Below are 115,535 nucleotides of genomic sequence, written 5' to 3'. Positions count from 1 at the left end.
GACACATAAAGGTAGACAGAAGTATGATCTAGAATATATATATAGATATCTTTTTTTAACGTTAATTCAATATTTGGATGCGTGACCAACAACACCAACAGAATCATACCTGTCAATGCCTCCCTGACCGTAGACACTCTCTACTCACCCCTGTTCTTACCGCTTAATTTGAGTTTTCTTCTCAAATGAATCCCCTCTTCACAGTGGTTAGATATTTCTCATAGTCTCAAGTCCTAATCTTGACAGGTATGGACAGAACGACTACCATTACTAAAACTACAGGCAGAATACAATTCCAAACCAGTGCAGTAAATTGACATCGCAGAAATTCTACTGCGGGAATCCAAGTGAATGGGAGAAAGCCGATTATAATCAAGCTGTTGCTAACTGTTAATAGAAATATGTCACTAAAGACAAAACTCCTCACATTTTTGTTCAATCATAATTAATTAAATCTAAATGTATTCATTTCCTTTATTTATTTTTTAAAGGGGCTTTTAAGAAAAGCATCACAGAAGAGATCGATGTGTATCAGGTCTTAATCACCTCGCGCGAGCCGCCGTTTCTCTCACCATTTGCAGCCCACGTGCACATCCGAGGCGCGCGCGCGCGCGCGCAGACCGGGAGCGCGCGCGGAGGCGGTCCGGGGACTGCCTCACTTTTTGCTGTAATCGCTTTCCTGCCGCTGCTACCTCCAGTTAAATAGCAAGGACAACGGGAGCGAGCAGACGGCCGTGTGAGGATATACTTTTCTCGGTACCTTGGGGATTACGACGCCGAATTGCAGCATCGACGGCCAACCGGCGAGGTAAGCTCGACAACCGCCTTTTTTTGGTGGGGTAGATTGAGGGGAAAAAAGTAGCTAAAAAAAAAAATCAACCGTGAAAGAAAAGTGTCGTTTTCCAGTGAAGAAGGAGGAGGGAAGGAGAGAGAGGACGGGGGAGGCAGAGGGAAGAGTCTCCCTTTGTGCCGAGGCAGGGTCACCGCTCTCCCGGAGCTCCGCCGCCGCGGACCGTCCTCCGCCGGACAGAAACGCCTCCCTCTATGCGTCGTTTTGATCAATTAGTTATAAAACAAAGCAGGCCTGCTCATCTTCTCTGATCAGCGGCGCAGCCCGCAGCATTAACCCTACTTTCCGCCTCCTCCCCCGGCCTCCTAATGTTAGCTAGCTCCCTGTAATGTTTACGGTCGTTTTTGTGGATCCGCTCGGCTGCAGTCCCCCGGTCCGACCCCCTATTGTGTGGGCTTTATCCCCGTAAACGTTACGGTGGTGAAGTTAGGACATTTCTTTGCTTTCAGGGAATCTGAACCACCCCTTTAATTTTCTAGATTATCCTGGAGATTCTTTAAATCACCGTTTCTGACTTGTAAAATGTTTGTAATTTTGGTTAAAACACACGAAAATGTCTATATTACATGAGCTTTTTCCCTTATAACATCACATCTTAGACATACAGTTTGTGATGAGTAAATCATTTACTCTGTAAACCACAGTAAAGCTGGGTTTTATTGCTTTTTGTTTAGACTGTTAGACCTACTTCAATAATGTCCGCTTTGAAAACTACAGTATTGTTTAGTTTATTTGCTGAAACTCTGAAGAAAAATTATTTTTTTGGGTCCTAAAATATATCTTAGTTTGCAAATCATTTTATTTAGACTGACCACACCTGGGTTAAGTTGTTTAGAAGTATTCACATACCTCTGTAGGTAGGGATGCCCGATGTGTTGACACCAACATCGGTATCGGCCGATGATGGGCATTTTTTGGTCTGATAAATAAAACTGGGCCGATATGAACCGATATTTATTTTTATAAATAGTGTTTCTGTTGTTTTGTTTTTTTCAAAGGTGTTGAAACAGTAGTGAAAATATATAATATTGATTATTGACTATAACAGCAATATTGCTATCGATATCGGGCCAAATTTCCGCATCGGTTCATCCCTAATTTTAAATGCATCTTTTTTCATGAAACAATATTTCTGTTAGTGAAAACATATAATTGACTACTTTGTGTTATTTTTGCCTTTTGACTACACCTTAGATGAGATCCAGATTGAGAATATTATTTAAACTGGTCAAACCTACATTAATGACAGATTTTTCAAGCTGAGTTTGTGACACATCCATTTGTGGAGACACATAATTAGGATTTTAATTGGATTTTTTTTTTAGTCATCTAGATGTGATTATACTTTAAAACTTTAACAATGGAAAACATTATTCTGTACCGATAGTATTTTAAAGACACCTTGTCATTTGATAATTGTTTGTTCTATTTGCTGAAATACCAAAAACGATGATTTCTATACTTTCTATTTATATTATTAAGTCAAATGTGGAAACTGCAGGCTGGGAAAACCTAAACCAGATAAGGTAAAAATCTTCAACATATGGCGTGAAATGTGTAAAACCTTAGTTTTGGAAGTGGCGCTTCCAAATCACACTCTATAACTGGTGTACAAGAATTAGTCTGAGGTTTCTGTAGATATTAGAGTGGATTTAAAGTGGCTTAGATTCCTTAAAAGCAGTAACATTTCTGCCCACTGGATTCTAGCTAATAATACCACAGATTTATCTTGAATTTTCTCCTCGTCCTTGTTTCGGCCCTCATCTGATTGGTTGTTGTAGCTGATGCCTTTTCATGAGCTGCTCTTCAGGGAAAGCAAAGGCAACCTGAAACCTCATTCAGAAGAACTCGCTTATCAGACACCTAATATATATCTCTCATCTTTTATTACGCTACAACCACAACATATTTATGTTAACCTGTCTTTTTTTGCTATAGTGATTGAAGACATGAGATTTTCACAAATTGGGGGCCATTAATGATGCATCCGCTTTAATCAAACTCTAATTAATTTGCCTAGAAAGTCTGGTTTGTTTTGGAGATGTGAACGCGTAATAAAACTCTGATGCGGACCAAAAAATTTAATTCTGGTACATCTAAAACACTCGGCCTCAGATCAGTTGAAGTGAACTCTGGTGCGGTTAGAATGCGTATGTGAATGCAAGCTGACCAGAGAACGCTCCAAAAGCAGGAAGTGAACTACAGCGCAGGGCATTCTGGGTAAATACAACCAAAACAAACGTGAGAGTTTAACGTTAGCAGGAGAAATGACTCCTGGTTTTTTACCAAAGACAAAAAGAAATCCTCCAATCAGACGCCACTCCATTTCTGTTTACATTTAATGTAAAAAGGTTTTTTGTGTCGTCTCCTTTGGTGGTTCAAGGTGCAGCGCCACCACAGGCGAGGAGGTTAACGGGTTTTTCAAAAGGTTTGGTTTGTTTGACACAGTGCGACAGCAAACCACACAAGCTGGAAATGTAACAAATGTTGCAATTTTGGTCCCCAGTGGAACCCAGTCTACCAGACTATCAGGTGTGACAACACCTTGAGATGATTTGGACATGTGTGGAGGACGAATAGTGGTTGTGTTGGACAAATGATATTAAACAGGGAGCTACCAAAGAGGAGACAGGAGGAGAAAAGGACAGCTAAAGGGAATCATTCCTAAATGTTATTTGCAGTTGCTGAAAAAGCCATTTTATGAGTTTATTCAGATTAGAGATAAAATTGATCTTAAGTGTCTTATTATCCACTATGTGTGTAAAGAAGACAAATTACAGCAGCAGCAGCTTTGTTTGCCTTAAATCTGGGTCAGTAAAGTAATTCAGTTAAAGTCATATCAAGGCTGCTCTTCAGTGTGGCTCATATTTACTTTTTATCCCAATGTTTGCATCTGAAAATACAGTTTGTCTTTATACTTCTTGCAAATCTTTAAATGTAACCTATTATGCTTCCCTGGAAAGGTTAGGATATTTTTATGGGCAATAAAAACATGTTGATTACAATTTTTTTTACAAAGTAATTGTCAGATGACGAGATGTTTTAGGGCCTCTGTCACTTTAAATCCAAATAAGCAGCCGGTGGCCACGGGCCCCAACTCAATGCTTACAATTGCTCGTGAAAATGGTTGCAGACTTATGCGCAATTATACAACCGTATATATTTGAAAAGCATTAGTAGAGCCTCCTGAACAACCAACCGGAATACATCCAGGCCTGTCATGATAATAAATTTTGCTGGACAATAAATTGTCCCCAAAGTTGTTGTGATAAACGACAATATTTTTGTTTGAGATCATTTCCTGGTAATCTAATGGCATATTGGTGCATGAGCACATTCTCAAAGCTCAATAAACTTTAAATTTTAATGAAAATTTATCACTAGGACTGGAAGACATCTTAATTATCCAAAATAAATGAACAAAATGACAGAAACATTAAATGAAAATTAATTTTGAAGTCTCTGTAAACAAAATTGTGCTAGTTGAGACCAAAACACCACACTCAACATTTTTGTCATCCAGTTTTTAGGAAGAGAGACAAAAGAGAAAAAGGATAAATCGTGCAAATGGAAATTATTGAGCTTGTTTTAATTTGTTATGCAATTAATTGTTTTATTGTGACATGCCTAAATTCAGCAAGTGGTTTTTGGATGGTAAGTCAAGGAGAACACTGTAAAATTAGCTGACCAAACTTGCTGGAGCTCAGCTTGGGTTGCTAGGTAACGGGGCTAGGTTCGGCTGGGGTTGCTAGGCAACGGGGCAGTGCCTGGTGATTTATGAAGTTACAGTCCGAATGTTTATGAAACCTTTTTCAAAACACCAAAAGACATTAATTTATTGCCAAAAAACTGCTGGATGTTTTTTTTAAGAACTTGATTTGTTTTTAGAAGCAGTTGAGACCCAAATAGAAGTATGAAAAGTCCCATTTAACTCTCATTCACCTCGATATTAAGTTAATTACTGGAAGTAATTAACTTGTGTTCTTCCATTCACATTCGCGGTTGTTTTTGTTTTGTTTTTTTGACGTTTTTGGGGGGGGGTTTTTGTTGTTTTTTGTTTTTTTAGGGCCCACGATGTCCAGCGAAGTGCAGAGACCGGACGACAGCCCCAGCACGAGCGGGGGCAGCTCGGATATCGAACAAAGGGAAACGGTACCGCCTGAGCAGGAGCGAGAGCAGGCACAGCCCAAAAAGAAGGAGACCAAGATCTCAAGTAAAACCGCTGCTAAACTTTCAACGAGTGCCAAGAGGTAAGCCGAGGAGCCCCAAAACAGGAAAAACAAACCAATAACCTTGGCATCATCGTTTACAGAGGAGCTGTTTTGTTAGACCAAAGCTCTGCCTCCTCGTACCCCGGGGGTGTGAGGTTGCATAAAAAGCCTCCGGTCCCCACAGGCGTTGTTGTTTCAGACGCTGCAGCTCTGAAGTGTCACTGCTGTCATCTGAAAGCGATATTCCCCATTCCCGTCTGTTTGTTCTTTAATGGATACGCCTCATGCTCCGCAACACTTACCTCCACGTCCGCCGGTTCTTCCCAAAAAAAAAAAAAAAGACAGATGAGAGTTATGCAACCGTGTGAGCGAAGAGTCTGCTGAGGACATGCAGTCTTTTCTTATAAAAGTGACTGATGCTGTGAGCATTTTCATTTCCTGTGCTTCTCCTGAAAGCTGTGAAGGGCTTCCAGCACAAAAATCATGAAGGTGTTAATGATACAAATGGATAAAACGCAGCTTTTGCTCTCACTTGCTCTTTTTATTGTCTTTGTAAGAAGTGCGACCAGAACTAACGATTATTTTAGTAAAAACTTCTCACATTTTATAGATTTTCACTTAACCTCTTAAGATTTTGATAGATAAGTATTTGAAATATATTAAAATGTGCAGATAAACAAAAAGTGTGAGTGGCTTTTTTAATATCTTGTACAGTTTTGGCCTAATTACTGCTCTGAATATGTTGTTTTTCGGGAATTTGCCTTTTTTTGACTGTATACTCCAGTTAACGGTTAATTTATTTGTAAATTAGTTGATGATTTTGATGATGGATTAATGCTATTATTTGTGTCAGGCCTTGTAAGAATGTGTTAACAGAACATTTTATTCCTCTGCTTTCCCTGCAGTCAGACAACACTAAGTTCATTGATGTATAATTCATCTATAATCATGAATAAACATGACTCATAACATCTATTTTCATGTTTTCTGTGCTGTGCCTTCAAACGACGAGGTTAAAAATATAAAAGGTGCCTTTCTGTGTGTTTGAGCCTCACATTAAATGGAAAATCTTTGCTTTCCAGGATCCAGAAAGAGCTGGCAGAAATAACACTAGACCCACCTCCAAACTGCAGGTAAGGAGTTTCTGCTTTTATTTGTGTAAAGCGAAGTGGGAGCACAGAGCAGCTGTAATGGGTGCAGGCAGCAGAAACATGCTCGTTTCATGGCTACGCTATAATGCTCCTCCTTTTGTCTGGGCTCCTATTCTGCTGCTGCTCGTGTGTGTGTGTGGGTGTGTGGGGGGGTGTGTGTGCGCGTGTGTGTGTGTGTGTGTGTTTGAAGGGGGTAATCTCAGGTGAAAAAGAGCGACTGCAACCCATTCTTGCATTGTTGTTGCTGCACAAAGCAAACAGAAAAAAACAGGGTTCCGTTGCAGTCTGGAAAAGTGGGTAATGTGTTTTCCAGATCTGGATACGTATGGAAAATTATTTAGATTTACAGACTTTACTTCTTCTCCGTTTTTCTACAAGGTCTTTTCATCGTCTTGTTTATTGGAGATTGAGCACTGTAGAAATATCTGCTAAAAATTCACTGCAAGCTTTCAGTATTTAAACTTTAAATATCAGATAAAAGGAACGAAGGCCAAATGTGACGCAAATACACTTTTTTTGTCCTAATGTGATCCATGTTGAGCTTCTTTACAACAGTCTGAACAGTCCAATTCTAATCTCTTCACCAAAGTAATCTGATCTTTGCCACTTCCATATGTGGATCTACTTTAGATATCTAATTGCTTTCAAGCCATCTGCAATCTGAATGGTCACTTTATTTGACTTTTATGTGATTGATGTGAGACATGAAACATAAGTTTGCACCTGAACGAGGCAGATGAGGTAAATCCAGATGTAAACAGTGGCTGAAAATTATGATTATGAAAGAATTGTGGGTCACTGTAGTGCACCACATCACAATCAGTCCTGGTTCTGACTACACATCCAAATAGGCCATCTACAAAACCTTTTGCTATTGGCTGTGCTTTATTTTATTAGCTTCCTTCATTAAAATCACACATGGATAAGTTCGTGTATGCAATAAGTCATTAAGAAACATGCCTCGCCATCGTCCTCCCACCACTTCCTGCGTCTTCTTTGTCATTTCCACCAGTAGTAACATCCGGTTGTTGATCATGTGACTCGTGATGGGAAGAAAGTGTTTCCATTGCAGTTTGGCTCCGTCCATTATTACTTTTCTATACAAAATGCTGTTGTGTGACGTCAACCCTTTTCTTTTACGTATGTTGGGTGTTTTGGGGTCATAAATTCTCATTGCAGGCATTTTGAACTATTACACAAAAATATATCGGATTTTAGGAAAAAATCGGAATTGAGCATCAAGACTTTTTGTGTGAATGTAGCCTAAGGGTTATTTCATACCAGCCCTGTTTAGTTCGATTTAGTCTAACTGTAGTTCGTTTTTCTGAAAAGTCCAGTTCGTTTACGGAGATGTGGATGCATAATCAAACTCTGATGAGGACCGAAAACGAAAACTCCGGTCCGCCTAAAAACCTCGGTTTCAGTTCTGTTGAAGTGAACGCTTGCGTGGTTCGAATTCATATGCAGATGTCAAGCAGGAAGGAACTATAGTGCAGTGCATTCTGGGTAAAGTCAACCAAAACAAACGCGAGAGTCTAGCGTTAGAGGAAGTAAAGGCTCTTTTACCAAAGACCTCAACAACTAAAATCTGACGCTACTTCATGTTTCCATTTGTGAAGAAGGAAGTTGCGCTCATGTCTTCTTTGGAGGTTTTCGTGTTGTTTTCTTCAGTGGTTCTTGGTGCAGCGCCACCACAGGCGAGGAGGGGAACAGGTTTGTCAATTAGTTTGGTTTGTTTGACGCAGTGCAGTGTTAAAGTGAGCCACACAAACTGAAAATGTAACAAATGTTGCAACTTTGGTCCCCAATCAAATTTAATCTACAGGGAAATCAGATGTGAAAACATCCAAAGAACTGTAAGTTTTAGTCTGGAAATGTTAGAAAAACACTCAGGAACCCTGTGGTTTCTGGGAAGAGAGCTGGGTTTGTACTCAACGAGTGTTTTGGATCAGTGGAAGAAAACAAGCAGCAGTGTGACTGTAAAACCCAGTTTTGATTCTGGTGTGATTCCACCCCCCACCATCACCTCTCTGTGCGGGGACAATGGTTATTGTGTTCGAGCGCTGCGGCTCTGAGCCCTCTGAGGAAGAGCGACGCTCACGATGTGCATCCCTCTAAAGCCAGGGTTACTCAGAAACTGGCCTTTATTAACCCAAACAACACAGACTGACACGCCGCCGCTGATCGTAGCTCTGTTTGGCGGAGAACAATCTCACTCTGCGTCTGCGCTCTGATGGAAAATGGAAGCTGGTCTTTTTTTCGTCCATCATGGGCACCTGCTTAAAATGATTAAGGAAAACGGCTTTATGTGACTCATCAGGCGGTTTGAAATGACTACACCCTAGACGGCCTTCTTTATTGCCTGAATTAATCACCCCTGCTGGCTCCCGTCGGAACCCCCGCCATCATTAACCATAAACATTGAGCTAACCTTTTCATTTGAGCTCATGGCCCAGTTTTGTTATTCTGCTGACGGCTGGAGGAGACGTTGTTTTCCTCCAGGACTCTAATCTTTATCTTTTCCACCTCCCTAAAAAACCCAGGTAGGCTCACATGAAGGATTTAGCTGGAGGACATAAGTAAGTAATTTGAAAGTAAAATAATCGCCATCGGATATTTCACAGCCGTCGTCTTGGCGGGGGAGCCAGTTGCCCGGGAAACAATTAAGCTTCTCGGGGATTATCCTTTTATTCCTGCGTGTGTTCCCTTTCCTACGCTCTAAAATGATTCCTGGATCTAACGATGTGTCTTCTGTGATGTTTCCTCCAATCGATTAATGACTGCAGGGGTCAGACGCATAAAAATATCACACGGCACATCTTACACATGCTCACATGAGCGAGCGCGGACCGCAGAGGCCTGTGCACCACATGCTCGCGGTTGGGTTAGCCTGAAAGGTTATTCGTTTCATTTACTGTGACAAATGGAGACGCAATCTGTCCCCCCACCTCCCGCCCTTCCTCCAGTTGCGTTCAAGAGATTCATGCGTTTTCATTGTGCTGTTTTGGAGTATCCTGCTGCCTTGAGACAGAAAGATAACCAGAGTAAATAGAAAAATCTGTTTCCATTGGTTTATTGTCATTTAGTAATGAAAAATCAACCTGTAACTGAATAACTGCTGCCATCCAACATTTCTATTAACTTGGTAATGGATCTTTTGGGTTGTTGTTGAGTTTTGATCCTTTATTTTTTGCAGAATGGTTTTAAATGAGCTTCATTTGCAGGTAGGGATTCAGCGATAGAGAAGTTTTATATTGGTGACAATAAAGGTAAATCTATTCATTCTAATTCTATGAGAGACGTCAAGCTTTATTCTTTAAATTGCACTTTCTGAATCATTTTTCAGTGTGTTTGATGTTTATTTTTCATATTTGACCAACCTATTTCAGTTTCTTTATTATTTTATGTTTGCTTTTACACTCTTCAATGCGCTGACAGAAAGGTTGTTTTCAGATTGGGGTAGCTACATTGCTACATTTACTCAATCACATTTACTCGAGTAACTTTTTCAAAATAAATTACTTTTAGGGGTATTTTTACTATGTTGTACTTTTTATTTAAACTTGAGTAATTTTATTGTGAAGTATTTCTATTCTTACTTGAGTAAATTTTCTGGGTTTTCTACCCACTGCAGGAAAAACAAACAGGTTTCAATCAAAAATTCACCAGAACCACACACCTGCAGTTTTTGTTAAAGTTTCAACAGTTTTTTATTGAAAGAAACTGATTTGTAAAAATTTTATTTGTCCGATATATGAGATATTGTCATTTTGGTCCCTAAAATACCAAAATTTCCATGTTATATTTTGGTCCGACTGATGATGTAATTTTTAAATACTGAATGGTTGATAATTTGATCAGTTACTCTGTACTTGAGTAGACTTTTTAGACTGCCTGTGGTTATTTCTGTCACAATAAGAAATTTCGCTGAACAATAATTGTCCGAGAGTTTATTTTATTAAAAGATAACATTGTTTTGAGACCATTTTGAAGAAATGTAATGACATAATGCAAGAATATATTTTCAAAGATCCATCAACTTTAAATTGCTGATGGATCTTTGAAAAGATTCATCACAGCTCCATTTAACACTGGAGCTGTGAGATATTCTAAATATCCAAAATAAACAAACTAAACAACAGAAGCAACAAATAAAAATTAATTATGAAGTCTCTGGAAACACAACTGTTCTTCAGAAAAAGAGCTAGTTGAGACCAAAACACCAGACCAAGAACTTTTGGAAAGAGAACAGAGAAAAACGATAAATTATGCAAATGGAAATTGTTGAGTTTGATTTAATTTATGATGCAATTAATTGATCTATTGCTTATTGCGACTGGCCTATACGCATACAGTGGTAAAACTAACTGACCAGATGTGCTGGAGCTCAGCTTCTGTTGCTAGGTAATAAGTGGAACTTCACTGGGGTTGCTAGGTAACTGGTAGTGCCCTTATATTCTTAAGGGTTTTGAAATGATTGATTTTCCAAACTCCAAAAAGCCTTAAATTATTGCCAAAAACATCTGAGTGTTGTTTTCTTTTTGTTGTTTATGTTTAAAATGTTTAGGCTGTTTTTTTTAGAAGCAGTTAAACCCATATGGAAACATAAAAACATGCAAAATGTGAATTTTGCGTAATGGATCCCCTTCTATATTGCTAAACGTAGAAGCCCACTAATATTTTTAGTTAGTTCAATTTTATCACCTAAAGGATATTACTAGTAACAACAAAGCATTCAAATGGAATTTAATGAGTTTGTTTTAATGTATCTGATTATTGCTTATTGCGACAGGCCTACTTGAAACCAAAGATTTAAAAGGATGCAAATACTTTTTGGATGTTCTGTGCAGGTTCTCTCCTCTGAATTGAGCTGCTCTGGTTCCAGCCTCCTCATACTGTTGATAAAAGCTGTAATGAATGGAGAGTTTTGTTGATGATCTAATTTAAAGCGTGCCAGACAGGAGCTGCCAGCTTCATAAGGGTAATAAAACTCTAATGCCTTTTCATCAGGCCTCTATTTAAAGTCACTGTGATAACACTTAGCTGCATTTAAAGCCATTATTTCCTCATTACATAGGCTGCCTGTTTGGATAAACCGAGCACAGTAATACATTGTGTAACATTTCCAAGCATCAAGTCTGTGTAACAAAGTGTGGTGTCACTTACCTTAAAATCACAAGCAGCCGTTTCCACTTGACACCAGGTTTTATCTGCCTCTCTCGGCTTTGTGACGGCTCGCTCGTCACCTTGGCAGTTGTCGCGCATCAGAAGAGCAGGAACACGCCGAAGCCCCGGAGGATTTGACACAGCAATTATTCTCGCTGTCATACACTTCCAAGTGAATTGCACAGGCAGCTTGTGCTTCCTCGCCTGATGAAGCGTACCAAGCTGTTTTTTAGTGGCTGTTTTTTTTTTTTTTTTTTTTTTTTGCTGCATGTGCAAATATTGCCTCGATCTTGCAGGAAAATAAACTTTTCATTTGATACAATTTTGCAGTGTTATCTGTAGGCCTGTTGCAATAAATCAATTAATCACTAGACAAATTAATACAAATTCAGTAATTTTCACTGTCATGATTTGTCATTTTTCGCTTTAGTTTGATGCTTTGGTTTCAACTAGTCCTTTTTTTGAAGAATACTTTTGTTTCCAGAGGCTTCATATTTCATTTTATTTGCTGTTTCTCTTGTTTTGTTTATTTGTGATAATTAAAATGTCTTTCAATTCCAGTGTTAAATGTTCATTAGAATTTAAAGTTTATTCATTTTTGAGACTGTGTTCTTCCATTATTATGCCATTATTACCATGATATTACTTGAAAATGGTCTCAAAACAATATTATCGATTATCACAATAACTAACATATAACACCATTTGTTATTGTGACAGGCCTTGTTATCTCTATTGCTGGATGTCTAAAGTTGGTATCCCAGTATTTTATTTTTTTAGTTTTGTTCATCGAGACTAAAAATAAAATAGTCTGGTTTTAATCAGGTTTAAACAGAATTTCACCTCTGGTCAAAGCGGACTAAACAGGGATGGTGTGAATGCATCTTTAAATTCAAACTCTAGATAATTTTTCTAGAAAGTCCGGTTTGTTTGGGGAGATGTGAATGTGTAACCGATCTGGTCCCCTTAAAAACCTCTGTCTCGGTTCGCTTGAAGAGAACTCTGGTGCGGTTTAAATTCATATCTGAATGTAGGCGGACAGGAGACCGCTCCAAAAGCAGGAAGTGGACTATACAGAGTGCAGGGCATTCTGGGTAAATGCAACCAAAACAAACGTGAAAACCTAATGCTAGCGATTGAAATGGCTTGTGGTCTTTTACCAAAGGTTAAAGGGAAGTCCTACAGTCGATAAAATCTGACACCACTCCATTTTTGTTTACATTTTGTGAAGAAGGAAGTTGCGCTTGTCTTCTTCAGTAGTTGTTGTTGCAGCGCCCCCACAGGCGAGGAGGGCAACAGGTTTTTCAATCAGTTTTTCTTTCGAACCACACCAGCTGGAAATTGCAACATTTGTTACATTTTCAGCTGGTGCGGTTCGCTTTCACACTGCTTTGTATCAAACAAACCGATCTCATTGAATAACCTGTTTTTGCTAGACTTTTACCCAATTTAAGTGAATTCATTGGTTGATGTTCATCTGCATCCAGTCTAAAAAATCAGTTATAATAGTTTGTTTTTTTTAAATTATTGTTTAGTTTTATTTAGTTGTGACATTTTGTGTGACTAATTCATTTAGTTTTAATTAGTATTTAGAGTTTTTGCTCATTTTTATTAGTTATCAGTTGAATATTGTTTATAGTAGTAGTTGTTTTAGTTCTTCATTCTGTGGTTAATTTTTAGGTGCAGAATTCAAAAAGGTCAAAGCTTTGTGATTATGTATGATGAATACTCAACTGAAGATACAATTTAAAAAAAAAACTGTTAAATTATTGTTGAACAACCAACCGACTCTGGCGTTTTCTCCCAACTTTTGCTGTCGCCATTTTGCGGACTAGCGCCACCAGGTGGAATTTGGAGTAACGTAATTTTCCAACACTGTTTGTGTTGGTGGGGAAAAAAATCACATCACATCAAAAGGTCAATAAATAGATTGATAAACACAAAGACTTTTTTTGGCTTCTCTCTTCTTTATCTCTCCGCCATCCAACCCCTCTCCTCTGTTTGTCATAAAAATTCACCTTTCCGCCTCCCAGTTTGCGTTTCCTCTGCTATTATCTGTGTGTCGTTGGCATGTGTTTCTGCAGCTCTGTAAGAGCTCTGAATTCATTACGTGAAGCTGATTTGCAGACGATGACATTTCCAGGCTTTGATCCAAACAGACACTTTGTTAAAATAGTAGTTAATAGTGATGTACCTTTCTGGTTTGAACCGTTTCATCTCCTGCCGCGGATGGTCAAACGAACACCCATTATGTCTGCGGAGAGGAGGAAGCAGAGTAATGTTCAGCAGCAGAGACTCGATGGTAAGTGGCAGGTTTTTGGCTCGGATTGTCCAGATTGAAAGCGGAGGGGAAAGGGCATTTCTTAGAGCTGCTTTTGTTCACTGATATTCAACACTGACAGTAGTGGAGATTAAATGTTTTCCTCCTGCAGCAACTTGGAAAAATTAAATGCAACAAGGTTGCTATTTGCACTTCGCTTTGGTAGCAAGTTTTTTTGTTTTGCAGCTCTGGTTGTTAAAAGTAGAGGAAACCAGTAGCTGAAGTGAAAGTAGATAAGGGTGTGGGAAAGTTTAAACAGCTAATTTATTTGACTTAATCAGAGAAAAGCTTTGGTTTCGTGATAAAGTCAACCAATAATGGAATTAGTATTTTATTTAGATTTGTTTTGCTTTAAAATATAATAAATATTAGTGCGTTTGCTGTTTTAATTCTATATTATCCCTTTATTAATATAAGGTCGTTTTTTATCAAGTGTTTTTTTTTCTGCCTAAAATATCTTTTGGAAAGAAAGAGGTAAAAATATTACTTTTGGATCAGTATTTTAGGAAGGTGTCTATATTTGGTAATAACCAGAGTTGGGTAGTAACTGGTTACATTTACTCAATTACTTGAGTATTTTTTTATGTAGTTTTAGGAGTATTTTCACTACGCTGTACTTTTTACTCTTACCTGAGTAAAATTTCTGGATTTTCTATCCACTGAATGAAAACCAAACATGTTTTAACCAAAAAGCCACCAGACACAAACACACCTGTAAGTTTTTGTTAAAGTTTCATCAGGTTTTTATTGAAAGAAACTGATTTGGAAAAATGTTTTTTTGCCTGATATTTGTTTTACTTATATGAGTTTTTTTCATTTTCATTCTTAAAATACCTACAAATCCACTTAAATGTACATTTTTGTCCATCTGATGATGCAATTTTTTTACCAAATACTTTTATACTTTTACTTTAGTAAGATTTTTGGGTACTCTGCTCACCTTTGGTCATAACGAGACTTTTGATTTAGTGTCTTAAACTTTCCAAAAATTCACCTTGATGTCACCATTGAATGTTACATATTTAGCATCTCTATCTGAATTATATTTTTCTTAGAAGAGCGGGGTTTTATTGTTTCTTTGGATCACAGGCTCTATGTACTGTCAGCTCTGCTTTTGCTTGTTTTTTTCATCCTGTGATGTGACATTGATAAGGTGAAGTTTTAGTTTGTGAAAGTGTCACTCACTTCTTCTTCTTCTTCTTCTTCTTCTTCTTCTTCTAAACCAGAGGCAGTGAGGAAATGACACAACTTTCAGTCCATGCAGAAATTTGTGCACAAGTTGGAATAACAGTTGCTACACAGTTTTTAAATGAATAAAGTCTTAAATGGCAGCGTAAGATTCTGCCCAACAATATTTAGCATAATTCCTGCTGCGTTTGAGTCACTTGTTTATGTCAATAGAAGTTTCAATGATGTAAAAATAGAAAATGAAAAGACTTGACGTCTTCGTGTTAGAAACCTCAACCACAAAGCCCTTTTTATAGGGTTTGCTCTCATCTGTCATAACTCCTACTCTCAGTTTTGATGTTGTAATGTTGATTCTGGTGCCACTTACTGGTGTGGCAGTAATATTTCAGCCTTTTTATTTGTTTGTGATTCATCCATACAAAGACCTCAAATTTAAAGGAAGTAATATCTGGCAAAACGATCCCGAGTTGCTGTTTGTTTCCATGTGTTCTGCTCTTTTATTTCAGTTGAATGTTTTATTTGAAGTGCCGTTTTCTGTCGCAACTTTTAGAACCAGGATTAACAGCACTCATATGTTTGAAACTGGTTTTATTATTGAATTAACCATTTTCCATTAATGTAGTAATATTAGTACTTCAAAGTTCCTTAAAGGTGCTTCTTACTTCCATTTGAGTCTCAACTGCTTCTAAAATCAACAAAGCACTTAAAAAAAAACTCTGCCATTTTTGGCAACAAGTTCATGTGTTTTGGTCTGAAAAATGATCCCTTTTAAAAACCAGCAGAATGTAACATCACAAATCAGCAGGCGCTGCAGCGTTACCTAGCAACCCCAGCTGAGCCCACCCCATTACCTGGCAGCCCAGACTGAGCTCCAGCATGTTTGATCAGCTAGTTTTACTGCTGTATGCGCTGTACAATGGCTGCTGGAAAAGACGAGTGTTTGCCTTTGCCTTACCGTCCAGAAACCGCTTGCTGCATTCTTGTTGGTCGTGCAGGAGGCTCTACTTCTGCTTTTCAAAGATGTATAATTGCACATCTGTTTGCAGCCATTTTCATGCATGAGTGTAATTGTTGAGTTGGGGCGTAGCCAGCAGCATCTTATTTGGATTTAAAGTGACAAGACGAGCTAAAACATCTCATTCTGAAAGGAGCTCAAAATAAACAGAACTGACCGACTAAAATCTAATTATCTAAGGATGATTTTGTGCAAAAAGGATGGGTTGCAGAAATGATTTTCCATCATTTTGTCTCGATGTGGTAAAATGTCTCCTTCAAACTTTTGCTCCGCTTGGACCAGATTTTCCTGCTTCTCACCCAATTTGCTCTCTTAAAAAATTGTTTTGTTTTTTTTAGCTGTTGTTCCTGGTGAGTTACATTTTTGTAGCAGCATGACTAATTTCATTAGGTGGCCTTGTTTAATGTGAACAAAATGAATCGGCTTGGTATTTAGCTTGCTGCTCATGAACGATTCGTATCTCATTGAGTTTGTGCTCAAGGTTTTCCATTTCATCTGGAACTGTTTGGATTAGGAGCGAATTGTCATTTTCAAAGCTGTTTACATTTGATCCCATGAAGCCTCCTAAATGTGAGGATTTGCTCCCTGACGGTAAACTAAATAATCCTTGAGCCTTTTTCTCTATTGTCTGACATTTTACAGATTACAAGATTAACCAAAAAAGGAAATGCTCACTGATTGTGAAAATAATCCCGTCTTGCAGCGCCGCTTCGTGCTTTGTTTTCGCTCTGGTTGAAGCTTCAGCTAGCTTCTTTGTTTGCAGTTTCTCCTTTTGTTTGGTTACAAAATACAAAGGTGCTGCCAGGACAAGTCAGGAATAAAACACAAACTGCCTTGAGTATTTCTCAAGTCTGGATACATGTGGAAAAAGAGAAAATGTAGAACTGAAGATGTTTGTTTGTTTTTTCTAGCATGTCAATTTCAATATATATATATTTGTTAATTTATTGACTCATTAATCTGCTTGCCTGTCATCCATGCATTCATCTAGTCACTGCTGATCTCTATTGAAGGAATAAAAACGAGGTTATAGGACAGAGAACACTGTAAATTAGTAGGTTTGCAACTAATGATTATTTTTAGTAATCAATTATTCTGGCGATTAATCCATTAATAGCCTAAAAATGTGGCATGTACTACAGATTTTTCATTTTATTGCCTTTTTTACACAGTATTAGAAATACATTAAAATATGCAAATAAACAAATCCGTTTCTTTTTTAAAATAAAATATACATTTTATTGATTAAATTGCAAAAACACAGCATTCCTTTAGTGAATTTGAACTGGGCAAGACCAAAATTAAAAGTTTTGTGTTTATAAAAGTATTTCTATCTTGAATGTATATATACTTTATGCAGTTTTAGCTTAATTACTGCTTTTACTCGGGTAAAAGTAGAAATACTTCATAATAAAATTACTCAAGTAAAAGTAAAAAGTACAGCGTAGCAAAAATTGTTTTTTTTTTCTTCAGAAACGTTACTCAGGTAAATGTAATTGACTAAATATAATTAGTTACTACCCAACTGTGGTCACAGCCAAACAGTTACCTAAAAATTAAGACATCTTTTTTTTAATTATAATCTGTATCGCTATCACAAAATATCGTGATAAAGTTCCCTAGAGACCATTCGTTGTGAAGACGCGCTCGCCTACGCTCCGGCAGATTTCCAGTTGTGATGCATCTCTCTAAGAGTTGCCGCATGCTGCAGCCATCGCATGCTGCAGCCATCGCATGCTGCAGCCATCGCATGCTAACCGACTCCTAGTGGCGACATGAATATGCATCTCTGATCTTCATCATCATCAGGAGAGAAATGAGGCTCTCCTTTGTTGTAGGTTGTGACCTTCAGCTGTGATGGGATCATCTTTGTGTCTGTCATGGCTGCTTATTAGCTTTGTGCACGGCCCTGGGAGGATTATGTGTGAGTGACACAGCCGGCGTCGTTTTTCACAGCGTTACCATTAAGCACAGCAGGGGGTGGAGGCCATGAATATTCATGAGGGGGGGATGAAGAGGAAGACTTGGGGTGAGAGTCAAAAATACCTCCTGGTTGTTGAAGGTGATCGCCGTGTTGTCAGAGGCAGAAGCTGTGAAACGAAATGGGTGAAGATGTCCGGTTGAAGCCTGGGTGTGCAAACATGGGTCAAAAATATAAAACATTTTTTAAATGCTTTTGTTCTTCCATTTGGGTTTCTACTACACTGCAAAAACACAAAATCTTACTAAGTATTTTGGTCTGTTTTCTAGTGCAAATACCTTAGTACACTGGAAGTAAAACAAAACTAACAAACTTTTCATCAAAATATGAACTTTTTTTAAGTGAATAATCCCTGAATAGTTAAAATAAAAAATAATTATATTGGCAGATTATTTCTCTTAGATCAAGACATTTTCTCTATGTTTTAAATAAAACAATCATCAAGTACTTTTACATCATTATTAAGGAATTATTGATTTAAAACAAGCTCCCATATCTTACTGAACAGTTGCTTGTAAGGTTTGAAAATAGGCAAAAAATACTATTTTCCATATTTTCTGCTTCTTCTTTTGTTTGGGGGCATGTGATTTTTTTAATTTACTTATTTTATAAGCAGTCACTAAATTTAAAAACTATTCATACATGATGCATACAAAATCACACATTGCATTTAGTACGTCAAAGAAAGTGCAAAATAGGCAAATAAATAGAAAGGTAAACTAATTTGACTAACAAAAACAGTCTGAAATCAGCTACCAAATGTAAATAAAAATATTTAAATACACAAATGAATCAAAAACTGTTGTGGTTCAACAGAACAATAGTTTTACAAGATGTTAAAAAGAAAGCAAACATGATGTGCAAAACTAACAATCTTGTTTTAATATAACAGAAAATCTTTTAAAATGCAAAACACTTAAATATATGTTGCATTTAAAAAAAAAAACCTGCACAAAGTAAAAGCTTGTGATCTCTTCCTACTAACCTGGAACTTTAATTTTAACTTCTTCCATCTGCTGCAGACATCAGCGAAGGAATGGCTGTCGGTGTTTTTGATTTTTAGCTTTCATCCTGACAGACCTGTGGATTTGTTGCTTAACTAACACAACAAACACTGGTAAACATTTTTGCCTGAAATGAAGCTAATTTTACATATTTTCCATACATTTTTTCACGAATTAAATTAACCATATTCATATTCGACTGACTTAAATTTGACTCATACCTTGAGTTTCTGTTTCTCCACATCATTTCCAGAAGAAATGGTCCAATTTTGGTACCTTTTTGTGTGTTTATGTGCGGCGAACAAATTTCTTCTCCAATAAACCGGACCGTTTTTCTCCTCTCACGCCTTCCTGGATGGAAAATAAACTAATGTTCCCCAATGGAACGAAGCCGACCCGCCGACAGGAACCTGCGTTTTGATTGATCCACAGTGATTTCCGTTGTGGCAGTGAATGCTGCCCGCCTTGATTCATGCGTGACATTGAATTCTCTGTGTTCTCGTTTGTGAGGTAGTTTTCCAGCAAACATTTGTCTGCGGCGTTATTGATGAGTCTGTGGAGAAGCATCACTTTAAGAGCTTCTGGAGCGACTGAATGGCAACCTGAGGCGGATGTGAGAGCAAATAGTCGAGTCTTTTGATAATCCTAATGGATTCTGACTCTTGAAGTCTTAAATCACACTTGGGCTGAAACGATTAATCGTGATTAATTGATTATTGAAATAATCATCAACTAATTTAGGAACTGATTAATCGTTACCTGGAGTATACAGACTCAAAAAAAAGATGGAACAAAACATACAACTGTACAAATATATAAACATTTTGCATTTAAGATTAAAAAAGCTTCTTTGTCTATGAATATATTCTATTTTGAACTCTTCACATGACCTATTTAGCTTCCCTTGATTCAACAATTCTCCTGTTAAGCACCTTTTGTTATCCAGCTATTGATTAAGAAACTAGAGTAGCTCTTCGTTGTATTGATAATTCAAGTAGAAAGAGCTGAAATTGTTAGAAGTATTTTCTTAGCTACAAATGAGCAAGTCTAGACTAAATGAATGCTATTTTATTGCATTTAAGGAAATGAAATGCAAAGAAAGTAAAATGTTATTATTTATTTGCATCTTTAATGCATTTCTAGCAGAGCTGCAGCTAACAATTATTTTAGTAATTGATTATTCTATCGATTATTCTGATGATTAATCGATTAATCGGATAAAAAAAAGTTCTACAGGTTTTCATTTAACCTCTTGGTTTTTATATTCAATATTAGAAATATATTAAAATATACAAATAAACTATTCAATTTCTTTTTCAGATAAGAAAAAAAACATTTTATTGCTCACTATGCAATAGTATTTCATTTTTTAGGGCATTTTTACCAGGTGAAACCAAAAATAGGCCACTTGAGGCATTTTGGGTAAAACATATTTACACACAAAGGTGTTTTTACCTTAAATGAAATTTTATCTATTTTTTTGTGCAGTTTTGGCTTAATTACTGCTATCAATGTGTTTTTATTTAAGCACATTACCCTTTTTCAGTCTGTATACTCCAGTTAACAATTAATCAATTACAAATTAGTTGATTATTTCAATAACTGATTAATTTGACTAAATGATTAATTAATTTTGACTAATCATGACTATTCACCATTAATCGCGATTAATCCAATTAATTGTTTCAGCCCTAATTTCTCATATTGTGTAAAAAGGCTTAAATGAAGAATCTGCAGACAGTGTGCAGTGTGTTTTTTATCCGATTAATCCTCAGAATAATCAATAGATTAATCACTTCCAGCCCTAATTCACACCTCCTTCTATAAATAGGTTTAAAAATATCTTAATTGCTCATTTACCAGGTGGGGATTGAATCATAAATGCTCTTAGATTACTGTTTTTAGTAATGTGATCAAAAATAACCTGTGAAGAACATCCCAGATGACCAGCCGCTCTCTGTGTCTGGCGGCTCAAGAACCTGCAAACCTTGGGTCTAATGCAGCGCCGGGGGAAAACATGCGGCGCTCTGCAGCGGATCTGGCAGCTCAGCTTGTTCTGATCACTGACCTTTTTGTTAATAAGTCCATTCCCTCGGTCACAGCACCAAATGGCTGCACAGATTGCTCTTGCAGAAGCACCAGAGACACTGAGAGGGCTGTTTGTAATTATAGTGGAGTTGACTTTCATGGAAGCCTGTAAAATTAAAAATATTAACATCCTGCTTGTGGCTAATTTAGCTCATGAATTGTAAGACGCTGCAGTTTTGTCTCTAAGGCATTTTGGGGTTTTTTTTTCTGCCTGAAGATTCCTAGTCTGTAAACCATTTAACATATCTGCACAAATACCAGCTTGTTTTACTCTAGGAAAGAAAATGTGTGTAATTACTCACTGACAGAAGCAGGTTGTTACTGCTTTCATCTTTATGCAGGAAGAAGAAAAATCTACTGTGCGCTCATTATTATGATTTAGACCTAGAGAGCGCAGAAAAGTATCTGCCTCCTCGCATAGTTCTTCTATTTTTGCTCTTTAGTCACACCTAAATGTTTCAGATCAACAAATAAATAAATTATAAGATAAGATCAGTTGATACCAAATACAACTTCCTTAAAGGGGAAGTATTATGCAAAATTTACTTTTTTTAGCGTTGAGTTGTATTTAAAGAGGAAATAACACGAGTATTTCCTTGATTTCTTTCTAGCAATCCAATTGTAGCCCCACAAACACAAATACTGCTCTTTGAAAGCCTGACCACTTGTATCATTTAGTTAACTAATCAGTAACTGCATTTTCAAATGAACTGATATTTATTGATACTCACTGAAAAAGCAGTGGATTAAATTGTAAAAATGAAACCTCATTAATTTGAATTTATTGTGACTGACGACGATGAATCAGAATTCTTACCATGAAAAACATTTATTGCGATAAACGATAAACTATACGACAAATGCTCACATCGAGTGGAGCAGCTTGTTATTAGGTTCTAATAAAAAAGTATTTATTGATCAGAAATCGGTGTGAGGGAAACTGAAAAAGATGAAGGAATTATCACGACATATGCATTTTAGATCAGTCTGGCGATAATTATTGATTAGTTTTTTGTTTTAAGTATCGGAAATACTGCCAAACTGGTACCACAACATTTCCTGTTTTATCCACAGTTTTCATTCCACGCTGTTATTTTTTTTAATCTTTAAGCAGTTATGAGGCACAGTGGGGAAATTTTAAGCTGTTACGCCAGTTACTCAGCAAGTTGTTGCTAGGCAACCAAAGAGTGAGCGAGTTGCTAGGTAACCAAAGAGTGAGCGAGTTGGTTGATTCCACCAACCTTACTTAGCTAGCCTGAGTGGTTGAGCACCTAAAGCCTTTCTTCTGCCTACATCTCCCAGAATGCTGTGCGGTTCTGGGTCGGAGTTCAGAGAATTTTCAATATATTGAATATTCTATCAAATGTATTATCTATTGATATTATCTCTGTTGTGATATATTATTGATTCGTCATGCAGCCCTATGCTGGTACTTCATTTTTGTTTATATTTTGTGAAGAAGGAAGTTGCGCTCATGTTTTCTTCTGAGGTTTTTGTGTCGTTTCCTTCAGTGGTTCTTGGTGTAGCGCCACCAGAGGTGAGGGGTGGAACAGGTTTTTAAATTAGTTTGATACAATGCTGTAAAAAAGCGAAAAGCTGCAGCTGAAAATGTAACAAATTTTGCCATTTTGATCCCAAATAGAACTAAATCTACCAGACTATCAGATGAGGTGAAATTCTATTATTTCCATTACGTCACAATGAATAAAACATGAACATTTTCAGGTTTCAAGTGTTGTTTTACCAGCTTTAGTTGTTTGTTTTTTTTTACTCCTTTTTTTTGGTTTGATACTAATGGAGTTGTGCTTTCTTCATGCTAGCCGTGTGTATTTTTTCTTTTTTTTTTATGGTAATGATGTGTATTAAATGATTAAATCCCAGGCTGGAGGCCCGCTGCATCAGACGCTGGAAGCGTTCAGCTGCAGAGGAAAATGCTTACCGCAGTAAAATCTGTTGTAACTCCGAGTTGCAAAAGAAGCGCAGAGGATAACACACAGATCCTCTGCTCTATTTACAGCTTGACTTTAAACCTCGCTGAATGCAAACTTCCTCAATAAAAGGCTGCTTCTTTACACTCTATTACAACACATTCTGCCTCAGTTCAATACACCCTGCTCTTCAGATTGACTGAGCCCAGCTTGCAGCGCTTGTGGGAATGAAATTGTCTTATTCCCTTTGGCTCAGGAAGCATAAATCCATCTCCTCAACCATTTCCCTGGAAGCTGGATAAACTTTCCGGGCTGTAATTGCGGTATTCATTGTGCTGTTTAACAGCGAAAGGCCTGATTATAAAACAAACCGTGTCATTTCAGAGCATAAGAACAGAGGAAGGAGGTGTCACCTCAGCTGTTGGGCTGCTCATTAATTGGTCTTGGGGCTCTTTCACGGCTGGGGGAGAAGAAGATTGCTTCATTAAAGTTCCTCTTTTGATGGCCGCAGCCGCCGCACTGATCTGAGCCGAGCGACTGCGCTCTCAGGAAGACAGAAAGAAACCTGCAGGGAGCAAACTGGAATTGCAAATAATGTAGATAATGGCTTGATTTGTGCTCACAAGCTGCAGAACGTACTGACCGCTGTATGTTTTATTTATCAGGGTGCAGTGTTTGTCTGGCAGCTATTTACCCATTATGAACAGATAGTTGTGCAACATGTGGGGATGGGAATTGATAAGGATTTATCAATACCGATTCCATTATCGATCTCACTTATCAATTCTCATTGAGTTAGGAAATAAAACTCCTAAATTCAAAATATGTTGTATTCGACTGAAGCAAAATTAAAACTTGCTTGAGCAATAAGAATCTCTCTGTTAAATGAACATTTAACATGAAATGCAACTTTCAGCACTGCAAAACAAAACCATACCAAGTAATTTTGGTCTAGTTTCACATGCAGAAGTAACTTTTTAGTAAGACATGGAGGCTTGTTTTGCGCAATAACCCTAATTTAATATATTCTTTGTGCTTTTAATATGATAAATGAGCCTCATCATAAAATATATTATAATTTATTGAATATGACTGTAAATGTTGGAGATTATTTATACAGTATGGCGCTAATGTTGACACAATAACCAGGAAGTGAAGCAGTGCTGGAAGCTCCGCCCCCTTGAGAGTCACCATGGTTGCTAAGCAACATATCAAACACTTTACATTTGTACAAATCAGTTGCATTGAGGATTTTTTTAGGCAGAGTTGGGTAGTAACTAGTCACATTTACTCAATAATTGAGTAAATGACTAATAAAATGGAGTATTTTTATTACCCTGTGCTTTTTACTTTTACTTGAGTAAATTTTCTTTTCTTGCCATCTTGGATATTTTCTAAAGCAAAAATATGGAGCGTGTTCAATATGTTATTATGCAAATATGTCACATGGAGCTTGAAGAGGGCATCGGTTGGACACATTTAGCTTTTAGCTTTGGTGTCTGATTAAATAAAAGTAACGCCACCTTTTTAGTGTCACTTTAGTCGCTGTTTTCATTACATTGAGACGACCTGAATGGGCACTGCCAGGGGTGATGCACATTAGGCGGAACGAAGCGGATGTGGCGAATGCAATCTGAACTGGGAATGATTTAAATGAGTCATCAGCTGTTTCTGATCCAATCTGGTGCCACAGTGGACTCGTATGACGGACTGGCTGGTTTCCAGATGCGATAAAATGTTCCTGATACCCTCAAACAGGAAAGTAATCGCTAATGAATACGGGATTTTTGTTTTCTGTGTGCAGTTACTTTGTAGGGATGCACAACTAGCTGATTTCAGATCTTTGATTTTTGTGAAGAAATACTAGTTGATCTTTTTTTCTGATTCTGGGAGTTATTATACGAGGATAAAAACCAACAGGAAGAGGAGGAATGATGGCCTCAGGGGTTTAATCTGCAGCTCCACCTTGATGAAAGTTTGGACAGGCTGTCGTTCTGCTCAAGCTGACTAGTTGGTGTAAAAATGAGTTATCTACATTTCAGGGTTAAAAATTTCATGATTTATCTTTTTTCTCTTTCTACCAAAAACTGGATGATGGAAGTCTTCAGTCTGGTGTTTTGGTCTCAACTTGCCCTTTCCTTGAAGAACAGTTTTGTTTACATAGACTTCATAATTCATTTATCTGTTATTTTGTTTACTTAATTTGGATATTTAAAATGTCTTCCAGCTCCGGTGTTAAATGTTCATTAGAATTTAAGTTTATTAATTTGCTTTATTGGGTCATTTTTATCATTAGATCGCTTGAAAATGGTCTCAAAACGACAATATTATTGTTCATTGCAATGACTTCAATTTATCATCCAGCAACATTTGTTGTTGTGAAACGTCTAGCTGCCAAAATGACCCCAAGTTAATTGGTACAAAGGTAACTGGTAGTTAAAAACACATTTTTTGTTACAATGACACTTATTGATAGTCAAATAAAAAATTCATGTGTTAAATTCTAATGGAAGAGCGTTTTCATGCTATCGCTGCATGAAAACGTGCTGCAGTAACTGTGGTATTTACATCGAAGCACCTTTTTATGTTATTGTTTATTTTTAAGCATTTTTCTGAAGGCAGATTTCACAAAATCCATCCAACAGCTTTCACACTCTTCCTTTCTCCAAATAACCTTACACATCTGATGGACTCTGAGAATTTTCTTGCCTCATTGTTGGCTGATAAGGCAAAAATGACTCTGGTAAAGCATTGAGTTCAGCTACCTCTACCATTATAACGCTGCTTGTTTGTCGGAGGTTTGCTGTACTTCCGCATGGCAGCTGAGCTGGTGTCATGTTGATTGCAGAGAGAAACTTCAGCTGATGTCAAAACTATAAATAATCTCCCTTAAAAACACAATTTATCCCCACTGAAGACTGGTGAATTGATGGTCAAAAAAAAAGAGTATTTTTTTTCTGCCATTTGTTGCTTCTTTGTCATCTCTGTTGGGTTTGTGTAGTTTCATTTTCACTTTGTATCTCAGTATTCCTAAATTAAATTATCTCCCCCCCTACAGACATTAAATTCAGTCTTTTTCTCTGCAAATTTGATCACAGGGAATGAATTCATCCAACCTCGTGACTGTATTTCTGCCATCGATTTAACCTGATCCGTGTTGTCTGGGGGAATTGGTTCACGGTGACAGTAACGCTGAGATGTGTCGGCGATGCGGCGGAGATTAGATAAAGGTTATCTTTTGGAGATCGGGCTGACAATAAAATAAGACGCCGTGGATGATTAAACGAGCGAAGGACCTTTCAGTCTGGGATACAATACTGCATCTGGGAAAGGAAAGGTCATTTTAATATAAATGGAAATTATTACTGCTGTCTGTGATTATGGAGCATGACACGGATAATTTAGAGACTGGAGGTAAAAAAATAACCATATATGACAATGTAAGCCTGTTGAACAACGTTAGTGTGACATGAAATTACTTGCTTCCTTTACACACACATTGTATAAAGCTGGCTGCACAAAATGATGACTCTTCTGCACATAGTTAAAAAATCTGACTTGTTTTATCTTTCATTCACCACAAAGCAAGTTTCAGACATAGTCAGACAATATCACAACTTGGGAAGAGATAAAGAAATAGATAAATAAAGTAGATAAATAAAACTCTATTTTCCAGGAAAAGATTACAGCGTTCGAAATACAAAACGTATAAAACTTATTACTTATAGAATACAAAATTTAAATTTCAAACTTACAAAGTTATGCATAGTGATTAATCGTGATTAACCACACTGTTGGTGTGATTAATCTGTTTAAATTTATTGACAGCACTATTAAAGAAACCTAATATTAAGTGCCTATTATAAGAGAGGGTGGGTTTTTCTTAAGCTTAGTCTCTAAAAATAAAATTGGATTGTCGAACCAAATTTGCCACCATAAACTAAATTGTTCGGTTTTGTGAATGAGAGGATTTTCCCCCCTGATTTTTATTTTTTTTTACATTTTAAATGTTTTATCCATCCAGTCATGTAGGGTGAAAATATGACTTCTATCTAGGGATGAAACGATTAATTGGATTAATCATGGTGAATCAATGATTGAAACAATCGTCAACTAATTTTATGAAACGATTAATCGTTAACTGGAGTATACAGACTCAAACGAGGCCATTTGCTGTAGACATATTAAGCTGTAATTAAGCCAAATCTGTACAAAACAATTATACATTTTGTATTTAAGATAAGAAAAACCTAGGTCTGCGTTTTAGCTAAAACTCCTCAAGTGGCAATAAAATGTTTATTTTATTAAAAATAGAAATTAAATATTTGATTTGCATACTTTAATATATTTCTACAAAAAGCTTAAGTGATTCAATGAAAAAAATCTGTTGAGTGCACAATTTTTTTTTAAATCCGATTAATCGATAGAATAACCGATTACCCGATTAATCATTAGTTGCATCCCTGATTCTAGATGAAGATAATAGACGTCAGAGGAAGGAGCAGAGGCGCAGAGAAAGGGGAGCAGTGTGTGTTTGTGGTTAAGCTCTATTTTTGGTGCTCCGCTGTGGAGGAGCCAGCCCAGCTGTCGAAGTGGTTTCCTGCATGACTGTAATCTCAGAGGACAGGGCCGTGGTGAGATTCTCACAGACACCCGCGCTCTAATTCATCCCCGACCCCTGAAACAAATGACCCAAATACTGGCTGAATGAAGGCATTCGGCTGAACATGGAGCTCCATTTACACAGAGGTTATTGTCTTTTTGTTTTGAGCCGAAACCAAAGTCTTTAGTCTGCACTAATCCAGCTCACAGTGTCACGGATTTATGAGGAAAGGAAAGCTGATGGGTAATAATCATCAGTCTCCTTCAGATGGTAGATAGGCGCTGTTTGTTTTTCTTTGGTGTTTGTTTGACTTTGGATAGATCTTGACTTTCAGCACAGCAGAAAAAAGGACAATGTATAGGACTGTAAGCATTTTGTTTTAATTTCCCACTAAGTAATCGGGAAGAGCATTTATTATATCGTTTATTATTTATTGTGATAAATGTCTTGTCATGATAAGAATTGAAATTTATTGTTAAATTTATTAAAACAACAACCATGAAATCTTTATTTTTTTTCCCAATAGACACAAATATCAGTAGATTGTAAATTACGATGTAGGGGCGAGCATTTATTGTATAGTTTATAATTTATTGTGATAAATTTCTTGTCATAAAAATTTCGAATTATTGTGATAAATTTCAGTTCATGTGAAAAAACAAAATAAAAGTCTTTTTTTTTCATAAGAACATCAATAATGTTTTTGCATTTCCATTTGGGTCTCAACTTCTCCTGAAAGCATCCCAGGTGCTTAAATAAAACTACCTTGTCTGTTACCTGGCAACCCCAACGAAGCCCAGCCCGTTACCTAGCAACCCCAGCTGAGTTCCAACATGTTTGTTCAGCTGGCTTTTACTGCTGTATGCATTGCGCAATGGCTGCTGGAAAAGACAAGTGTTTTGTTGTTGACTTACCATCCAGAAGCTACTTGGTGCATTCTTGTTGGTTGGGCAGGAGGCTCCACTTCTGCTTTTCAAAGATATATGGTTGTATAATTGCGCATCTGTTTGCAGCCATTTTCACGTGAGTGGAAATGTAGATTTTTGGGGGCGTGGCCAACATCAGCTTATTTGGATTTAAAGTGACAAGACGCTCTAAAACAGCTAACTCTGAAAGGAGCTCAAAGTAAGATTAAAATCTCATTTTCTAAGAATGATTTTGTGCAACAAGTGCAATGAACATGCTTTGTAAAGCCCACACATCTATCTTAACCTGTTCAGGAAGCATAACAGGTCACCTTTAATTTTTTTTTATGGGATGTTGTGTAATAGATGAACAACAAAGTATCTCATAATTATGACTAAAATAATTATCTGGCGCTAAACAGTAAAACATAACAAAACCTGGAGGCAGATAATTGGCCTGTGATCAATCATTCGATGAATCATTACAGCCCTAATAATAATCGCTGCTGTTTTGTCAGGAGGAGTGAATACTTTCAGAATACACTGTAAATTTGTAATTTAGAAGAAATGAATGACTTTGAGGAAAGAAGGCGTCCATCAGAGTTTTATCTCCAGGAATCCTGACCTTAGATCTTTTCCAGTTAGAAGAGCTGACATTTGCTCTATTTGTTCGCCTCTCCCTAAACTGTGAGCCGAGTGGGAGGCCGTTGGAGCGTTAATGAGCTCTGAACCAGCTGCAACAAATCAACAGCCGGTCGCGTCTCTGAGCAACAGTCGGCGATGGCGTGAACGCTCACTTACTGACTCGTCGTTTACGCTCAACCCCTGTGTGGCTGAGATGCCCTGCAGCAGTCGGGACGTCTCCATCTTTTCTTTGCATGTAAGTTTTAGTGACGTTTCTGTTGTTTATTGGTGCTAAATGTTTTAACTTCTGGCTGCGATTTGCATGCGATTGTGTCAAGACACCAAAACTGAGTCAGTAGCTGTCGTTCAGGGTAGAACAAAAATGTGGTTCGTTTGATTTTAAAAAGGCGGCAGCTTGCTTTGAACATAGAGTTGAGTTGGATCGCTTTTTGTAAATTTTTGCAAATGAAATATGTGTTTTGAAAACTGTTTTTTGTATTTATTAAGTATATTAGAATCTGTTTGTACAGATTCTAATATCTGTGCAACAGAATTTCTTTTGCAAAACTTTCAAGAATAAACGATTAAAGACAATAGATGAGTGGTAGATAATACATATTCATGTAGGTTTTGGGTTTTTTCATTGAAGACGAAGCAAAATTACAAAATTATAGCAAGAATCTTTGGTCCATTTTTATGTGAAAATTTCTTAGTGTTGTCTTACAAGTTAGAAGTAGCTTTTCATTAGGATAATTAAATAATTCTAAAATATTTGTACTAGAAACCAGACAGAAACTACTTGGAAATGTTTTGTTTTTGTGGATTTAGAAGGATTTAGTTTAACCGATTTCAGCGCCTGATGTTTGTCCTTGTTTAATCAAGGCCTGTCGTCACACGCTGAAGCTGTGGTGTCTTTCCAAAGTTTGGTTTCTTCTTCTTATCTGTATTCATGGCGGCGTGCCACCAGCTTCATTCGCTGCAGCTGTATTCTTCCTGCTCTTGAACGTCTCACAGTATGTAATGTGGTATGTGAGGAGTGGCCGACGGCGCTGCAGAGGTTAGTGAGCAGGTTTCATGCATCGGTGCTGCAGGGAGACTTTGCAGCACTTTAAAAGCCGTATGCGTCAACCATGATGGCGGCTTTTAAAGGGAAGTATTATGTAAAATCTGCTTTTTTGAGCTTTACATGATGTTGTATTGTGATTCCCTCATCAAAAATATACCTGGAGTGTTACTTTTATTCTTCCATGCATCTTGGAGAGAAATCCATTCATCTCCACGGCAATCATTCAGCTGTACAACACGAGTTGTTGGACCTAGCTCCACCTTCAAGACAAAACTCCTCTTCTGAGCTGCAGTTTCCAAGTGGCCCTCCCCTGCGCCATCAGACCAGCCAGCAGCAATTAGCAAATACCTGGTTGAACTGAGCATCAGTTAAGCTCGTTATAGGAGCTACTTCTCAGGGAACGCTGGTAAAAACTGTTTTTAAAAGGCTAATAAAGGAGCCATGTTGTGATGACTTCCTGAAAACGGAGCTTCAGAAAGAGCAGAAGCTTCTTAAAGAGACATTTCAAGGTGTTTAATTAAATTATATTTGATTTTTTTTTTCTAAAGGTAACATACTGTAGTTACTTGATTGTGCTACAAAATGGCGCAATGCGGATGGAAAACACAATGCTGCCCTTTTAAAAGTATTAATACTGGCAAGGCTTTGTTAGTGCATTTAAGGTTTTCACATCCCTTAAACCTTTCTAAACTGTCATGTTTCAAACAATAGAATATCAATGTATGACAGAAAAGTTGGTCAGTTGATGGATTGATTGTTGGATAAATACGGGACAGCTCTGGAAGAAGCTGCAAAATGATGAAATATTTTGAAAATGCTTCTAAAATCAGAATAAAAATACATTGGAGTTTGTCCTTGTAACTTAAAGTATAAAAATAAAAGTTCAGAGTCGGATGTGTTTGGTCATCAAGCTTAGCGGCGTCCTGAATGTGAAGTCTGTGAAACGGTTGGTAAGGTTGAGATAAATCAGAGAGAAAGACGCGGGAGTCGTGCTCAGCCTCCTGCGCCATCGTTTGTCTAAACCCAGCAGACACGGCCGACGGGAACAGCCTCCCGCTGAGAGCTGCATGCGTGAAACAGCAACTCCTGATAACAGCCGAACCTCATCCTCTCTCTATTGTCCAGCATCCATGTGTGAAAACAGCTTCAGAGTTTCAGGGACAATAACAGCTGCTTTCATGTTTATCTCAGATGGGTAAAACACGCTGGAAATGAATAAAAACCAGAACCAGTTAGACTGAATACATCCGAGGAAGTTTAGTTTCAGTGTCTAAAATGTGGAAAGTCATCAGGTACCAGAATAACAATAATATCTATCCAGATCGATCCACGACGTCTTTAATCTGAATCAACCCAAAAAGTATCCAAACATCTTTGGTTGCTGAGGAGGAAAACATGGCCTCCCTCTGCTAAAACCAGCAGAATCATGTAGGAACAAGAACACCAGTTTCTGATGCGGTTTGCTCTTACTTTATGATGTTATGACAGGCTCAAACTGCTGGCTATCAGATGTCAACATGCGCCCGCAAATCCTTTCATTCGGAGGTTCGTTTCCTTCGCTGCGCTCAGATGTTTCTCTCTGTCTGGATGACATACAGCAGCGCGTGTTTGGAGGAAAAACAAAACATGCAATTATGGAGTTTATTTGGCGACTGTTCAAACAGAGTTTTGTTCTGCCAAAGCAAATTAAATATGTGATGTAAAGATCTTGTTACCCAAATAAACTTTCTAAACTCTGTGTGTTCTTGCTGTGTTCTTGGCTCAGACGTATTTCCTTATGTTCACACATGCATAGTAGAAAAGAAAGTGGACCTTCCGTCAATACTAAGGTTTTCATGCAACACTTAAATGTACAACTGTTAATATTTATTAAGTAAAAATAAGTCTCAAGTTTTGCTTGGAAAACTAAGTTTGCAGGATCACCTTTAGCTTTAAGACCTGAAAAAAGTCAATATTTGTAAAAAAACACAAATTTACCAGATATTTTTGTCTAGTCTCTAGTGCAAATATCTTTGTACACTGAAATAAGAAAAAACTAATTTGCAAGTAACTTTTCAGTAAGATATAGGAGCTTGTTTTAAGTCAATAATTTCTTAATATTGATGGGAAAAGTATTAATTTACTTATAACATGAGAAATGTGTTGTTACAAGTGAAATAATCTGCCAGTGGAACTAGTACTTTTAAAAATCAACATCAAGGAATTATTTACTTAAAACAGCTCCTATATCTTGCTGAAAAGCTACTTCTCATAAGACAAAACTAAGAAAATAATAAGATCTTTTTTATTATCTTAAAAATATATACTTATCTTGTACAGATTTGGCTCTTCTGAGTTTGTTGTTTTTTCAGAAAATTGCTTTTTTTTGTCTGTACACTCCAGTTAATGTTAAATCCATTACTAAATTGGTTGATTATGATTTCAGTAATTGATTAATCGCGACTAATCAATCATTAGTTGATGATTATTTTAATTATTTAACCAGATTCTTTGTGATTAATCAAAATTACTTGTGATTGATTGATTAATCGTTTTAGCTCCAATCGCCTGGTGTTTTCTGCTGCTTGTTTCAGGATGGATCTACATAATGTGACCCAGAATATTTAAAGTGTTTTTTTTTTTAAAGTAGATTAAATTGTAACCAATCTAAACAAGGAGACGTCTAATTCCTGATCACAGAGGGCGATGTGTTGCCAGACGGTCTCATTCAGGAAATATCGTTATTGGTTTCAGTAACAGCGAGCAGCGAAACGGGAACCTCGGCTGAAAGCTGCCCAGTGTGTCCGCACATCTGGCCACAGGCGACGCTCCGACATGAACACCAGCCGTGGTAGTTACCCGACGTCGGAGGGATTGTTTATTGTCTCGGTTTTTTTCTGGCTTTACACCAGATGAAGGTCTTTCCACAAACGACAGGATGGGGGAAAAGGGCATTAATTACTCAGCTCAGCATATGTAGCAGATGTGGCCTTCAGCTTCACAAAGCGTTAATGTTCTGTGGTTTGAGTGTCATGATTTAGTAGCCAGGCAGCTTTTTAACTACTTATTGTTTTTATCTTTGTTGTTATTAGACCTACTGTAGAATACAGCCACAAGACATTATTAATAACCGTAATAAATGATATAATAGTGAGTAGAATCTAACTTTAGTTGTTTTGTTTGTATCTTCAGAGTGTGGTTCTGGTGCTTGAACTTTATTGTGGGAAAAAGTGAACAAACCCTGTTTCTGGTTTCATCTTTCTACAAATCTTCATCACTGGCCTGTCAGGAGACATTTTATCCACACAAATCTCTGTTGGTTCTCTTTTCTCATTAATATTAACTAATATCTTGTTTCGATTTCACAGCGCCGGCCCCAAAGGAGACAACATCTATGAGTGGAGGTCGACCATCTTGGGCCCTCCGGGCTCCGTGTACGAGGGAGGAGTCTTCTTCCTGGACATCGCCTTCACACCTGACTACCCATTCAAACCCCCCAAGGTCAGTGGACACCGGCACTTCCTTCTGTTTTTAATTAAATTAAACAATTTTAACTTGTTTTATGATCTCCAGTCAATCAAAGCAGATGAGTTTTGAGTCAAGCTAGCATAGCTGAACTACTTCCCTGTCCCTCATTTCTTTTCTTAATTAAAACTTTTTCTGACCTTATCTAATTGTTGTAGTGTTGACAATTGGTACCAAAGCATTGAGTAACTTTTTCTTTTAAATATCTGGCGTACATTTAATATTTAGCGCGTTATATTGATAATTTAACAGCTAAAACCAATGCTGGTCATTATCAGTCAGCAGCTTTTTGGCCTCCAGCAGCAAGATCTTGTTTTTATCTCCCAAGTGATGCTGGAAAAGTTTGAAAACTTCCCTTGAAAATACTTGAAAAGTACTTGAATTTTACCGAGGGAAGAGTTAACAAACTGGTTGTAGTTAGCGAGGAACGTGTGAATCTGTTTGGTTTATGTTTGTAGCTTTTTGACACAGATCTGTTTCTATTAGCAAATCAAACTCTGTTTATTCTTCATACGCTTCTGAACACTTTCGCTGTCGGGGAAAGTCTCGTAGATATTTTCGGTGCGGCAAAAAGAAAAAAAACAAAACCTGTCGGGAGGCCTTCCACACACGCGCACGCCCACAGACACACACACCTCCTTTTCTGTCTTTGTGCTGTGTACCAGCAGCTCCATGTTTGACAGAAGACTCAAACAAATCCACAGGCTCCGACCCAGCTTTCTGTGGCCAGAGGGATCGAGTGTTTCCACCCCCTTCAATACCTCTTACCCCATCCAGCACACTGTGATCTGCAGCCAAACCCCCCTTCAAACACGCACACACACCGATACTTGCACCACACACACACGCACACACACAGTGTTTGCTGTGGTGCAGCCACACACCTTCACTGCAGAAATGAATGTGTTCTGTTTTTTTTTAAAATAAGGAATCTATAGTCCTTTTCTTGGGGGATGCCGGGGTTGGATGGCGGTTTTCCTCAGGGTCAGGAGGTCAGATCCTGATTTCTGTGGGAGGTTATTAGCTGGTTGAGCTCTCAGGAAGGAGTGTGTTATCCTTATGATTCACCGCTGGAGCCCGCGCCGTCACAGGAGGCTGTTTACTTTTACAAGTGGAAGAACTAATTGACACTTGGGTGCTGGAGTCCAGTTTTTCTCAACAGAGCTCATATTGTTGAGGTGTCATGTTTTTAGAACCCGCTGCCCTCTGGTGGTCAGGTTTTTAAACGCACCAGATTTAGTAATGCTCTGATGACCCATTATGCTTCCTTGAACAGGTCAGAACAGGTCTATTCAGAACATGTTCATTGCATTTATTACACTAAATCATTCTTAGATAATTACATTTGAGTTTTTATTCTGTTTATGCTCCTTTTAAAATGAGCTGCTTTAGAGCCCATTGTCACTTTAAATCCAAATAATCTGCTGCTAGCCACGCCCCCAACTCAACCTTTACACTCACACGTGAAAATGGCTGAAAACAGAGGCTCAAATATGCAACTGTACATCTTTGAAAAGCATAAGTAGAGCCTCATGCACAGCTGACAAGAATGCAGCAAGTAGAGTTCAGCTGGGGTTGCCAGGCAACAGGCTGGGCTTTGCTGGAGTTGCTAGGTAACGGAGCAGTGGCTGCTGATTTGTGACGTTAAATTCGGGAGGTTTTTGAAACGGGTGTTTTTTGGCAATAAGTTGATGCTTTTTAGTGTCTTGAAATTATTTGAGTGTTTTTTTTAAGTGCTTGGACTGTTTTCAGAAGCAATAGGGCCTGAAATGGAAGAACAAAAACGTGCAAAATGTAAATTTTGTGTAAACCAACAAGGATGCAGCAAGTAGTTCAGCGATAAAACACTTGTCTTTTCCAGCAGCTATCACAGCCATAAAATTAGCCGACCAAACCTTCTAGAGCTCTGCTGGGGTTGCTAGGTAACGGGGCCAGGCTTGGCTGGGGTTGCTAGGTAACAGTGCCTGTGGAAGGTTTTTGAAACAGCTCATTTTCCAGGCTCCAAAAAATACATAAACTTATTGCTAAAAAACAACCGTGTGGATTTTTTTTTATTGCTGTTTTTGTCTTCTTAAGCGTTTGGGCTGTTTTTTAAACGCAGTAGAGATCCAGATTAAAGCATAAAACCACACAAAATGTGAATTTTGCAAAATCCCTTTAAAGGAAATCCCAGATTTAAGTCCTGATAAAATACAGTCGTTTAAAGATCTGTAAATTTGTCAGCCACATTGACGAATGGTGCAAACGGCCCTCAGTGGAGCTCTCGATCAGCGCGATGCTGGAAAGTCGGCGGTAATGTGAAGAAACTGAGAAGAGCGTTAAGACGTCCCCGTTGTCTCACTTATTACTGCTGCCAATGAAAACAAACCCTTGACCTGACAAACTACCAAGAACGTGTCACAAAATGTTGCTTAGCATTTCCTTCCTGCTGTGTTTTTCTAAGTTTTACATTTCATTGCTAAATTTAATTGCTGTTCTAAACTAATTTATTTCTCCTGTTCTTTCAGAAACTCACAATGGAAAATGTCAAGCAAAAATAATATGACTTCACAGATTATCTATAATGTGAAGAGAAATTTAAAAATTGTATTTTATTAATTTATATGACGGGGACGATGCACAAAAAAATTTATGCAAATGTACCAGAATTAGCCAAAAGGTAATTTTTCCATCCATTATCCCTGGACTAGTACGAGTAATTTGTCTTCCTAAAAACAAAGATTATATGAAAAAGATTAATATGATTTACTAATTTGTCAATAAAGACAATCAGTACAAACAATAAATACAAAACAAAGGAAAGTACAACAAAATTGTCACAAAACTATCAAATCAAAAAGGCATAAAAAGTTTTAAATGTATGTTTTTGTTTCATTAAGTTAAGCTGCAACTACTCTAATATGATTTTTCTTATGCCAACTGTCATTAAATTAAAGATGCAATCTGAACATTTATTTTGTAATGCATTGCCTAAAAGTTATTACATTATTATTATATAATCTTTTATTTGGTGCTGGTTTTAATTTACCTGGGAAATCTTTATGGGATGTACACAATTTTATTTATTTAACTTTGTATTATTTCTAATGCAGATATGTTGCCTTAACAAACTGGTGCGTTATTATGGAAAATTCATATTTTACATGTTTATTTTTCTATTTCCATTTGGGTCTAATCTGCTTCCAAAAACAGCCAAAGCTCATAACCCAGCCGTTTGTTGGAAATAAAGTTAATAATTTTTGGATGTCTGGAAATTGAGCCGTTTCAAAAACCTTCATTATGTAACCGTCACAAATCAGCAGGCTCTGCCCCGTTACCTAGCAACCCCAGTGAGGTCCAGCCCGTTACCTAGCAACCCAAGTGAATCTCCAAGACTTTTGGTCATCTAGTTTTACTCTCAGATGCCCTCATTACTGAAGAATGATTTCATGCCAACAAGTGTAACGAACATGTTTTGTACAGGCCATAAAATATCCTGACCTGTTCAAGGAAGCATAATAAGTGATTTTTCTAAATATTTTCTTTACAACAGCATTTATTTTTCTTTTTTGTCTGCAGGTAACGTTTCGCACCAGGATCTATCACTGCAACATCAACAGTCAGGGAGTGATCTGTCTGGACATCCTGAAGGACAACTGGAGCCCCGCCCTCACCATCTCCAAGGTGCTGCTGTCCATCTGCTCCCTGCTCACAGACTGCAACCCAGGTAACGCCACCCTCCGGACGCTAAAGTTGAAGTTAATTCATTTTCAATGCAATCTTGCAGACTGCTTTCACAAAACAAACTAGTGAGGAGTCATTATTCAGTAGAACTCTGGAATAAAAACAGATATTATCTTGTCCAGTGGGGTAAAAATAGCAGTTTTATTGTTTTCTCTGTTTGGCTTGGATTTGGGCTACGTTCACTCAGCAGGCAAATCAAACCAAATCTGCTTTTTTGGCCCAAATGTGACCCATATTCAACTTTCTTACAGCAGGCTCAATGGTCCAATTCCATTGTTTCATAGTGTCTGCAGCCTGAACGGTCATGTCGCATTTTATCCGACTCTTATGTCATTGACGTGAATCATAAGTCATACTTCTGCACCAGAAGAAGCCAGACACGGTAAATCAGGATGTAAACAACCGCTGAAAATTACGTTTATGAATTTATGAAGGAAGTCTGTCAGTACTTCCACAAATCCAAACTGATTTCTCTGCAGATGTTACTCTCAAAGTGCCACAAAATCAGGATGTCACTATTAGTTTTACTTTCTTTTTAATTTGCTGCCTTTGTGTTGTTTTGATCTTGTGACAATACCTCCAACTCAAATTGCTGAATAAACTTTAAAATCCATAAATCAGTGAGTTGTAAGCCTGGCGGGCCTCCAGGCTTTATTTGTGCCCCTCCAGGCTAATCACTGTTTGTTTATTTGTAGGGTTTTTTATACACCAGTAACAATGCTACTGGTAAATTAGCCTCTTTGGTCGGATAATGGCAACATAATATGGTCACTACGCCAACAATTTCAGCAAATAAAGTGACAAGTCTTGGTTAAAGGATCAAGAAATGTTGAACACTTTAATTAGGATGAAACAACTAATTTATTTTATTTGTATTTTTTATGTTTGCTTGTTTTAGGGCTTTATAGTTGGTGTTTAGGTATTGTAGAAAATGACTTCCAATAAAATTACCTAGTCATATTTTCAACTTTAAACATTTTTTAACTCAGAAAAATATCGACTTGCAGGTTTTCTGGGTCAACCCCTTCATAAAGTCTCCATCCATTATTACTTGTGTAAACGGTGTGTTGCTTTGTGACGTCGATGTTCTTCTTCTGCGCATTCGGTCCTGAACCGTTCACACAGAAGTATCTTTACGCTCAGGTTTAATTAGTAGTATGATCAAACACGCAAAATAAACTGAATTAACCATCAAGATCTGCTTTTGTTTTTTTCCCACAGTATTCACTGTGTTTAGGTGTTTTTTTTTCTTAAACTGCTGCAAATATAACAGGAATCAATGGGAATTACTGCAGAGCGCAGCAACTAAAAAAGCAACACTCTTCAGTTTTTATGCTTCTGTAATCTGGAATGAATGTCCAGAAAACTGCAAAACTGCTGAAACACTGAGTTAATTTAAATCAAAGCTGAAAACCAGCATGTTTAGTGTTGCCTTTAATAAATGGAAAATTGATTAATTCTGGTCTAGATTTCAACTTTTCATCCCTTCTTTTTATGCTGCCACAGTAATGTTTAGGTTTTCTTATCATCTAAAACACTTTGAACTTTGTTATTGCTGTACAGATAAACTTGACATAAAAGCTACAAATCCCTCTTCTTGAAGCAAAATGTTGTGGTTTTCTAAAAAATTAAATTTAAAAGCACGGATAATAAAAAGTAATGGCTTTAATCTCTTTTTATTTGTTTCGTTAACTCATTTATTCATGACGTCTGTGCTGCTCCTGGAGGACGACTTCTTGATTTCTCCATACTAAATCAATTTACAGGCTAATTCTGATTTCATGTCGCCTGTTTTGAAACTTCCTAAACATGAACCAAATAATTATCATTCTGATTTTTCTCTGATTTGTTTCTGCTGAATCTCTTTTGGTCCATTTCCTCACTGCAGCAGCTGCAGCTCGGCGCTTCTGTTGCTCTTGTTTTGGTTAGCAGAGACGCCTGAATGCAGGTGGATGTTTTTCTCCAGGCTGTATTTACATCTTAATGAAGTCGGGTCGCGGTGTCCGAACCCATTACAGTCATGATTTCTATTCATTTGCAGCTGCGACGGCGTCGATTACTCTGTGAAACCGATGCAGATTCTTATTAGGCAGGGAGAAACATGCTGAGGGTAAATGGAAACACGTTGCTTCAGTCAAACCAAGTTTGTTGCGACCTCTGGGTCCTTTTTGTTACTGCTACCTTTAATAGAACGAGGTAAAACCAATCTCTGAAAGTACTTTCATCAATCAATCAATCAATCGTTTATTTGTATCACCAATTGTGAAACCAGTAAACATTAAACGTCATCAAAATCAACATCAAATATGTTTATCAGTGTTTCAAAAGCAGCTCTAAACAGGTAGGACTTTAGTCCTGATTTAAAGGAACTCAGTGTTTCGGTTTTTCAGTTTTCTGGAAGTTTGTCTCAAATTTGTGGTGCATGGAAGCCGAATTCTGCTTCTCCATTTGGTTCTGGTTCTGGCTGTAGAGCGGAACCAGAAGACCTGAGTTTTTTCTACAATAATCTTGGCTTTTGAAACTCCAACATTTGTAGAAAACTCTGACATTAATTTCAAAATTTCAGAATGTTTTTTAGCTAATTTTTGACTTTTCAAAACCAGAAATTTTCAAGTTTTTCCTAAGAAATTTCTGAGACTAATCTTAAAATTTCTTTTTAAGAAAATTTTTTACTTTTCAAACTCAGAAATGTTATTTTTTTTAGTTTATTTTAGAAAATTTCTGACATTAATCTCAAAATATCGGAATGTTTTTTAGCAAATTTTTGATTTTTTAAACTCAAAGTTTTTTTTGGTTTTGGCAGAAATGTTCTCCATTTTTTTTCTATCTGAAATTTCCCTAATAAGCCACCGTAGATACGTATATCCACCAGTAATGCAGTAAGAAGTTGTTTTTATAACACTTCTTAGAAGAAATTGGTATTGGCAGTCTTGCTTGAATAAATAATCTGTACAGGAACCAGCTGAAGCGGCGCTCCCAGTGAGCTGCTGCTGGTTTTCTCTCCAGTTATTTTCATCTGACAAATCGGAACAGAACCTTTGGGTTTTACTTTTTCCTCTCAGTGGAAACGTCTGAAGCTTCATGAGGAGGAAGCTGGACCAAAAACATTTAACAACCTTATCAATTGACATTTGGGCTACAACAAACGATTATTTTAGTGATCTATTGATTTAATCGGCAAAAAGATTTTATTTCAAAAATTAAACCTTTTTTATTAATACATTGAAGGATGCAAATAAATGATTCACTTCCTTTTTTAACAAGATTTTATTGCCTAAAATGTAATAATACATCATGACTTTACCTAAAACTACGCTGCTTGAAGAGTAATGATAAGAATATATTCACAGATAAAGAACATTTTTTTAATCTTAAAGGCAAAATGTTTATATTTTTTGTGTAGTTTTGGCTTAATTACTGCTCTGACTATGTTGCTTTATTGGCAAACAACTTAGTTTTTTTTGGTCTAAATATTCCAGTTAATGATTAATTGGTTTAATTGTTGACATTATTTCAGTTGATTAATAATTAATTGTTTCAGCCCTAAGGACACTATTTTACAGTTTTTTTCATTGTGGTCATTAAAAAATTATGCATCATTTTCCTTCAACTTCAAAATTTTCCTTTTGCAAAAACTAGAAAACTTATTAATTTAGCCAGTTTACTGTGCACCATGTACTTGTACTATACTGGAAAGTATATTAATTTAATACTATTTCAGATTAAATTGGGAGACATAAGCTTATAAAAAAGTAGACTTTAAGCATACCGTTAATAGGGCAGCAACTGATTATGTCAGTAATCAAATATTCTGGATATTAATCAATTAATCCGATTTAAAGAGCTCTGAGTAAAACATAATTTCAGACAAAGTTATTTTTTTATCTTAAATTGAAAATGTATATATTTTTGTAGAGTTTTGTTCTATTTTGCTCTGTATTGAGTCTAAATTCTCGATTAGTTGATGATTATTTTGGTTATTGATTAATCGTGATTAATCATTTCAACCCAACTCTTAATGGCTCAGTGAGTTTATAATCTGTGTAAGGGATATAATTGTTGGCTTATAATTTATGCGTTAGTTATTTAAATTGGGGTATATTGGTTTAATGACGACTAATTGTGATTAATCATTTCAGTTTTAAGGACACTATTTTTTACTTTTTAGTTAATTTTTTTAAATACTCTGCATAATTTTCCTTCTGCTTCAAAATGATGCACCTTCTGTGTCGGTTTGTCATTTAAACTCCTTGTAAAATTTGATTAGTTCAAGTTTTCTTTATGATTTTTGCTGCTCTGGTTAATAGAAACAAGTTAATTTGGTGTTTTTCTGTCTCCTTTCAGCTGACCCCCTGGTGGGAAGCATCGCCACACAGTACCTGACCAACAGAACAGAGCATGACAGAATAGCTAAACAATGGACGAAGAGATACGCTACATAGAGCCGCCGCCGCTGCTGCTGCAGCAACTGCGGCGCCCCGTCCTCCCTCCTCATCTCTGTACCTCTCTCTACCTCTCATCCTTCGTACGTCAAAGCACACTCACTAAGTGCAACGGTGAACCTGCCCTCCTGTTACCGCCCTCCTGCTCTTCCTCCCCATTTTATCTACCTTTTCTGTGCAAAAAACAAGAAAATTTTAAACAAAAAAAAAAAGTTCTTTGTTCCTTGTTGACTTGAAAGCTTCTTTTTTATACAAAGAGTAGATTGGGATTTTTATTTTCCAATATCTGAATGTTGGAAGTATTGTATTGGAGAAAAAAACAATATCATTATTATCACTCGCATTGTCCTCTGACTATACAGTATGTATTCTCATTTTTCTTAGTGGCACCTGGAACAAAACTGCAGAGTATGCTTTTAATTTTTAATTTCTTTGCTCGTTTTTTGGAGATTTTTTTTTTGTAATTGTCATCAGTGAAGTTAACTGCATGGAAGAAGTTTAGCCCCAGTCGATTCTTCTTGCTTTTAACCTCTTCTGATTTTGTTTGTACTGTATGTATTTTTTCAAAGGCTTTTGAGGCAGACCACTAAAAGTTTGGGTCTGCCTGTGAAAGAGGCAGGACTTGTATATTTACTGGCTACCCGCTACCTCTGCCATGTGCAGAGTGGTTTGTCGTGCACTTGTATATCTGAAGCACCCAATAAAACACTCCCTGGTTGGCTCGTGAGAAAAAATCTGAGTTTTTTTTGTGTTTAAACATTTACACACAAACGCACACGGACGATTGTTATCTTACGACTAACGCCGAGGAGACGGGATCTTATCTGTCCGATCGTCTCGGGAACTCATGAATGGATCTCCATAAAAGACTCGGGGAAGAAAATGGATCTTTGTGTTTTGGCAGCGATCCACATCGGGAAAGTCTTTACTGTTATGGAGATTTACAGGACTGGAGATAAACTCAGCTGAAGAGGGTAGAAAATTATTCTCAAGTAAGATCAGCACAACTTCAACTCAAAAGTAAAACGCAGCCGTCCCAGAAATTACTGAAGAGTCAAAAAGTATTTGGTGAAAATGCGACTCAAGTCATCAGATGGACTAAAATATAAAGTTATGAGGATATTTTGGTAGTTTAAAGACAAAAATAAAGAATTTATATAAAAACTAACAGGCAAAAGAAAAATTTTTCCAAATCAATCTTTCAATAGAAAGTTTATGAAACTAACAGAAATTGCAGGTGTGTGTCTGAGTGTGAAGGACTTTTGGCTAAAATGTTTGTTTTTCATTCAGTGGGGAGAAAATCAAGAAATTTTACTCAAGTAAAAGTAGAAATACTTCATAATTAAATTACTCAAGTAAAAGTGAAACCCAGAAATTACTGAAGAGTTAAAAAGTATTTGGTAAAAAGGCGACTCAAGTTCTGAGTAACTGATCAAAACGTCATTTAATATTTTAAAATTACGTCACCAGATGGAACAAAATTCTAAGTTGTGTGGAAATTTTTATATTTTAAAGATAAAAATAAACAATTTATATAAAGAAAATAACAGTCAGGCATAAAAAACTTGTTTACTCTTAAGTCAAGTTACTTGGAGTGGAAAATTTACTCCAGAGATGCGATACTTCGTAATAAAATTAAAGTATATTCTTTTCCAAAAAGTTGCTCAAGTAAATCTAACTAGTTACTACACAACTGTGAAACTATGCAAGAGAAATTCAATTTTTCTGTTATGACAGAAAATAGAGGCCATAATAAGAAAAAATTAAATAAAGAAAAATATTACATGAATAAAGTCTAAATAATACAAAAATAAAGTTGTAATAATGAAAATAAAGTAATATTTTGACAAAATAGTCATAATACTCAGTCGCAAAATACAAGAAAGTCATAATATTTTGACTTTATTCTCTTTTAATTTTATGTGTTTTTTAATTATTTTCTTAGTGTGGTTCTAACACTGTCGTATTCTCACCTACAACTGAATAAATTAATTAATAAATAGGGTAATTATTACAAAATAGGCCAATTAATCAGATGCTTATTTATTGAGCATGTATTTATTTATGCATTTATTCCTAATTATGTCAGTTTTGGCCCAATCATTTCTCCATCTGAGTTCATACAAAAAGCAGAAATCAGTTAAAAGAAAGGTTACAAAAATGATGTTTAAAATCAATATTATATCAAAACAACATGATTTCTCCCAGACTAAAAAATTATGCTGATATAAATCTGATATAAATCTGATTAAACTATTTCTATCTGCCTCTAAAGTAACTAAATCCAGATTATACTGGAATAATAAACTGCATCCATGTCAATACGACTCAAAATGCTACACAATACATCACTAACTCATCTAAATGTGTAATTTAAACTTTAGAAATTCATGAATTTGTACCAAATGCGGCTGAAATGAAATTGTGAGGAGTTTGTTTGCACAAAACAAAAGCAGAAGGTTACTCTGCTGATTAATCATATGAAACTAAAACCACACTTTCAGGATGATGAGACATGTTTGCTGTTTTTCCATCGCCTGATCTTATAATACAACCGCATGAGTAATTTTCAGATCGGTTTGCTGACATGTGGTCAGTTCTTAGTGGTTCATATTTTTTTATTATTATTCCTGCGGCTGAGGAGAAAAAATAGTCATAGCTGAAGATTTTTTTGGATAATTTTGTTATTTTTTTTAAGCCTTTCAGTTTCTATTAAATAGGCTGTCATATTTTATTAAAGGCGACATTTAGAAATATTTTAAAAAGTGAAACTATTCGGTATATATTTTCAGTAAAACTCTTCTTGCTTACAAAGTTCCAAGACGAAATGTACAAACATTTATTTGAACCAGGGTGAAAATTACACATTTGAACTGGTGGCTTTTCAGGCTTTTAAGTTTGGTCATTAAATTTTCTCCAGCTTTAATGTTTATTAGGCCACATGTATGTTAACATGTTTGAATTGATGGTGTTGTTTAGAAATTACTACAAATTTGCGTAAATTACAAACCACTGTCTCCATTCAGATCCTCAGACCTTCCCATTGTTCTGAATGTTACAAAACCCAGTATAAAACCCATTTCATACTGGTAAAGAGAGACATTTTCTGAAAAAAATGGAGCCGTTTGACTCGAGATGTTCACTACAACCATGTTTTCTACCTGCTTTAAAATAATTTTCCATAATCTGCTCATGTCCTGCTGTGTAATTCCACAGTGCTGGACAATAAATCATTAACTGTAATATATATTGGGATCAATACATAGTACAACTAATATTCAATATATAGAATATTCACTGAACTCTGATTCAGAACTGCAGCTAAGGTAAAGTTGGTGGAATCTACTAACTCTCTCGCTCTTTGGTTACCTAGCAACGGCCTGCTGAGTAACTGGCGCAGAAGCAGTTTAAGGTTTTACCCCTGTGCCTCATAACTGATTAAAATTAAGAAACAACAGCTTGGAAACTGGATAAAAAAGTTAAGGTCACACCACCAGTTTAGAAGTATTTCAGATATTTAAACCAACAACTCATCAATAATTATTGATATCGACCGATATGAAACATTTATAACAAGACACGTTTTTCAGCCATTTTGTCCAGACCTATGATTCCAAAGAATAATTTACACCACCAGGAGGTGGCCTTGTTATTTTGGTGTGAGGGCCAAACCAATCTCTTGTATTTCAGAAGTTTTGTTTAAACTGGAATAAAAACCAAAATATGGTGTAATAAAGTCCTCGAAAATAGTTTACGATTTTTGGGATTTGACCATTTTATGACTATTTATGTTGCCAGTTTGAGTACATGAGTAGAACATGACCTCTTTTCAGAGCGGAGGTCAGTTGGGAGAAAACGGAACTAAATGAGATTATAATAAGTTGAATGGTAAATTGACCCAGATTGAGTGAAACTAATAGCTACAGTCAATCTTAATTACTCACTAAAGGCTAATAAGTCTTATAGTTGTGTCAATTTAAGACATTATAGAAAGTTTAACACAATTTATTGCATGATTTGGGTGAATATATGTTTATATTTGAATCTCTATTTACATTTTTTATATTCAAATCAAGTTGAATGTAGTTTGGTTGATACGTTCAAATTCAATTCAAATTAAAAAATACTTCATATGCATCCTAGAAAAAGAGACATTTATGTCCATTGTTATTGGATAGGTACTTCACAATATATCACGTTAAAAAGAGAAACTTGTCTTTATTAATTGCTGATAAAATTTCTGAAAATGGTAAAACTATAGTCATGGGTCACAAAAAAATAAATGTTTTGTAATGAAAAAAAGCAAAGAGAAATCTACTGTAAAAACAAACCGAAGACATAATATTTTATTGAAACTTAAATATGTTAATGAACATTTGTTTACAGAACAAACCTGTATATCAAAAGTTATAAAAGCATGATACAAGTTCCTTTGAAAAAAACTAACTTATTTAGCCCAGTTTAATAAAAGGAGGCACAACTAAATATTACGTTTCGTAGGCTGGGACTGCAGTATTTCTGAATTAGGGTTGGGATTAGGTTTGGATGGAAGATTAGGTTTTTTTCCTTAAGACTGAGCATAATGTGAGCAAAAACTTAAAGAGGAATTTTATGAAATCTGTAAAACACATGAAAAAACTGAAATAAACAAGTACGGTAGTTGAAGTACATTTTCAAGTTTCTAGATGAAAGTATCTACAAGTTGTTGGCTGTGAAAGAGTGTAAAGTTTTTAGAATTTTTCAAAAATTATGGGATGTTCCATTCATTTTGTTGGGGTCCAAGATGATCACAAAAAGCTGAATGTTTCATAAACCAGAGAAGATGTCAAAACCAAGAAACATGTAATGTCCTGGACGAGCAGAATATGGTAAAAGTTGAATGGTTGAAATAGCAAAAAGTATGCAGAAGTAGAAAAGTGGCAAAAAGTGAAAGGAAAAAAACACTATGTCATAAATCTAAAATTGGAAGAATTTTTGCTTTTATTGTCTTACTTATGGACAGTAGTCATGATGTATTACTATGGCAACAGTGTATTGTTTTTACTACAGGGAGCAGCTGATTAACATCTGAAAAGCTCAAATTTTAAATGAACTACGACCCCAAATCCCAGAGGAGTTGAAAAGGAGGTTTCATACAACCGATGGTGTCATTCAGGATAGAAGACTGTCAAAGTCTTCAGTCAGAGGTCTCTTCAGATTCACTGCAAGACTGACTGCTACCGCAGATCCTTCCTGCCCACAGCATCTCCATCTCCAGTGACTCTTGGTAGCTAATTGGATGAACCAGTCACAACATTTAATGCCCATTTTTGATAAATAACGTATTTTTGAATTTGGAATGTTTCCACATTAATATGACATTGATTCATTGAGACTATTCAACTTGACTTCGCTCTCTAAAATGCTGACATTGCGTCATGAGGTCAACGTGTTAACGACCCCGGGGAGGTTTAATTCAATTAAATTAGATGTGCTCAATGTGAACCTTGTAACAGCGCAGTAGGCTGGGCCGATTCCACGGTAGGACCGGTGCAGCACTGCCTACTGCAGCCGCGGGAGGCTACTTCCGTTCCGCACAGGGCGACAGGCAGCAGCCAGCCTCGACTGTGGCGGAGGTCCAGACACAATAAGACTGGGTAAGTTTTGTTTACTACACCGACGGTGTGTTTGGCGTGTACATCCAGGCATTCCGTGTTGGTTTCTTTGGGCGATCTGCTGGTTGTTTTTGTTTTCGGTTGATGTCACGGTCAGCTGCGCAAACAACCAAGAAATGAGACAAACAAAACGAGTCTGCCGCACGGGGGAAGGGCTACGGCTACGTGCTGGAGAGTGGAACCGATCTCGTATATTTCCTGGAACGAATATTGTTTGGTTTTAAATATTTTGCGAATTAAATTATATTTCTATGAACTTTGCGACAAAGTGAGGCAAAGTTAGTATTTATATTATATATGTGTCACCTCAGAAGTCCAGTTTTTTAAGTCTTTGCTACCAGTTTGAGTAGAGTAAGCTGTTTTCTTGAAGGGGGTGTTAGCATTAATAACCGCTAATGAAGAAAGTGAAGGTAAACCAGCAGTTATTTACACTTAACACCAATTAAATACCGATTATATACGCCGAGGATTCAGTTGTGTTAAGGGGGTTACTTTATGAATCTTGAAGCTAGCTCTTCGGCTACTTCGTCAACCGTAACGGAGGACGTTACCTAACGTTTAAAAAACCGCAGAGGCTAATTTTGTTAACAAATCTCGCGAGAGAGAGAGAAACCACCGCACTCAAGAAGTTTTGAAGATGGGTATGAAATCTTCTGGATACTTCTCAGCGCATCGCTTTGACCGCATAATTAGTTGCACTAAATTCAATTGAATGCAGTCAAACACCTGTAGCCCCTTTAGATCAATTCACTTTATTAATGGAGCTGAAATCAACACGTCATCCATATTCACTTAAAAACAGAATAGGTTGTATAATTTTTCAGTGAGTTTTGTAAAGTAAGGTGGGGGTAAAAATATATGGAATTTGGTTAAAGTATTTTCCAGAATAAAGAGCAGGAAGAGGTATTTATATTTTCTCTTTTTCCCGTTCACTGACCCAAGATTGCTTTCTATGAAAAAGAAAAATAATTTATGATAACAGTAACATTAAAAGCTTTATTGTCATTGAAGAAATTACTTTAACAAGTGTCTGGGTGGGAGCATATTATGAAATTTTCCATTATATTTGTCCAGGAAAAGGTGACCTTAACACTGACACTATGAGTACTTTCCATGACAAAGAATAGAGTTATTGGCAGCTATAGCTCCACCCTGAACTGGGGGTACTTTCTATGAAAAGAATAAAAATCAACACCAAGTGACTGAAAATGTTGCATTGTCAGGGCAAAAAGTAGGAAAAAGTGATTTGCATGTTAGAAAAAACATTAAAATATTCTGGAAATTAGACAAAGTTTACTTTCTATTGATGACATTGACATTTATATAGCATATTGAATATTTTCTCTCACTTGCCACCAAAAACATTCACACATTTCGGGTCAAAGTCATTAATTTATGACATTGAAGTGTAGCCAGTGGCGTCTTTTTCAATTAACAAGTTTTCAATTCTACTCACCTTTTATTCTACTCCTCTAAGTCCAATGAGAGATAAAATGTCACATTTAATCAAATAATTAAAAATATTGAGTAGAATAAAACATTTTTGGAAAATAATTAAATGTAAGAGTCTTTCAATCCAAACAAAACATTCAGATATAAGAAACGTAGGACAAAAATGGCATCAGGTCTGATATTAATATCTATTTACAAAAGGTAATCTTAAAAGCAAGCTACCTTTGGCTGTCCGTTGAGGTGGAAGGTGATGCAGCTGCAGCTGCAGCAGCTTTTTTTCTGTGTCTGCAGATCTGGTGTTTGATTGACAGACGGCTGTCAGACCTTAATGTGTTTCAGACGTTTACTGTCGGCGCAGTAACAGCTCACAGACGCAGATTATTGTCGTTTTTAACGTCAAAGTGGATCCAACTGCACAATGTGTATCGTCAGTTTGTGTAATATTTATATGGTAAAAAAAACTGGCATGCAACAGTTGTTGAAGGGTTGATACTGGTGCTTGAAATCCTTGGAAATTGGGTTTGGAAAGTAGAAAGTCATTGAAAGTGCTAGATTTTTAAACTGAACAGTTTTGTGATAAAGTGCAAATCTAGTCAAATTTTGGAAAATGTTTACAGTTGGAATCAGATATTTTCATACACCTCATCAGATACACATTTTTTCTCTCACTGTGAAGTTAAATCAGACTAAACTTTTATTATTTTGTATCGGTTATAATATCCCAAATTATTTATATTCATTAAATGCATTCTGTTTTTGTAACTTTCCTTGTGTTTGAGCAGGAAGGTAATTTACTTTAAGATGTTTTTGGATTGTTTCAATGTAATGAATACTTATTATTCCTAATGGCTCAATGACTTGTTGATCTGTGCAACTGAAATAAAAGGTTTCTCATATTTTATATATTCAACAACTTTATTGAAATTGAGGGATTTAGTTTGTTAAATTAGTGTTTTGTTCTCGAACCTCTGGGCAGGGGTGTGAAACTCCAGTCCTCGAGGGCCGCTGTCCTGCAATATTTAGATGTGCCTCTGCTGCACCACACCTGAGTAGAATAATTAGGTCATTAGCAAGACTCTGGAGAACTGATCTACACAAGAAGGAGGTAATTAAGCCATTTCATTCCAGTGTTTCGTACCTCTGGCACATCTAAGAACTGCAGGACAGCGGCCCTTGAGGACTGGAGTTTGACGCCTGTGCTAGGGTATGTGTGAGACATTAAAAACATACAATTTAGCTATATTTCATTTCACTTTCTCCCTTTGTAATACTATCAAAATACATGATTGATAACAGTAATAAATGATGTTGTATAATCATGAATTGAAAGTGTGTTTTTAAGTACATTTGTATTGTTCTTATCTCCAAAGTGTGGTCCTGGAAAAGTTTGAAAACTTGGCTTGAAAAGTGCTCCAAACGCTGTTATTGGCTAATATTTTCCAGATGTTATGAACTTTCATTTCACATGTTAAAAGTGATGGAAGCACATATATTAATGGAAAGATTAAGATTTTCTGGTACAAATGAACAACAACAAATTTCCCACATGTGGTGAAACGTTTACCCTGGCTTACTTCCTGCCTTTTTTTTTTTATTCTCAGGTTGCGCCTCTTCTCCAATCCAAACCGGAATGTCGGATGAGGATTCCCGAGCCAGCACCAGCTCTTCCTCATCGCCGCCTTCCTCCAGCCAAAGCAGACATCGGGACCTGCAGGGAAAGAAGAAACGGGAGAGCAAAGCCAGCATGAGCAAGACCTCCAAGCTGCTTTCCACCAGCGCCAAAAGGTTCAAATGGCACAACAGCGTCGTAAAGTCGCTCATTCTGAAGGATATTTCTAATCCAACCCAATCATGTTGGGTATAAATCTGAGACGTTAATGTTGCAGACATCACAGAAGTTGTAAAATCTGATTTATCCTGAGTAAATTAGAAAAGAGTGAGAGAGTTTTATTGCACTTCCACCCTGCAATAAAGTTGTCATATATTTGGAAAATATGATAGACAGATTAATTTTTGCATAAACAGTGGCTTCAGTAGAGGTATGTCAGTCATACACTGCAAAAACACAACATCTTAGCAAGTATTTCTGATTTAGTTTCTAGTGAAAATCTTAGTTTTGTCTTATTTTAAGTGTACTGACTTCCAAGTAACTTTCCAGCAAGATAGAAGTTGTTTTAAGTAAATAATTAAAATTGGTGAAAAAGTACATGTTTCATTGGCAGATTATTTCACTTATAACAAGACATTTTTCCCATGTATTAAGTGAAATAATCTACCAGTAGAACCAGTACTTTTATTCATTTAAGGAATTATTGACTCTAAAGAAGCTCCTATATATTGCTGAAAAGTTACTCATGAGCTAAGTTTGTCTTATTTTAAGTGTACTAAAATATTTCCAAGAAACTAGACAAAAATACTTGGTAATATTTTGTGTTTTTGCAATGTGAGATCTGTTGTGTTTTTAAAGGAAACGCAGAAGCTTCCTTTTCAGATAGAAAACTTAAGACTGATCACTTATGGTTTTTGTTTCTTTTTGCACAAAGAGCTTTTTACTGTTTTGCTTCTGATTATTGAAGTGTTCAGTGTATGCTTAACACAGTTGTATTTTGTGGCTTCAGTGTTTAGTTTTTTTTTCTACCATGAAGTATATGGTAGTCCTTAGACAGGCTCCAACATCGGCACCGACGACTCGCAGCCGTCCTCCAGCAGCACTGCAGGCGTGTCTCCGCTCTGGTCCAAATGCATCTGTGTTCTGTTCACAAAGCCTTGGCCTTACTCTTTACTTTTTCTTCCAACAATCTGGATAACAACTTCTGTTCTTGTCGTCCTGGAGTTGATCCGTTTGTTGGCTTTAGTTTCTTCTTCAACCTTCTTCAACCTGAACACAGGTTCTCATTGGCGCTAAAATCTGGGGATTTTTCCCATTTTTGTACGTTCTGATTGTCATGACAGCTTATTTTAAGTTTTAGATTCATGAGAAATCATCACCAGGTTGTTTCTGGATCCATATCTGATTCCTGGCTTTATTCTTGGTGGTGTTTGAAGAGCAGAACTGGGAGGAAATCAGATTTCTCTGTGGAAAAGCAACGGCGCACATGGATTGAATCAGGATTCCAGATGTTCAGAAGGAAGACCGCAAAAAAAAAACAAAACACTTTTTTCACAAAAGTGATTTTGGCACAAAAAAAACGCATTTGGCAAAAGTACTGCTGTCATTTTAGTAAGGTGACAATATAGCATTACCATTTGTAGTTGCTCTTGAAGGAAAGTTAAACGTTACCGCCATCCTTAATGGCGGTTGATTGGCGGATGTTTTTTTTTTTCTGCTTCTATTCCCTCCGCTTTTCGGACATTATCTTTGCCTTCTAGCATGTCTGATTTTGTATGAGACGTTGAAGCTGCTCCGCCACGAAGCTCGGCTGAATGAAGCGCTATTAAAGTGAAACTTAAGGAGTCTGAGTGTTTTATTTCAAAACAGAACCGCATAAAGTGCATTTTGAATCCCACACAGAACTCTTTTTGGACCGTTCTTTACCGTCCTGGCTCTGCTGCCATCTTTGTTTCTCTACGAACTGCTCCGGTTACAGATGACCAGCAGCGCGCTCTGCTGGGTGGCGGCCAAACTGCAACATTAAAAAAAAGGTCTAAGCGGACATTATTAGTTAATCGACTGGAACTAATTTTAGTCTAATAACCCATTAATTTATGATCAGGATTCTACTGGTTTCTTTTGAACATCTTTAAGTCTTCATCTTGCTGAACTTTTCCTCTTGAAGTTGTTGATGAACCAGAACGTCTTCTTTCCGCTGCGGCGTTTTTAGCAGCAGCTTCCTGCATGTGAAGCCATTTTGATGCAAACGAATAGTGGCTCGACACTTTTCACCGGAGGCAGCAATTCCTGACACCAGAGGACAGTGATTTCTTCCTCATATTTAGAAAGCAGCTACTGGTTTCACAAGGCAATCAGTGCTGAGGATGTAACCAAACAAAGATGGTTGATAATTCAGTGCAAAAACACAGTGATAGTAAGTTTATGTTTGTTTCTTTGTAGTAACTGAATCAGTGCAACTAAAGAGCAAAGTTTGCAGAGCAACGTTTGTGTCACTGCTTCATGGTAAATCTGCTGGGTGTCTGAAGTTATTTTTATTTCTTCTGTGTGCAGGATTCAGAAAGAGCTGGCTGACATTACACTGGACCCTCCACCAAACTGCAGGTACGTTTCTTCTTCTTTTTGTTTTCAGTTGTTTACTAATACATACCAAATGAGTCTGAATTATTTGTAACTCATCCTCACACATCCATCTACTTAAATTCCTAAACTTTGTTAGAAATGTGATTGAACTGCAAGAAAATTTCAAATATAAAGTACTCATTATAAATATAATGAAATCATTAAAGATTTAATTAATTGTAAAGTTTTGGTTGTAAAAGTTTGACATTTTCAGATTTACATTTATCCATCTTGCGCCAATTTCAAGTTACATTTATTTCTACCAATAGATTTTCAAGTAAACAGTTTAAATTAAACTGTGTATATTTGAGGGAGAAAATACTGCAAATAGATAAATTACTGTTGAATCCATAAATTTTAAAATTGTAATTGTTTTCTTTAAACTTAATTTGTGTATGATTAAACGTTTTCTCAAAGTATCTTCTTTTTTTGTATGTTTTTTTGTTCTTTATTTGGTGCATCTGAGACAACGAACATCAAATTAATTCATTATTAGTGTGAAAAAATGTTGTAATGATGGATAAAATCATATTAAATATAAGCAATTTGGCATCATCTCCACCTAAAGCGATCTATCGGTTTTTACATGCAGTATAATGAATAATCTTAATCCAAATAAGATAACTGTACTTGACCTCTGGCTTCAACTGTGTATTTGAAAGAGTTGCGTGTTGAAATTTCCAGACATTGTTAATTAGAAAACAGCCAGAGGTCGATGTCAACATGATCAAAAACGAGGAAATCAATATGTCTGATTGTAAAGATCCCTCCCTCTCTCCCCATCGCTGCGATCAGAACTACATGTTCAGCTGCTTTGAAGAGGAAAAGATCAATACAGATTATTAAGGATCACTAAACCCAGAACACAGGACTTACTTTGAACTTCAGCATCCATGAATAAAGCTCTGTGGGGATACGAACATCCATATTCCTTTTTATTTAAAGGACACATACAATGGAAAAAGTAAATTATTTCTTACGTTTAATTACTGATCAGGGAGATATTAAATGAAAGGTGACATTTATAGTTCTTCATGTAGCAGTAAAAATACAAAATTATTATGAATTTATTGGTTTCAACAGCTTTTGAATGTTAGATTCACATATTTTTATATTTTTGTCTCCTTGTTACATTTTTTTCTAAATTATTCACCTTATTTTCTAAACGGTGCCAGATCAAATTAGTCATTTATGGTCACATTTTCTATAAATTCTGTATTAGCGCTGAAATGATTTATCAGATTAATCATTATGAATTGATTATTGAAATAATCGTCAACTAATTTATAAAGAACAACACCCTTAAAGCGGTAATTAAGCCAAAACTGTATAAAAAAATTTAAACTTTTTGTATTTAAGATGAAACATTTTCTTTGTCTGTAAATATTTTCTACCCAGAATTCATCAAGTGGCATTTTTAGCTTCACTTGGTTCAAATTCTGCACAAATAAATCTCCCATTAACAATCTTTCCATCCAATTACTAATCGGTTTAATCCAAATTAATCAACACTGTATTGATAAGTCGAGCAGAAAGGACTTAGCTTTTCACATGTTGATGTTAGAAGCATCTTTTGCTGCAGATGATCAAGCATAGATTAAAAGAAATCTGTTTTATTATTCAATTTTTTTGTATGTGTATTTGTAATGTCTAAAATAAGTTTCAATGGTTAAATGAAAATGCTATTTTTTTAAAAATCCAATTTAGAAAAACTAATAGATAATCGATTACTAAAATAATCAATATCTTATCTTTTTATTAATCAAATCAAGTGTAAATACTTTATTAACACAAAAGCATCATTTCTGCTGATACACACATGCTTGAACCAGGTGTGAGTTAGTTACTGGTTTCACTAGTTAACAGTTTTAAACTGTTACACACTTAGATGGGTCACTTTGTATGGCAAACCAGTTTAACATTTAATAGATTACATTTAAACCAAATATCAATAAGTCAGTTCTTCCATGTCAAAATGAATGGATTTGTGCAATCATCAATCAACATTTTATATATATTGCCTAAAGAAAATCTATAAAATAATCCTACTCCATTGCATATTTCTTTGTTTCTGCAGGTGTAATTTTTTCTACTAATTTAAATTAGGGCTGAAATGATTAATCACGATTAATGGATTTTTTAAATAATTGCCAACTAATTTAGTAAATGTTTAATTGTTAACTGGAGTGCAAAGATTTAAAAAATGGCCATTTGCTAAAAGAAGAACATACTCAAAGCAGTAATTACACCAAAACTTTACAAAAATATACACATTTAGCATTAAAGATGAAACATTTTGTAAATAATGTTATACTCATGTTGATGTTAAATATTACTTTAACTTCAGATGCAATCTTTGCTAGAAATAATCAAGCATGCACTAAAGGCAACATAATGTGTTTCTTATTTAAAAAGGGAATTTAATTATTTGTTTATAATGTATTTTAATTGTATAAAAAAGCCTCAGATGAAAAATCTACAGAATGTGTCAGTTTTTATCCGATTAATCATCAGAATAATCGATTTACGAAGATAATAGTTAGTTGCATCCCTAATTTAAACAGAATGATCATGTTCATTTATCAATCTAGTTGATAAATACCAGCGTTAACAGATGGAAACCAAAGTGCAATTTGAAGATTATCTGAATAATGGTTCTGATCGTCTCTGTTACTGCAGTGCTGGTCCAAAAGGAGACAACATCTACGAGTGGAGGTCAACCATCCTGGGACCACCGGGCTCCGTGTACGAGGGAGGAGTCTTCTTCCTGGACATCGCCTTCACACCTGACTACCCATTCAAACCCCCAAAGGTACAAACAGCAGCTAATCGTCCGCCGCTGACAGAACGACAGTTAGAGGCTGCAGTGCATGAAAACTGATAAAAACCTTTCAAATAAAACAACTCCAGAGTGAAATCCTCTGTAATAAGCTGATTATTTAAGGCATTTTAAAAAACAAATTAACTCAAAAGCAAGAAAAGTTTGATACAAGGTATCCAAAAATAGGTACAGTGTCGACAAAATTGCATCTTTAAACACTGCTGTGCAGATTTGTTGCAGACGGTTCTCAGATAAGGTGAAACTGTGTGGTTATGTTTGTTTGAAAAGTGCACTTCCTGCATGACTCACTTTCTGTTGCCATTCCTGTTTTGTAGCTGTGTTACTTTCCCCTGTTCAGTCTGCATGGCCTCAAAATAACCAAATTCTCAATAGTAGTTTCTAAATTACATTTAGCAGCATATATGTCAATTCATTTCGTGGAAAGAAGGATTTTAGCATGTCGCTAAAACTGTCAGGGACTGTTATGAATTTTACTTTTTACAGTAACGGTGCTTAAAATCACATGACACATTCAGAAAATATTTACTTCAGCATTTAAATATAGTTTTGTCAACGTGTTTACAAAAAAATAGCAAGTTAACTCTTCAACTGTTTTATTTGTAGTTCTTATGGGTCCTATTTTTAAATCTTAAAACGTTATAAATTTAAATGCTGAAATTTTAAGAAATTCGATGCCTATTGTTATAGTCTGCTCTGTTTCCATTACATGACTAAATCCTTGCATTAACCAGTTTGTTATAGTGTCTACAGGTTAATCTAAACAATTTAAACAGAACCTATTGATGCAAAGTTCACATTTTGCATCTTTTATGTTTCCATTTAGGTCTCAACTTCTTCTAACTAAAACTCAAGCGCTTAAAAAAGAAAATTAAAAAAACACCCAGCCGTTTTTTGGCAGAAAGTTCATGTTTTTAGGCGTCAGGGGAAAATGAGCCTCCTGATTGTTAAGTCATATTCAAGCACTGTGCCGTTACCTAGCAACCCCAGCAGAGCCCAGCCCCGTTACCTAGCAACTCAGGTAGAACTCCAGCACGTTTTGGTAAAGCTGATACATTGTTAATCACTTTAAAAATGTCCTAAATATACACAATTTCAAGACTATATGAGAACATATTTAAGGATGGCAAAACCTTCATGAAAAAAACAAAGACATCCCAACTCTACAGAGCTTTTTAATGTCTCGTTTTAAAGTCACTTCATGACTTTCTGATCTTTAACCGCGCCTGAGCTCTGCAGCTACAAAACCTGCTGACAAACCCATCAAACATATGAATATCATTAGGAATTGGGAGCATAAACTCTGCATACATTAATAACAACCAACACATGCATATAAACAGGCTTGTTTTCTATGCATTGCGGTTGCCCTGAATTTTACGTCGTCCAATTAGCTACTTTCAGTTTGCGTGTGGTGTTTTGCTAATCTGAGGATGTGTTTCCACTATCTGATCATCAGACAACGTTTTACAAACAGAAAGAAAGTGTTTCATCTCAAAATCTGGCCCTTAGCATCAGGGCCGTTTACATCTGTTTAGATTCCTGTAGGGTTTTTTTTTTATTTAAAAAACATTTATCACTTCAGTTACACGTCTGACATTTATATGCATAGATTACATTAAACCATTAACGTCTTCTAGTTTTCCCATCTAAATAATGTATTTTGCTTTGGTGCAATGTCAGCAGACACAGCAGCTTTTTAATAATGCATTTAAAACTCATTGACTTCTACATTTAAAGCATGAAATCCAGTTTAAGGCAGTCAGTGATCGTTTCTGGACTTCTCCCTCTTAAGCAGCAGCTCCTTTCATGACTCCTGATAAAAGTTTGTCAAACACTGAGGTGGAGAAAATGGGTCTAAACTGATAAAGCTTTGAGCCAAAACGTGACGCACGAGAAAGCGAACACCGACTGTACGACCCCTAGATACAGTCAGACAATATGGAGATAAAAAACTGAATTATCTATTCAGTTTAATAAAAACTTTACTTTTTTGTCCATCTAAAAATGGGGTAGAAAACATTCCTATGAGGTCCCAGGGTTTCCCGCAGTGTATTATAAGCCTGGCGGGCCACCAGACTTTATTTGTGTCTTAGCATTGCTTATATTTTTAACTCATTTTAAAATGTTTGCATTTTTTAAGGCTTTATAGTTGGTGTTCAGGTATTAATCTCCCCAGTCTTTCCCCAGTAACACATAATTATCAAGTGGTATTTTCAAATTTCCTGTCAACTTTTAAAAAATGTTAACTCAAAAACACAACAGGCCGCTGGATGACTGACTGACCCAGCGCCCAACCACAAGGCTGTTAAACCTTGGGTTCCTACAGGTACTTCAAATCCTTGAAAATTCTTGAAATTCAAGTCCAAAGTTTGGAAAGTGCTTGATTTCTGCATAAAGTCCTTGAAAGTGCTTGATATCCAAACTGTTTTGTAACAAAGTGCAATCTAACGTTTGATTAAAAGCCTAAATTTGGGAAACATTATTTACGGTTGAAACTAGAAATTTTCATAAAACCAAAAAATAGTTTTATTCAGACTAAACTTTTCTTGTTTTATCTTATTTTTATTTGCTGAATGCCAAAAAACATAGCGGTAATTTTTTTCTGTTTTATTAACTTTAACTCTCAGTTTAACCACAAAATATTTGGCCACGAGTCACTTTTACTTTCAGAGAAAAATAAAACGTAAATAATCCAGAAAAAAATATTATTCTGATAAAAAAAAATAATTGTCACATTCTGCAGATTTCTTATTTAACAACTTAAGCTTATTTTATGCAATATTAGACATGCAAATAAATAATTCAGTTCATTTTTTCAATAAGAAAATAAACATTTTGTTTCCTAAACTGTAACAGCACAGCACTCAAGTTAATTATTTTAATAATCCCTTAATCACAATTAACTTGATTGTTCATTTCAGCCCTACAATAAAATACATTTTTTTATAACCTGTTAAACTTTATGCTCACAAACAACACCTGTAGTGATGTTAGTAATCTAATTGTTGACATCTTGCTCAAACCGTCAGCAGTAGTTGTCAGAAACTGTCCTCTTCCATCTTGTTTTTTGTTGTTCCTTCTCTTTAATCCCAGATTACAGTCTTTATTAATCCCAGTGTTAAAATCTTTTTCCATCAGACTGGTGGGTGTCCTCTTAACCCAGTTACTTTCACAGCTAAACCACATTTCCTGCGTAGCTTATCTCTGCACTTAAAGCGCTCACTTCATTCTGCTTCTGCATCACCAATAAGCAGCTTCACATCCGTTCAACGTATTTCTGTTTTTATTTAAATCAAGATAAAGATTTCCTAAACTGGACTACAGAATGTCACAGTGGAGCCAGATTATCATTTACAAGAGACTCACTTCCTGCAGCTTTGTGTTTAAAAACAATTCCAATGCTAATCATGGTTTATTTACGCTTCAAAGTGTAATCTGAGATATAATACTTCCCATTTAATAGATAACAGAGTTAAGTGACATCTGCTTTTCCCTTTTATTTAAACCCTGAAGGATTTAAATAAAAATATGTATCAGGAATAATCTGGCAGCAGTAATCTGATCTTTGTTTGAAGTTTGAGTTTTTATTCGACTCCAAACAGCAAACCTGAAAATAGTTTGATTTTTGTTTTGGAAAAATTACATTTTTAGGTTTAAAAACTTCTTTTGAATATAGAAAGGCTGACAAGAGGCAGCTTTTGTTTTGTTTCAGTGTGTTTTAATAAAAAATCACAAAACTAAACTGCACTTTTTGTAAACAAAACACAAGAATTGGAAATTAGGGGGAAATATGTTCTTTACTGTTTGAAATTAAACTAAATGATTTTTAACAGACCTGGAAACTCTTCTTTGACTAATGGTTTGCTCAACCTGCAATAAACATTTATCTTAAATTCCCAAATGGGGGGGGGGAAACATTTAATCTTTACAAAGTAAAGTGTTTGAGCTTCATAGAAACAAGTTGTTTGGTATGGTTTTTCCTAAATATTATTACTTTTTGGGCAGATTATCTGTTTTTGTGTGCTTATGGTGGTTGAAGTATCGATTCTTGTGCTTTAAGAAACAATTTTTGGCACGTTAATGTTGCTATGGCAACAGAAATTTGTATTAGTGTAATAAAGGAATGATTTAAATAAGAAAAATATAGTTGTTGCCTTTTATAAATGAAACTGACGCTGATTTATTTAACATTTGTAATTTGTAATGTATGAATGAAATGTTTAGAAGTTTTGTTTTATTGAACGTAGCGTAATAAAAGGAAATGTTGTATAAGCAAAAGAAGAACAGTAAAGTTTATTTACATGTTCAAAGGAGCGGGTAGAAACATAAACTTATGAAACTGGTTCGTTAGTAGCATCATCCAGTAAATTACTGTTCTTAGTTAATAATAGTATATTTTATTTGTAATACAAAACCTGTTAGTATTTTCTATATCAAGGATTTCAAGGACTTTTATTGTCATATCAGCTCATATTTGCATGTTTATGTTACAAAATATGGATGTAAGAAGCCTCATAAATGAATAAATATAAACAGCAATATATATATATATATATATATATATATATATATATATATATAAAAAAATTTTTACTGTGGATGAATCACCTGTGTTTATGGTGGAGTTTAAACCTCATTTATTATTTTAGGAGAATGACTGTATGTGAAGTACCTCTCTGTAGCCACTAGAGGGCCTTCCAGAGCGGAGTGAAGGTCTTCCAGCCTCAAGTGTTTCTCTACTCTGAGTGAATTTCAAATATAATTTACAGACATAAAAAATGTCCGTTTTAGATTGGATGATGGAGAAACGTGAATTATTTCCTCCATCTTATTGAATGTTGTGTCTGCAGGTAACGTTTCGCATGAGGATCTATCAGTTTTTATGCCAACTGATGCAACCTGAATACAATTATGAATTACATTTACATTACATTAGTGTTAGTACCCTCTTCAGATCTGCTTTTATATTTATCTGGGAAATATTTAATTTTAGGTGATTTCTGCCTTTTATTGAATCACCGATAGCCTTTAAGTGCAAAAAATACATTTTTGTAAAATATTGCTCAAATAAAATGAGATGTACAAAATTTTATTTATTTAACTTTGTATTATTTCTAATGCAGATATGTTGCCTTAACAAATTGCTGCATTATTATGGAAAATTCATATTTTACATGTTTATTTTTCTATTTCCATTTGGGTCTCAGCTGCTTCCAAAAACAGCCAAAGCTCATAACCCAGCTGTTTGTTGGAAATAAAGTTAATAATTTTTGGATGTCTGGAAATTGAGCCGTTTCAAAAACCTTCATTATGTAACCGTCACAAATCAGCAGGCTCTGCCCCGTTACCTAGCAACCCCAGTGAGGCCCAGCCTGTTACCTAGCAACCCAAGTAAAACTCCAGGACTTTTGGTCATCTAGTTTTACTCTCAGATGCCCTCATTACTGAAGAATGATTTCATGCCAACAAGTGTAACGAACATGTTTTGTACAGGCCATAAAATATCCTGACCTGTTCAAGGAAGCATAATAAGTGATTTTTCTAAATATTTTCTTTACAGCAGCATTTATTTTTCTTTTTTGTCTGCAGGTAACGTTTCGCACCAGGATCTATCACTGCAACATCAACAGTCAGGGAGTGATCTGTCTGGACATCCTGAAGGACAACTGGAGCCCCGCCCTCACCATCTCCAAGGTGCTGCTGTCCATCTGCTCCCTGCTCACAGACTGCAACCCAGGTAACGCCACCCTGCTGCTACACCCACCGAACCCAACTAAAAAATAAAACACCAAAAGAACAAAAAACACACACCACTGAAACTATAAATCATATGAATTGTGAGTTATTTCTAAACAAATATTAAGCATCAGAATAGAAATTATAGATCTTATTTTGATTTGATTTAGGATTCGATTAATTAATTGTTTTTGGATTTGTACTTTGTCTTGGGTGAAAGCTGTTAAATTAGCATAAACTAATTTTTACTGTTAAGCTCACAGCTGCTTGGTTCAACGTTTTCCTGCGTCTCAGTTGGCCCGTCACAGTAACAACTTAAGCTGAACGCTAAATTGTCCCAGGAGTTATTGTGATAAATGATAATGTTGTTTTGAGACCAAAGATAATGCCATAATAATGCAAGTTCACTCTCTCAACAATGAACAAACTTTCATTTCTATCAAAAGTTTAACTCTGGTACTGGAAGACATTTTAAAAATCCAAAATAAACAAAATAGAAATGACAAATAAAATGAATACTGAAGTTTCTGCCTCCAGAAAAATGTCTAGCTGAGACCAAAGCACCACACTGAATACCTTTATCCTCCAGTTTTTGGTAGAAAGAGAGAAAAACAATCAATCATGCAAATGTAAACTATTATGCCTGTTTTAATTTATCATGCAATTATTTGATTTACTGCTTATTGCAACAGGCTTACTCCTCAGTTAATAATCTTATTAAAATGCACGCTGATCAAATTCACTATTTCCTATCCGGCCACAAAAGCAAGCTGAATCCTGCAAGTTACAGGTTCTGCTTTTCCTGAGCTCTCATTCATGTTTAGTCAAATTAAAACTTTATTTAATTTTTTTCCTTTCAGCTGATCCACTGGTGGGAAGCATCGCCACGCAGTACACGACCAACAGAGCCGAACATGACCGAACAGCCAAACAGTGGACAAAACGATACGCCACATAAACCCACCGGACGCCAGTGGGAGGAAGAGGAGGAGCAGGAGGAAGAGGAGGGCCGGGGTGGGGGGTGATCTGTGTTGTTTGTGACGGGGGTTATTTTTAGCTCATATTTTTAGTACTTTGTCGGCTATATTTTTTTTGCTTCCTGGTTAAGTTATCGTTGTGAACATGGTAATAAAGGAACACAATGGAACATCTCATCCAGGGTTTTATTTAAACTGAGATTTTAATTCACAGGCCACAGAAATAAATGTTGCTTTACATGAAATTAGTTTTTTAGAATTTATGTGACAAGTGTTATCATTCTAGTCCACAAAATATGTTTACATTGTGGCAGTTTTGCTCCAGATCACATTACTGACACAGAGCTTTGTTAGCTTAAAATTTACACGTTTAACATAAATTAGCAGCTAGTTACACTAAAGTAGTTTTAATAGAAGTGTGTCTAAACCAGAGGTGGAGCTGTGAAGGTCTAACTCAGGGATTCCCAAAACTTTTCCAAAGAGCATTAAACTCTGAAGGCCACAGAAAACGCTACAAAATATGTAAAGAAATATCAACTTCTAGAATAGTTTTTATTCACTATTCCATAATTATCAGCCATTTAGCATAAATGCCGCGTCTAATACGAGTTTTGTGGCAGAAAATTTTATTACTTACAGTTTTGTACATCAGGACTTTCAGGATTTTAGTTTTTGTTGAAGGTGAGCACTGACATTGTGACAAAAGATTATTATCTGGTCGGTAAGATCCTTTACTTTGACTAGAAAAGGAGAGAAGTATCATGAGCTCACATAATTTTTAAAGGAGAAATAAAGATATTTGGACCAGAAAATACTCAGTAACACAAAATATCATTATATGTTTATTTATTATGGTAATTAAATGTTTAGTGTACCAAAAAAAAAAGTAAAATAAGACAATATTGGCGCTACTAAACATCTATGTCACTGCAAAAAATCTTACCAAATATTTTTGGTCTAGTTTCTAGTGCAATTTTTTTGTCACATTTCAAATAAACAAAACTAACAAGTTAATATGTTTTTCAGCAAGATATAAGTAAATAATTAATAGATATTGGTGAAAAAGTACTAGTTCCACTGGGAAATTATTTCACTTGCAACAGTTCATTTTTCCATTGATCTACCAATGAAACTTTTTCATCAATATTAAATAAGTATTTACGTAAAACCTAAGTCCTGTGTTTTTCTGAAAAGTTACTTATAACTTATTTTTGTCTTATTCTAACTGTAGCAAGATATTCTGTTTAGAAACTAGACCAAAAATACTCGGTAAAATTTTATGTTTTTGCAATACTCTATTCTTTTTGGCCCATTTTAAATAATTATTTACATAAAACAAGCTAATATTTCTTGCTGAAAAGTTACCTGTAAGTTAGTTTTTTTCTTATTTCAAATGCACTAAGATATTTGACCTAGAAACTGAACCAAAAATGCTTGGTTGGATTTTGTGTTTTTACAGTGATCAATGTAAAGTTTGATCTCCGAACCATTAAGTCCAAAATAAGTTTATATATGGCAGTAATGTAACATTTCTTCCTATTTTTAGGTTTAACCACATGACTCATTGTGCTAGTCAGAGCTGTTTGCCCCAGCAGTGAGTTTAGGAGTGTTTACAGCTTTGTTTATCAGAGGGTGAGTCATCTGTCAGGGAAAACAGCGACAGTTAAAGGGGATCGTTACCAAATATAACCTCGGGTGAACGGATATGAGATCAGAGAGGTCAAACGTCCTGGGATTTCAACTGCAGGTCACTGCCGCAGCGTCCACAGGAAACCCGCACTGCAGAACAGCTACAACCACCGCCTCTGAGAGGAATACTCTGTCATTTATTAAAGCTACAAAAACTCTAAGAATACATGCTTATTTTTGTTTTCAGTTATTGTTGGGCTGAGGAAATCTGGTAGTCAGATGGAAAAACTGAGCAGATTAAAATCTTACCAAGTATTTTTGGTTTAGTTTCTACTGCAAATAACTTAGTAAACCTGAAATAAGACAAAACTAACTTGAAAGCAACATTTCAGCAAGAAATATGAGGTTACTTTAAGTACATAATTTCTTAATATTGATTGAAAAGAACTGTAGACATTTTCAAGTTAAAATGTCTCAATATTATTGTTTATCACAATAATTTCCGGAACAATTTATCATCCATCATTGCTATCGTGACAGGCCTAAGCATTGAAGTAAGATATTAAAACACCTCAAATCTTCTCAATGTAGAAGCTATAATTTGTTTTATTTTTATTTATTTTACTTTAAGTTACAGATTTAATTATTCCATATCTAACAATTCAAGAAACAGTGTGCCTCTTAAACTGAGTAGAGTTTAAAGAAGAGGCGTTTTGTCCAATAAATCACAAAATCTGATTTTTAAAAGGACAATAATCAGTAAAGTAAGACTCTATGTCTATGTTTATGTAAAAAAAAAAGTATCTCTGTAAGTACACTGCAAAAACACAAAATATTACCATTCTACTTTTTAGTTCAAATATTTTAGGACACTTGAAATAAGACAAACTAACATAAAAGTGGCTTTTTAACAGGATGTAGGAGCTTGTTTTTAATTAATAATTCCTTAATATTGATGAAAAAGTAACATGGAAAAAATGCTTTAAGTTAAATATCCTGTACTTTTATATCAACTTTAAGCAATTATTCACTTATATATTGCAGAAAAGTTACTTGTAAGTTAGTTTTGTTTTATTTCAAATGAACTAAGATATATTCAGTACAAACTAGACCAAATTACGCTGTAAGATTTTGTTTTTGCAGTGTAAAACAGGAATGTATCCTGCTGATGTCTGGAAAGAACACAGAAACAAAAAATTTACAAAAAATAAATGTGCAGAAAAAGCAGTTATGTTGAAAATACAACTCAGCAGCACGCATCATTTCCTGCAGGAGTTTTATTAGCATCCTCTGACAGCTCTGTAATTCATGGGGTCACTCTGAAAATATGTTCAGCTCTCAGATGGAGTACGTGATGTGTGGCTGCTACGCCCTGCCAAGACTGAATCACTCCCTCTGAGGTCTGAACTCCCGCCAGCAGCCGAACCTGGGAATTAAATCACTTTACATTGGTGCTGCTTGTGCTTATCAGAAACAGATTTCAAACCGGTTTCTAGTAAGATTTATTTTATTTTTCTAGAGGAGCCATTTATGGAAATATTGTTTGGAAACATGAGAGTGGATAAAGTTAATAGTTAACTTGTTTTATGACCAAAGACATACATCAAATTCCAAACATGATAAAAAGAATCTCCAGGTCAATGGGAGTATTTCTTAATGATTGGTGGAGAGCTTCAGATATGGTTGTCCTGCTGACCAGATGTTTCTACATGTGATGTTAGTCACTGAATCTCGTCAATCTATCAACACGTGTTGAGTAAAACCAGATGGGTTCAATGAGACGCTTTGCTGTCCGATCAGAACTTTGGATTTCTCTAAAGTAAATAAAAGCTGGACGGAGTGAGACAGCTGGAGCACTCAGAGAGTCACGTTCACAACTTTCTGCTGCTGGTGGATAAATGCCTGAAGCTGCCGGCTTGGTTTTAAGTTTATATATTAAAGTATTACAAAAAATAATAGCATATTTAATGCAGATGTGACAGATCCAATAAAATGTTATATTTGGACAGGAATATATTTATACATTTTTGTTTTATTACTTAAGATAAATAGTACATTCTACAACACTGTATTGGGGTCATGGTAGAAAGAAAAACAATTTTGGCAAAAATCTCACATTTTCTAGAAAAAATGTGGAAATTTCTGAGTTCTTTTCTGAGCTGGAAAAGAAATTTTGAGATTAATCTCACAAATTTTCTAGAAAAAGTCTAATCTTTTTGACTTTTCAAACTCAGAAATTTCCATGTTTTTCCTAGAAAATTTCTGAGATTAATCTAAGAATTTCTGGGGCGGTTTTCTAGCAAATTTTTGACGTTTCAAACTCAGAAAGTTTTATGTTTTTTCTTTTTTAATTTTTATTATTAATCTGAAAATTTCTGAATTTTTTCTTGCAAATTATCGACTAATACAATCTCAGAAATTTTCTTTGTTTTCTTCAGAAATTTTCAAAAAAAAATTTGGCCATGAATTTTCTCTTCCTGTTGTTTTTTTTTCATCTGCAGTGGCGTCGTAAGATTTACCGATAATACGGCAGAAACTAAATGTTAAATTCATTTGAAGTGAACTCTAGCTCAGTTTGAGTGCATATGTGAACGCCAAGCAGACCCGAGACTGCCCCAAAAACAGGAAGAGGACCACAGCGCAGAGCATTCTGGGTAAATATGACCAAAACATATGTGCCATTCTAGCACTTGCAAGAGAAATGTCTTGTGATCATTTCCCAAAGACAGAAGTCCTACAACCACTAAAATCTGGTGCTATTCCATTTTTGTTTACATTTTGTGAAAAAGAACGTTTTGGTCACTGTCTTCTTCAGAGATCTTGTATTGTTTCCTTCAGCAGTTCTCGGTGCAGCGCCCCCACAGGCGAGGAAGGGAACAGGTTTTTTGAAGGGTTTGGTTCACTGTAAAAGCGAACCGTACCAGTTCTGCTCACAAATCCAACAGAATCTACCAAACTATCAGGTGTGAAAACACACTAAGGCTACAAGCGTCATTGCGGCCTCACCAAAATTATACCACTGACTGGACAAACACAGCCTGGTGCTGTTTTCACACATTTTGAATTTTAAAGCTCAATTATTTGTTGCTTTTGATGTAGTGTAATATTAATGGATTTTGTGCTGAGGTTTCAGTTGTTTTACTGTTGATTAACAAGAAAATGAGCAAAAGTTTCTATCTACGTAAACTGAGCTGTCACGAGGTCAGAGGTGACATGTTCCACTTTTTATGATTCATTTAACACTTTCTATGTGGTAGGATTCACAAAATGCTGTATTTATGGTGCAATATAAAGGTTCACCTTTAATTTAACATTTTTAAAATGATGATAACTTCGACTATGGTACAGAAGGTTTTCACATTTTGGCTATTCTCACTTTTGGCACTGAATAAACGCTGCAGCTGTGGTCAGAGTGTAACGGAGTATTTTGACCTCATTTCATGCAGGTTGTGTCTGATTGTTGTGGGAGTTTGGGGACTTCCAGAGCAGAAATGACAAAAATCAGTTTCACTTTTTTTGTTAGAAGTCTAACTAAAGCATGAGAACGCTCTGTTCTATGATTTATTCACCTTTACTCAAAATTATTTAAAGGTTTCTGAATTTTCCTTTAAACCCATAAGTTAAAAAAGGAGTCAGGTCGTATGTAGTGCGTAGTTATTACCAAATTGTTATGTTATTGGCAGAGGGACCTTTTTTCTGCCTGAATGTGTTATTTTGTGTTTATTTGTATTTTTTTGCTTTTAGTCTATAATATACCAAATTTTGCACATAACTTCATACTTTGTTTGATGACATTGTTTTAAAATATTAAATCAAATTTCACGGTTATTTACTCGCCACTTGAATAGAATTTTTATCAAATACTTTTTCACTCTTACTTTCTTGGAAAGCTGCTTTTTACAACTTCTTAAGTAAAAATATGTTGTAGTCGTGCTCCTCCTACAAGAGCACAACTTTTGGCTACTCTACCCACAAAAGTAATTTGGTTTGCCTGAGCTTCTGAATTTAGATGAGAATAAAGTCATAAATTACAACTTTATTCTCGTACAACTTTATTTTCGTAATATTATGGATTTATTCTTATGATATTATGAATGTATTCTCAAAATATTAACATTCTTTATTTTAAGGCTTTATTCTAGTATTATTTCAATTTTCCTCTTGTAATATTAACATTTTATTCTAGTAACACCGCAATTTTATTCTCATATTATTACGACTTTATTCTTGTGATATTAAGACTTTATTTTTGTATGAGTTTATTTTTGGGATATTATGACTTTTTTTCTCAAAATATTGACTTTATTCACACACTATATCAACTTTATTCTCGTAATATGACTTTATTGTAGTAATACTATGACTTTATTCTCTTATTAGTTCCACTTTATTCTTGTAATATGACTTTATTCTTGTACAAGTTTATTCTTATAATATTATGACTTTATTGTCGTATTATTTCAGCTTTATTCTTGCGCAACTTTATTTGCATAGCATTATGATTTTATTCTCATAATTTTATACATTTATTCTCGGAATATTATGACTTTATTGTGGTAATACTGTAACTTTATTTTCTTATTAGTTCAGCTTTATTCTTGTACAACTTTATTTTCATAAAATGACTTTATTCTTGTACAACTTTATTTTTGTAATATTCTTAATTATATGAGTTTATTCTTGTAATTTCATTTTTTTTCTTTGTATGGCTGCAATACTTGGTTTCCGCCCTTGTTCGGCGCCCCCTCTAGCACGGCGCCCCTATGCCTCATACATAGCGCATACCCACTTTTTGCAGCACTGACAGCTTTACAAGCACAATCAGTTTGTGATTTCAAGTCAGTTGACTTAAAAAATAAGAATAAAGTGACTCTTGAGAGGTTCCTACGTGAAAACTTTTGAAAACAAGCGTTTGAAGACTGTACGAATGTCTGACCCTTGGCAGAACAACTAGAGTCATCATTAAGTTAAATATATCTATCAACCAACAGCCTCACGCTGTCAGGGCTTCACGTTGTGCTCTGCAACGTGACCACAACGTTTCCATCCTCGTGCTACGCCGCGGACCCGCGTGGCTCCGCCCCTCAGGTGTCCTGAAAGTGTGTCACTGGGTTAAAGTGACTCCAGCGGCCGGCCGGGGAAGGCGGGGCCCCACTATTGAGAACATTTAGTTCTCTCCACTAACCCGCAGTCTCACACACATAAAGAGGGGGGACTTCCTGCAGCAGCACACGGAGACCAGCTCTCAGTCAGGACGTAGAAAACCCTGGAAGCGTCGCTCTTTTCATGAGTCATCGGCTCAGAGCTGCACATTTATCCCAGAAAAAGAAGCCTGGTGTTCGGTTAGGATCCGTCTCTCAGCTCGGTGCTTTTCCTCTGACAGTTTGGATTTAGTTTATTTTCTCCAGCAGTGATGCCAGAGGACATCGGAACAGCCAAACCTGGTAAGATTATGTTTTATGCCACTATTATGTTAAAATTATCATTTTGCGTGCCCTGTGCAGACTTGCTGCAATATTGTAACATCATGTTAATTCAGTATTAAATAGTTTACCCTACTTTTAGGCGTCTTTGATTAGTGGGGAAATAACTTCTTTGAGTCTTTTAAAAGTGTTTGAACTGAATCGGGGACAGTTTGTTTACTGTTAAGACTCAAGAAATATTCTAAATATACGTTTTACTGTTTGACCCTGTGTTCAGAGTGGCGATATAAAGGTATTTTTGTGCCTTTGTTGGTGTTTTTAAATCGGGGTTGGGAGTGTCGGAGCGGCGCTGCTGTATTTCCATTTGACACAACAGTGTTCCACTTCCCCGGTCCCGCTCACATGGCCAACGTAGCCGAGCCATGTGTCCGTGTGTACATGCTCTTTAAAAGCCGGGCTCTGATTGGCTGGGGGGCGTTCCACTCCGCGGTGAATTCCTGCTCCCATTGGCTGGAACGCGCTACGTGACGTAGACCATTGCATAATGCATTCGCACTCCTCTGCAGCGCCGTACACGTGAGACAGCGGAGCAACAAACACGCGGCTGACCCAGATTTTTTCTACGTGCTTTCCCCCCCCCCCCTGCATTGTGCTTCTGCTGAAATTCATGACAGGCCCACGTGTGGGTGGGCCGTGACAGAGAACATTCATGGTTGAGGTTAGATAATCAGTCTGCCGTGGCCTCTAAAAAGAAACTTAACTCGTGTTTTTCTGAGAGAAGAAAATCATCTTTCATGGTAGTTTTCCTGTAAAAACTTTATGATTCAGCTTCTTGTAAGTGAAAACACTCAGAACTGTTCATTTATTTAAAATGTACGAGTTTAATATTTATTCACATCACAGTAGAGTTGGAGGAAAGCACTTTTTATTAAGCTTAATTACTGAGAGAATAGTTATACCTACAATCATTTTGATCAAACTACTGGCTTAGCTTAATTTTTTTCCCAATTTTTTAAACATATCTTGCTCCATTTGTTCCAGTTTTTCATTTGGCTTAACCAGTTTCTTATTGCATACCAGAAAACCAGCTATTCTCGATCAGTTGAATCCATATCCTCATACAAACCAGCAACGTTTTATGCACACGTCAGCCAAATTGGATTTTAAAGTTGGTGTTAATGAGAGATTTCCAACTTAGTTTGATTTTAAATACATCATGACCTATTTTTGACCCAGTTATTCGTCCAGTGGCTCATTCTGTCCATTGAAGTGCCAAAAACTAGTTTTCTTACACTTTGAAAGTCAAAATCAAGTGAAACATTCAGTTTTCCAAAGTGAAACAAACTTTTTAAAATAGCCTACAGTTGTCCAGAGGAGTATTGCTGAAACCCACCCAAACACAGCGTTACGTAACAGGGGAGCATGTTTCCCAGTGGAACATTTGGTTTCCACGAGTGTTGCCCTGGTGCTTCAGTGACCCCGTCTGGCGGAGCACGCTCCCGTAGCACAGAGACCCGGCTGTGTTATGTAACCATGTTATCCAACCAGCACGGGAGGTGATAAAGCAGGTCAAACGCAAACCAACCAGCAAACAGCAACACACATGTCCAAATACACGCCACCTTGCCTGCGTGTGTTTAACAGGCGGAGCTACTTTCTATGAACAGTTTGTTTATACGAAGCACTGAGTGAGTTATTACCCCAAGTTAGAAAACTTTGTGGTTAAATATAAACCTGTTAGGTGGTTTTTGGTCAAAGTGCAAGCTCTGATTCTTCTTTTTTATTCTACAGGAGGAGTTATAGCTTACATTTCATCCAGTATGGGCTCTTCACCAGAGTCCCGTATGAGCAGCAGCCCCATGTCGACGTCCCCGCCTGCTTCCCGGCCCTTGTTGCCGAGCCGGGCCGTCGGCATGGTGGTGGACATCGCTCCACCGGCAAAACGCGGTTCTGGTGTGGAGAAGACCGGCCGCTCCTCTGCGTCTGCAAAAAGCAGCATAACGAGTAAGATTCAAAACACTTTGCGTGTAGCGAACATGTTGCACACACCAGTCATTTTCAGGGTTCTAACTGGTGCCTGAAATTCTTGAAAATTAAGAATTCAAGGTTTGGAAGGTGCTTGATTTTCCTATAAAGTCCTTAGAAGTGCTTCACATTCAATCTGCATGGTTTTGTAATAAAGTAGAATTTAACATTTGATTTTAAAAAAGCCAAAATTGGTAAGGAGTTATTTGTAGTTGAAACTAGATATTTTCATATATCTAACACCAGACACAAACTTTTGTCTCTGCCTAAAGTTAAATCAGACTAAACTTTACTTGTTTTAGGTCAGGTAATTACCTAAATTATTTCTATTTGTTAAATGCCAGAAAACATGGTGAGATTTATTTTATTTTTTTTGTATAGTGTGTTTAAGTATTTAATTTGAGCAGGAAGGTAATTTATCTTAACACAATTTGTTTGGATTTTTTCAGTATAATATTTATTATTCCTAATTGCTCAATAATTTATTGATAATCTTATGTTTTATATGTTAAACAGTGTTATTTAAATTGGGGGATTTTTGTTAGTGTTTTATCAGATGTATAAGGTGTGTGATAAATGTTTCAAAACAAAGTGTGTTTATATGTTAGTTGACTTTGTCCCTGCTGTAGAACATAGAATACTATCATCAGACATGATTAATAATAATAATAATTATTTCAGTAAACTGAAACTTTATTTATTTTTTGTTCATTTCTATCATTTTTATCTCCAATGTGTGGAGCTGGAAAAGTTTGAAAACTTATCTTAAAAATGCTTGACAAGTGATTGAACTTTACTGTGGGAAAAGTTTATGAATCCTTCATTTTTGTGTTTGCAGAAATCAACGGCATGGTGCTGCTGTGCAAGGTCTGCGGCGACGTGGCGTCGGGTTTCCACTACGGCGTCCACGCCTGCGAAGGCTGCAAGGTAGGCAACGAATTAACTCTTCATAGTTAATTAATCCTTTAATTAACTCTTTAATGTGAAGCTGTCGCTTTACACGCTCACACTGTTGATGCTGGTCTGGTCGTTCAGGGCTTCTTCAGGAGAAGCATTCAGCAGAACATCCAGTATAAGAAGTGTCTGAAGATGGAGAACTGCACCATCATGCGGATCAACAGAAACCGTTGTCAGCAGTGCCGCTTCAAGAAGTGCTTGGCTGTCGGCATGTCCAAAGATGGTTAGCATCTGGAAGGTTTTCTTCATTTAGCTCTATTCTTTCCACCAAAATGGTTCCAATAGGAGGCTTGGTTCGGTTGGGGAACAACATGGCAACATTTGTTACATTTTCAGCTGGCGCGGTTCACTTTCATGCGCTTGGCGTTCACATACGCATTCAAACCACACCAGAGTTCACTTCAGTTGAACTGAGCCCGAGGTTTTAAGGCAGAAAAGAGTTTGCTTTTTTGGTCCCCACCAGAGTTTGACTACGCATTCACGCTTTCACCAACAAACCGGACTCTCTCAACAAACGAACCAGAACCAGTTGTTAAAGCTCTGGTTGGTTGCTAGTCTCTCTGACTCAGCTCAGAGTTGGAACTAAGAAAGAACCAGAAATCAGGCACCAGTTTATCACTAAAACTAGTTTGTGTCCTCAAACTGATCCATTTTTGTATGTTTTTACTCCCAGCTGTTAGATTTGGGCGCATCCCTAAAAGAGAGAAACAGAGGATGCTGCTGGAGATGCAGAACGCCATGAACAACATGATGAGCAAGAACGGCATGCTGCACGACGACCAAAGCCCGCCGCTGCCCATAGAGGCAATCAGCAGCGACGCCAGCTCCTCTTCATCGTCTTCTTCTTCCTCCGCCTCTTCTTCTACTTCCGACTCTCCATCGTGTTCCAACCCGTCTTCCCCGCGATACCCCCAGGACTCGGAGTCTGTGGTTTCCATGGACACCAACTCCAGCTCCGCCTCTTCCTGCGGGTCAGACAGCAGCGAGGATGAGGGTGCCGTAACGATGAACGGGCAGCACCAAGACGCCTTCACGTTTCCCCAGCAGAGGTCGTCGTCACAGGGCCGTGCCTCGCCGCCGTCCGGTACGGATTGCGGTGGCCGCATGGAGGAGCAGCAGGACACCTCGAGCTGCTGGAACGACAATCCGGCTGTGGGAGGATACCAGCCCTGTCCGTACTCCAACTCTGCCTATAGGGAGGAGAGAGCGGCGTACCAGCAGCAGCTTGAATGCAATCCATCCGAGGAAACCCACAGGCAGGAAGAACGTTGCACCCAGAATGCCTTTAGCTACAACGGACCAAACAGCTGCATGAAAAGTCGAGCATACCTGGTGAGTAATCCCCCAATAAATACACGCAAACTCATAAACTTGGAAACATTTGCTTCATGCTCTCTGTTCTTTGCTCTCGAAAGGTTTGCCCGATGAACACCTCTCCGTACGTAGACCCCAACAAGCCGAGTCAGGAGATCTGGGAGGAGTTTTCCCTGAGTTTCACTCCCGCTGTACGGGAGGTCGTGGAGTTCGCCAAGAGGATCCCGGGTTTCCGTGACCTCTCCGAGCACGACCAAGTGAGCCTGCTGAAGGCTGGAACGTTTGAGGTGAGAAGCCAACCGGGCTCAATGTTTCTGCTCATTCTGAAGTTAGAGGTTCAACAGGGCTGTGTGCTCGGGTCATGTTTCCTCTCAGAGAGGTTTTGTACATCCTTATTAATCACCAATAAAGCAAATTTTACAAACATATTCACAATGTCATAATGCCAACTAGAGCTGAAATGATTGATCATGAATCGTATTAATCAATTATTGAAATAACTGGAGCATACAGATGAAAAAATGCTATTTGCTTAAAAAGCAACATATTCAGAACAGTAATTGAGCTCGAACTATAACTAATATTTTGCATTTAAGATAAAAACACCTTTGTCTGTAAATATGTTTTAACCAAAACTACTCAAGTGACATTGTGTTAGCTTCACCCAGTTCAGATTCACTAAAAGAACACTATGATTGCATTTTACGTAATAAAATGTTTACTGTAGTATTTAAAAAAGAAATCAAGTTGTTTATTTGCACTTTAAATGTATAAATAAGCTTGAAAGGTTAAAGAAAAATGTGTAGAATATCTGACAGAATAATCTATTACTAATATAATTGTTAGTTGCAGTCCTAATGCTAATTTCAGTACTTAAGAAGAAAAGTAGACACGTTCAGCATGATAAATAAAACCACTACAACATTTAAAATACAAATTTGAATAATTTAAAAGAAAAAATACAAATACATGCATAAAAAGAAAACTGCCAACATAATATGTGTATCTATTATAAGGGAGTGGATTACTAGGGTTGTTTTTAATCAAGCTTCACCTCTAAAAAATAAAATCAGATCTTCTGAGCTTAATATAGTCTACCCAACTTTGCCACTATAAACTGTAAATTGTTCCTGTGATTGAGAAGGTTTGTTATTTTGTTCCATTTTATACATGTCAAATTTTATTTCCATGAAATAAAATCTATGAAACCATCTGGGTTAAATATTTTGAGATTCATGCCCGTAACTGAAATAGATTTTGCAGCTAAGCTTAGAAAGCTGAGGGAAAAGGGAGATCTGATCATTTAAAATGTTTGCTCCTGATATTCAGGTGCTGATGGTCCGCTTCGCTTCCCTGTTCAACATGGCCGAACGGACGGTCACCTTTTTGAGCGGCAAACGCTACAGCCTCGACACGCTGAGGTCGCTGGGCGCCGGCGAGCTGCTCAACTCAATGTGCGAGTTCAGCGAGAAGCTAGCGGCTCTGCGGCTAAATGAGGACGAAATGAGCCTCTTCACCGCTGTGGTGCTCGTCTCAGCCGGTAAGATCCCAACATTCATCACTGTTTTCTGCTAGGATGCGATTTATGGTAGATTTATTTAGTAGACGGAAATTAGCTCCACTCGATGGATTATAACGGCCGCTTTTAGTATTGTAGTTTGGCTGCCATCCAGCAGAGGGCGCCGCTGGTCATCTTTAACCGGAGCCGGTTGATACAGGAATTAAATATGGCGGAGGGAAACGGCTCAAACAGTGTCCGGTGTGGAACGCAATTTATGCGGTTCTGTTTTGAAATATAAACACTCGTCAAGCTCCTTAAATTATCACCTTATTTTCGAATTAATGTCGCGCCGAACTGCATGACGGAGCATTTAAACATGATGGCGGCAATAAGAACGGAGTTGTGAGTTAATGCACTTCATGGAGCGAAGTTTTAACTTTCCTTTAGACACATTCGATACTTTCATATGTATATCTCTATTCATGGGGAATTAAGTGTTAAATGTTTTATTCTTTTCATCTTTTATTTTTCTATTCAGCAACCTAAGAAATATAAGTATGTCTAAAACCACAAAGTTCTCTTTATTCAGTCAATACAATTGCAAAAAAACAAATTAATTAATAGAATGATGGATTAATAATTTATCATTTTTATGTTTTCTTCTCAAGTAGCTCATTTTTGAAGAACAGTTTTGTTTCCAGAGACTTCATAATTCATTTTATTTGTTGTTTTGTTTATTTATTTTGGATATTTAAAATGCCTTCCAGTTCCAGCAGTAAATGTTCATTAGAATTTAAAGTTTATTGATGCATTATTATGCCATTACCATTACATTATTTGAAAATGGTCTCAAAACAACAATATTATCATTTATAGAAATAACTTCTGGGACAAATTTGTCATTGTGACAGACCTAATTACAGCTGACAAAATAACCTTAAAATTATATTTTTAAATCAGCATGTGAAAAATCTAGCTATGTTACGGAAAGACAGTCGGCCATCTTGACAAAACTTTTTTTTTAAATCAATCAACTTCAGATGAACTCATTAATCTATAACTTGCGTCCGTATTTTCTACACAATCAAATCAAAACGTTTCCTTCTGGGTTCAGTAGTTTTAACGTCATCTCTTTATTTGTGGTTCAGATCGATCCGGGATCCAGGACTTGAACTCTGTGGAGGCCCTGCAGGACAAACTGATCTGGGCCCTGAGGAACCTGGTGATGCAGAACCACAGCGACGAGTCCTCCACCACCTTCACCAAACTCCTGCTAAAGCTTCCTGAGCTGCGTTCGCTCAACAACATGCACTCTGAGGAACTGCTGTCATTCAAAGTGCATCCATGAAGGCTTCCTATAAGGACGGACGATTTGTTGACCTCCACCTGGATCTGACCCCTGACCCCTGACCCACTCAGCTGCGTGTTTGTCTGGAATGGATGAAGTCGGTTTTTTACTGTGGGGGTCTGAAGAGAGAACATAAAGTTTACTGTATTTATGGAAGAGATTTGCACGTTGCACACAGACACACAAATGCACGTGTGTGTTGGAGGTTTTTAGTTGGATGTATTTTTTATTTTTAAAAGGAAGTACTATAAAAAAATAAGATAAAATAATGCAATGCAGATTTTTTTGTTACATCTGTTTCCTCCGAAAGCCATTAATTCCAAAGTGTATTTCTGATCGGGTGAATGTGGGAGACATTATATACTGTATCTTACACGTTTGTCGGGTCCAATAGTTTATTCTGTGTGGTGAAACGCTGCAGCAAATGCATCGCCGAATGTGTGCTCACTGCTAAATGCATGGCTGTACTTAATTCTAAATATTAATCTGGATCTTTCCCATCATGTCGATCAGCACCAGCTCATTGTTTCCGTGTACATAGTGTCGCATCTTTCCTGTTTTGTCTTATTTAATGTTTACGTGTACAAGTGGGCACAGCCTGGTCATTTCTGCAGGAAAAGCAAAAACACTACATTTGCACAGGATTTGGAGAAGAAGATGAAGTGTTCTGCATCATGTAAATGTTTTGCCATTTTCCCACTTTGATTCTTTTTTTTTTTTTATCAAATTGTTTTTCAGCATAGCACTGAACTTTGACCAGTTTTTCCTCATTCACTATGATGAAATATCAGCTACTGGCAACACTGCCATCTGTAAATAGTTATACAAAAACATGTATGTGAAATATATATATATATAAATATCTTATGAACATAGACTATAAATATATAATATAGTGTGAATAAAAATATGTGAAAAACAGTTTTTGTTCAGTGTCTTTTTACTTGTTTGTCTTGCTGCAGTGAGTTTTGTTCACCAGCAGGTGGAGCTAAATGTCCAAGCGATCCGATGGAGAAAAAAAACCTCAAGTTATCTTCAAGAAATGCACTTCAAAAAACAAAGTCTTACCAGCATTTTTGTCTAGTTTCTAGTGCAAATATCTTACAACACTGTCATGAAGTCATTCAGTAAATAATGACACTTTTAATGCAAAGTTGCTTTAAAAGTCCATATTTGCATGATTTTGTAAATAATGACACTTTAATGCAAAGTTAGCACTTTTAATGGACTTTGAATCCAACTTTTAAAGCAACTTTGGATTAAAATTGTCATTTATTGAATGACATTTCATGACAACAGTCATAGACATTAATAAAGACTCCTTCATGTTCATGACAGATGTCATGTTTATGACAGTCATGTCAATCTTATGCACATCCCTTCAAAGTGTTACTGTTTTGTCTTATACAGGTGTACTAAGAAATTTGCAATTGAAACTAGTTTCCGTTTTTTATAAACTGAATTCTTTACATATTAGATTTGATCCTGTTTTGTGTTACAAAAACAACAATTTAAAAGGTCTTGGCAAAGAAACAAGAAAACTAAAACCACCAGATTCAGAAAATCAATGTCGGAACATCAGTTTGTTACTGGAGGACATTATTGGGAGACAAAAAACCCAACAAAGATTAGGATGAATTTATTAGAGTGCCAGTTAGTCCTTAAAGCCAGGAAGTTACTGGTTTGAATCCAAGCTGTTTTCATTTTTATGCAAACATCTGATTCTACAGGCAACAAAAATGATCAAAATACTTTTCAGCAACAGCAGTTTCATATTTCAGATTGTTCAATTTTTTTTATCCTCTGGATCAAAATAAAATAAAAAAGGGATTTTCTTAAGGTTAATATTAAATAACACTTCCTATGTACAAATAAAAATAGGCAGCAGGAATCCAACGTGAGGTCTATTTAATTTTTGACTTTACCGTGACGTTTCAATGTGGTGCTTTTATGTTCCTACAGTGATCTGGAGTCAAACACAGGCAAATGGGGCAGCTAACTCACTTCCTAAAAATGCAAATTCAGCTTGTTTGAATAGGAAATTATGTTTTCAGACACCAACAAGCTGAAAGTAAATAAAGTAAACAAGGTTCAACATAAAGCTTTAAAATAATGGAGTCAGACTTGGGTTCTAATGAAACAACCAGCAAAACATGACAAACGACAAAAAGTTTAGCATTTTTCATACTGGATATTTAGACGTAAAAGATTCAATCTGTGTTTCACACCTTTCTTATTTGGTTGTGCTACTTTTTGTATTTAGAGTTAATTTTGCTGACTTGATGCCAATTAAAACTTTGCTGATGTTAGAAAACAAACAATCTTCCCATTCACACAAGCTAAAGCTTTTATCTTAAATATTTAATGAATGGTTGTTGTTTATGTAGGTTTCTATGGCAAATAGCTTGTTTTCTCATTAAAAAATTGAGCTTGGCACTAAAATTACTAATGTTTCTAAATGAAATAAAACTTCCAACCTGCATGCCAGTACTCAAAGTATGACAGTGAGTCAGGGCCATTGTAGAAAGAAAAAAAGAAAATTTCAACCAAATAACTCAGAAATTTTGAGATTAATCTCAGAAAATTTCTGCATTTCAAAAGTTTAACATTTTCAGCTTTTGGAGTTTAGAAAATTCCTTGTAAAAGACAAAGTATTGTCTTTTAACTAACTTCTTGAATGTACCCACTTGTAGAATTGTGTCATTTAAATAACCTACAAATATTATATCTAAATGTCAACATTTGCATATGTAAATTTTGTGACAAACTGCACATTTCTCATGTTCTTCCCATCTTCAAAAGCTGAGATGTCAACCTTGGAGCAGCAAGCTGCTAACCTCGTGAGTACTGCTTTTACATTTTAGCAGCTATTAATAGGTTGAAGTTTTGATTATTTTTGATAGGTTTTGTTTCATCAGCATTCATAACAACGTATTTGACTAATTTACCAATAACTGAGAGTTTATTATTTTAAGCATATTTTCCAGAGACCAATTGTCTTGTAAATTCAATTTATTTATATCTAAAAATTTAAATCAACTCCAAAAAAAGGGAAATTTTGTATTGCTTTTTGTCTAATCACCTGGCTCTGGTAATGCTATGTTTTGAATTGTGTAAATCTAATTAAAAAGTTCCAAAAAAATCTTCTTAAAAATCAAATAAATGTAAATTAGATAGAAACTTATAGTTTGCTTGTCATTGTTTATTTACTCTATAATGAGTAAATAAAAAAATTCTTTCCATTTTATACAGGAGTATATTTATATTTTCTAGATGTTTTATAATTGTTTGCTTTTGCAGAAACTTCTACAATGAACAAACAAACGGTTGGAACGGCACTCCTCTTTGGTAAGAGCCTAAAAAACAGCTAGAGATGATAAATCTGGTGAGAGAGAAGTTAAATAAGCATCTGTTTATAAAATTTAATTACTAATTAGCGAAGTAAAATATCAAAATTTATTTCACAACTTCACAAGTATTTTTTTATTGCAAAGTAATCTTAGTTGTTCTTCGTCTTTCCCTATGGAGATGACCATAAGAGCTGGAGGCACGACTTAGCATTGTCCATCATGCTCGTGTACATGCTGCAATATGCCACTGTTCCTCTCCCACAGCAGAGCCTGCCATTAATTCGCAGGCTAGTTAGCATGGCCACCGATGATAGCAGATAATGGTTTCTCCACCATTAGCACAACTGCAGTAAAATAGCAAACTTTAGCTTGTACACACTGGAACATTCATGAGCATGATTGACAGCACTAAGACCCTTCTCCTGGTTCTGATTGGTTGTTTCTAACCAGAGGGAGTATTTCAGTAGATGGCAGTAGGGCCACATGGTGGAGACATAGGAGTTTGATTTTTTCACACATTATCTGTCTCATGTTATTGGCATTTTGCAACTACATCACCTAATTACGCTGAGGCGCCATGATGGATGTGGGAAGTGAGGGCAGGAGTATGCAAGCGTTTTTGCCCGTATAGTCTTGGCTCTTACTTGTTCAAGTCACGCTAATTTGTCTGTGGAAGTAGCACAGTTAGTTGGGGTTCATAGACGCCAGTATTTACAAAATCTGGAAATAACTAGCTTAAATACTGATCACTTTCTTCCTCCTGACATGTTTTCTGATTTGATTAAATTGCACCATTTTGCCAAAAGTTACGCTACATTATTTATACCAACATGTCTTTAATTTTGTTTCCAGAGCCATAAATGTACTAAGCTCCTCTTAATCTTTTATTTCTATTGATGCATTTTATTGTCATTTACTTATTTATTTGTTTTATTATGTGTGCGCAATATGTACATTTTAAATGTGCAGTTGAATGACAAAGTCTGCCTATGTCTTACTAGTTTTTCGTATGCTAGGCTACGCTGGTTGCGCATTTTTCCTTGATTACAAATAATTAGCTGCGTACCTTGTATAAAATAATATTTTATTGCACCCGACTAAGCTTGCTAACTTATTAAGTATATGAACGTTAACCTTCTTACCTTGTAAAATGTTTTTGCTGCAAATCCGTGATCAAGCCGAGGGTTTGCAGTCATGATTGACAGCTGCTGCTATCCTTCAACGTCTGTTTTCCTCATCAAGACGATAAAATGAAAAGTTTGGTTATCATCCTCATCCGTTTGCCGACAGCCCAGCACCCTGTGACCATTTTTACAGTCAAACCAACAAAATAAACGCGATATTAGGCAACAAATTCGGTTTTTTGACAGGAGCTAGCGGGCTCACTGGTTGTTTTGACATCCATCATGGCGGAGCGCGCAGCGTTCTGAAGAGCGTGACGTCACGCGCCAAAGGTCAAATAAATTCGCTTCATGGAAATTCTCCAATTTCGAAAAAAACTCGTTTTAGCTCTAGCCCGAGGTAGCTTTTGATTTATTTCACAAAAGTGCAATGAAAACACTTTTTTCCTAACACACGAGTCACGTCATCAACAACCGGATGTTGTCGCTGCCGCAAACCACGAAGAAGAAGACAACAGAAAGTACAGTAGTTGGAGGTTCATGGTGCGGCATGTTTTTTAAAGACTTACAACGTTAACAAACATATTCGCATGTGATTTAATGGAAACATTACAATTGCTAAATTTTGTGAGGGGTGGCGGTTTCAGATTATTTAAAAGGTTTTGCGCACATTTGTAATAGAAACGTAGCTATTGCTAGCTAGCTATCACAAATGCCTGAAGAGGATCATTATGCAAAATCTTTGTGGTGGGGTGAGGGATATGTGATCAATACTCCTGTAACAATTTCCTACATAAAGCACAATATAAGCCATAAACCTAATTCATTAATCATTACCATCAACCATTTCTTTTTCAATATTCAGGTTTTTGCCTCGGCTCCTGCTTGCAGTTCCCTCTACGAAAGTACTACTATGTTGACCAGTTAGTGACCTGGCCTAAAGCTCAGCAGTTCTGCAGGGAGCATTACACCGACCTGGCCACGTTTGAGAGCTTGGACGACATAAAGAGGCTGCAACCTACTATTTCCTATTCCTGGGCATGGATCGGACTCTGGGATGATCCGAATGCCTGGCAAACTGCAATGGGCAACAAGTCCAACTCCTGGAGATGGTCTGCAACCGGAGAAACCAGTAAAACTGGTTACCGTTTGTGGGGCACTGGTGATCCAGACTTCAGATATTCAGGGGAGATGTGTACGTTTATGGATAAAGCTGGATACTGGTATGATGATAACTGTGGGGTGAAACACGAATTTATTTGTTACAATGGTGAGTAAAAATTTAGACTCTATATATTTTGGTATAGAAATATGAGGTTAATTTAAATTTCACTAACTTTTGTGTTTATTACAACAGACTACAGGGCCACGCAAAAATATAAAAAAATTAAATATGAGAAGAAAGTCATAATATTACGACTACTGTGACTTTATTCTCAAAATATTGTGACTTTATTCTAGTATTACTTCTACTTTATTCTCACAATATTTATTTGCTTAATATTATGACATTATTCTCATATTATCACTTTATTCTCATAATTTTATTTATTTATTTTTTACTGTGGCACTAATATTCTGTCGTAGTTTGTTTCTTTTAAAATAAAACAGGCTTTTGTTTTTATGCCGTTACAGAGCTCAATGTGAAACAACATGTGTTCATCGCAACTCCGGCAACATGGAGTGATGCTCAGAGTTACTGCAGAACGCATCACACCGACTTGGCAATGATTGAGAACGAGGCAGAAAACTCTGCAGTCAAACAGTTAATTCCAGTTGGAGTCGATGTTTGGTTCGGGCTGTACCGAGTGCCGTGGAGCTGGTCTGACAAGAGTCCCAGCCTCTTCCGACGATGGGTCTCTCCTGAACCAGACAACTACGGGGGTATTCAGAACTGTGTCTGCGAGAATACAGCACATATGTGGGGTGATGAAAAGTGTAGTGGCACCAAAGTCTTCATTTGCGAACAAGGTGATTGTTAAATAATAAGATGTTATGACAAAAAACTCTGTTTTTAACAATGTTGTAGTAGGAACAAATTTTGAGATAAAAATTTCTAGAGGAAAAACATTTCTGAAGTTGAAAAGTGTAAATTTTCCTTGAAAAAATTCTGAAAGTTTGAACGTCAGAAAATTTATAGAAAAAAATATGTAAATTTTGGAGTTTGAAAAGTTGAAAATTTGCTAGAAAAAACTGAAATTAATCTCAGAAATGTCCTAGAAAGTTTGGAAATTTATGAAATTGAAAAGTACAAAATTTGCTAGAACAAAACTCAGACATTAGAAACTTTCTAGAAAAAACCTGGAAATTTCAGAGTTTGAAAAGTCAAAAAAATTGCTGGAAAAAACTGAAAAAAATTTAGACTAATCTCAGAAATGTCTAAGAAGAATGTTAGAAATTTATGAGATACAAAAGTTTAAAAAATGCTGGAACAAAACTCAGAAATGTCAGAAAAAAATTTGGAAAATTCTGAGTGAGCTCTTGAAGAAAACTCAGAGATTTTGAGATTAATCTCAGAAATTTTAATGAAACTTGGAAATTTCTGAGTTTAGGAAGTTAAAGATTTGCTGGAAAAACTTACATTTTGATAATCAGACATTTTCTAGAAAAAACTTGGAAATTTCAGAGTTTGGAAAGTCAAAAAATTGCTGGAAAAAAACTCAAATTTTGATATGAATCTCAGAAATTTTCTATTTTTTTTTTTTTTTAAAGTAAAGTTTTTACTTTTTAGATTCATAAATTAACTCACTTTTTCCAGATTTACTCCTTTTTTCTAAAAGGCCGTAAAACTCCATCATAGTTTTGTCTTGTGGTTGTGACATGGATTATTTTTTCTGCTCAGTGGTAAAAACGAGCACCACTGTGAAAATGACGATGACAAGCGACGTCGATCTGACCGATCCAGCCGTCAACGCCCAGGTCCTCCAGCAGGTAAAGTGACCACGTTCCCTTTTACTTGTCTCAATACAAATAAAGGAACGTAACAAAATGTTCCCATCCTCAGCTTGGTGCCTTGCTGACGAACCAGGGATGGACTGATTTCAAAGTGAAATGGAAGATTGTCTCCAAGAAAAACAAAGAAAACTGAATGCAGCAAATTAATTACATCTGCTGATTTACAGGCCTTGTGTTTTTACCTTTTGCTCAATCAGATTGCAAATTATTGTCATAGAAAGTAATGGTATCTTAGGTTTTAAAGGGGACCTATTACTCAAAACTCACTTTTTGTACGTCTTTATGCTTACATTTGGGTTTCAACTGCTTCTAAAAACAGATGAAGTACTTCAAAAGACTGTTTTGGGGATCAATAAAGTCTTTTTTACTGAATTGAATTTGGAAAAAAACAAAACACCCAGCTATATTTAGGTAGTAAGTTAAAGTTTTTTGGTTTCTGAAAATTGAGTTTCAAAAGCTTCCAGAGTCACAGTCAGTCACTGTGCTGTTACCTAGCAACCCCAGCCCGTCACCTAGCAACCCAAGCTGATTTCCGCCATGTTTGGGCAGCTGGTTCTACCGCTGAGTACATTGTTCAGCGGAAAAGACCAGTGTTTTATTGTTGACTTACCATCCAGAAATATGACCTAATAATGATTTTGTGCAAAAGAAAATGTAACGAACCTGTTTTTATACCTGTTCAAGGCAGCAGAGGTCACCTGTAAAACAAGATACCTGAAAATAACAACGTAGCATTTAGCATCATATAAAGCTTAAATTTAAAGCAAAGCATGAACAGATAAACTAAAACTGTGTAGTTGAATTTCCTCTATTCACTTGTAGAAGTAGTTAGAGCCACTAGAACAGTTTAAGCATTCCTCATTTGATTAATAGTCTTGGTTTTAATGGAGTTTAACTGTAATGTCAGGCTGTTTGCTTCTGTTTAAATGTAGTTGTACCAACTGTGACGAGTTTCTAGACCAGCTCAGATTTCCTCAGCAAGGAAATGAAGTTTAATAGCTTAGTATTTTTGTGTAATTGCAAAATGTGCAACATGTAAACGAAACAATGTATGTATTTTTTTTTCTTTCTATCTAATCTTAATCTGGTTGTGCAAACAAATCCAGGATTACTTATTGGTTTGTATTTGATAGTGTAGTGTAAGAAAATGTAAGGCCACCATATAATATCAATAGGTTCTGCATTCTGGTTTAGTTCTAAAAGAGTTTTTAATAAAACTGTTAAATTGAAGAAAGCAAATAAATTGGCAGATTGATTTTATTTTGAAGTTACAGATTGAGGCAGACTAAATACAATATACACCAGACATTTTTTGGGATTAATTAAAAGAAAAAAAACTTACATATTTTTTCTTACATTTCACTTTGTGTTGGTCTATTACATAAAATTATAATAAAATACATTGAAGTTTCAGTTTGTAATTTGACAAAAACGGAAAAAATGTTAAACTACTTAAAGGAGCATTTTAAGATACTGCATGTGAAAGCTTTAGTTCTGGACAACTTTACCCCCATCTTCATATAAAATTATAATTTTGAAATTGCATTTAGTATTTTCTGATTTGAACATTTTTTTTTTTTACCCCTCCAGGGGTTATTTTTGTGGGCTCTAGTGTCCCTTATATGACAGTGGGCTGACAGGAAACAGGGAAAGACATGCGGCAAATGTCGTCGGGTACAGGAGTTGAACCCGCGACGGCTGTGTCGAGGACTGAAGGCCTCCAAATACGGGTCGCGCTGACCGCTACGCCACCACGGCACGCCCCTGATTTGAACATTTGTTTAATCATCTAAAACTTTTACTACAAGCATGACAAATTACCAAAAACAGGAAATCTGCAAGGAGAAAAATACTTCTGTTAAACTGCTTTAAATTAGAGAAATCCACCCTGATCAAATATACCATCTTGCTAAGACAAAGATATGACCCACGAAGATTTACCTCAAAGACAAACTTTGCATATGAAAATCAAAAGAAGAACCGTGAATTTTGAAGAAGGCGTCTTCCTTTCAATCCAAATAAGATGACGTCTAAACTTTCAAACACCAAGCAGCTGCATTGACCTCAGTAGTACTTTATGAATAAGAACAGGTAGATGAGATGGATAATATATATATATTTAACTTATAATATCACAATAATATTCAAGGAATTAATAAATGAAATTCAGATTTACAATTTCTGTTTGCTGCAGCGAGGTGTACTTGAATAATGATAAAAAAGGAGCGGCGTTAGCTCTTAGCAGTTGTTAGATTTCTCTTTTGTCTTTCGGGAAAAAACACCAACCATTTGATTTCAACCGCTAGCGCTAGGTTAGCACATTTGTTTTGGTCGTATTTACCCAGAACGCTTTGCGTTTTAAGTCACTTCCTGCTTTTGGAGCGACCACCAGTCCGTCACATGCATTCAAATCGCGACAGAGTTCACTTAAACCGAACCGAGAACTAGATTTTTAAACGGAGCAGATTTTGTTTTATTGCTCCAAATCAGAGTTTTACTGCACATTCGCATCTCTTCAAAACAAACCAGACAAACTAACTAAAGTGGACTAAACCTGGCTGGTGTGAATGTGTTACGCCCCTTATGAGGAAGGACTCTACCTGTAGGGGAATCATGAAAAAACACAGACATGATGTCACTGCTTTCGTCTCCAGCAGAGGTGTGACCAAGTCACTGTGTTGCAAGTCTCAAGTAAGTCTCAAGTCTCTGTCCTCAAGTCCGAGTCAAGTCTCAAGTAAAGACAGGCAAAAGTCGAGTCAAGTCTCAAGTCAGGAACCTTTAATTTCAAGTCATTTCGAGTTGTTTTTATTTATTTTTTTAAAATAATTTGCAATTATACATAAAATTCAAATATTAGACCATTTGTTCTTTTTAAAATATGTATTTGAGGTTCATTTGTGATCCTCTTATTCATCTGGTATTCTTCAAATCTGTCAGAAGTAAACAGATGTCAGAAAATAAATTACAGCCTTTCATGAATTACATTTGACTTCAGTTTACTCCTTCTATTCATAAATAAACATCAACACTACAACAATCATAGTTTTCAAAAAATGAAATAAGTATAAATGAAGTTATCACAAGTAAACTCAGGAAGGTCTGGTGCATTTATTTTTCTGCTTTTATTTCTAAGTATGTTAGTTTCAGTCCTCCGTAAATATGGGACAGATATTCTAAACACAAAATTTATTTGGGACAGTCACTGTATTTGGTCTTTTTTTTTTTTCCCAGCAAAGCTATACTACTTGGAAATGGGTTCTGTGCGACATGTGACAGTCACGCCGGTCAGTGCATTAAGTCAAAAACAGTTGACTTAATGAACTGACTGCAGTAAACAATATATTGTCAATATAATTTCCCAACGTAGATGTCTTCAAATACACCAACCATCCTTAGATGATACTAAACCCGGCTCATCATCATGATGGGACAGAGAGACTCTGTTCCCTGTGTTCAGGTCCAGAATCTGCTTTCTGTTCCGGAGCCCCGCTCACTATCCACCGGCTTCCTGAGCTAACGCGGTGCACATTATTTGTGGAGGCATTTGAAGGACCGGATTTATGGTAAATCATCACCAATTTAACCCGGAGTACACATGCTAACACGAAGTTAGCTAAAGTCAACTATCTTACAGCAAAAGAAAAGTGCCACCTACCGATCTCTGTGAAGCTTCAAATGCCGGACAAAGTTGGACGTCGTGGCATCTCCATCCGATATTCTCTTGTTGCATGTTTTACAAGTTGCAGTTCGTTTTTTAGTGGAAAGTTCATAACCTACGTAGCCAAAAGAAATTACTCGCGGAAGCATATTGAGCCGTTATTTCGTATTTCGTTCCCTGAGCTCTGTAGCTTTGCCGCGTTTTTTTAAACGTCCAAATCCTGTTAATTTGATTGGTTGTGCTGCAGCTACGTACACATACATACATAAGGAGAGAGGAAAACCATAGTGACGGTCTGCGCATATTGATACGGAGTGAGTGAAATTAATTAATGACGCCACTTTATAAATATGGGGTTTTAAATTTTAAGACTTTGAGTAAAAAATATCAAGTCTTTTCAAGTAAACAGCTTCAAGTCGAGTCAAGTCCCAAGTCAATGGCATGAAAGTCAAAGTCAAGTCCGAGTCTTTGAGCATTTTTTCAAGTCAAGTCTCAAGTCCTGATTTTAACGACTCGAGTCTGACTCGAGTCCAAGTCATGTGACTCGAGTCCCCACCTCTGGTCTCCAGTGTTGTAATGGAGGAGCAGAAGCGTCGAGTTCCCCTACATCCGATCAGACAAAACCAATCGAAACTCGAACGATTAACAAACTCTCATAACTTAAAATCTAAAAGGTTGAACTTTTCAAGAATTATAAACAAACGTAGCCGGAAAAGTAACATTAAAGAAAAATACATTGTTTTTAAACTTCATTAAACTTACGTTACCTTTTACTGTATCTGTCTGTAGCACTGAACTTGAAAGACCAAACTAATCGATCGCAGATCACTAGATCTTGTTTTCCATTTTAGTTGTCTAAAATAGTTTTTATAACCACTACAAATGCAGGTTAAATTAAACGAGCTTCAGATGACAGTAGAGGATCATTAATGTTTGTGTTTGCCGATGGATTAGGGAACCTGAGGAAACATGCAGAGGTAAGATTAGCGCAGCTGCAAGTGTTTCTGTTTAAGCTGCAGACAGTTAGTATATTTTAAAATGAAGTTGCTTAGCACTGCATTCAGAAGCTTCATTTCTGTGGTAATCTAAAAATACCTTTGAAATACTATGAAATTTAATAAGTTGTTGTTTCTTTTAGTTTAATCCCTCATTAGTGATGGAATAATGTTAATAATTTTGTACACTTAATGCCGAGGGAAACATATTGTGTTTTTATGAACAAAGGCAAATGATTTCAATATATTTAAATTGAACTATATTTGTTTGAAGAAGAAATCAAAGAGTTATTTAGTTTCACACTGGCATTAATGAAACTAAATGTAAAATTTGAATTAAAAAAACTGTGTAAGTATAATAAACACCACCTTAGAAAACATTTAATAAAGGAATAAATCAAATAGAAAGTCTTACTTTTGCCCTTTTCCCAGGTTAAACTCTCATTCAGCTTGACAGGATCAAGCAGGAACTGGAAAAACTGTTTTTTCGAAGCTTCAAGCCTGTTGGTTTCAAAATGTTCAAATTCAGATTCGACAATAAGCATCAAGCTTTGGTATTTGTTGATTTAAAAATGGCACTTTTTAAAACGGATTTACATTTTTAATATATCATACATTATATATTGTGTTTACAGTAGGAACCACCATAACATTGCGATCATAAAAATTGTGTTTGAGACATATAAACTGTTGGAGCAATTTATTCTTTATTTCTTTATCCATTTGAATTTTGTTAGTTTATTCTTAAATTTCTATTTTTTGTATTATTTACAGAGTTAATTTGCAGGTTAATAATTGTTGATTCTATTTATCTTTTGTTTTATTATTTTTTCTTATTTATTCTTTCTGAGTCGGACAGGAAGTCAGGTGGGTCAGTCCACTTTCTATAAATGTAGGGGCCTGGTAAAGGACCAGCAGGCATTTGGGTTTGGGGCCTATGGTTTTTACCAGAGCAAGAGAAGTAGACAGGAGAACAAAGGAAAGTTTGAACGTTGTAATTGTTTGCTGAAAAGGAAAATAAAAGCAACCAAGACAGTCAACAAGTTTGGACATTAAACTTCTTTTGCCTGCGTGAAGAATCTTGACCCCAGTTCCTTATAGTGGCTGATGGAACTTTTATTGGTTTTTGGTTTGACAAACAATCGCCACTACATAAACGTTTGCTAAATATATAACTAAATATGCTTATAAAGGTGCTTTAAGGCAACAAAAAGAAAAAGTCTTGACAATCTATCCTTTGTTTCCTTAAACATGTACCTCAAGTTGAGCTTTGCATATGTAAATGACATCAAGCACTGATTATATTTTATCAGGGAACATCTTCCTTTTCATTCAAAACATCAGCGACCAACATTGTAGAGGAAGCAGCTCTACTTGTGAGTAATTCTTACATATTACTGAAAATTTATGAGCTGAATTTAAGATTACTATCACAGTTAACATTTAAATAGAAATACTTTTTTGAGGAATTAATAGATGAATTAGAAACATTTGAATCTTTTTAAGTGTAAAAATAACCTTTTCTGCCTTTTCTTTAATGCCTTTTCTAAATTGTCGTGCTTTGCCAATTTTCTTTAACTTAGACAAAAATATTGTGGAGGTTTAAATTTCTTCAGTTTTTAGCTTTTTACAGAAAAATCCACAATGAACCAACAAATGGCTTGGATAACCTTCATCCTGCATGGTAAGAACCTAAATCCTGTGAGTAATAATTAAGTTTTTGCTGATTGTTTTTGTTAATTATTCCTGGACATGAAGCTCTCTATTCAGCAGTTCCACATTCATAAAGTTTGTTACATAAGAAGTAATTATGTAACTTGGAAAAACAACTTTTAAAAAACAAGATTTTACATGAACTAAACAGCACTGGTCTTTAAGGATGTGACACTTTTCTTAAAGGCGCCTAATGATCTAAAATATTACATCGCCTTTTCTTCAAATGCAAATATGTTTTATTTTTGAGAATTGCTTCAGCGCAGGAAAACAGCATCACAAGTTCAAGAGTTTCCTTTGAGAAGGTTTTATATGACGGCATATTAAACCACAGTAGATATAAAAAATTTATACATTTTTACCAAAAAAAATTAGAATTTTAAAGATTAATATCATAAATTTCCTAAATAAAAAAATAAAAAACGTGAAAATTTTTGACTTTTGGGAATTTCAAAAAGTTTCAGAAATTTCTGAAATTCTTTCTAGTAAATTTCTGATTGATTTGAAATTTTTCTAGAAAAAAGAACAAAGACAATTCTGAGTTTCAAAACTTAAAAATTTACTACAAAAACCTCAAAAAATTTTAGATTAACCTCAGAAATGTTATAAAATTTTGTTTAAACATTTTCAACTCTTGAAACTCAGAAAATTTCCAAAAATCAAACATGTTTGACATTTGAAACTCAATAATTTCAATTAAAAAAGTTTTGTTTAATTATTCTAAACATTTCTGAGATTAATTTTAAAATTTCAGAATTTTAAACAAATTTTTATATTTTCAAGCTCAGAAATGTTTTTGTTCTTTCTAAAAACATTGTCCAGATTTTATTATATTAACCAGTTCTATGTACAATAAGCTGCTGTAGTTTGGTGAACTAAACAAATGTACTAATTCTTATTGGTTAGTTTAGGAAATTCTACAACTGAAAAATCATTTTAATGACTGTAAAATGATTTTTTTTTTAGCACAGAAAATAGTTTCACACAAAAAGATGCAGTTAAACTAAACATTGCCCTTTTGAGGCTGATTTTAACGGGTTTTAGATTGTTTCAATTCACTAAGTATCTAAGGTGCAGAATGTAACATGTTTCACATCTTTTTCTTTTTCAATATTCAGGTTTTTGCCTCGGCTCCTGCTTGCAGTTCCCTCTACGAAAGTACTACTATGTTAACCAGTCAGTGACCTGGCCTGACGCTCAGCAGTTCTGCAGGGAGCATTACACCGACCTGGCCACGTTTGAGAGCTTGGACGACATAAAGAGGCTGCAACCTAATATTTCCTATTCCTTTGCATGGATCGGACTCTGGGATGATCCGAATGCCTGGCAAACTGCAATGGGCAACAAGTCCAACTCCTGGAGATGGTCTTCGACTGGAGAAACCAGTAAAACTGGTTACCGGTCATGGGCCACTGGTGAGCCAAACTTTATAGAAGGAAAGGAGACGTGTGTGACGATCTATGCTGGAAAGTGGTATGATAAATCCTGTAACATGGAGAACAGCTTTGCTTGTTACACTGGTGAGAATATAAATATTTTAAATTTTATTGGAAGACTTTCACCACTACAATCCTGTTTGTCTTAATAATATAAAAAGTATTTGTTCAAGTTGAATTCATTGTGCCTATTAGACTTGAAAGGGAATGTATTATGCAAACATTTTGGGTCACAGCTGGTTCAATAAAAAGCCCAAGTGCTTAAAGAAACAGCCATGGTTTTTGGTGTCTGGAAAATGAGCCTTTTCAAAAACTGCAACCGGAGAAACCAGTAAAACTGGTTACCGGTCATGGGCCACCGGTGATCCAGACTTCAGATATTCAGGAGAGATGTGCGCGTTAATGGTTAATGCTGGGTACTGGTATGATGCTAACTGTGAGTTGGGACTCAAATTTATTTGTTACAATGGTGAGTAAAAATGTAGAGTTTATACATTTTGGTATAAAAAATGAAGTTAACTTAAATTTGACCAACCTTTGTGTTTATTACAACAGAGTACAGGGCACACACAAAAAAAAGAAATATGAGACTGTGACTTTATTCTCAAAATATTGACTTTATTCTAGAATTACTCTTATTCTCGCAATATTTATTTGCTTATTATTATGATTTTATTCCAACATTATTTGGACTTTATTCTCATAATTTCCATCCATCCATCCATCTTCTTCCGCTTATCCGGGGTCGGGTCGCGGGGGCAGCAGCTTCAGAAGGTAGGCCCAGACTTCCCTCTCCCCAGCCACTTCTTCCGGGGGAATCCCGAGGCGTTCCCAGGCCAGCCGAGAGACACAGTCCCTCCAGCGTGTCCTGGGTCTTCCCCGGGGCCTCCTCCCGGTGGGACGTGCCCGGAACACCTCACCAGGGAGGCGTCCAGGAGGCATCCTGACCAGATGCCCGAGCCACCTCAACTGGCTCCTCTGGATGTGAAGGAGCAGCGGCTCTACTCTGAGTCCCTCCCGGATGACTGAGCTTCTCACCCTATCTCTAAGGGAGAGCCCAGCCACCCTACGGAGAAAACCCATTTCGGCCGCTTGTATCCGCGATCTCGTTCTTTCGGTCATGACCCAAAGTTCATGACCATAGATGAGGGTGGGAACGTAGATCGACCGGTAAATCGAGAGCTTCGCTTTTTGGCTCAGCTCTCTCTTCACCACGACGGACCGGTACAGCGCCCGCTTGACAGCAGACGCTGCGCCAATCCGCCTGTCGATCTCCCGCTCCCCTCTCCCCCCATTTGTGAACAAGATCCCGAGATTCTTGAACTCCTCCACTTTATTCTCGTAATTTTATTTATTTTTTACTGTGGCACTAATATTCTGTCGTAGTTTGTTTCTTTTAAAATAAAACATGCTTTTGTTTTTATGCAGTCACAGAGCTCAATGTGAAACAACATGTGTTCATCGCAACTCCGGCAACATGGAGTGATGCTCAGAGTTACTGCAGAACGCATCACACCGACTTGGCAATGATTGAGAACGAGGCAGAAAACTCTGCAGTCAAACAGTTAATTCCAGTTGGAGTCGATGTTTGGATCGGGCTGTACCGAGTGCCGTGGAGCTGGTCTGACAAGAGTCCCAGCCTCTTCCGACAATGGCGCCCTTCCGAACCAAACAACTACGGGGGTATTCAGCACTGTGTCTGGGAGAATACAGCACATATGTGGGGTGATGAAAAGTGTAATGCCACCAAAGTCTTCATTTGTGAACAAGGTGATTATTAAATAATAAGATGTTATGACAAAAAACTCTGTTTTTTAACAATGTTGTAGTAGGAACAAATTTTGAGCTCAATCTCTGAAAATTTCTAGAGAAAAACAAACATTTCTGAGGTTGCAAAGTCAAAAATTTCCTTGAAAAAAATTCTGAAAGTTTGAATGTCAGAAAATTTATTTTTAAAAAGATGTAAATTATGGAGTTTGAAAAGTTTAAAATTTGCTAGAACAAAACTCAGACATTAGAAACTTTCTAGAAAAAACTTGGAAATTTCAGTTTGAAAAGTCAAAAAAATTGCTGGAAAAAACTCAAAAGATTTGAGACTAATCTCAGAATATCCAAGAAAAATGTTAGAAATTTATGAGACAGAAGAGTTTAAAAATTGCTGGAACAAAACTCAGAAATTTAGAGATGAAACTCAGAAATGTCATAGAAAAAGTTTGGAAAATTCTGAGTGAGTGCTTCACTCAGAGATATTGAGATTAATCTCAGAAATTTTAATGAAACTTGGAAATTTCTGAGTTTAGGAAGTTAAAAATTTGCTGGAAAAACTTACATTTTGATAATCTCAGACATTTTCTAGAAAAAACGTGGAAATTTCAAAGTTTGGAAAGTCAAAAAATTGCTGGAAAAAAACTCAAATTTTGATATGAATCTCAGAAATTTTCTAATTTTTTTTTTTTAAAGTAAAGTTTTTACTTTTTAGATTCATAAATTAACTCACTTTTCCCAGATTTACTCCTTTTTTCTAAAAGGCCGTAATGCTCCATCATAGTTTTGTCTTGTGGTTGTGACATGGATTATTTTTTCTGCTCAGTGGTAAAAACGAGCACCACTGTGAAAATGACGATGACAAGCGACGTCGATCTGACCGATCCAGCCGTCAACGCCCAGGTCCTCCAGCAGGTAAAGTGACCACGTTCCCTTTTACTTGTCTCAATACAAATAAAGGAACGTAACAAAATGTTCCCATCCTCAGCTTGGTGCCTTGCTGACGAACCAGGGATGGACTGATTTCAAAGTGAAATGGAAGATTGTCTCCAAGAAAAACAAAGAAAACTGAATGCAGCAAATTAATTACATCTGCTGATTTACAGGCCTTGTGTTTTTACCTTCTGCTCAATCAGATTGCAAATTATTGTCATAGAAAGTAATGGTATCTTAGGTTTTAAAGGGGACCTATTACTCAAAACTCACTTTTTGTACGTCTTTATGCTTACATTTGGGTTTCAACTGCTTCTAAAAACAGATGAAGTACTTCAAAAGACTGTTTTGGGGATCAATAAAGTATTTTTTACTGAATTGAATTGGGAAAAAAACAAAACACCCAGCTATATTTAGGCAGTAAGTTAAAGTTTTTTGGTTTCTGAAAATTGAGTTTCAAAAGCTTCCAGAGTCACAGTCAGGCACCGTGCCGTTACCTAGCAACCCCAGCCCGTTACCTAGCAACCCCAGCCCGTCACCTAGCAACCCAAGCTGATTTCCGCCATGTTTGGGCAGCTGGTTCCACCGCTGAGTACATTGTTCAGCGGAAAAGACCAGTGTTTTATTGTTGACTTACCATCCAGAAATATGACCTAATAATGATTTTGTGCAAAAGAAAATGTAACGAACCTGTTTTTATACCTGTTCAAGGCAGCAGAGGTCACCTGTAAAACAAGATACCTGAAAATTACAACGTAGCATTTAGCATCATATAAAGCTTAAATTTAAAGTGAAGCATGAACAGATAAACTAAAACTGTGTAGTTGAATTTCCTCTATTCACTTGTAGAAGTAGTTAGAGCCACTAGAACAGTTTAAGCATTCCTCATTTGATTAATAGTCTTGGTTTTAATGGAGTTTAACTGTAATGTCAGGCTGTTTGCTTCTGTTTAAATGTAGTTGTACCAACTGTGACGAGTTTCTAGACCAGCTCAGATTTCCTCAGCAAGGAAATGAAGTTTAATAGCTTAGTATTTTTGTGTAATTGCAAAATGTGCAACATGTAAACGAAACAATGTATGTATTTTTTTTTCTTTCTATCTAATCTTAATCTGGTTGTGCAAACAAATCCAGGATTACTTATTGGTTTGTATTTGATAGTGTAGCGTAAGAAAATGTAAGGCCACCATATAATATCAACACCAATTTTTGGGGATTAATTAAAAGAAAAAAAACTTACATATTTTTTCTTACATTTCACTTTGTGTTGGTCTATTACATAAAATTATAATAAAATACATTGAAGTTTCAGTTTGTAATTTGACAAAAACGGAAAAAATGTTAAACTACTTAAAGGAGCATTTTAAGATACTGCATGTGAAAGCTTTAGTTCTGGACAACTTTACCCCTATCTACATATAAAATTATAATTTCGAAATTGCATTTAGTATTTTCTGATTTGAACATTTTTTTTTTTTACCCCTCCAGGGGTTATTTTTGTGGGCTCTAGTGTCCCTTATATGACAGTGGGCTGACAGGAAACAGGGGAAGACATGCGGCAAATGTCGTCGGGTACAGGAGTTGAACCCGCGACGGCCGTGTCGAGGACTGAAGGCCTCCAAATACGGGTCGCGCTGACCGCTACGCCACCACGGCACGCCCCTGATTTGAACATTTGTTTAATCATCTAAAACTTTTACTACAAGCATGACAAATTACCAAAAACAAGAAATCTGCAAGGAGAAAAATACTTCTGTTAAACTGCTTTAAATTAGAGAAATCCACCCTGATCAAATATACCATCTTGCTAAGACAAAGATATGACCCACGAAGATTTACCTCAAAGACAAACTTTGCATATGAAAATCAAAAGCCGTGAATTTTGAAGAAGGCGTCTTCCTTTCAATCCAAATAAGATGACGTCTAAAAGATGACGTCTAAAAAATGACGTTTCAAAAACCTCCAGGTTGTAGTGCAAAACCACAAAATTATTGACTTAAAACAATCTCATGTTTCTTGCTGAAAAGTTACCGGTGAGTTAGTTTTGTCTTATTTCAAGTTTACCAAAATATTTGCACAAGAAAAGACCAAAATACTTAGCAAGATTTTGTGTTTTTGCAGTGTATTGAGTCACAATCAACGGCCACTACACTATTACCTAGCAACCCAAGCTGAGCTCCAGCACATTTAGTCAGCTGGTTTTACCACTTTGTGCGCTGTACAATGGCTGCTGGAAAAGACAAGTGTTTTGTTGTTGACTTACTATTCAAAAACCTGTTGCTGCATTCTTTCTGGTGGTGCAGCAGGCTCCACTTCTGCTTTTCAAAGCTGTACGGCTGTATAATTGCACATCTGTTTGCAGCCGTTTTTACTTGCGAGTTTAAACATTGATTTTGGGGGGGCCGTGGACAGCAGCTGCTTATTTGGATTTAAAGTGACAGGGCCCTTAAACATCTCATTCGGAAACATGTTTGGAATGGCCCATAGACTTATCCTAAGTTGTTCAAGGAAGCAAACAGGTTGCCTTTAAAGTACACCTATAACAAGCTCAACTTTTGTTTTGATGCAGTTACAGAACAAAATGTGAAACAATATGTGTACAACTCACTTGTGAGCACATGGAGTGCAGCTCAAACATACTGCAGAACGCACCACACCGACCTGGCAATGATCGAGAGCGAGGCAGAAAGCTCAGCAATCACAGAAGTAATTCAAAATGACGTCCAAGTTTGGATCGGTCTGTACCGGGTGCCGTGGTGTTGGTCCGACAAAAGCCCAGCTTCCTTCCTCAACGAGGGTTCCATCACCATAAACAACTACCTCGGTAATCAGCACTGTTTCGTTGAGGATCCTGCTCACCGGTGGGGTGACGACGAGTGTAGGAACAAGCGACCTTTTATCTGCCAACAAGGTAACGACTAAATTAGAAATTCAGGAGCGTGCGATTGAAAAATCTCATCTTATGACATAAATCACTTTTCTGTTAAGTGTTAAATATGGCCACCACTGTCAGAATGACTGCTGCGACCGATGCTGATCTGACTGATCCAGCCGTCAACGCCCAGCTTCTGCAGCAGGTACAGATTCTGACTCTCCTTTTACCTGCTTGTCTTTAAGTAAGTAACCAGCGTTGTTTTATTCTTCCTCAGCTCGATGCGCTGCTCAGAACTCAGGGATGGACAGATTTCAAGATGCAATGGAAAATTCTGCCAATGAAAAAGGACAAAAATTAATGCACAGAACGTCACTACAACACAGCTGCCTAATATTTTCTGCAAATTCGTGGTTGTATATTTGACTCCAAAACAAAACATTTCATCATGTTATCAAAAATATGGACAAAAACAACGGTTTTACATTTGTTTTGTGCTCAAACACAGACAGAAAAATATTAAATAGAGCAATATTTTTCACCAGATGTAATTAATCATGAAATGTATTCAGTCTGAATATTTCAGCCCAGGTTTGACATTTTGAGTTAGAGGTAGGTTTTTAAAAAGATTTACCTGATCATTGTTAATCCTTTTATTAAGAAAATAAATCACTTTGGTAACCCTAACTGAGCTAAAACAGGAAAAGTTGATTAAAAACATGTATTTTTTCTCTCTATATTTAAACATCTAGTTTCAAATGTACATAGTAAATCCGCCCTGCTGGATTTTCTTGCATGTAAAGAGGCGCAGCAAAAGCAAATGAGGCAGATTAGCAGTGCTTGCCAAGCAGTGATGCCATCCAGAACATGTTAATGTGGAATATTATCTCTGCTGCATGACTATTGAACCTTTAGCAAGTCCTGGCAGCCACAACACCACCGTAGAGCGACAGTCTTCAGTCAGAGGTCTGTTTGGATTTGTTGCAAGATTGACTGCTGCTGCTGTAGTATCACCATCCATAATGACTCTTTGAACATATTTTGATATTACAATTACTTAATTTTATTTTGGGAGCAATAAATTACTTCTGAATTCTGAGGGGGGTTTTTTGTCACAATTATTAGCTTACATTAGAATCTCAAGAAAAATATATATATGGATTTAGTAATTTACTTTAAACTTCTGTTAGCTTCTTCTTGTTGAAATTATATATATTTTTTACTTATTCCATTTTATAGTGAGGTCTGAAAATAACCTAGAAGCTGAATGATATCTGTAAGTTAATATACGACATAATAATTAAGTTGGGAAGCAGCAACTTAAAACTCAAATTTTATTCACTCAAAACATTTTTTCTGTGGAAATTTAAAAATCCTTTCTACTTCCACATTGCTTGTGCTGTAAAACTTAACAACTCAACAAATAAGATGATGTCAGTGATGCTGCATATTTCGGTGTTGGTCCGAGGGGGCGGTATCACCTATTCCAATACCGATACCGATAGTTTTTAAGTTTGATGTATTATCAAACATCATAATATTAATGTGAGTTACGGCAACATTTAATTTCCCTTTGGAATCAATAAAGTATTTTTGAATTTGAACTTCTGACCTCAAGGTGTTTTTGTGCTGTTACCTAGCAACCACAGCAAAGCCCACCCCGTTACCTAGCAACCTAAGCTGAGTTCTAGAGTGTTTGGTCAGTTAACCAGACTAAAATCTCATTATATGAGAATGATTTTGTGCACAAAAATGTAATGAACTTGATGAAATGTAATGTCTACAGACCAGTGACGTGCAAAGCTGGTCAGGCACCGACTTAATCATAATCAGATATACAAATGTAGACCACCTGCATGTTTATATGAGGACAGTTCGCGTATGCGGACAACGCTGGAGGGCAAATAGACAATTCCTTTACTTGCCATCCATAGCCGCGCTGCATTGAGTTAACGGAATAATAATTCCGTTAACTCAATGCAACTTGGAAATTTAAGTAGGCTATTATTAATTTCATGCTGTGCTCCACAGCAAAGGGAAAAACCGTTGAAGTACAACTCAAAACCACGTCTTTCTCGCTCTTTGCACTGGCCAGGCCACACACACACACACACACACACACACACACACACACACACACACACGCACGCAGACTCGTTGCCATAGCAACTGACAACAACGCCCCTAAAAACTCATTGAAATATTTCCCACTAAAAGAGCAGAACATTCAGCCTGTTGCAGTAACATGGTTTTAGCCGTAATGTTTATTTTGCTATTATTAATAAGTGATTGCTGTGGTAAGAGGGGAAAACCATAAATATATCGCAGCACTTTACTGCATGGCTAGCTCCATGGTTAGCTCCATGGTTAGCCCCATCGCTAGCTCCATGGCTAGCTCCCTGTTACTGTCTCTTACTCTGCAGTTGTGGAGTCGCAATGTCTGGGATCATGAGCGCCCCCTGCCATGTGGCAAGAAAACTGCCTGCCTCACCTAGAATCTGTTCTCTGCCGTTTCTGATCGCTCCTCCGCACAGGAATCACGTTACACACACAGTTGGTAATAAAAAACGCTGTACATTATATATGTAACAGCTTCTCCACTACCCGTCCCGTCATGCACACACGGAGGACTGTTGGTTGGATTTTAAGTCGTTTAATTTTTTTATCTGTAAAGAGTAGTTAACACAAACAGCGCAGTTAGCCTCCCCTACTGGTCCACCAGTCACTCTGTGTACCGCAACAAAACTCCAATTTAGTCCCCGAACAAAACCACAAATACTAGTCAGAGGAGAACCGGATTTGTTGACTTACCACAGAAGAGCGCAAAACAGTCTGTGCGGAATTTCCAGTTTCCCCTCGTATTTATAGGCAACCAGTAGGGGGCGCCAAACACCACTCATCACAAGGCAATTATGAAATACATACAAAGATATTTACAAAACATATTTTAGCAAGAATTTCACCCGTATATCTAATATCCATTACATATACATGAGCTAATTTATGTAAAATCAGTTCATACATTAAATGTTTTTTAACCATTTTATTGGTGACGTGCAGACAGGAGGAACATGCTGTCATGGCAGCCAGTGTAGTGAGAGGTTGATCAATCCCAGGTGAGGCTCAGCTCGCTGCTGCCTCACCTGCTGCGCTTCCGAGCATTTGAATGGGAAATTCAGAGGATTCAGCGATTTTGAAGTAAAAATAATAAAAATTGGTTAAGCTAAATAAAAAATAAATACTTTGGGCGTGCCCATGTTTGGAGGCCTTGGGTCCTCGACGCGGCCATCGCGGGTTCGATTCCCGGACCAGGCGACATTTGCCGCATGTCTTCCAACTTTTCCTGTCAGCCTACTTTCATATAAGGGACACTAGAGCCCACAAAAAGATCCCCTGGAGGGGAGAAAAAATAAATACTTTATAGTACAGGGTGAAAATAGCAATATAAATTATTTTATCATATTTTTCCATTATGACAGATGAGGCTCTGCCTCACTTGCCTCCCCTGACCGCACGTCACTGCCACAGACCTATCCTAATCTGTTCAAGGAAGAACCGTAGGTTACCTTTATTGTTTTTATGTGTTTGGCATCATTAAACCACACTTTCAGGAGAGATTTCTTTCTTTGTAATATGTCAAAGTTGTAAAAACAAGGGAAAGAGTTTCACCAAAGTCAAACTTTGCATATGAAAATATCGTAAGCCTCATTTGCACATTCCTCCGAGGTTTGTTCTTCCCTGAAGGTCTCAGTCCTTGCGCTTTCCGCTGTTTTTGCATTTTGATCCAAAACTATTGCAGTTTTTCTGGGAACAAGCTCCCTAGAACTGAGAAGTAAAAGTCTGACTGAACTTTGGTCAGTAAAATCCAGACATGAACCAAATGTTTTAGCATCTACAAGCACTAATATCACTGGTGTCAACTAGAAATTGGTTGTTTAGTTTGGTAACAAACTAAACAACAAAGCAAAATTCCCCTGCAGGACAATTTTACTTAACCAATTATTATAAAAACACAAATGGATATGATTTTCCTTTCCTTAAACTGTACACTAATCCTCTACTTTATTGGTCCTGTGTATATTTATATGTATTTGCAAGTCAAAGTAATAAAATGTTAGTTGATCCATGCTGAGTTGAGCAAAAAAAACAAACAAACAAAAATATCCAATATAATAGCTTCTTTTTTCAGGTTATGTCAAATTAAGTTGATTTAAGTTTATCTGTAAAACACATTTCAGAAACAGTTCAAAGAGCTTTACAGGATAAAAACTTCACATAGTCACCAATTATTGAACAAGCAATAAACATTACATCTGGTCAAATGACATCATCAAAATGTTTCACTTACTCCTGGTCAAAGTTATCTCTAAATATGTGCTTTTTAAGTGCTTCAACTGTTCTGCAGTTTTCTGGAAGTTTGTGGTGTAAACTTTTGAAGACACTAATCGATGTTACTAAAGGTAATAAAGGTAAATACATGGATGAGTTTCTCTAGATCTTGCTGCAACATTAGTGATTTAATCCTGGAAATGTTCTTCAGGTGACAGAAGTCTGAGTTTGTAACTGTCTTTATGTGTCTCTGGACGTTCAGGTTCCACACCAGACTTTTCTATCTGTAATAATTCAAACTTTGTGCAATGATCTGTCCAAGTCGAGACAGGAAAGGGGAACATTTGGTGTCCGTAACTTACTAAGTAAAACTTTGCATATGTAAATTTCATTCTCCAGTGTGGATTACTTCAGCCTCATCTTCCTTTTTTATCCACAAAACCCGAGATCTCAGGTCTACAACACCAAACAGCTGCACTCCGACTAGTAAGTATAATTCATTATATGTTGCAGACTATCAGCTAAGCCATATTTTAGATGGTTATAATAACTTTTGATACATAAAGCTGACACTAAGTTTTGGAGAAATAAATTAGGCTTAGCTTGATTTTAAGGACATTTTTCCATCTAGATGTGAATTTTATAAAACCTTCATGTATTCGATCATTTAATGTTTTGCTACTTTTTTCTTCTCTTAGTTACAGAAGCTTTGAAATTCTTGTTTCCACTTTCTGCAGAAAAATCAACAATGAACCAACAAATGACTGCGGCTCTCCTCCTCTTTGGTAAGAGTGGTAAACTTGAAAAGTTTAAAGTTTTCATCAGAAATGGTTTACAAATGATTATAAAGTGACTTTTTGTGAGAAACTAGTTCTTGTTTTATGTCACAACTCAGCTCTCTTTACCCTACAGCAGGGGTGTCCAAACTTTTTGCAAAGAGGGCCAGATTTGATAAAGTGAAGATGCCTGGGGGCCAATAGTTTGTTCGGACATTTTTTAACTACAAAAGTTTCATGCAAATACACTCTGTTATAAAACAATTTTCATTGTCACAATTATCTTTATTTTTCAAATGACAAAAAAACCAAATATAAGCCACTCAGGCAGATGAGAACAACTCTAAAAACCCAAATTCTGCCTTTCATTCATATCTGGAGAGTCAGATAACATTGAACAAACTGTATGAAATACCTTAAATTTACATGAGCTTAAAAATATCTTTGCCTCATGAACATTTTAAACAGGAGTTATAAGCAATGCAATGTTGTCTTTTATTAAATCTTAAAACAAGTTAATTTTGCTCTTGTCATTTACAATATCTTTCAGAAAGTAATAGTTTGTGTCACATCTACAGGTTCATAACATCAACAGTAAAAACCAAATCTTACTCAAGAGTTTAATAAAAATAAGTGCCATAAATCCAAGTGCATAAATGTTCTTTGGCTTTTCACTGTTGATAGTGACAGATGTTACCGTTCAAAATACTCAATTTCAGATTGATCAAGAAACAGATAACTTGCTGACACTAATGAGAAGGGTGATACTGAGATCTGGATTTCAGTAAAGAGGCCAGGTCTGGTTTGAAGGCAGTGGTTGAAATGCGTAAAATGTCACGCAAGTGGGAGTCACTTAGTCTTGACCTCAATCGGTTCTTGTTTAAGTTCATGACAGAGAATGTCTTCTCACACAAATATGTGGAGCCGAATAAACTCAGCATTTTCTTAGCAAATGTTCGCATTTCTGGAAACCTGTCTTTATCCAGCTTGCAGTAAAAGTCAACAAGTGAAAGCTGCTGGTGTTTGCCGCGCCATTCATCGTCACACTGCAGCTCAATGAGCTCCAGCTGCAGCTGTGGAGGAGCATCATCAGGGTCCACGGAGAAGGGAGAAGAGAAAAGCAGCATGTCCTTTTCAATAACAGCAAAATCCTGAAAGCGTTTGTTAAATTCCACAGAAAGAGATGCAATAGCTGTTGCATAACTCTTCATTTGCGCACCGATGTTGTCCTGTGAGAAACTGTCAATGACCTCTTTCAAAGCCGGGAAGTGCGTGGTGCAGGGCTCTGTTTGGGACAAGTGTCTTTGGAAAAGTTGCAGCTTGGTTACAAAGGACTTGATGTGAGCGTATAGCTGGCTCACCACTGCATCTCGTCCTTGAAGATTAACATTCAGCGCATTCAGATGCTTCGTTATGTCAACCAAAAAAGCCAAATCTGCCAGCCATACAGGATCGGACAGTTCTTCCATCGGATGCCCCTTTTCACTCAAAAACTGTGTAATTTCCTCTCTGAGAGCGAAAAATCCCTGCAGTGCGGACCCCCGACTTAGCCACCTCACATCGTTGTGATATATTACGTCTCCGTATTCAGCCTGGATGTCAAGCAAGAACTGCTGAAACTGTCGGTGGTACAGTGCTTTAGAGCGAATAGAGTTGATTGCCTTTACCACTGATTTCATAACATGATCAAATTTGAGATGTTTGGCGCAGAGAGCCTGCTGGTGAATTATACAGTGAAGTTTAATAGCGTTACCTCCTTCTTCGCTGACTTTATTGCAGATCAGTGTGGCCAACCCACTTCGCTCACCAGCCATGGCAGGCGCACCATCGGTAATGATCCCAGAAACTTTACTCCATAGTAGTTTCATATCATTATTAACAGCTTCACAAACAGAAACGAATAAATCCGATCCTCTGGTTTGGCCTTTCATGCTTTGGAGGTCCAGCAGCTCCTCTGTTATGTTCATATTGTTGTCAACTCCTCTTTAAAAAATCAGTAGCTGTGCAGTGTCAGGTGCATCTGTGCTTTCATCGCAGGCTAATGAGAAATAATCAAAAGCCTCTCCCCTGTCCCCCAGTTGTCTCTGAATATCTGACGATATGTCCTCAACTCTCCGTGCCACACTGTTACGTGCCAGTCTAACATTTTGCAAATTCTTGCTTCTTCTCAGGGCAAATGTTCTCCACCATTTTCATAACACAGTCTTTGATAAATGTACCTTCAGTAAAAGGTTTGCCATGTTTAGCTATTAACATTAACATCATAGCTTGCTTTGGTGGTATTTTCTTTTGACTCACAGGCCTGCGTGAAGAATCGCTGTTGTGATGCCAGTGCAGCTTGGAGCTGCTTCAGTTTTTCAGCACGGTCACTCCCTGTTAGCTTGTTGTATGAGTTAGCATGTTTACTCTGGTAGTGTCTCTTTACGTTGAAATCCTTAACCCTCCTGTTATGTTCCGGGTCAAATTGACCCGTTTTAAAATTTACAAATTAAAAAAAAAATAGAAGCATTTTTTTTTGCATGAAACGTTATCTATTTGTCTTAATAGGTGCACTCTAGACATAAGTTGAAAAATTATTCATGTTACACATTTGTACCAAACCCTAGGTCTACTTTTTACATCGATACTGTTCGGGTCAATTTGACCCGGCAGTCAGGTTAAAGTGCAAAAAAAGATTTTAAAATGTCCAATTCTATATGTTTCCTTGCAGTTATGAACCATATTTCACCACACACACACTCACACACACAAACACACGCAACCACACACACACAAGCCCACTTTCTCACTATTCTCTTTACTTCACTAGGAAACTGCGAGAAAGCAGGTGTTCACACAACCTTTGACGGGAATCTTTTCTGTTCCTGTGGACAAACTCCACCCACTCTGAGTGACACTCAGCAGAAGTGGATGAAAACATAAATACTCTCTGCATGACTAATTTATCTTGATTTTAATCAGCGGGTCAATTTGACCCAGAACAGTATGTGTGTCTCAAGTTCAATTATAAAGATCACCCTTTGGTAAAAAAAAAAAAGTATAATATAAAATAATTTACCAAAGGTCAACTTCAAGGAAATTATTGTTTTTTTGTGTCTAGGTTTTTTTCAGTGGACATTAAAAATCTAAATTCCATTTTTTATGTCCAAATGAGTAAATGAGCAGGTTGTCGTCATTGATCCTTAATTTCTGAGAAATAATAAAACATCATTGCACAAATATTGATTGAAATGGTTAGTATTGGAGTTAATAATCAGATACAAAAATGTTTTGGAGGAATTTTTTGGTTTCTGACACTATTGCATGATTAAACACTCCCTGGGTCAAATTGACCCACGAACATTTTTGCTGTACCCTAGAAACGAACATAACAGGAGGGTTAAACAAGGCAACCGTCTCATTACAAATTAGACAAGCACAATTGGCTTGATTTTCAGTGAAGAAGTATTGTAATTCCCATCTTTCTTGAAAGCGGCGACCCTCACTGTCAACTTTCCTAGTTTTCTTTGCAGTGGCCATTGCAGAAATGAGCGGAGAGGGGTTTGCTGCACGGAGGCAGAGACTGATAGTATTAAAGTGGTGCTGCCACCATTTGGTGAAAGGAGGAATTACAGTTTCAAGTTTTATGATTTATTTATTCTGTTTGACAGTGGAGGCGGGCCATAAATAATACATTATAAGACCGAACCTGCGGGCCGTATGAAATCTGACCGCGGGCCGTGATTGGCCCCCGGGCCGGACTTTGGACATGCCTGCCCTACAGCAAACGTGTCAAACTCGAGGCCCACGGGCCAAATCCGGCCCGCCGTAGCTGTTTATGTGGCCCTCTAGATTCTAGACTTACTAAGTGTGCTTAAATATTATGTTATCGGTCAAATCAATGCAGTTTTTATCTGCTTACTGCCAAATTATATCAATCAGTCGATCCAGTTTGTTGCAAATTATTGTGGAAATTTATGCAAAAATCAACAAATCCCCGTACTTTTTCACAATAATACATAATTGGGAGTTTATTGCAGATTTTTCTCAAAAATTGTCAAAAACTTTCTTACTTGTGTTAAACAGCTGCCTCAGCCTTAATTGATGTCTGATTATAGTCCATGATCGGTACAACGAGTTATAAAAAGTCTCATTTAATGTCATAAATAAGCACAAATATCGCAAATATTTCCAAATTAGCACCACAAACACTTAGATTTTTATTGCAAAAATCACAAAAAGAATCACAAAATCCTGGAGGGACTGAAAAGATGTTCAGTAATATCATTTAATTTTAAGAACTAATTTATATTTTAACAGTTTGTGAACAGGTTTCATCATACATTTTGGTGCAACCGGCCCTTTAAGAGGATTCATGATCTTGATTTGGCCCAAAAGGAAAATGAGTTTGACTCTCCTCCTCCAAACAGTCTCAAAGACGAACAATGTAATTTTTCAGTGATGGTTTAAGAGGTCGGTTAGAGAAAAGTAGAGAAAAAACCCCCCAAAAAGAAACACAACAATGGAAACAATCGATTAATAAATAGATCCAATATTCAACTTTTATTGCTGTTGTTGCTACCGTGTGTAGTGGAAACATTCGCCTGCTGTTGTCGTCGGTTTCTCCCGTCGTATTGAGCTTATGTAATCAATATTAAGGAATTATTTACTTAAACAAGCTCTGATATCTTGCTGAAAAGTTACTAGACTATCTTATTTATAGTGTACCAAGTTATTTGCATTAGAAACCAAAAATACTTGGAAAGATTTTGTGTTTCTGCAGTATTTGTTCCACTATGTTGGGCATGAATACATCCTTAGAGAACGATAGCCATAATTTAAATCCTATTTTGTCAATATTCAGGACTTTGCCTCGGCTCCTGCTCCCAGTTTCCACCACGCCGGTACTTCTACGTCAACCAGCCGCTGATCTGGACTGAGGCTCAGCAGTACTGCAGGGCGCATTACACCGACCTGGCCATGTTTGAAAACATGGACGACATAAACAGCCTAGAAGCTCCTTTCTCCTACTCCTTCGCATGGATCGGACTCTGGGATGACCCGAATGCCTGGAAATCTGCACTGGGCAACGGGACCAACTCCTGGAGATGGTCTGCAACCGGAGAAACCAGTAAAACTGGTTACAAGTCATGGAATCCCACTAATCCAGATTACTACTTGGGAACAGAGACGTGTGTAAATCTGTACTACGATGGAACATGGACAGATGTAGATTGTTCATTTTTATGCACATTTATTTGTTACAATGGTAAGAGAAACCATAAGTTTTATAGATTTTTATCTGCACTTCATAATAAATATTACCAATTAGAAAGAAAATAATGCCTTCAGAAAGCAACAGTTTTTTAAATCTGCATCCCTCATTTCTTTATTTTTCCTTCCATCCTGTATTTGTTCACAGTTGTTTTAATTCTGCTTTTTAGTGAATTTTTAGTCCCATTTTCACCTATTTTCAAAGCAATGCTTCTTGTTTGTGAAGATTTTTTAAATCTAATGTATAAAATTAGAAAACAAAAACTCCTAAACCTGAAGAACAAACATTTGTTGAGTCAACAATATGGAAAATAAATTTAAAATTGATTGTTCATTTGTCTAATCATCTTCTAACAAAGACAGTAAATAATTTAATTATTATTATTATTATTCATAATTGAATCTATTAAAAACAAAAAAAACATCAAATGCTGACAGTCAAAAAAATGTTTTTAGATTTTTAGCACTAATAGATTGATTACCAAAAAGCAGATAATCAACTAAACAACAAAAACTCCAAATTTTACCAAGTATTTTTGGTTTAGTTTCTAATCCAAATATCTTAGTTCACTTGAAATAAGACAAATATAACAAGTAACTTCTTAGCAAGATATAGTTGCCTGTTTTAAACCAATAATTCTTTGACATTGTGTTACAACAGTACTGGTTCCACTGGCAGATTATTTCACCTATGACATGGGAAAATGTCTCATTACAAGTAAAATAATCTACCAGTGCAACTATTACTTTTTCATCAATATTAAGGATTATTGGCAAGCTCCTAAATGCTTCTGCAAGATATAGGAGCATCTGAATTAGCTTTGTTTTATTTCAATTGTACTAAGATATTTGTACTACAAACTAGACCAAAAATACTTGGTAAGATTTAGCATTTTTGCAGTGTATTGCATAGTTCTTGCATGCTAAACAAGAACTAACATATCATGCTAGTTGGTCATGGCAACCTGTTGGTCGCCTTGACTTCCTGTTGGTGGCCTTGACTTCCTGTTGGTGGCCTTGACTTCCTGTTGGTCACCTTGACTTCCTGTTGGTTGCCTTGACTTCTTGTTGGTCGCCTTGACTTCCTGTTGGTGGCCTTGACTTCCTGTTGGTGGCCTTGACTTCCTGTTGCTGGCCTTGACTTCCTGTTGGTCGCCTTGACTTCCTGTTGATGGCCTTCACTTCCTGTTGGTCGCCTTGACTTCCTGTTGGTCGCCTTGACTTCCTGTTGGTGGCCTTGACTTCCTGTTGGTCGCCTTGACTTCCTGTTGGTCACCTTGACTTCCTGTTGGTCGCCTTGACTTCCTGTTGGTGGCCTTGACTTCCTGTTGGTCGCCTTGACTTCCTGTTGGTCGCCTTGACTTCCTGATGGTCACCTTGACTTCCTGTTGGTCGCCTTGACTTCCTGTTGGTGGCCTTGACTTCCTGTTGGTCGCCTTGACTTCCTGTTGGTCGCCTTGACTTCCTGATGGTCACCTTGACTTCCTGTTGGTCGCCTTGACTTCCTGTTGGTGGCCTTGACTTCCTGTTGGTCGCCTTGACTTCCTGTTGGTCATGACTTTTGTTTGGTTAAATGAATAGTTTTGTTATGTAAGCGTTGGTCCACTTTCCACTGTAACATGGCCGACTTAACATAAAAAATCTAGACACGGCCCTGAGGAAATTCATTGTTTAACTGACTCTTATTTTTTGCAGTTACAGATCAAAATGTGAAGCAGTTTTTTTACATCTCAACTAAGAAAAACTGGAGTTCTGCTCAAACGTACTGCAGGAAAAACTACGTTGACTTGGCAGTGATCGAGAACCAGGAGGAAAACAACAAAGCTCAACGAATGATACCGAACTGGGACATGAGTTGGATCGGTCTGTACCGAGTGCCGTGGATTTGGTCCGGCGGGAACCAAGGCTTGTTCCGGCGCTGGACCTCTTCCTCCCCATCAAACACCGGCGGTACTCGGCACTGCGTCACTGAGAATAATTTACATAATTGGAATGATGAAAACTGCAATACTCCTCATGTTTTCATCTGCTATCAAGGTGATCAGAAGCGTAAAAACTTAACAGCAACATTTTGGTTTATTCAGCCTGTCATATAAAAAAAGTTAATTTTTCAAAGTCATATTTTCCAAACGAAATATTTAGTACACTAGCTAAATATTTCTTTTGAAAACCAAATATTATGCTTTCAAATTAAATACTTTGGAAATAAATATTTTGTTATCAAAATAAGTCTTTAATCTGGAACTAAATATTTAGTTTCAAAATTAGATATTTAGTTCAGACTTAAGCATTTAGTTGGGAACTACATATTTAGCTTAAAGACTGAATATTTAGTTTTCAAATTAAATATTTACTTTGGAAATAAAACATTTAGTTTTAAACTAAATATTTAGCAAAAATAAATACTTAATTTGGAACCAAAAATTTATTTTGAAAATTAAATATTTAACTTAGACTTAAACATTTAGCTAGTAACTAAATATTTAACTTACACACTAAATATTTAAATTCCTAACTAAATAACTTGAAAGCTATGTATATGGTCTTCAAACTAAGTAAACATCTTTGAAATTAAATATTTAGTTGTTCCAACACATATTTATTTGGAAAATAAGTATTTAGTTTGGAACAAAACATTTTGTTTGCAAACTAAATATTTATCTTCCTAACTAAATATTTAATTTGAAAGCTAAATCAATAGTTTGCAAACTAAATATTTTTATTTACCTTGGAAATCAGTTATTAGGTTGGACAATAAATAGCAAGCTAAATAAACGCTTAATTTGGAATCAAACATTTAGTTTTAAAATTAAATAAGCTCAGATTTAAACATTTATTTGGGATATAAATATTTAGTTTGAAAACTAAATAGTTTCCTTAATCAAATTAGATTATGTATTTAATTTAAGAGCCAAATATATAGCTTGTAAACTAAATATCTAGTTTGTAAACTAAATATTTAATTTGGATCGCTGACATTTATAAATGTGTAAATAACATGATGAAAATATGGCTTTAAAAAATTAAAATTTTTTCTCTTTATGACAAACTAAATAAAACGCTTAGCTTAGTTTTTTACAGTGTAACTTTAAAATCGACATTTTTTCGCTGCTCCTTTGTGACACTGAGTTTCGTTTCTGCTCAGTGGTAAAGAAAGCCGCCCTGGTGAAGGTGACGACTGTGACCGACGCCGACCTGACCGATCCAGACATCAGCGCCCAGCTCCTCCAGCAGGTACTCCAGAATCTCTGACCTCCTTTTGGTTCATCACAACATCAAGCAGGAATTTAACACATTTCACTTTTCCACAGCTGGGCGCCGTACTGACAAGTCAGGGATGGACTGATTTCAAAGTACGATGGAAGAATATAGCAAAGAAGAAGGACAATAATGAAAACATAGGACATTAGTATAATTAATGTTCTCCGCATATTTACACTCTGTACAGAATGTGAACCACTGTTGGTGATAATAAATCTTCTATAGAACCAAATATAACTGTCCTCTAGAACCTCATGAGCTGTAATTTTAATGTCAGTCATGCAGAGATGACATGATCTTAATATGAAAGCCAGAAGGAAACTTATATGCAAAAACTCTACACGTTTTTACGCTTCCATTCGGGTTTTAACTACTTCTAAAACAGGCCAATGCTTAAAAATCCTCCTTTGGGGATCAATAAATTGTTTTTGAATTGAATTGGAAGACACCACACTGTTTCTAGGCAATAATAATGTATTTTGTTGTCTGGAAAATGAGTTTCAAAAACCTCGGTTACCTAGCAACCCAAGCTGAGCTCCAGCACGTTTAGTCAGCTGGGTTGTATGATTGCATATGTGATGCAGCCATTTTTAAATGCTGAGTTGGGGGCGTGGCCAACAGCACCTTATTTGAATTTAAAGTGACAAGACGCCTCATTACTATTAGGGCCATTGCAGATAGAAAAAAAACTTGGAAACTTATGAATTTGGAAACTTAGAAATTTCTAAGTTTTTTCATAGAATATTTCTGAGATTCATCTCAAAATTTCTGAGTTTGTGTTTTGCAAAATTTTGTCTTTCCAAACTTGGAAACTTCACATTTTTCTTCTAGAAAATTTTTAAATATTTTTCTTAAAAATGTTGAAATGTAAATGTGCCATACTGAATGAGCTTCATAAACGTCTTTTTCAACTTTTGGTATAAGTTACTCATCTGAAATCTGCTTTTTTATTAGTGTACGAATCATCTTTCATACTTTGAATTTCCTTTAGTTATAATAATATCTTATTCCAGGATGCATTAGAAAAAAAATCTTCTGATATTGTTTACAATGTTTCCCACAATGTCATAATTCCTTTGTATATTTTTGTCCCGTCTTTACTTCCATAGGTGTGATTTATTAATTTTCTTCCTTTATCGCCCGTATTGTACTTTAATTGGGTTTTGATATCTGTGGTTTCATGATTTGTAATAGTTGGCAGAGGTGGGGACTCGAGTCACATGACTTGGACTCGAGTCAGACTCGAGTCGTTAAAATCAGGACTTGAGACTTGACTTGAAAAAATGCTCAAAGACTCGGACTTGACTTTGACTTTCATGCCATTGACTTGGGACTTGACTCGACTTGAAGCTGTTTACTTGAAAAGACTTGATATTTTTTACTCAAAGTCTTAAAATTTAAAACACATTATTTATAAAGTGGCGTCATTAATTAATTTCACTCATTCAATATGCGCAGACCGTCACTATGGTTTTCCTCTCTCCTTATGTATGTATGTGTACGTAGCTGCAGCACAACCAATCAAATTAACAGGATTTGGACGTTTAAAAAAACGCGGCAAAGCTACAGAGCTCAGGGAACGAAATACGAAATAACGGCTCAATATGCTTCCGCGAGTAATTTCTTTTGGCTACGTAGGTTATGAACTTTCGACTAAAAAACGAACTGCAACTTGTAAAACATGCAAGAAGACAATATCGGATGGAGATGCCACGACGTCCAACTTTGTCCGGCATTTGAAGCTTCACAGAGATCGGTAGGTGGCTCTTTTCTTTTGCTGTAAGATAGTTGACTTTAGCTAACTTCGTGTTAGCATGTGCACTCCGGGTTAAATTGGTGATGATTTACCATAAATCCGGTCCTTCAAATGCCTCCACAAATAATGTGCACCGTGTTAGCTCAGGAAGCCGGTGGATAGTGAGCGGGGCTCCGGAACAGAAAGCAGATTCTGGACCTGAACACAGGGAACAGAGTCTCTCTGTCCCATCATGATGATGAGCCGGGTCTAGTATCATCTAAGGATGGTTGGTGTATTTGAAGACATCTACGTTGGGAAATTATATTGACAATATATTGTTTACTGCAGTCAGTGCATTAAGTCAACTGTTTTTGACTTAATGCACTGACCGGCGTGACTGTCACATGTCGCACAGAACCCATTTCCAAGTAGTATAGCTTTGCTGGGAAAAAAAAAAAAGACCAAATACAGTGACTGTCCCAAATAAATTTTGTGTTTAGAATATCTGTCCCATATTTACGGAGGACTGAAACTAACATACTTAGAAATAAAAGCAGAAAAATAAATGCACCAGACCTTCCTGAGTTTACTTGTGATAACTTCATTTATACTTATTTCATTTTTTGAAAACTATGATTGTTGTAGTGTTGATGTTTATTTATGAATAGAAGGAGTAAACTGAAGTCAAATGTAATTCATGAAAGGCTGTAATTTATTTTCTGACATCTGTTTACTTCTGACAGATTTGAAGAATACCAGATGAATAAGAGGATCACAAATGAACCTCAAATACATATTTTAAAAAGAACAAATGGTCTAATATTTGAATTTTATGTATAACTGCAAATTATTTTAAAAAAATAAATAAAAACAACTCGAAATGACTTGAAATTAAAGGTTCCTGACTTGAGACTTGACTCGACTTTTGCCTGTCTTTACTTGAGACTTGACTCGGACTTGAGGACAGAGACTTGAGACTTACTTGAGACTTGCAACACAGTGACTTGGTCACACCTCTGATAGTTGGTGTGCTGCTGTCAGGTCTCTCTTGAAAATAGATTTTTAATCTCAATGTGATATAAATAAAGTTTACAAATGAACAAACAAACAATGTTGTCCAGCGTTATTAAAGGTGTGGCAGCACTTTATGAGAAATACAACATTTTGTCTGTGAACTAAAGGTGGAGCCGTAAGGCAGCATTTGATCGTAGGACTGAACGTTTTCCTCCATCTTTTATTTCAGTTTTAATCAGTAATTGTGACACAAATGCATTTTATTCTGACAAGACAAATAGCATTTACAGTTGGATTGAATCGAATAAAAGACCCTGGACATTGCAGTAAAAATCTCAGACTAAATACTTTTAACAACATATAAATTTAAAAATGCATATTTTTAAATTCTTCTTCTTGCCTATAAGTAACTTTTGTTGTGTTCACAATGAAGTTTATCATTTTTATTGCTTTTATTTACAATACAAGAACATTTCAAATAGCTGTCAATAATACATGTGGAAAGTAAATGTTACATTATGAACAAAATCACGTTAAGTTCAACAGGAATGGGGTTTGCATGTGAAACTGACTTTCCAGAGTTTGCAGTTTGCATTTGTTTCTCTTTATTAGCATAAGTAAATATAAGGTAATAATGCACCAGTGTCAGTTCATTCAGAGAGTTTCCATTTGTAGTTCTGATATTTATGTCAGGGTTCGTTTTTCAACTGCAATTCATTCTAACTAATTTAAATTACAAAAATAACATCAATTTAAACTTCCAACATAGAAACTCTGAATTATTAACAAAACTGAAGTTTATTTTAGCGTTTTGATTATGTTGAAAATGTTTCTTCGTTCCTTTTGGCTAGTTATTAACTTTCTGTAATAATCTACAAGTCCTGCAAACATTTCAAACTTTGCATATGGAAATTGTGTCACAGTGAGAGAATGAAGTTGACAGTAAGCCTTGTGAATTCAGATATAAACATTTTCTTGACATCCAGAAGCTGCATGGTGAGTATTTGATGTTTTATTTTATACACATTTCAGAGATTAGAGTAAATATTCTAACTCTTTTCTCATTCACCTGCAATCTGACTGCAACAAAAAGCAAAGATGAAGAAAATGTGATTTTATTATTCAATTGCAATCTGAATTATATAGAAAAACCATTATAGAAATAGATTAATAGAAGCTTTCATGCTCCTTCTCAAGGAAAAACACCTTTCTCTGATTGTTTTAATCTGATTATTTGCTTTTATTTAATTTTATAGCCTGATCAGATCAGGTCATTAAAGCTAAAAATTTGATCATTTTTAGCTTCTTCCAATGAAGGAAGAATAAACTTAAAGAAATTCATTTCCACAGAGGACATAAAATGACTTGTTTGTTCTTGTTTGAAGAAAATTCAACAATGGATCACTGTTTCGCTCTGAGGACTCTTCTGTTCTTCGGTAAGAACTTAAACACAACGTGTATTTAAGTTAAATCCCAGTGAGGTAAATTTAATAGCAAATTAAAAGCTTTT

General features: G+C 36.4%; 5 protein-coding genes and 1 long non-coding RNA gene across 8 annotated transcripts; 5 read left to right on the top strand and 1 right to left on the bottom strand.

Annotated features, from left to right (window-relative positions):
* The first annotated feature begins 629 nt into the window (after positions 1-629).
* ube2e2 (ubiquitin-conjugating enzyme E2E 2) lies at positions 630-42,503 on the top strand. The gene is made up of 6 exons (XM_032559092.1): positions 630-808; positions 4,917-5,100; positions 6,144-6,194; positions 33,448-33,580; positions 37,163-37,310; positions 41,672-42,503. The coding sequence occupies exons 2-6, from the start codon at positions 4,925-4,927 to the stop codon at positions 41,767-41,769; spliced, it is 606 nt and encodes a 201-aa protein (XP_032414983.1). The 5' UTR covers positions 630-808; positions 4,917-4,924; the 3' UTR covers positions 41,770-42,503.
* Positions 42,504-47,213: 4,710 nt separating this feature from the next.
* LOC116717750 (ubiquitin-conjugating enzyme E2 E1-like) lies at positions 47,214-62,838 on the top strand. Of its 3 annotated transcripts, XM_032559340.1 has the most exons (7): positions 47,309-47,405; positions 50,004-50,079; positions 50,477-50,660; positions 53,038-53,088; positions 55,786-55,918; positions 61,538-61,685; positions 62,545-62,838. In XM_032559340.1, the coding sequence occupies exons 3-7, from the start codon at positions 50,506-50,508 to the stop codon at positions 62,640-62,642; spliced, it is 585 nt and encodes a 194-aa protein (XP_032415231.1). In that variant the 5' UTR covers positions 47,309-47,405; positions 50,004-50,079; positions 50,477-50,505; the 3' UTR covers positions 62,643-62,838. The 3 variants fall into 3 exon arrangements, with proteins under 3 accessions (XP_032415233.1, XP_032415230.1, XP_032415231.1); XM_032559339.1 differs by lacking the exon at positions 50,004-50,079 and having other exon boundaries at positions 47,215-47,405; XM_032559342.1 differs by lacking the exons at positions 50,004-50,079; positions 61,538-61,685; positions 62,545-62,838 and adding an exon at positions 60,799-60,960 and having other exon boundaries at positions 47,214-47,405.
* LOC116717751 (uncharacterized) lies at positions 47,963-67,186 on the bottom strand. The gene is made up of 3 exons (XR_004338799.1): positions 67,094-67,186; positions 56,145-56,148; positions 47,963-47,974 (listed from the first exon to the last, which is right to left on the bottom strand). It is a non-coding gene; the product is annotated as an uncharacterized LOC116717751 (long non-coding RNA).
* Positions 67,187-69,447: 2,261 nt separating this feature from the next.
* nr1d2a (nuclear receptor subfamily 1, group D, member 2a) lies at positions 69,448-77,721 on the top strand. The gene is made up of 8 exons (XM_032558570.1): positions 69,448-69,734; positions 71,505-71,717; positions 72,577-72,665; positions 72,774-72,918; positions 73,369-74,027; positions 74,111-74,296; positions 75,339-75,549; positions 76,659-77,721. The coding sequence occupies exons 1-8, from the start codon at positions 69,704-69,706 to the stop codon at positions 76,856-76,858; spliced, it is 1,734 nt and encodes a 577-aa protein (XP_032414461.1). The 5' UTR covers positions 69,448-69,703; the 3' UTR covers positions 76,859-77,721.
* A 4,320-nt stretch (positions 77,722-82,041) lies between these two features.
* On the top strand, positions 82,042-95,098 carry LOC116716265 (macrophage mannose receptor 1-like). Its single transcript, XM_032557190.1, has 8 exons — positions 82,042-82,081; positions 82,195-82,599; positions 82,965-83,250; positions 84,172-84,260; positions 91,769-92,224; positions 93,497-93,856; positions 94,677-94,765; positions 94,839-95,098. The coding sequence occupies exons 1-8, from the start codon at positions 82,042-82,044 to the stop codon at positions 94,920-94,922; spliced, it is 1,809 nt and encodes a 602-aa protein (XP_032413081.1). The 3' UTR covers positions 94,923-95,098.
* Positions 95,099-102,431: 7,333 nt separating this feature from the next.
* Positions 102,432-111,505, top strand: LOC116715992 (macrophage mannose receptor 1-like). The gene is made up of 6 exons (XM_032556735.1): positions 102,432-102,469; positions 102,721-102,768; positions 107,603-108,007; positions 109,708-110,049; positions 111,158-111,246; positions 111,324-111,505. Exons 2-6 carry the CDS (start codon positions 102,732-102,734, stop codon positions 111,420-111,422), a joined length of 972 nt encoding a protein of 323 aa, XP_032412626.1. The 5' UTR covers positions 102,432-102,469; positions 102,721-102,731; the 3' UTR covers positions 111,423-111,505.
* The last annotated feature ends 4,030 nt before the right edge of the window (positions 111,506-115,535 follow it).

Source organism: Xiphophorus hellerii, chromosome 3 (genome assembly GCF_003331165.1).
Source record: "Xiphophorus hellerii strain 12219 chromosome 3, Xiphophorus_hellerii-4.1, whole genome shotgun sequence".
In the NCBI taxonomy this organism is placed as follows: Eukaryota; Metazoa; Chordata; class Actinopteri; order Cyprinodontiformes; family Poeciliidae; genus Xiphophorus; species Xiphophorus hellerii.
Note: the sequence above shows the minus strand (reverse complement) of the source record. Positions and strands in the feature narration are given on the sequence as shown.

Excerpts from the sequence above, each read along its gene's own strand:
- ube2e2 (XM_032559092.1), top strand. The coding sequence starts at position 4,925 with ATGTCCAGCGAAGTGCAGAGACCGGACGACAGCCCCAGCACGAGCGGG. Across the intron at positions 33,581-37,162 it reads ACCCATTCAAACCCCCCAAG|GTAACGTTTCGCACCAGGAT; the intron begins GTCAGTGGACAC and ends TTTTGTCTGCAG. Across the intron at positions 37,311-41,671 it reads GCTCACAGACTGCAACCCAG|CTGACCCCCTGGTGGGAAGC; the intron begins GTAACGCCACCC and ends GTCTCCTTTCAG.
- LOC116715992 (XM_032556735.1), top strand. The coding sequence starts at position 102,732 with ATGAACCAACAAATGACTGCGGCTCTCCTCCTCTTTG. Across the intron at positions 102,769-107,602 it reads TGCGGCTCTCCTCCTCTTTG|GACTTTGCCTCGGCTCCTGC; the intron begins GTAAGAGTGGTA and ends GTCAATATTCAG. Across the intron at positions 111,247-111,323 it reads GCGCCCAGCTCCTCCAGCAG|CTGGGCGCCGTACTGACAAG; the intron begins GTACTCCAGAAT and ends ACTTTTCCACAG.
- LOC116716265 (XM_032557190.1), top strand. The coding sequence starts at position 82,042 with ATGCCTGAAGAGGATCATTATGCAAAATCTTTGTGGTGGG. Across the intron at positions 82,600-82,964 it reads CGAATTTATTTGTTACAATG|AGCTCAATGTGAAACAACAT; the intron begins GTGAGTAAAAAT and ends ATGCCGTTACAG. Across the intron at positions 92,225-93,496 it reads ACTTTCACCACTACAATCCT|GCTTTTGTTTTTATGCAGTC; the intron begins GTTTGTCTTAAT and ends AAAATAAAACAT.
- LOC116717750 (XM_032559339.1), top strand. The coding sequence starts at position 50,506 with ATGTCGGATGAGGATTCCCGAGCCAGCACCAGCTCTTCCTCATCGCCG. Across the intron at positions 53,089-55,785 it reads GACCCTCCACCAAACTGCAG|TGCTGGTCCAAAAGGAGACA; the intron begins GTACGTTTCTTC and ends CTGTTACTGCAG. Across the intron at positions 55,919-61,537 it reads ACCCATTCAAACCCCCAAAG|GTAACGTTTCGCACCAGGAT; the intron begins GTACAAACAGCA and ends TTTTGTCTGCAG.
- nr1d2a (XM_032558570.1), top strand. The coding sequence starts at position 69,704 with ATGCCAGAGGACATCGGAACAGCCAAACCTG. Across the intron at positions 74,297-75,338 it reads TGAAGGCTGGAACGTTTGAG|GTGCTGATGGTCCGCTTCGC; the intron begins GTGAGAAGCCAA and ends CCTGATATTCAG. Across the intron at positions 75,550-76,658 it reads TGTGGTGCTCGTCTCAGCCG|ATCGATCCGGGATCCAGGAC; the intron begins GTAAGATCCCAA and ends TTTGTGGTTCAG.